Here is a 144,179-nt window from a genome sequence, read left to right as displayed (position 1 = left end):
ATGTATAAGGTTCACCTTGTACTTTCTGTGTCTCAATCGTAAAATCAGTTTCCCCAACAAGTTCTGGTTGCTTTTGTTGCAAGATGGTATTTTCTCAGTACATGAGCTCTAGCTATTCTTATGGCTCCTAGGCTCTTTCAGCAAAGAGCTGTGAAATATATTAAAGTATTTAAACACCTGTGTGTGTATGTATATTGTGGCATATATTTCTTTATCTGTATATATATTTTAAAAGGCATGAGTAGTACATACTGATATCTTCTACTGCAGTCCAATACTACAAGTTTTATTCCACTGTTTCCTGCTTATTTGTAAATTTTTTTGAGAAAGTCTGTTTTCCTGATGTATAATATATTCACTTATTTGCTTACTCTCACTATACACATAAAATAGAGTTGGTAACCCACATACTTACATATATAACAGAATATAACAGTATAACAGAATTACTAGTTAGACCACCCTATTTCCCTGTAGTTCTTTTTGTTTTTAGCTTTATAATATACAGCCAAAATACTGCTTCCCAAAATTATTTTAGTTCTTTTCTTCCCTATACCTTTTAATGTGGTTATGTTATTCATTCATACACTGCATTTGTAATAAAGTTGGGTTAATTGGATACTGCTTAGATTCCATTTTAAGTTTCCCTTACGGCATGGTTAATTTTAATTATTTATTTTTTTGGAGTGTATAAAATGTTACAATGGTTCTAAAAGCCAAAATTATACAAGCTGTAATGCTTCAAGAAGTATCATTCTATCCTCATCCTTACTAATCCGTCCCCTATTACCCACTACTTCCCACCATTTTCCCAGCCTCCTATATGCATTCAATCTCCTTAGTATTTGGTGTAGCCTTCCTGTATTTCTTTTGCACAAAAGACTGATTATATATATATTTTTTTCTTTACTCATTAATATACTCTAGAAATTATTCAAAATCTGTTCATAGAAATCTGTTCTATTTTTTTGACAACTGCTTAATACTTATGTGTGTGAATATACTATTCATTCAACCACCACTCTCCTATGCATGGACATTTTGATTATTTCCAGTATTTTGCTATTACAAACAATGCCACAATGAATAAGCTGTGCATATTTTGTATTGTTTGTATTGTTAGAGGTGTATCTTAAGGTTATATTCCTAGAAGTGAGATTTATAGGTCAGGGGTAAATTCACATGTAGTTTTAGGAGTGATTGTCAAGTTTTCTTTCAAAAGGATTGAACCAATTTGCATTTTCAACTTCATTGTATGAGTGCCTGTTTCCCCACATTATTGCCATTAACAGTTTCTCAGTGTTGTTTTGTTTGCATTTTCTCATTATGAGTGAGCTTGAGAGTCATTTCACATACCTTTATTTGCAAATTATCCCTTTATGTCTCTTATTTTTCTTTCTTTCTCTTTTTTTTTAGTCTTTTGTCCCTCATTTATTTAAATGTCATCAAACTTATTAATCTTTTACTGGCTCAGGATTTTGGAACATATTTAGACAGCATTCCCCTACACCAAGGTTAAGTAAGAATTCATCTTTACTTCCTTATAGTACTTGTAATTTAGTCTTATATATGGTGTGAGATATGGATGTAATTTTAACTTCTTGCAAATTGCTACCCAGTTGTCCCAGAATCATCTATCTATTTTTACCACCAGTGATTTGAATTACCTTTTTAAAAATTTTTTTCTAGAAATAGAATTTTAGCTTGACAGTATTTTTATTCTAAGCTCCTTGAAAATGTCACTTCATTGCTTTCTGGTTTCTATTGTTCCTGGTGAAAAATCATCCTAATTTGTATTATTATTCCTACACGCAGAGTATTTTTTATTTTCTCAGGCTTCTTAAAGACCTTCTGTCTCTCTTTATCTCTCTCCCTCATTCTCTCTCCCCCCCTCTGTCTTTTAAATAGCAGTTTGTAATATACCTACATGTGATTTTATTTCCATTTATCTTTCTTGGGATCACTGGTCTCAGGTCTTTGGTTTGATATCTATATTAGAAAGTTTTTAGCCATTATTTCTTCAAATAATTTTCTGCTTTTCTTTCAAGGACTCCAAGTACAGGGAGTGGTACATGGTATGACTTCTTGATATTATTCAACAAATCTCAGTCACTCTCTTGCATGTCCTGTTTTCATGAAAATGAAAATGTCCATACAAAAGACTTATATATGTCAATGTTCTTAACAGCATTATTCACAATAGCCAAAAACTAAATTCAACCCAAGTGTTCATCAACTGGTAAATGGATAAGCAAAGTAAAATGAGATACTATTCAGATAAGAGGCAGTAAAAAGGAAAGAAGTACTGATATGTGATATAATATACTTGCTTAAGTATGGGGGCAGGGAGATGGTGATGGAAAATAACTGTATATGGGCATATGAGTTTTTTCTTATTTTTTTCCTTTCCTTTCACCTCTTCAGGCTGCCTCTGATCTCCTAGAGCAATTTACTCAGCTTCTTCTTTACTGAATCATAATTTTTATTTAAATGTGTTTCTTTGGCAACCCGGGTGGCACAGAGGTTTAGTGCCACCTTTGGCCCAGAGTGTGATCCTGGAGACCCGGGATCGAGTCCTATGTCGGGCTCCCTACATGGAGTCTGCTTCTCCCTCTGCCTGTGTCTTTGCCTCTGTCTCTCTCTCTCTCTCTGTGTGTGTGTGTGTGTCTCTCATGAATAAATAAATAAAAAATTTTTAAATGTGTTTCTTCTATTGGACTTAAGCTCCTAAGGGCACAGACTATGCTAGGTACATACATATATATTATATATTATATATTATATATTATATATTATATATTATATATTATATATTATATATATGCATGTGTGTGTTTGTGTATGCATGCATATGTATATAAAAGATTTCTTTATCCATCAGTGGGCATCTAGGATGTTTCTGCATCCTGGCCATTCTCAATGATTCTATTATGAACATGGGATGGGAGTGCAGATGTCTTGTTGAATTCATGCTTTCATTTTTATTTTGGAATAAATACTCAGAAGTGGAATTGCTGAATCTCATAGTAGTTCCATTTTTAATTTTTTGAGGAACCTCCGTTCTGTTTTCCAAACTGGCTGCACAAAGTTACATCCCCACCAATAGTGCACAAGGGTTCCCTTTTCTCTGCATCCTCACCAACACTTGTTATTTCTTGTCTTTTCTATAATAGTCATTCAGGTATAAAGTGATCCCTCATTGTGGTCTTGATTTGCATTTTCCTAGTGATTGGTCTTGATTTGTATTTCCTAGTGATTTCCTAGTGATTAGATGTTGAATATTTTTTCATGTACCTATGAGCCATCTGTATATCTTCTTTGAAAAAATGTCAATTTAAATGTGCCCTTTAAAAAAAATTATTTATTTTAAAAAGAGAGCACACGTGAGCAGGAGGAGGGGCAGAGAGAGAGGGAGAGAAATCTTTAAGCAGACTCCCTGCTAAGCACAGAGGCTGACACAGGGTTTGATCTCAAGACCCTGAGATCATGACCTGAGCTGAAATCAAGAATTGGATGCTTAACTAACTGAGCCATCCAGGTGCCCCGACATGTTTTAAAATTAGATTGTTTGGTTTTTGCTTTTTATATATTTATATATTTTTTACATCAGACTTTTACTAGATATTATCTATGTCAAGGAACTTACTGCCTACATTTTCTTCGAGGACTTTTATGGTTTCAAGTCTTCCATTCTGTTTCTTTTTCACTATTTTTTAAAAAATTATATTTTAGTTCATTTTTTAAAACTTTCATTTATTTATTTGAGAGAGGGCATGAACTGGGGAAGAGAAGGGGCAGTAGGAGAGGGAGAAGTTGGTTCCCCTGTGAGCAGGGAACCCAATGCAGTTTAATCCTGGGACCGTGACCTGACCCAAAGGCAGATGCTTCACTGACTGAGCCACCCAGGCACTTCATTTTTATATTTCTTATATTTCAGTTTAGATACTTTTTAAAAATATGTTTTAAATTTACTGATTCTTTCCATTATTGGGTCTAGTCTGACCACTTAATGAACTGTTCATTTCTTTTATTTTTCACTGTTAGCATTTTTATCTGATCTTTTAAAAAGTGTTTACCATGTCTCTGCTAAAATCTCCAACTGATACATACATTTTGTCCACCTTTTCTACATCCCTTAACACTTTAAAAATCACAAGTAAGTTTTCTGTCTGATAACATCAATTTCTGCATCAGCCCTGGGTCTGTTTCAATTGACTATTTCTTCTGTTGTCTATAGGACATATTTTCTTTGGCTTCATACATATTGTAGTTATTTATTTTATGCTTTTTAAAAGTACACACTGAAGTAAATAATATTCATCCTCAGAAAAGGGACACATTTCATGTTGTGTCAGGCTCCTAGATTAGCTGCTTAATTTTATTCAGTTCTCCATCACCTTCAAATGCTTTTGTTGGTAAAATCAGGGCTTTCTTTTCTGAATGACTTAAGATCTGAGCACTGGTGGGTTTCCAGAGTTCTCACTATGATTTAAAGTTGAACCACCATCACAACCATAAAAGATCTCCCTTTTTGCATTATAGCTGGCTATTAGCTTTTAAACAAATGAGGAATTCTTAGTGCTTTCTGATACTGCTATCAGCTTTCTGTATGCTGTAGAGACACCTTGCATTTGATGAAGGCCTTTAATGCCTCAGAGACTTCTCTCAATTCTCTTGCCTTTCCCTCCAAGCATTTGGTAGATAAATTCCTGAAAAGGATCAGCTGGATTTCTCTCAGCTCTCATGCTCTTTTCCCTGTCTATGGAAAGTGGCTGACTTGCGTTTGGAGTAAACACCCTTTGCTTCAGGAGGCATCTCCTTTGATTCTCCTGTTTTGTCTCCAGGTGTTTAGTTTACTATCCCCTAGCCCTTGGTGAATCCTTAGAGAAAGAGTTGGAAGGTGGTTGAGATTCATTCTATGGCTACAGTACATTGGAATTCTAATCTATCATGACAGGTTTTATTCTGTCAAACTACTTAATATTTTGTCTGGTTTCTCCTTTTTCCTGTATATGGAAGATTAGACCTCCCAACACTCTATCAGATGAGAACAGCCATGGGTCTTCTTTCTTTTTTGTCTTTTTAAAGATTTATTTATTTCAGAGAAGGAGACAGAGAGAGAAAGGGATTGAGAGACAACATGAGCAAGAAGAGGGACTAAGGGAGGTAGAAAAATACTCAAGCCGACTCCTGGCTGAGTGCAGAGCCCAACATGGGGTTGATCCCAGAACTCCAAGATCATGGCCTGAGCTGAAATCAAGAGTCAGATACTCAACCAACTGAGCCACCAGGTGGTTGTTGTTGTTGTTTTTAAGTTTTATTTATTTAATTTAAGGGGAGGGGTCTCTCCTATGAAAGATTTGTCATTTACTGGAAGCTTAGTTAATTTAAATTTCTTTGTATCATATTTTAAGTTCTTTAATGAGTTAAGAAAGAAAATATGATTTTGTAGCTGATACAGATTATTTTGGTTGTGAAAATAAGAGTTGTGGTCTCTCATGTCTACTACTTGCCATGTCAATCTTAGAAGCAAAGATATGCCTCCCTGGAGATATCCATAACCCACTCATACCAGGATTTCTCTCACCTTGAAACATCAGCTAGCATAGGAAGGAATGGAGATTGCTTTTGACATCACCTACAACCACTATGAAATTCTCATTTCCCTTTAAATATACATTATAGTTCCTGTACTTACACTTCTTTTTTCTTGACATATTTATATCTGTAAACTTTACTTTCTCTGGGGATTAATGTAAACTGTATGTTCACTATGCAATGTGTGAAGCATCACTTCTTTTTGAAAAATAATTCCCAATCCCCATAATTAGTTGTGACCTCATTTGAATTAGTTGTTCACAACTCTAGCCAATGCTTACTGCAGCATGTAATGATGTCTTTATACTTTCCCTAGAGAAATATTTTTAGCTCTGTACTTCTAGAGCCATGAAACTCTAATTAAAATATTATCTAAGTATTTACATATAATATGGGACTACTCATATTTTCACAGATGGTTCCCTTCCATCATTTAAATGTCTATATTTATTGTTGGGCTGTATAAATCCTGTGGCAGCCTCCTCACAACGCCATGCTGCTATGGAGATAGAAATCCCTGTTTGATTTCCTATTGTCTTAGAGATATCTATAGAATTGTGTATGTGCCTCAATTAGAACATTTAGTGCTTCTCCATCTTGTATTAGTGTCACTTGGATGTTTGGCTATTATATGCCTCCCCTGACCAGGATTGGAGTGCTTGAGGTCAGGAACTGGTCCTCTTTAGTTTTGTTTTCTGGATTTTCAAAAATCAGGGCCCCCACATGAGGCTATGCAGCTTGCACACTGACAGATGTGCCTGATCGACATGGCAAGTCAGGGTTGAAAATGATTGCTAGCTCTAATAACTAAGCCTTGTGCTCTGAGCCAGGGCTTGAAGAAAGGTATAAGTTACTATTTTTCTGCCAGATAAAGTCTTTATCCCACAAATTATCTTTCTGTAGGGGGTGCTTTCTTTTTTCTTAATTCCATAAAGGCACAGTAACCTTGAGTGCAGTCCATTATGAATAGTAGGTACTCAACACACAGTTTTTAGTTAAATTGAACCACACAAAAAGCTTCAAATTATAGTACTACCTCTTGTTAGTGTTCTTGGAGACCAAAAATGCTGTCAGGAATCCTTAAATTTGATTTTCTAAAAAGTCCCTCCATGAACATGAGTGCATCTGTTATATTCCCAGGAGACTAGATCTTCTGCCTTCTAGCCATGCCAACAAGTACTGGAGACACAGAATATACATTCTCATAAAGAATATTCTCATCATTCATTCTCTATATATTTCTGATTTTCTCAAGATCAACTGTAAAACAACAAAGATTCCCCCTCCGACTGACCCTTTCTTTAAGGATCTGTTATGTAACAAATTTAGGTAAAAGAACATAAAAAATATTACCTTTATTTTTCGTACTTGTATACAGCTATGTCTCAAGAAAAGCTCTGACTGTGGCTAATTCTAAAGGCTATTAAACCCCAAGTTATTTATAGAATCTTAAATACACATTTACTCTCAGACTGGATCTGTGAGATCCTGACTTCATAATGGGTTTCAAGAAAGCACATTTACTGCTTATCTACTATGATTCATTTACTGTACCAGATATGAGTATATAAAAGAAGAATAAGACATAGGCCTTGCCCACAGATATACTATAGTTTGGTTACAATGTAAGTGGGGCAGACAGTATCCCATTCCTTTGTAGCAAGAACTGCAAGGGAATAGCTTCTTACCTCATTATCTACTGTCATAGACAGCTGACAAATTTGACTCAGAATTCCATGGGAAAGAAGACTTTCTTGTGAAGGTCTTGTTCCTGCCTGAGTTATAGAGTCAATTCCTTTTTGACATCTTGAGGCTACATTCCAGTAGCTATCTCCTCTCCTTTTCTACAACCTCTCCTTCTTTTCCTGATTTGGGTTTCAAAAACATCCTTTTTTTTTTTTAGCCCATACATCTCTTTCAGGCTCTTATCACTAATCACAATCTTTTAAATCATCTCCCTTAATCTAGGCATGATTTCCTATGCAGACAGTGCCATACGTCTAAAATTCAAATCTGACCGCATTTACTCCCCTACTCAAAACTTTCAAATTCTTTATGGAAGGAAATCTCTTTTCCATGGCTACAGTTCTTTATAATTGAACTGCATTTAATCACTCTTGTCCCATTTGCCCTCATGTCTCTCTCTTTTTAAAGATTTTATTTATTTATTCACTAGAGACAGAGAAAGAGAGAGGGAAACAAAGATAGAAGGAGAAGCAGGGTCCCTATGGAGCAGAGAGCCAGATGCGGGACTTGATCCCAGGACCCTGGGATCACAACCTGAGCTGAAGGCAGATGCTTAACAAACTGAGCCACCCAAGTGCCTGCCATCTCTCTTTTTTAACAGTCTTATTGACATATAAGTGATATACAAAGAACTGTACATATTTAATGTGTACAGTTTGATGAGTGTAGATGTGTAAACACGTGTGATGCCATCACTACAATCAAGCTAATAGCTATATCATATACCTTCCCTTTGTGTGTGTGTGTGTTAAGAACACTTGACCTGAGATCTACTTAAAAATTTTTTTTGAAGTGTACAGTACCATGTTGTTGATTGTAAGCAGTATGTTATAAGGAAGATCTCTAGAAATTTTTCAGCTTGCATAACTTAAACTCAGTTCCCACCGAATAACAACTACCCATTTCCCCCCTACGACCACTCCTGTAGTCCCTGTTTTGTGCCATATTTGTCCTTCTCTCACTGGTGTATTCCACTTAGCATAAGTCCTCCAGGTTCATGTTTGTTGTTGCAAATGGTAGGATTTTCTTCTCTTTGTAAGGCTGAATAATATTCTATGGTATATGCATACTGTGTTTTCTTTATCCATTCATTTCTTAGTGAGATACATCAGTTATTTTTACCTCTTGGCTATTGTGAATAGTGCTGCAATGAACGTTTTCCATTTTTTTTTTAATCTCCTCTCCCACCTGGCATGCTACACTTAGCTAACTATCCATTACCATTACACATCATAAACTCCTGTCTCCCATTGTTTGTAGGAAACATCTCCTTTCTCCATGACCACCTAGATAACCTAATCCTTACTTACAATATTCAGCCAAGGCATTATTTTCTCTCAGAAATCTTCCCTGATAGGCAATATCACCTCATCCCACACACTCTAACCAGTTTCCCTCCTCTGTGGTCTCATAGCATCTTACATATACTTTAATAATAATCCCTACACCACATTGTGTTTTTCAGCATCTGTCTCCCTCAAAGACTGTAAACACCTTGAGGATAGAGACTGCGCCTTTTCATCTTACTATCTCTGAGATTTCTTACAGAGCCTGGCACATAAAAGACTCTCAATTATTTGATGAATAAATAATTTAATTACTCTCTACATTTTGTCTGAATCTTATTCTATTGTTTAAAAAGCTTACTCTTGTATGGAGAACAATAGGGGCAGTAAGAATGGAAGCCTTATTTGGACATCTGAAAAATAAAAATGATTGTCTATTTTATAAATCCAATTGAATGGCTAGCAGTTGCTCTTAAACCCATTGCTTACGCAAGCAACTTAGTATGAAGCATTGGTCGGTTGCTGCCAGTAAGAAATAACTCTAAACCTGAGGCAGTATGGAAATACTATTTAGCAACAGTAGTTTTAGAGACATCAACACACACACATAAACACATAAATTCATTTGACACTGTATCGAACATCTATTTTATCCCTTGCTCTTCTTTCCTTCAACAAATATTTATTGATTTATTGATTACAGTGTACTAATGCTGTGCTAAGTGATGGGATAGAAAGATAGAAAGATAAAGTCCCTACCATTGTGGATTTATAGTGTTCCTAGAATGCCTTCCATCAATAATTATGCTTACCTCTTTGAAAACTCAGAACAGTGCTTTCTTCCCTGGTGCCTCTGGGACAGAACACCTCTACTTGGGATTGGAATTGTTAACTCATTCTCTACCCCAGTTGACTATCAGTTGAAAAGGATGAGTGAAGTGTCTTTCATTTTCATTTTGTGTTCCTGGTACTCACACAGTGGCCAGTGCAAGGGAGGCTGTAAATAAGTATTTTTTAAATAAATAAATGAGCAGATGATCACCTGGCATTAAGTGAGGCATTCACTGCACTAAATAGTACATGTTTCACCGACAATAACCACAGTCTATGACATAGTGCCCTGCTACTTTAAAGACAATTTTAAAAGATTAATATTTCATCTCAAAAGGAGAAGGATGCCATTTTAACTCTTTGAAGCTGCAGCTTTAACATGTACATTTTTATTTTTTTCTCAGAATAAAAAGCAGATGTAAGATTTCATGGCTCTCCTGCTGTTAACTTCTATATTAGGTGGTTGTCAGGCTTTAGTATTAGCCCATTAATAACTATGCCATTGATTTATACATCATTTTAATGTGCCCTCTTCATGGCAAGTTAATGTACCTCAGGAAAAAAATAAAAATAATGTTTGTTAAACACATAAGACTCCATTTCCAAAGCAGGCCTACAGTGAGAAGGTAATAGAAGCAAAACATTCATCCCAGAAATTTAAATGCTTTGGAAAAATCCTTAAACTTCGTAAGAGAATTTTGACTTTTCTGCATTCAGATGAGCTAAATAACAATTCTAGGCAGACTGGATACCAACTTTCCACATAGAATTATTGGCAAGATTTTAAAAATATGAAGATCTGGGTGATATCATAGAGAAACTGATTTTAAAATGTTAAGTCAGGGATGCCTGGGTGGCTCAGTGGTTGAGTGTCTGCCTTTGGCTCAGGGCTTGATCCTGGAGTCCTGGGATTGAGTCTCACTCACTTCGGGCTCCCCTTGAGGAGCCTGCTTCTCCCTCTCCCTGTGTCTCTGCCTCTCTCTGTGTGTCTCTCATGAATAAGTAAATAAAATCTTTTTAAAAATGTTAAATCATGTTTGAAAAGGTATTGTGTGCATTAAATTAATACCTTCTAATAGAATTTGAGTGCTTGCAGCAAGAATCTCTAGGGATTAGGAAAACCCTTAATGTAGTACCTCATTTTGAAATGAGCCCAGGTAGGAATATCTCAATTTTTCATAAGCCTATTTAGTCTAACACACTTCTTAAAGAAAAATAAGGCAACTACAATTATATTAGAAAATGCAGCTGCAACTTCATTTAATACTGGTGGGTTAAATGTATATGTTTATCTTTGCTCTTTTCCCAAAGCCTCATTAAAATGACTACAAAGGACCTTTTCTTTCTTTTTTTTTCTTTTTTTTTTTTTTTAAGTAAAATCACAAGATGTGAAGCAAACAGGAAAAGATGGCAGATGAGAGAGGCTATCATATCGGAAAGATCTTCCTGACCACTCTTTAAAATAGCAACCCAAATCCCCATTCCCTGCCTTGATTACAGTGTTCATGTCTCTATATGGTATTTTGATCATAAATAATCTAAGAAGGTCATGAGGGGATCAGTAAATAGAGTAATAAGGAATCTCTAGCCAGGTCTCCCTTAGAAATCCAGGCATGGCTGGATGTCTCAGCAGGAAGCATGATTCTAGTGTAGAATCCAGACAAAGTCTAGTCTTTAGGAGCAGGGCTGGCAAGGTAGGACCTAAGACTAAGACTCAAATGCAGGGAAACAAAGCAGAGACCTGTCAGGCTCAGAAAGAGAAACTGAGTACAGGGCCAGAGAGGAGCAGGTATGCTGATGCTGAGTCGCGGTGTGCTGATAGGAGGTCCGTCTTGGGGAAGAGTGGGAACCTCTCAGAGCCTTGAGTAGCGGACCTTCAGAAAGACATCAAATGGCCTCAATTTTAGAATCACAGAGATGAGAGTTGGAGCCTGGCTCTTTCCATTCTATAATACTGGTTGACAAAGAAGTTTTTAAGTGGTAAAATAAATGAAAAAAAAAGGGGGGGTTTAGGTTTAGAATACTAAACAGTGTTCCATGTGAAACTTTTCTTGTAAGTAAACACGTACATCGATTGTATTCATCATTCTATATTACAAAGATCAATTTACTTTTCTGTTTCTTCCACTACAAATTGGACTCATTTAAACAAGCTGATGTGAGGAGGAAAAGTATGAAGAAAAGTCTTTATTAAGTTTCCTATAGCCCTACTGCTTCATTCCTGAAAGAAGAGACCTTTCTTAAACTATTTGTGTTCTTTATAGGAATGATTATCAACCATAATGTGAAGTTACCTGGGGATCTTTTTAAAAGACAAATTCTGATTCAGTACCTGTGAAGTGGGGCCTTACATTCTGCATGTCTAACAAGCTCCCGAGGGATGCTGGTGCTGCTGGTGTGAGGACCGACATTTTGAGTGGGAAGGTTTTAAATGACCTCAGTAATAGAAGTAAACTTATTTAGTTGATCCATTCACTTGCCTTCAAAACCAGATCGTATCCTCCCTGTTGCAATATGCCACGCTTCCAGGGTTTCGAAAGAGCCCTATTTGGCAGAGCACTAGCATAACGATCTGGTGAATCATGACTTGCTAGTCATACTCTCAGCCTCCCTTCTGCATGGTCTTCTTCCTTCCTTCCTGTCCCTGTATGTTCCCCCATGCATTATATTCCCAATTCCATTTCCTACATGGCACTTTTTTCAAGATAGGCATTGATTGTCTTTTTAACCTAGGTCAAGGCCCTTTATACACAGAATGTGGTCAACAAATGGTTGAGTTATAAAATAAGTGGAGTAAGTTCAATAATCTAAATCCAAACAAAGTGAACAGAGAACATTCAATAATTTCACAAATAGTCTCAAAGTACCGGATCTTGAGAAAAATCTTTGGCAGTCTCCCCCGACACACACGTCTTACTATTCACTGCCTTCAAAATGCCAGCATCCATTCTTCCTGTCTGTGATTGCAAAATTCCCTGTGTAGGTATCAGGTGTGATGTACGTAAGTGTTACATGTATCAGATGTGATGGCACTAAAGGGTTCTCAGCACAGCTCTGAAAGAAAAGTTAACTTGTGTATTAAAATAACAATATTAAGCAACAAATGAATAAATATTTTGATGTTAGGGTAATCATTTTAATGGATTTTGAAATCATCTTCCTTGGTGTAGCAGCATAACTGTTTTTCTGGGGAGCTAATCTTGGATAAAAGTTGGGTAACTACCAACCAGACAAGTCACTTTAGGTGACTGCACTCGGTAAGAAGTCTTCCCACTGAATCTTTCCATTGGCCTTTCTTTACCAAATCTCTTGTAGAGCCTGAGGAATTCTCTTCCCCTGGAATCCCATAGGAATTATTTGGATGTCAGAGATAGCAGAAAATGGATCACCAAATAGCTATGGGACAACGCACAGGGGAAAGTGGTACAATTACTGTGGCTTTCACAAGGATTCTCAGAGACGATTATTTGGGGCTATACCACACAACCATCAAAGTCCTATGGCTAGAGACAGTCAAAGGTAAATATACTATTCATTGCAGTGATAGTAATATTAATAACTTGCTTTAGGACATAGTTTTATAAAGCCTTTTAGTATGTGTTTTTTCACCTGATCACACAATGACTCTCTGTTAAGGATTCAGTGCAGGTCTTTTGAACCAGTTGTTTTTTTTTTTTTTTTTTTTTTTTTTTTTTTTAAGGACAAGTATAGGGCACCTGGGTGGCTCAGTTGGTTAAGCATCTGTCTTAGGCTCAGGTCATGAGATCAGGGTCCTGAGATTGAGCCCCACATCAGTCTCCCTGCTCAGTGGAGAGACTGCTTCTCTCTTTTCCTCTGCCCCTCCCCTCCACTTACACTCTCGTTCCCTCTCTCTTTTTCTCTCTCAAGTAAATAAATAAAATCTTAAAAGAATAAAATTAAAAATTAAATTAAGAAAATGTTTTAAATGAAAAAGGAAAAGGATTCCCAACAGAAAAGTGACTTGCTGAGACCCACACAACTGACAGGTGGTAAAATCAGGATTCACACTCAGGCCCCCTAATTCTTAATTTAGCATTCTCCCACTACCTTTGTTTGGCAACTCTGTTAGCCATTAGAAAATGGAGTAGTGTGGAAGGAGCCTCAGTGTCCATCGAAAGATGAATGGATAAACAAGATGTGGTTTATGTATACAACGGAATATTATTCAGCCATTAGAAACGACAAATACCCACCATTTGCTTCGATGTGGATGGAACCGGAGGGTATTATGTTGAGTGAAATGAGTCAATCGGAGAAGGATAAACATTATATGGTCTCATTCATTTGGGGAACATAAATAATAGTGAAAGGGAATAGAGGGGAAGGGAGAAGAAATGGGTAGGAAATATCAGAAAGGGAGACAGAACATGGAAGAATCCTAACTCTGGGAAATGAACTAGGGGTGGTGGAAGGGGAGGAGGGCGGGGGGTGGGGGTGACTGGGTGGCGGGCACTGAGGGGGGCACTTGACGGGATGAGCACTGGGTGTTATTCTGTATGTTGGCAAATTGAACACCAATAAAAAATAAATTTATTATTTAAAAAAAGAAAATGGAGTAGTAATGGTGTGAAGGGGAAAACAGGCTGGTGGGTATCTCATAAACCCATGGGACTGTGGAATTGCCTTCCCATGCCAAGACTTTTCTAGACGCAGAGATGAGATTCAGAACCTCCAAGGTTAGGAGGTAGCAGAGGAAGAGATGCTTCTACAAATGTCCCTTGGTAATAGCCAATGACTACTATGTCCAGCAAGAAGTCACACTGCTTCAGGGCTGGGGAGGGAGGAAGCAGATTACTGGTATACTTTGTGTTACCAATTGATCAAGAAGCAGAATAAGCATTGGTGGATTGTGTTTTCTAATTACCACAGCAGAAATTACTGTAGATAATATGATATACACTTTATGGAAATAATCTTAATAGAAGCTGGTGAGGTCCCACTTAGATATTCTTCACAAGTGTATGCATCCTCCAGCTACTGGGAGTGTTGGCTGCTAACAGTTCACAGCTACACCTCACTGCTAAGAAGTGTCCTCTGCAAATGAAAGCCATCTCTCCCAGAAATACCAAGGAGGTTATGACTTCCCTCAGAGGTGTACCACACAGGCACTGACTGACATAGAGTACAGGAGAGCTGCCCCCTTGCCTCAATATGGAATAACTCCATAGAGCCATTCATACTCCAGAGCCCCCTGAGATGGGGGATTAGGCTGACTCTAATTTCAGCTGAATCTACATCCTTGCTTAGCTACTTTCTCTGTCTTATCCTGCCTCCTTCACTCCCTTACAGGTTTTACCGGAGTACTTCCTTACAATAAATCACTTCTATAAGAATGCCCATGTTGGGCTCTGCTTCTAGGCAACAAGTCCTCAAATCAGGAACAATGTGTTAATCCAGGGAGATCATATCCCCTCTCCCAAACCCCAGCCCAAATCTTCATTTATTATGAAGCAGTAAAATGAAATCTACAGATTTCTGTGTCTATCCATACCTATTTTTCTCTTTCTTAATAAAGGGCACAATGCCCAGTGTTATACCTTGGGACATATTATGGCATATTAATGATAGCAAGTACCTATTTGGGTATGTAGGACATGTTAGGCTCTATGACAAGGGCTTTAGTATTCTGGCATTTAATTCTCCCAAAAACCTTCTGAGGTGGGTTCTATTATTATTTTCCCCATTTTATAGTTAAAGGAACTGTGACCTAGAGAGACTAACTACTCTGCTCCAAGGTCACATAGATGGCAAGAGTCAGAATTAGGATCTAAACCCAGTTCCACATGACTCCCGAGCCAACCTTTTAACCACTGTATTGTATGACTTCTCCATATAAGCCAGATATATACAAAATGATTGCTGAGATGCTCAAGTAATTTGAGAAAGTTCTTCACAAACTGTCTACTTTGTCTACTCACTTGAATAAATCATAAAATTCGCCATCAATTTACTTAACTGCAATGTCTCAAGCCCCTCCTGTATAGAGGAACCTGGGTGAAGGTCATGCTTGCCTGGGGCATTTCTTGGGGGACTATAGTACCATTGAGGGGCTGAGATCTCTTACTCTAGGTCCCCAGAGTCCAGTATTACTTCATGTACTAGAAGAGGCTTGTGTCTAAAACTGGAGTGGTATTGTAATCTGGGTACTCTGAGAAGGAGACTCTGAGACAGGCTATAAATAAGATTAGTTTATTAGGGAGGTGATTCCAGGAAGCACCAGTAAAGAAGGATAAAAATGCATCAAAAATAATCTCTAGGAGACTATACAGAATACATTTCAGAATTGTTCCATCCCAGGAGCAAGGAAGCTGAGGTATTTATCTACCAGTTCTCGTGTGTCATTGGTGGTTGTCTGCTCCCAGGGGTGTTAACTCCCTGGGACTTCTGGCTACCATGTGAGGAGTCTTGGCATTCTCCCACAGCCTGAAAAAGCACTCAGAGAGTTGTGGTGTTTACTGTGAGAAGCCATTCATTCACATGTAAGGGATCTACATGACATTCACAGGTGTCAAGGAAAATGAGAGAGGCACTGACAGCATCTGTTACAGATGACAAGACTAAAACTAGGTCATGGATGCAAGGATTAGAAGGAAGAACAGGAGCCATCCATGTAGCCAATATGGAGCCAGCTGTAAAAACAACAAAGAGCAGAGAGAAGTAGCAGAGCAAGTAAATCCGAGTGGCCTGAAGCAATTTTGAAGAAGACTGCTGGTGGCCACTGAGAAATACCCAACTTGTATTGGTAAATTGAACCCATTTAATGGGTACAGCTATGGTAGACTGTTAAGATAGTGAGTGGTAACTCATTTTTACCAGTATATGTGCCATCTCTAAGACCATCTCTGTAAAATGGCAATAATACCTATCTACCTCCAGAGAAGATAAGTATCCCCAATCCTTTTAGAAGAAAATAGTCTCATTCTGCAAAAACGTACTCCTAACCTCAAAATTTCTCACACAACATGAGATGCATCAGATTTATGCAAGTGTGTGTCTTGAGCATACCAGTTTTATTTTGGTTTCCAGACTAAGGAGAATGTCCCAGACCCTGAAGCCCACTAGGGGCCACTGCCTGTGCTATGGGCTTTTTGTTTGTTTGTTTTTGGCTATTTTATTTGCTTATCCCTCTCCTAAGTCCTTTAGTTAGGGGGAGTCAATGCTTAAATGAGTCAATGTTTCGCTGAATGTCCGGATGCATTAATTTCCAAATTTGGAGGCCCATTAGCCTTCCTGGGATTTACTAACATAAGAAGGAGGAATAGAGGTCAAGGAGGTGACAACATACCCAGCACAGTACTGGAAGGTGTTTGGGAACCTCATTCAAGGATAAAAATGAGTGGAAACATCATTGACGACCATGTGCTAGAGTTTTAATCAGAGGCCTTTAATTAAGCCAGTGTGATACCTCCAAACCTCTGTTGTGTAACAGCAAAACTCAGCTTGTCTCTCCCAGAGCAGGTTATTTCCGAACTACAAGATTAGAAGAGCTGAAAGTCAGCCCCTCAAGTACATCTTCCTTCTGAAGATAAACTGCATCCAACAGGATCAGTCAGGTGTGCTGCGTGGCTCTGCCCTGCTCATGCCCAGCTCCCCTGGCCTTTACCGAAGTCCTGAGGATAAACAAAGACCCTTGGGATCGTTATCACTGTAGTTCATATATTTGCTCTCAGAGTGGGTGGTCTTCAGTGCCATATGTTTACCTTTGAACAGACTGGAATGAAGTAGACGGGACAGCAAGGGAAGGATGATATAAGGGAGGTGGGAAAGTGCACATGCTTAGACCCAGACAACACCAGGATGGAACCATGAGTCCCACAAATCCTAGCCGTGTGACTTTGGGCAGGTTATTTTACCTTGCCAACCCTAACTTTCTTCATTTATAGAGAAAAGAGCTAATAGAACTTATCTGATAGACCCTTACAGAGATAAAGTGACACACTGACTCCTAAGTGCCTAACACAGAACCTGGGTACTGTCCAAGTACACAATAAATGACAGTTGCTAACCAATGGGGAACCATGATTCATGTTCTGGTTACTGTGTTAGATGCACAACATGGATTTTAAAAAAAAAAAATCAAACTTACTGTGTCAGTAGGCATTATTATCTCCATTATCAGGTTGAAGAAATAAGGCTCAGAGGACCTGAGTAAATTGTTACAGGTCCGATGGCTGGATAAATGATGGAGTAGGAATTCAATGTAGGGTGAGCAATCCCAAAGTCTATGCTCTTTGCACCATAAGATGCTTCTTCCTGCGTCCTGTAGAGGTGCTCACCCAAATGCTCAGATCTACTGGTTTAGCACTGCCAAAGGATGTTCTCTTTGGGGTTGCCACGGGCAGCGCTAGTGGTGCCCATAAGTGGGTGGCTCTATCTGCTGCTGCCCTCCTACCCTTCCCATGGTGTGAAGGGGGACTTTCATATCATCAGAAAAAGACCACACAGCGTGAGGCTTGAATTTCTCAGAGCATCATCTGTGGCCTATAGTGCCTGCAAAAGCTTGTTTGATGATCAGAGAACTGCTCCCAAACTGTAAGCCTTTGTTTTCCGTTCTTACTCTTTTTATTTTTGTATGTGATCACATAAGCCACCAAGGCCTTCAGTCTAAGAGTGACTGAGACTCGGTGTTCATAAACTGAGGTTAACACATTCCCAGAATTTGCTAACAAGTCTGACTTCAACAACTGGCAGAGTGGCAGCAGCTGCACTCATAGAATAGATGGTTAGAAAACCCACAATTTCAGGGAAGGACCTCAAGGGCGTCATCTTTTTTTTTTTTTTTAAGATTTTATTTATTTATATGAGAGAGAGAGATATGAGAGAGAAAGAGAGAGAGAGAGGCAGAGACATAGGCAGAGGGAGAAGCAGGCTCCGTGCAGGGAGCCCGACGTGGGACTCGATCCTGGGTCTCCAGGATCACGCCCTGGACTGAAGGCGGTGCTAAACTGCTGAGCGACCTGGGCTGCCCAAGGGTGTCATCTTAAATTGATCATTTGGGGATGCCTGGGTGGCTCAGTGGTTGAGTGCCTGCCTCTCATGAATAAATAAATAAAATCTTTAAAAAAAAGTTGATCTTTGGTTGTTCATTAACCAACACATAGGCAGTTCTTGCTATGTCTCAGGCATTTTCTAAACACGTTAGAAATGTTAACTTGCTGTTAGTCTTTATGATATTCCTTGGAAGGAAATATTCTTATACTGCTATTTCTCAATAGGAGAACTGAGGGTCAAGAAAGTGTTGAGCCAGCCATGCAAAGTGACACAGCTCGTGAGTGTCATACCAAGATATGAAGACAAGTGGTCTGGTGCAGCATCCACACTCTTAGCCTCCCTCGGTTTCCTCTGAAAGTTACTGTTGCTCATCTGTTGTGAATTTTGGGGGTAATGTTGCATATTACCATATTGATGGTCCCAAAGTTTCTCATTACTAAACTTTCATGACAACAACAAGCACAGCAACAGTAATTACTGAGCATTCACTGTGTGCTAGTCACCTTTCTAAACACATGAATTCATCTAATATATTAACTCAATTCTTCCTACAACCCTCCCATGCTATCATCCTCACATTAGTTTTGCAAATCACAGGAATGAGGAGGAGATAGCTTGATACCCTGGACAACATCACCTGTACACAGCTAGTAAGTCATGGGGCAGGGCTCAAAACCCAGGCAGTCTGCCTGTACACTCCATGCTGTTTGCCATAGCCGATCACACTTTAAAAATGGGTCATTGGCACCTGTCCAGCTCCTCAGAAAGCAGGGACAGGTACAGTGCATAAGCTGGGAGGGAGTTTAAACCCCTTGCTATGGGCCATTTTCAAAAACAGTGGCAAGAACTTGCTAAATTCATGGAGCAGCCACACACACAAGATGAATCCTCATTTTGGATGAGGCATCGCCTGCTGTTAGCAAAGAACTGAGATGGGGAGGCAGAGACTATGCAGGAATTGGGTGAATCAGCCAGAACCAGAGCTGTGGGGCCAGATGGTCTCCGCGACTCACCATGTAGTCACAGGCAAGCCATTCACCTTCCCCAAGCCCTGCTTTCTCCCCCAGCAGTTTTTGGGTGAGGACAATGCCCACTTCGCAGGGTTTTTTGAAGAATGATTGAGATAACAAAAGTAAAATTCTTAGCATCAGTCAGGCAGCTCGTTATTACTGAATAGATCATAATGAAACATTTCCAAAAAACCCATTTACATTATTTTAAAAAAACAAAAGTAAGCTCAAATCTCTACCAAATACTTGATACCAGTCTCTTCAAACACTGGATAGCTAAGAGCCCCACTGTTTTGGTTCTTTTTTAAATTGAAGCATCTTTCCTCAGTCTTCCCTCCACCTAAGCCTAATTTGAAAGTTTCCCTCTCTATCTGGCTTCTAGAAAGATAATGATTTTATTAATATTTCTGATATAGCATATGACCTTCTTCAGTCCTAAAGGAGTAACTGATGATTTCCACCAGTGATGCTAATATACCAACAGCCATATTGGCAGCATTTTATTTTACTGCATTCAGAGCTGCCGTGTACTTCCTCTTGGCCACAGCTCTGTTTTATGCAATTTGGTGGGTGTCTGTGGCTTTTGGGCTTGTTTCAGAGGCAATGACTTTGCCAACTCAATCTGCATAATTCTATTTACTTGTCTTTGTGAAGGAGAGACCTTGCCAGATCTATTGACTCTTAATATCAGGGTCTGAGGGCCATGAGGTTCTTTTGTCTTTTTCATGCCAACAAAAAGGAATCAGGCTCAAAAAGCTGGGTAATTCCATTCAGTTCCAGTGCTGTGTGTTAGTACACAGAGAAATAGCACCTCTGTTCCACCAGTAAAATAAAAAATGAGCATATGATCTCCATAGAAACCTGAAAAATAAGTTGTTTCCCTTTCTGATCTTGATAAAATGTACAGATTTCCCTCAAAGTCCTCATTCTTCTTCATTAGGCACCCCTTTAGGATGGTGATTTTAGTTTGTATTAACCATCACATGAGGACTTTGCTAAATGTGCATTTTCCTAAGAAATATTTCCAGAGATTCAGATTCAGCGAGTATTGGGCCAAGCCCAGATCACCTGTAAATTCTATAGGTTGGTAATCTTCTCCATCTCCACACACTCAGATTCTGATGTACATGGGTTCTTGTACCACATCTTGAGGAGTGCTCTTGGACATATATTTTTGTTTTGTCATGTCCCTTTATTATTGAGGTGTCACAGAAATAATTTAATTAATTGAAATTGATAAGAAAAGCCACAGGAATGGTATTTTCTTCTAGCAGCATAGAAAAGAAAGATGAGGGGCTTTGGAATTAGGCGAACCTTAATATAAATCCAGACTCGATCACTTACAAGTGGGGTGATCTTGTGGGAATTACTTAATATCTCTAAGCCTCAGTTTTTCATCTATAAAACGGGAGTAAAAACCCCCAAAAAAGTTTATCCTGAAGGTTAACTGAGATATCTTGGTTAAACACAAAACAGGCACGAACAAAACACCAGTCCTATATCTGATAGGATAGTTTCTAAGTGATGCTAAAGTGTCCCTTCCTTTAAATGAAGTTGATACATTTTTACAAGGAATGAGAATAAAGGTAAATGATGCTCTGTTAGGTTAAGACAGAGTCTTCCTGGATATTTTGTCCCTGACTTGCTTTCTTCTGCATTCAAGGAAAGGGAACAAAGCCTGGGAAGATTCTACTGTAGGCCCACAGATGGAGTGACCCAAGGGAACCTAAGTCATTGATGACTGATGGCCCTGGACAAGCTCCTGAAGTAGTTCTGGCATCCACAAAGGCGAAGATCAGAGTTTGCAGGAGTGAGCACACTCTTGCTTCTACCTAGCCAAGGTGACCCTCAAACCTGACAGAGAGTATAGAAATCAGTGTCAACCAGGCCTGACAAGACCCCATGGCCCCAGTATTCCCTCCCTGCATAGGGGGAACCACACTTATGTGAATCCAAAGATGTCCCTTCCTTGAAGAGCAAGCCCAGAAGCTTTAGATGGTTTGTTGATATATTTTCCACAGATAGCCCCTCAGTCATGATAAAAAATGTAAGCCTTTGGAGAGGTGGCACTAAATTGCCAACTTCCTCCATTAGGTCGGCTTGGTGCTGGCTAGAGTTTCCATCAGGCAGTATGAGCATGAAAAAATAAAAATTATTACCTTAACAAAGTATTATCATTGCCATAAGAAAAAAACCAGAACTTTACTAATGGCTTCCTTATTTATTTTACAGTTTTGCATTATTTTTGCATTAAATTACATGAGGAAGATAGACTGGGAAGCCACTTTTTTTTTTTTTTTTTTTTTTTTTTTTTTTTTTTTTTTTTTTTTTTTTAGGCCAGAGGCTTCTATAGGTCTTAATTTGGGTGTTACCTGCTGAGTGCTGAATTGATTAAGTGGTTACCTCCCTGATCAGAACTCAAGGGTCTTAAGACCAACACTCTGGCACCCAAAGTCCAGCCTTGAAATATGCCCTTCTATCTAAGGCACTGTAGGCTTCTGTGAAAACGACAATATTATCTTAAATTATTCATTGTCATTATTGATACCAAATACACATGCTCAATATAGCACAGTACTGAGAAGGAAGAGTCAGATAATGTTACAAGAGGAACACGCATTCATATTGAATTTTCAGAGAGAGACAGTGGTCCTAAACAGATAGTACTACACGATACTAAACAGAAAGTATTATACTTTGAGAAGTACAATATTGTGATTTATAAGAAAAATATATAATTGGTCATTCAGATGACCATATATATATTTCTCATATATATTTGGTCTTAATTATTGGCCTTGGCTCACAACTCTCAAAAACCCTTAAAATTTTCAAAGTGTTGAGAGTAATTAAGGTGTCTATTTTGCTATATTAATGAAGTGACCTGGGGTGGAACAAAGCACAGAAGTGTGGGGACTAGTTTTCAGTAGAGCCAACCATGTGGTTAGAGGATTGGAACTGTCAGTCCAATGTGGGAGGCTAGAGCGGGGGGCAGGAAAAAAGGGCTGGAGGTAGAATCAATAATCAATAGCCAATGATTTAATCAATCATGCCTACATAATAAAGCCTTCATAAAAACCCAAGAGGATAAAGTTCAGAGAACTTGTAGGTTGGTGAACATGTGAAGATTTGGGGAGAGTGGTGCAATCATAGAACATGGAAATCCACATCCTTTCTCCATACCTTGCCCTGTGCATTTCTTCAATCTTGCTCTTCCTAAGTTACATCCTTTCATAATAAGCTATGACCTCATAAGTAAAATGTCTCTCTGAGGTCTGTGAGCTGCTGTAGCAAATTAATTAAACCTGAGAAGAGGTCTTGCGAGCTGCTGACTTGTAACTGGTTAAGTCAGAAGCACAGGTAACAACCTGGTCTTGCCACTGGCATCTGAAGTGGGGCTGGCGACAGTCTTGTGGGATGGAGCCCTTTACCCATGAGATTTGATGCTATCTCCAGGTAGACCATGTTAGAATTTAGTTGAATTGTAGGACACCCAGCTGGTGCCAAAGAATTGCTTGTCACTGGTAGGGGAGACATCCCCCTCCATAGGTTGGCATTGGGTCCAGCAACCCAAAAACAGGAGGATAGATCTTTAAGTGGAAGTAGGGCACAGATCGGGACACTAGGCAGTTCAGAGAGTCTAAAAGCATGTTGGGGCAGGCGAAAGGATTAAAAAGAGGAATGATAAATTGCAGCAAATCTGCCAAAGGCCTGTAGTTTGCATTACCACTGAGGGATAGTGACATGTTTTCTAGTCCAAAGGAACAGAGCCTAAGCCTCTCTTTGCCTCAACTCCAAATCTTGCTGTCAGATCCAGATTTCTCTGTCTACATGTAAGTGGATCCTATGGCTCCTGTTTTGAACAAGAGAGTGAAAGAAGATTATATAATAAATGGTCAGCCTGTGTTCATTCAACTTGGCTTATTATTTATATAATTGCAACATGAATTTGCTTTTGCTTGTGTTATTTCATTCTAGAAGTCTTGTCCCCTAAATTGTGTCATTAATCTCTTTGAGAGGATTGGGCCCTACCTTCTTCTTTAGCATCTCCTTCAGTGCAGAAGAACTGATGGACACCGAGAAATCCCAGGCGACTGCTTTCCTGAATCTTTTCCTTCAACAAATGTTCATTTGGCTCCAGTTCCTATGGTTGACTCACTGTTCTTCTACCAGCCATGAGAAGTATTAAGGCTCAGGTCATAAAAACAAGTTTGCTGGGCTATTCACACAAGTATGAGTAGGGATAGTGTGTGATGGAGAAGCATTATATCTGCCAGACATTTCTTTCAAGATACATATCATTGAAAATGCCAAAGATCTCAATGATGCCATGTTGATTGCCATCCATGAGTCAGGTGAAATTAGTGACTGTCACAAATATTCTGTTAATTTTTGCTTTTCTGTTGCTGGTATGATTCAGACTAGATTCCTGCAGTAGTATCACAGTACTTCACCAGGCATGAATCCATAGAATTTCAATTGATTCATTCGCTTGTTTATTCAACAACATTTATACTGAATAACTACTATATGCCAGGCACTTTGCTAGAGACTAGAATGTCTTGTTAGAGCAGAGAACATGAGGTTGCTACTAATGATCTACCAGAAAACTATGCTCTTCCTTTGCCGCCTAATCTCATAAAAGAAGCAAAAATAGGAACTACCAGGCACTCACTTCCCACTTTTGGTAGACCTTTGCATTTATTTTCTCATTTAATCCACAGAACAAGCTTCACAAACTAAAGCATGGAAAGGTAAGGCACTTGTCCAAGGTCTCATGACTACCAACAAAGAGAACCATGCCTTTCTCCATAATACTGGTTGTATTGGTATTTCAACAAATTCACCAACACCCTAGGATTCCTTTTCAGCAGCATATAGATTCTTATCACTGCCATTGGTGTCATAACTGATTATTTCTCTCTTCTAAGAGAGCCAAGCAGAGTTTATCATAGATCCTGTATAACTTCACAATTCTCTGCAGGCATGTCTCAGAATTGCAACAAATGCCCTAGAAGCTAATGTCAGAACACAAACACTTCCAGACATACGGAGAGGAGAACTCCTCCAACCTGACAGACGATGAGTAGTCATCCAGGAATTACATGATAATGACAGTGCTATTTCTTGAAGCTCTTATGCCAGATTGCAGGCTGCTCCGTAGAACTAGGCTTCACCACATTCTGAGCATGGCCCGGGAACAAACCCACCCAGGCTGTGCCAGCAAAGCCCAGCGCTCCATTTGAACCTTCATTACTAATGATTAACTTTGTCCCAACTCATAACACAAGCAGCACACAGGCCCAGGTTGCCCTAATCAACAAAACAGAAAGTATCCATCTATTCCCTCCTTTTTCCTTCTCTCTTTGCTTCATCTCCCTCACATCAAGCATCTATTAATCACCAACTCCATCAATTCCATAACCTAATATATTCCCAAATATACCAGGATTCTTCATCCCCACCCCTATTAATTCAAACCTTCTTTTGTTGCAGGATTTTTGAAGTTACATTCCATCTGGTGTCTCTATATCCCATTCTGTGACCACCATCATATCTGTTCTGTATGTTGATGCTTCCAGGGTAGCATTTTAAAAATCCAGATGTACAACTCTGCTCTAATTTCAAAACTTCCCACTGACTCCTCACTGACAACAGAAGAGCATCTTCTCAAAAGCTACTCGTGAAGGGCCCTTAATAATCTGCCTTACTTCTACTTTTTGTACTCTTTTATGCCATTCCCAGTGTGAACAATTACGTTCTCAAAATACACACCACATTATTACTTCTGTGCTTTCAGACATGCTTTTCATTCTGCTTAAAATGCTTTTCCTTTTTTTTTTTTTTTTGATGAACTCCTACTCATCCTTTAAAACTGACCTAAAGTATTACCTCCTCTGGGAAACCTTTCCTAACCCTATCATACAGACCATTGCTACTTACTTTGTGATCCCAAAGTAATTTTTACATGTATTTACTACCACAGTTGAATTGAATTGAAATTTATTGTTTCATCACTATAAACTCCTTGACATTAGGGTCGGATTTTACCCCTGCCCCCTACTTGAGGAGTGTCAGTTAACATACTGTTCAGTAAGCATCAGTTTCCTGCTTTCTGTCTACCAAGATCCCTATTTGCTTACTTACAAAATTAGTGGCTTGGGTGAATTGGGTTTTACAAATCCTTACAGCCAAACAGTCTTTAATCAGTTAACTCATACATTTGCATGGCTTCTTTAAGTCTTTGCTCAAGTAACACTTTCTTAGTGAGGCTTTCTCAGACCACCCTATTTAAAATCCAACACTCTCTCCTGGCACATTCCTTATCCATCTTTACTGCATTATTATCTCTATAGCTCTCTTCTCCCTATAACATACTCCATAGTTTAATTTACTCATGTGTTTTATTTATTTCTCTCCAAAAAATGAAGTCCTCGTGAGGGCAAGACATTTACCTATATCATGAATTCCTGTATTTTTGGCACCAAAAGTGACACTTGGCATAGAGTTGGCTGTCAATGAATATTTGTTGACTGAACAAGCTCTCACATATTAGAGGGAAAAGGTTCAAAGAGATCATCTCATTAACCAGATTAAAAAAAAAAGCCAATGACAATAGTCCATGGCCAAGCCAGGACTAGTTACAGGCATGTGGTTACATGGTGAGGATTAGGGCTGATAGACAACTGTCAGAAACAGGGCAGTGTAACTGGAGCAAAAAAAAAAAAAAATGAAGCTACCTGTGTATGAATCTAAGAACAGGACTAACCTGGGTAGAACCCGCAATAAACCTATCACATCACAGCCACATTCTTACATGTTGGGCATGCTTATGATCCTTTGTACATTTCCCCATAGGACACACTGTGGCAGAAGGAAGGGGGTTGTGGCCCACAAGGGCAAAGATAGAGAAGTGTGTCTCCTAGCCTCTCCTTTCTTTGTTCTTCCCTGATAATGCAAGCACCTTTGATGCTTAGGAACCTACCCCTCTTCCTCTCCTTTCTATGTATGGCAGGATCTCTAGAAAGGTTGGTCCACATTAAGGCACTGGTGACACCTATTATCTCTCTCACAGAGACTGGACTGGGGTCTACAACATAAACCCCTGGGACAAAGCTCTTAATTTAGGGACTTCACACACTGCTAAGTAGAAGGAGGAGATGGTATCTTTCTGACATCACCAATGCTTGCCATTCAACTAATAATTATCTATGTGTAAACAAGCATAACTAATAAAGTATGTCTTAAGCACCTCTTAATGTAGGCCCATTTATTAGTAGGTCAATCTTTCTTCTATACCCTACCTTCCATTTAAAACTTACCTGTGAGGATTGACTCAGGGCACAGGATATTACACTAGAAAGCAAAATACCTAAATTTTGTTTGCCTCTACCAGAAGACCATATAAGGGGCCATACAGAAAAAGTCTATCCCTTATAGTTCTGGGTAATTTGAGGGGAAGAAGGGAGTCAAACGTTGATTGAGGAGGCAGATTGCAAAGCTTTTGGTCCCCAAAGTCCTTGACTGTCCTTGATTCAGGGACAAACAGCTATAGAGAGAGATCCAATGGTAAGTATTCTGATAGGATCAGAGAGTCTGAGGACTTTGAGACCAGGAGGGGCTTTGGAAAATCTCCCTGGCCATACTAGGGGAAACCATTACTAGAGAGAGTTACAGTACTTTCTTCTCCCCTACAGAAAGGCAGTGCCACTGTGACAGTGGTGGTGACCCTAGGCAAGTAGAAGTCTTATTTTCCATGGTCCAAATGGGATGCACTAAAGGACTCAGAGATGCTCATTTGTCCCAGTTGAAGGGGCCCAGAGATGCCTAAACACAGCAAAAACAGCAAAATCTTGCATTTGACATAAAAGAACCACGGTAGACTCAGATTTGAGGAGACTATATAAAAAAGTTCGGAATCTTAGGTTCCAGTGGTGGGTACAACCCAGGAAGCAGACAAGACTGGCCACTCCGCAGCACAGACCAGAAAAGATTTGTTTAAGATTGCATGGGTCTGAGGAAACTTCCCCTTCAGCTACCATCATATAACACAAATCATTCCCAGACATTACCTTGGAAAGGAGCAGAGAAGAGAAAATTTGAGAGTCTGAAAATTTAATTAAAAGAGCTACCCGGCAGGTTGGTCCCTGTGAGAAAGAAGATGAATCATAGGAAGACAGAGCAGTCACGTTTGTGTTGCTTATACCTATATATGAAAGGTGAATATTTTTGACATCTCAGTGCATTTCAGGGTATTTCTCAGGTTGTTTAAGAATCTATATAGAGCAATTTTTTTTTTTTTTTTTTTTTTACCGAAGAGTCACTATAAATGTTTAGGCTAAAATTAAAAATCCGAAGTCAGAGCCATGACCTAGGGAGAGAGAAAATTTGTAGATGCCTACCTAGAGAATGGCCAGCATAAAGTAGAAAAGAGGGGATAAGAAAACCTATCACTAGAGCCCCTTCTTGGTCTGTAAAGTTTTTTGAGAAGTAGAACCAACTTTTCAGAGAGGAATGCCCAATACTAACAGCATCAATTCAGACTGAGTCATATTTAGAGAGGCATTATTGGAAAGAGAGATTGGACTTCAACAACTAAAAAGAAAGACAATACCCACCTAGTATTTAATTAATGAAGTCAGCCCAGAAAGGCCCATGAGTAGGTCCATTGTCAGACCTCCTCTTGTGAGACCGAGCTGAATAAATACCCATCCCCTCTCTTGAACCAAAAAACTGAGGTGGAAAAATATTTACCTCCTGGGATTGAAGTAGACCATAATTAGAGATTACATTGTGGCACCAATCCATACTTCCTGCCACCTTTTGGTAAAGAAAGCTATTCATCTGTACTCCAGAATTCAACATCCACTAGAAGTTTTCCTGACTCAAGGAAAACATTTCTAACATGCAATCTGCAGCTACTAAGGTTGGAGATAGGATGACGTAATGGACCAGTATTGGGAAGAGGCTGTGCCCTCCTGGAGAACGAATAGTGATACAAAGTAAAAGATTCAATCCATATGGAGATTTTTCTAGCCAAACGTGGAGGGATTGGGTAGAAGGTCACAAAGAAATAAGCGTAGGTTAATAATCAAGCTCTCACCTTCTAGGAAAGGGGAGAGTAGGGCCTTAATCATGAGTTAATGTCCTTTCAGGAATACAAAGGTTTACTATGGTAGCATTGTATGTTTCAAATATCTCCCAATTTAGGATCCCTTATCAATAAGCTTCTCTCTGTCTCCTACACCCTAATTGCCATTAAAGGCTAGTCATTAGGCTGAAATCAGGAAAGAGACAAAGCCCATTGCAGAAGTGGTGTCACCTATAGTAGAAGGAATCTCAGGTAGATAAAAGGGGGTATTAAGAGGAAAATCTGCTTCTTGTAGTCTGGGGTAATTCTGAGAAAAGAATGAGACAGAAGAGTGAGACAGGCAGCTGTGAACGCTTTTATGCTTCTCTCTTCCATACACAAAAAGAGGAGATGGTGCTTCATAAACATGTAAATATTTTTGGAGAAGCCCCACCCCTCTGGAAAGTACCAGAGTGGAACTTATTCCTAATTCATAATACCATCTGACATGGAGCAGGACCAGCTGAACTGAGTTGGCAGTGGCAGGTGTTGCCATGCTTCTCAGTAGTAGGTTAATGGCATGAAGGATATCCAGAAGTTCTTATATCTGCAGGAAAACAAAGTGTGAGAGTCCTGCTGGACCTAAGGATGGCAGGATATACATACTCCTGTGGGAGATGATTTGAGACTGGGGGGAAGGGACTGAGGGGGGGGCATTAAGACTGCAGTGGTGAATGTCAGCACAAAAGCCAGAAATGACAATAGCATCTCAGACTGGAGAGCACTTCTAATCAACCACTTTGCAGCAGAGTTAAGCAGGACCAAAGAATTTACATGAATGTGAGACTTCCCATTTCCCTAACCACCACAAAATCATGTCAATCATATCCTTTCCCCCATATACCTGATTATATTAGAGAAGGCAGAAAAAGAGGAAATCTGAATGACTAAGTATATGACCACAGAGCCTGAGCATCTGCCTAAAAGGACTGCTAAATTATTGGACAGGACTCAGTTTATTGGGTGATACTAAAATTTATAAACTTCCATTTTTTGATGTAGTTGGTTTTGAAGAAGTTCAGAAAGGAAATAATTAAAAATAAAAACTAATTTCTTTGAGCCTCTGAGGCAGTAGAGTAGCTTTATAATCTTATTATATTATATAAACTAATAAGGAAATAGTGTCCAAAAAGCCAATTAAACAAGAAAACTCTTTTATTGATAGAAAAGCAAAACAAATTTTCCATGAATTCTAATATCTGTTTTATTCTGTCTGTTGGATATATTTGAGTTCAAAAATCAGTTTTTCTGTTGCTTTTGTCATTATTGTTGTTGTTAATCTCCCTATGAAAACAACCCAATGAGATCACAAGTATCCCTGCTTCAAACAGGTAGAACTACCTTGATAAGACATTGTCCTCAATTAAAGTTAATTAAATTCTTATTCTTAGCTAAGCATTCCTACATGGCACCAATTGTATTACTAGGTTGGTGACATTAACAAGTATTGATGTCATCAAAGCTGTTTCTCAAATGTTATCAAGTAAATCAGAAACCAAATCAGAATCAGATTGATGTTCAATTCATGATTAAATACCCCTCTATAGATAGGTCAGTTCATTCTAATATGAACTAAAACATCTGTGAGCCACAATCACTAATTCCAAAAGAAGCATGGCCCAGAGAAGTGGTTTTTCAAATTCAGATTTAAAGTCCATATTCACAGGGGAATGGACCTGAGGAGCCTGACCAGACTAGATTAAAGTTTCTGGTTCTAATTTAACCTTTAACTTCCACAACTGTCACCCACAGAAAAGCATTTAATGGAAAAAAAATGGAATTTTAACCATTATCTAATTAATTCAATTGATATAGATAGAAATGGTGGAAAAGTCAGATGCCAAAGTGTTTTTTAAAAAGCTAATTTATCCATATTTTCCAAAAACTGCATACCAAACTAAACAGATAATGGTCCTATTTTCACTTTACCTTTAGCTATGCAGATATAAATTGTATCTCCACACAACATATAGGCTGAAAATAAAAAAAAAAAAAATCAAGCCACAATCCAGGCTTGTGGTCTAGATAGCTCTAAAGCTCCTCTAGACATTTTTGCTTTCCATCTAGATATTTAGACCACATAGGCATGGTCACAAGTTCATTATCATTGCTACATTTGAGTTACTAACTAGGAAAGGAAGCTTATCTAATTACCAACTCCCCGAGCCAAACAAGACTCTCCCCTTTCATTAAATAAAGAGAAAGTCATTCAGACTTAACCCCAGAGAAATACATACATGCATATACCTGACTTCTCAGTATCCTCTCTGGATAAGAGGATGGAACAACAATTTGGTTTCCATCTCATTCTTGTAACGACAGAAAAGAGAATACAAAAAGTCCATTGTAAATTTGTACAAAATGTATGCATATATAAATACATATCTATGGGTGTATATAAATTCTAAAGAAGGTTATATTCATCTACATCTTTAAGATTCAGAGTCCCATACATTTGACATAATGGTATTCTCTCTCCAATTTTCTCATTTTTAAAAACAATAAGAATCAAGCATGCCACCTTATTAATACTGAGTAGCAAGTGCAGAAGTTGAGCTGTAGCTATAGGGATTTGAAGCAATTCATTTGACGGGACATCAATGAATAAAATCCTCAAAACAAATTTAGCTATTTCCAGATTGCCTTTTGTTTCATATAAATGAAATCCAAAATGCCCTGTTGGTAGCATCCCAAACTCCTGAGACTGTCAATTGAGCTCAATAAGATGCAATGCTCTAAACAGGGTCTGTGCAAATTGCTTGGGTATGTGCTTATTGCAATGATTTGGTGTGGGGACTGGTATTACTAGAATTTCATGTAATTCACTATCTCATAAAAAATCTCAAGTGACACCACCAGAAGCTTAGAATTCTGAGTATATGAAACTCAGCATGAAATTTGACTCACAAACCACATCATCTTTACAAAGAGCACTGTTAAAAATATTAAACCACAGTCAGTTAATGGAGAAAGGCATACATATTTAAAGGTGCACAATAAGAGCATATTATGGATGTGTGCCCATGTTTAGAGGTATCAAGATGGTTTTTAAACAGTATACATAATGCTTTCATTTCTCCTGTTTCCTCTATTCCTTTGGGGAAAAATTATATAGGACAATTTCATAATTACCCCCTAGAGTGTACAGGCTGCTCCTTGGAAGGGGATTATTATTGCATGCCTTGAATGCACTGTGATTCATAAGGCAAGAACGTAAGAGTAGCTTCAGCACCAAGGAAAATGGAATCATCATCCAGCACTGCTCACAACAGAACATCTTATTGCTTCAATAAAATGGGAAATTATTCACTGTAAGAAGTGCACCAAACAAGAGGGAGAAAGTAATATCCATGCACTTAGTGGAGCTTATTGGAAATGAGGAAGCTCCCTTCTGAGTCCCTGATTCTGTTCAAATTTCAAGTCCAAAAGTCATTCTGTAAAAAGGTATTAAAGAGCTACAGCTGGATGAGGGTGAGCCACAAAATTAATGGACTTTCTTTCTCACAGTGCCTTAGTCATTCTGATGTACAGTGTGGAGCTCTGATGCACTAAAGGATTCCCTAGTGGCCTGAGGGAGTTAATGCACTCTTTTACCTATTACTAGGAAGTGACTAAGGCACTGGAGAGAATCTGGTTCATTGTTTAATATATTGAACCCAAAGATTATACCTGGTCTTCCTAATATTACAACATGGCATGCTTAAATGATGATCCTCTGTGCTTCAGGAAAGGACGTGAGTGAATATCTAATGGACGGTTAAAGTTAAGCTTATTAAATTATTTGTATAAAAGATGCAGGTTGAGCTTGGGCAATTTAACAGATGACCTAAAACCTCAGAGGTAATATTTTCTCTAGATAAGAGCACAGAAGCCTGGAACCAAGACAGAGAACCTAGAATTAATAGTTATTTGGAAGAGGGATGCACATAGGGGCACTGTTACCTTACACCGTGCAGGTTGATAAGGATTTTTTGATTGATTCATTTTCATTCATATATTATCCAAATATTTAAATAACTGTCAAAAAATTGGTTCCCAAGAAAGGATGCCACTGCATATATTTAAGATTGCAATATGCTTCTGGCTCCTTCTATCATCAATCCAAGGGAAACAAAGTGGTAAATAACCATAGGTGGACCCCATTTCAAACATAGATGGCCTTCTCTGGCATCAGGAAAGAGAATAAAAATATTGATCTTTTCTCTTTGTTTTTCTCTCAACCTTTTTTTTTTTTGTGTGTGTATCCAGTGAAGGTAGGTAAGCCAGACTGAGAAAGAGAAAAGAGCCTTTCCTTCACTGCATCTCAGATGCAGGCACAAATTTTTTTACTAACAAGCTTCATATATTTTTTTTTTATCCTACAAGTAGTTACTGGGTTTAACTTCTCATGAAATTTGCATGTCCTGTCATCCAAATTGCCCAATATCCCCACCAGTCTCACCCCCAAACACATACAGTACAAGCAAGCACACACACCACTGCCTCCAGGTGGTAATTGCATGCAGGGAGGACTACAGGCACTGTTTAAATATTAACCATGTTTTAATAGATGGCATTCCTGCACATCCATTATTTGTTTGTTTTCTGTTGTGGTTGTCTCTGTTACTCGCAAAAGAAAAAAAGAAAACATATGTGTTATCTTTTTATAACAGTCTACTACAGAATAAGGTACAAAAGAACACTTCTGGAAACAGCAGAAGCCAGGCCTGCCCACTGAATTGCTCATCCAGTGGTAACCATTATATCAACAGCTGGAAATTAAGAACAAGACTATACAGTTTGGAGGATGTAGTACAGAACTATAGTTTGTTTCTGTATTTGGTACCAATATAATAAATATATAACAAAGGTGCACTTGCTCTAAAAATTAAACAGAAACATTCTGGTTGGTTAGATACTGCACTTTCAGTACTGCACATCACCTAGTATTTTTTTTTGTACAAAAAAAAGGTTAACTTATGCAATGTTTAATAATAAAACCAATAGTACACGCAAACCCGATCGTAGAAAAAGAAGAAACCAACAAAAAGCTAAAATTGTCACTTCCCAAAACAGCCCTTCCTCTGCCTACACAACCAAAGTAACCAGTCCTGTGAAGCAATTTCAGCACCACACCTGTCTGGACAGCTTCTGGATCCTTTATGAATCCCGAAAATGCCACAAGTCAAAGGTGAACAGCTGGGGGCGGGGCAGAGAGCTAAAGCAGCAGATGTTGTTTTCTTTCTTTTCTTTCTTTCTTTCTTTCTTTCTTTCTTTCTTTCTTTCTTTTCTTTCTTTCTTTCTTTCTTTTCTTTCTTTCACTTTCTGTTGCTTTCTTTCTTTTCTTTCAACCCATTTAAAGATTTTCGGCCAGCGAGGGACATTTCTAAAAGTAAATTTTTAAATGTCTGGTCCTGGAAAAAGGAATGGTTAACTAAGGGGTGAGAAAGAGGGCTGACCAGAGACCAGTACATGTCATCACGTTTGTCTGGGACTGTCTCTGTGGCCTCTTGTAGTTCTGGTGCTTAATGTAGACATTTTCTTTGAAATGTACTATTGCCTGAGCCCGGCGGAAGGTGGGAATGGGGAAGGAGGGAAGCTGAAGGAAAAGTGAAAGCTTGGGTGGGGGTGGGGGGAGATGGAAGGAAGGGAAGGTAACTGAACCTTAACTTGACAGCTATGTACAACACACCGGGCCCCCTCCACTCCCTTTGCTCCAGGAATCAATGCCTCTTTTATATTTGGTAGCTTGTGCGGTTTCTCCTCCTTATTGTGTGTGTGTGTGGGCGGGGAGGGGTGCAGGGTGGAGAGGGAAGACGCATCCTTCATTGACAATGAGAAATGATGTGATTTGTCATGCGCTTGGATTGTGTGATTAGTATTATAATAATTACTATAAATATTAATAATAAAGTATTATCAGCGTTATTTCTTCTTCCGAGACTTTCCTCGCCCAATATTTACAAATACCGCACAGTGCCTCGGCGGAGGAGAAACAGAGTAAGGGGAGGGCAGAGACGGAAAGAAGGAAAAAGAGAGGGAGGCCAGAGAAAAGTGGAAGAGGAAAGATGGAGGGGGAGAAAGCAAGGACGGCAAAGATGCTGGAGATGAGGAAGGGGAGGGAAGAGGGGGCTAAATGATCAGGACAGTACCACCGTTTGCAAAAGGCCCTCGCCAGCTGTGTCCAAACAGGAGGAGGCTGCTTGTGCTCCTTGCGGACTGGGGGCGGGTGGTGGAGCCGGAGGAGCACAGGGACCCTGGCACGGGAGGCCAGGGGACAGAGACGAAGAGGAGGCGTCGGAGGGGGTGCAGAAGGCAAAGTCCCGGGGCTGCCTCTCCAGCCGGGTTTCTTTGGCTTGGGCTGGGGCCTGGCCGCCCGCCGGGGGCAGCCCCCTGCCGCCGCGATTGCTGCTGCAGTGATCCCGCTCGTACTCCTCCTGAGCCCTCTGCATCTTCCGCTTCTTCATCCTGCGCTTGTGGATGTGGAAGGTGGAGAGGGACAGCACGATGAGGCAGAAGATGAGGGTGACCAGGACGATCAGCACCAGCGTGGAGGAGAAGGACTGGAAGAGCTGCTGTCCCACCTGCGTGATGCAGGTGCCGCCTCCGCTGGCGCCGGTACCCGGGCCACGGGCACTGGCGTTGCCGCTGCCGCTGGCGTTGGGGGAAGCAAAGGTCCGGTTGAGGAGACACGGCGGCAGCGCCAGCCTCAGCTCCTTGGGCGCCCGGGCACTCATCGGCGCTGGGCTGGGAGGGGCCGGGCCCACCAGACTTCCTCTCTCAGGCACACGGTTGCCACCAGCCAAGAAGAGGACGGAGCCCACGCCACCCAGAACTACTCCCTGGTGCGGGAGGGGATGCGCGCGCGGGCGAAGGGCCGAGGGAGCAACCGCGGGCGGGCAAGCCGGCGGGGAAGCGAGCGGCGCCCGGGAGATCCTCGCCGACCCCGCCTGGAACGCGTGTCCGCGCGCCCTCTTCCTTTCCCAGGCACCAGGCTGCAGAGAGAACAGGCTTAGTTAGGATCCCGGCCGCTGCCCAGGGGGGCGCGGAGGGCCGAAGGCGCGGCCCCCCGGGCACCCCGCGTCCGCCGGGCGCTGCCCGCCTGCTCCGCAGCCGCCGACCCCCGCCCGCCCCCGGCCGCGCGCCCTCGCCCCTCGCTGGCAAGGGGTCTGCGCCCGCCCCGCCGAGAGCCAGATTACTCAGCAGATGAGGCAGCCTCCCGGCGCCCCCACAACTTTCTAATTGCAACAGACACACCGCCGCCCCGGAACGCGGTCGCTGGCGCCCGAGCCCCGCTCTCCTCCTTCCTTCGCCCTCCCGGTGGATGTGTCCTCCGGGATCCTACCTTCCCAGCACCCACCCCGACCCGACCCCACAGCCGGGCGAGCGGGCTCCGGGTACGCAGCCCTGCCTGCCTGCTCCTCCCTCGCCCTCCAGACTCTCCTTCCCTGGCCGGCTTCAGAGCCCTCAAGTCCCATTCCCATGGGGGCACCACAGCAACCACATCCTACTCCGCCTCTGTCCGTGGCCACGGCTGCCGCGCTGGATCGCGCTCCATCCTTTCTCCTGCCTCCTTCCCTGGTACCTCCCCCCACACACCAGGAAAAAAAAAAAAAAAAGCAGCTGAAACACCTTTTTTTCAGCTAAAGCACGTCCCCGCAAACGCCCCCTTCTCGCCGTCTCCCTGTGCCCCGCACTCGGCAGTATCCTGCTTCTTTCTAGGGGGACGGGAAACGGAAGGGCGAGGGTTCTCGTTCGCAAAGTTTGGGGAACGGACCTTCCCTCCAGCCTTCCCAGCCCCAGCCGAGGCTCTTTCCGGGGACCCGAGCCGGGTAGACCCGCAGCGCGCAGCACAGCCCCTCGCCCGCCCTTCTCGGGAGGCAGCTGCAAACTGTTGCACTGCGGAGCAGAGGGGAGGCGCGCAAGCCGGGGGCCGGGCCGGGTGGGGGCCGAGGCTGCCGCGGGGGTGCCTGCGCAGGCCGCCCCACTCGCGCCCCGCCACCCGGCAGCTGGGACCTTTCGCGGCACCGCGTCCCTTACCTGGGGCCACTAGCTGGCTGCAGGGAGGGAGCCCCCGCCGCGCGGCTGCAGTGGCGGCTGCAGAAGGCGCGGAGTGAAGGGGCCAGCGACCGAGCCCGGCTGCCGCTGCCGCCGCCGCTTCGGGGAGCTCAGCTCGCAGCCTATTGCCAGAGAGGCCGGTGACGTCAGGCAGCCACCGCTAGGGCTCCAAGCCACCCCTCGGGCCCCCACCCCACCCTCATACCCCAACATCTCGTCCTGGCAGAGTGAGCCTCTGCCACACGCATTCCCAGTTCCCTGTCCTTCCCCTGCCAGGGGCTACATGCGAGGAGCAACCCCCACCGTGGCACCGGGAGCAGCCCACCTCTGCACTCCTATGCCTCGGAAAGGAGGAAGCCCTGCCCTCAACCCTTTTCCACATGGTCCCAGGAACGCGTTTTTACTCCCCAGAGAGCCATCTCTCCCCCCCCCTCCCCCGGGGTACACATTTGATTCCTCTCTCTCTCTCTCTCTCTCTCTCTCTCTCTCTCTCTCTCTCTCTCTCTCGGCTGATGAGGATTGTTCTCCTCTGCAAGCCTGTCTATGCTGGCCTGGTTCTGTACGGAAACTGCGTGAATATGAGAAATGAGAAGGGCATTTCTGAACGCGTGTGGCAGAGCATAAAATTCACACCTGAACACGTATTTAGTCACGAACAATGCAAATTAACTGTTTTCCTCTCCACCAGAGTCTTCAACTTACCTCTCACTCCACCTGACTCATGTTTCTCCTCTATTCACTCACCCGCTCATCTTCGGGCCCAAGACCCACTCCATATATTCAACATTCATTCTCTTTTAATGTGTGCTTTGTGTGCTCTCGTGAGCACACAAAGCACACACAAGGCTTATGAGACAGGAAGGCAAAAATAACTCAGAGGAGTACAGAAATAAACTGTCCTATGAAAATTTTGAGTGTACCCCTTACTTTGCGGAAGTGTTAACGATAGCCTTTCAGCATAACAGATAGAACTTCCTGCAAGATTCTCATCAGCCTGCCTAAATCTAGGCAGAGATTAATCAACTCTTGCTTTAGGGCCTTTGGAAATACATGAACAGTACATCAGGTTACAGTAGGCAACTTTAAAATGAAGTATTCTCATTTTTATATTGGAGGAACCAGCTTGGAATAGCCCGTAAAGACACTGTATGATCTTAGGAAACATTCAATTGTCTTATAAAATGTGCCCTTCCTTCTTCTCTGTCTCGTTTTCTTCCCATCTTTGAGTCTAACATATTTACTTGCAAAATTGAGTGGTGCAGTAAATATTGCTTTTTGCTGCTCTGCATCCAAACTGGGAGACAGCAGGGATGACCAACACCTCCCTATCTGCCTGCGAGTAGACGGTTTTATAAAAAAGAGGGTTTGACACAGGGAGCAAAAGTTTGTTTGTCTGTAATCTGGGGGTCCCTTTTGACCCTGTGTTCCTATCCGGTCCTACTCCAATCTCTCCTTTTTCTCTCCTTGCTCATGACTTACATATGAAGGAAGAAAGGCATCATCTCTCCTCAAAATTTTGTTTTCATTCATTTGAATAAAAGCCATCAGATTTTTCTTCATAATTGTCCCAATAAAAAAGTTATCCCTATTTAAGCTAATATCAGTACATGCTGAATAATGCAAGAACGTCTCGGAGCACAGATTAATGCCCTTGGCTGCCAGATTCACATTGTTAATGATGGCCAGTGACCCCAGCGCTGGCTTAGCTTTCCTGCCTAGAATGAGGGCACCCAATGCCCTGTAAAAGCCACCTGCCATATTTGGACATTCTTTTTTTTTTTTTTTTTTTTTACGATAGTCATACAGAGAGAGAGAATGGCAGAGACACAGGCAGAGGGAGAAGCAGGCTCCATGCACCGGGAGCCTGATGTGGGATTCAATCCCGGGTCTCCAGGATCGCGCCCTGGGCCAAAGGCAGGCGCCAAACCACTGCGCCACCCAGGGATCCCATATTTGGACATTCTGACTTTGATGGGCTCAGCGGATGGAATGGTGAGCCTTGTGATCACTAAGTGAGACTTCACCATTAACGCTTGACATGCAATGCCCCATTTTTGTACACTCTCTTTGCTCCTGAAAAGTTGAGTTTAATCAACATTTTGTAAGGCAAATCCAATTTTGAATACTCCAAAAAAGAGATGTGGCTATTTAAAGAGACTCTTTAGAAAAACTGTCTTGTAAAGCAAAGAATCTTTACATAATTAGAATTAACTCTCACTGGTCTGTTTTCTAGATTTGGGAGAATGAGTTATCTGGTTTTCCCAGTGAGAAACATGCATAGCTTTACAATATATTGTAATGTATATAAATAATATAAGTATTTTATATATATATGTATATATATATACATATATATACATATATATATACATATATATATATATAGGTTCCTTTGCCCACCAAGCTTCTAGGACATGTGAGTAGGCTGCCATTGTTCTTATTCATTTGTTATAAATGATAACCATCTGTCATGACATGAGTGCTAAAAGTGTCTGTACCATTTTACACAACCTATGAAAAGACAAGGTCTTGCTTTGTAGAACTTATAATCTACAGCAGACGAATGTGATCCACAAGACAATAGTATTTAACTGGAAATGATTTAGGTAAAGACATCAATTTTCAGGTCAAAAGCTCAGCACACTCCCCCCCCCCTTTCTCTTACAAGAGGAATAGGCTATAGTTTAATAATTTGTTCATACCCAGAGAATGAATGTGCACATAGACTTGGATGTCACTGGGTAGTAGGATCCAAGCCCCGGGAACACTAGTGACAGTAAATATGCACACCTCTTGGTCCAGAGGAAGTGAGCCCACTGAATTGCTGTATGATTTTGGAACATCTGGCACAATGGCAAGACTTCTTCTAGACAACACGCTGCCACTGTTCTCAGCACCAAAGTTCTCAAGCCACACTTTCAAGATCAGAGGGCCGAAAAGCTTCTGAGATTCCCAGCATCTTCCCTTTGTAATAGGAAAGGCCCTCTTGACTTAGGCACATTCCAAATATTCAGAGCATATAATACTTGCTCTCAACTTCAACGAGAGATCTCCACCTAGCATAGAGAGAAGTGCCACATGGGTTCTTGGTACTGAATCAATAATGACAACTAGTGCTGCTATTATTATCTCAAAATACCTACTATGTGCCAGGCTGTAGTAGCACTGATTCTTAACCTAACCTTGCAAAGTTATTTTTGATAAAATAAAAATTATATTCATTCATTCATTCACTTATTTGTTCAACAAAAACCTTTGACTACCGCTGTAAATCAGCTGAGGAAGCTAAAGCTCATGGAAGCTAAAGCCCATGCCGAGGTCACTTAATCACTTAATTAGTAAGTATATTATAGATATCAAACCTAAGCAAACTGATGCCAAAATTAGTATTCTTTTCATATTCTCTCTCTCTCTCTCTCTCTCTCTCTCTCTCTCACACACACACACGCACACACACACACACACACACACACACTCTAATTCTATCCCTATTTCAATTTTATCTATCTACAAGTATAAACAAGGAAAGCCAGAGAAAAGCACAGCTGTTTGGTTGAAGCAGAGGAGGGGAGATACAAAGCCCCATTTGGGAGGTCTCCCCCACTCCCTCAGCAGCAGTCCACCAGACACTCCACACATTCCCTTGGACTGAGCAGAGTCCAGTTGGAAAGCCCTCCATGCACCAGGTTACCTAGGCAGATCATTTGAGACCACAGCAGCATGACCCACCCGAGGCCCCTCGCAGAATTACAGGGGCTTTGCAGAGGATATTCGGGTCCTGACATTCTACATAATCATCCACCTGGACTTTCCTGCATTCCTACAGAGTGTACTCCATAGGCTGTCATGCTGCCGTTAAATCAACTGCTGTCCCATCCTAGCCAGCTATTAATTAATAAACAAAGTAATGACTGAAGCTCTAGACCTTGTTCAAAGCTAACTAGTTTTCCTCTGATTCAGTTTTCTCATCTGTAAAATGAGAATAGTATCTTCTCTGCAGTGTTTTTTTATGTACTAAGCATATACTAAGCATTCAGTAAATGGTAGTATTTTACACTATATAGAAAATTACTAGGATTAATATTTTATCCCTAAGAGTGGGAACATTATATTGATTTGGACATCAAAATTCAGGAGAATTTTGATCAGTTTGAGCATCCTTTATGGGAGGATAACTGTAAGTAAAGGGATCAAAAACAGCAACAGATAATGAGCAGTTCAAGGAACTAAAAATATTAATCTTAGAGATAGAAAGACATCAGAGATGCAGCAGAGGATCTTCAAACGTTTGGAGCATCATCAATAGAAGATGAATTTATCCTACTCTATGTACTTACAAGAGAACTTAAATATAGTAGAACAGATAAAAGGTACAAAGTATTTTTTCAATTCATGATTTTGGTATTGGAAAATCCTTTCTAATCATGCAGAAGACTGTTATCAAGACCACCAGTCTTCAAAATGGGAGACTCAGGTCTCTGAGAGTACATTAAGATATTTCTAGGGGTACATGGGTATGTATCGTTTTCAAGGAATCATTTCCCAAATCCTCAAGCTCTATGTGTCCTTTTCTCTAAATGTATCTAAGGTTAACATTTATTCTTTGTCATCACTCCTTGCATTTTTCCTACTTTATAAAAGAAGACCCTATATTTGCCAATCCTCAATCCCCAACATGCATTCCTCAGGGTATAAGAACAAAGGAATACCATGAGGTTGTATAATTCCTGAGACAGTGACAGCAAAGCATAAAGATCATCTGTAAGAAATAGTGATGGGACAGTGCCTTATTTCATCCAGGTGACAGACTCATTTTAAGGCTCTATGTCTACCCATATTTTGATTTATCTTAGGATTTAGAAGTGAGAAGTTGTCACAGGGATATAAGTATTCTAGTTTATTTAAATTGAAAAAGGAGTCCAGACTTTTCACCTAAAAAGTAAACCTCATTTGTCTATTTTGATTAACAATTTGAACTGCATTGACCTGATAGTATGGAAGATATATTATACAAATTGAATGAACTAAATCTATCAATCTGATGTTCTGACAAGTATATTTAAAGTACACACATGATATGGAATATGCTAGACATTAAATCTTTACAAACATTATGATTAAAAAGTTTGGGCAGCTCCGGGTGGCTCAGCGGTTTAGCTTCGCCTTCAGCCCAGAGCGTGATCCTGGAGACCCAGGATCGAGTACCACTTCGGGCTCCCTGCATGGAGCCTGCTTCTCCCTCTGCTGTGTCTCTGCCTTTCTCTCTCTCTCTCTCTCTCTCTCTCTCTCTCTCTTTCTCTCTTTCTCTCTCTCATGAATAAATAAATAAAATCTTTTAAAAAAATTTAGATGCCAAATTCAAACGTCCAAAGGAATCCGTGATTTTCCAAAATTCTTTTAGGGAATATTCAGTAGAAAAAAACTTTGAAGAAAGTTTCAAATGCAAAGTAAACTGACCCATCAGGAGTGTTATAAAGATTTCATACTAGGGTAAGAGTTTAAACCAGGTGGCCGCTCTACGTTTAGGAAAGACTGAGGCCCCACATCTTTATATACCTATCAAGGTACTTCTAATCCCTAGTTGCCTAAATTTGTGCCTTGTCCCTTTATGTCTCATAATAAAGCACTGTCTAAAAGCCTAAGACACACTGAAATTTGGATATTTGTACCAAAAGTCAAGATTTGTCATACTACATTATCCTTGACTACAGAAGTCATTCATTAAACAAATAGTGTGTCCCTATCACGTGTCACAAATTACACTAGGTGCTCAGGGTATCACTGACCAAGGGAAAGCCCTTCTGTAATCTGGCTTACAGACATGATTATATTCTGATTATCTGGCCAATGGCAAAAAAAAAGAAAAAGAAAAAATGGTAACATTCTTCTTTTTTTTCTAATATTTTTAAATAAAATATCACTTGCATCAAAGAACGGAAGAATGTAAGCTATGTAGACTGATGGATATGAAGCCAGAGGTCGATGGGTAAAGATAGATGGACCAGCAGATGTCAAATAATTCATAAGATCTTCGTGACTAACAACTCCTAGAAAATGAGAGTTTTGGGTCATTATCAGAAAGTCAGTTGCACATACTTTTTTCAAGTGCTACACAGTCTGTGAATTTGCCTTTCATGAGAAAGGTAAGCTGGAAATATTTCTACCATGCACAACAAGGCATACTTTAGACCAAGGTTTCTCAATCTCAGCAGTATGGCATTTTGGGTCAGATAATCCTTTGTTGTGAGAGATTGTCTTGTGCATTATAGACTCCTGTGGTAAGCAGAATTCTCAAAATGGTCCCCCTTCTTCCAGTTATTCGATCAAAAGCTAATGAGGACTGCTGTGGTGTAATTAAAGTTCCAAATAGATGACTTTCAATTATTATTCAGATAGGGCTGATCCAATCAGGTGAGCCCATTAGAAGAAGAGTTTTCTCTGGCCGCTGGACAGAAGACAAGTCAGAGATTCAAAGCACAGGGTTGGGGCAGGGATGGGGGTGTGTTGGGGGCAGTTCAGCATGCTGTTGTTGACTTAGAATATGGAGGGGGAATTTGAGCAATTTCAGATGGGCGCCCTTTAGGAGCTAAGAATGTCTGACAACCAGCAAGGAAATGGGGACTTAGTCTTAAAACCACAAGGAACTGGGATGCCTGGGTGGCTCAGCAGTTGAGCGTCTGTCTTTGGCTCAGGGTGTGATCCTGGAGACCTGCATGGAGCCTGCTTCTCCTTCTACCTGTGTCTCTGCCTCTCTTTCTCTGTGTGTGTCTCTCATGAATAAATAAATAAAATCTAAAAAAAAAAAAAAACCCACAAGGAACTGAATTCTGCCAACAACATCAATGACATTAAAAGAGAATTCTCCCCCAGAGTTTCCATATAAGAGCTCAAATTAACCAACACCTTGATTTCAGCCCTGTGATACTCGAAGTAGATACCTGGTCAGGCACCCTTCCTAATCTCCCCAGACTTCTGACCCACAAGATTGTGGGTTAATAAAGCAGTGTTGTTGTAAGTTGCTATGTTACATAGCGATAAGAAACTAATCCATTTGTTTGGTGGCATCCCCAGCCTCTACCCACTAGATGCCAGTAGTACCCCTCCCCCGGGTACCATCAAAAATAGCTCTAGACAAATGTCATAGAGATGGTGGTACAAAATCACCCCTGGTTGAAAACCACAGCCCTAGACATACTACTTGTCTCTGTACAGTTAGGAAACACTGGTCCTAACCAGTGTATAGACGGGCACCTTGAGCCTTACCCATATTTTATGACCATTTCAATTACTGTTTTCTCTGAGTTGTTGAATTTGATCAAGATGAAACGAGACCATCAGGAATTCTCTAATAAGTCAATCTATAACAAATTTTAAAAACATCAGTTCCCAGAGGTCAAAGAGAAGAAAAGCATTTGGAGGAGGAGAATAAATGATTTCAACAAAAATTGTTGCCTTCCATGTTAAACGAAGATTCACACAGAGAAAGAGGAAGTGATCTCCCTAGATTTGATTATGGATTTGGATTTTGTTTTCTACCACACAAAAAATACACAGCAAGAGAGAAACACTTGGTTTAGGTCACAGATGTGTTGCTGAGCCCACTCAGGGCTCTTGAAGATTCTGATGGAACACAGTGATGGTAAGTGACTTATTGCACATGGTAGGTGGCCATCTCCATTCCTCCTGTTTCTCTCTTCCTTATTAAGCAAACGTTACTGTATTTATTTTGAGGATAAAGAAAGAAAGCCTCGTGCATTTCAACCTTTTGTCTCTTGCAATCTTTTCTTCTCCTCCATTGTCTATATATCATTTTATGCTTGCAAAAGAAAACAAATGAAACAATGTTACAATATGGCTTTAAAATAGCCTGGGAGTTATCAACCACCAAATAAGGTGGGCTAGAAAATACACACATGAGACAACAAAGATTTCTTCCTGCACTCTATGCTACCTTTTCTCTAGGTCAGTTGCTATCCATTATGCTTTTCATTTTTATAACAGAACATATAGAAAGAAAACCTAGAGTGTTTCTGAGGAAGACAAAGGCAACAATGTATTAGAAGGGTCATGCTGAACAGACACATCTGATGCAATCAAATGAAACTTTGTTTTTTGGTTTGTTTCACTGTACCTTTAGAGACTGCCCAGAAATAGTTCCTCTGCCACTAAATAGAAATTTAATAGGTACATAATTTTTTGGATCACTTTTAGTTAAAAGACATTCTTAGATCCTTTTAAATCAGAATACAAGGTCAATTCAGTAAGTAGAACATCTTCACACAGACACTTAATAAAAATTCAAAACCCAATTAATCACGTATTTTCTCTTTCCTCACAAATTTAGCTTATTTTAGACTGAAAGCCTAAAGGCATGATAAAGGAGTAACATTTGGCTTCTTCTGTATTTCTCTGACTTGTATGTCTCTTCCATTTTCTTCACCAACCATTCCTAGATTGCTAGTTTCTTATCTCTCCAGTGTCAAAGCAGAGAGAAAAAATGGTAAAGGGATAGGAAATTTTTACTTGGTCTTCTGTCCCAAGATGACTCTACACTCCTGGGGCTAATAGATGTTCAGGTTGACTCAGGATGGAGAATTTCCTCCTTGACCTGTTTTACATTCATCCCTTCACTTAGCTGTCACTGGTGACTATTTCCTCATCCCTAGAATCTGATATTTCTTTCAGTTTCTAGCTGTTTAATCTTAAGGGAAAATTGGGAAAGAGTGTTCAACACCCACCTAAGAATATCCCCATATGAGGAGCAAGAGAGCAGGGTATTTTTACACTAATGGTATCTCATTTGCTGCAAGCTATTATTTTTCAAACTTGGAGGAACTATCCCAGCAGTATGGTAGAGTCCATGAGAGGAGTCCTGCCCAAGACCTTAAAGCTGCTGTCATGGGAGAATGTTCCAATTTAAAAAATTCTGTTTATCCAGCCTTATACTCCTCACTGTTGGGGCAGCACCCTCAAAGCCCACTTTCAGGTATAATGTTCCTGATTCTGTAAGGACATATTAGCCAAGTCTTGAAGCTCTTCTGTTAATGATCCCTTTTTTTCCTGGGGCAGCAAAAATATTTTCTCAGGAGCTCAACCTGAGCTTTGACTGTAGTAGTTGTTCTAGAACCTATGAAGCAAGTAAAGGTAAACCTTAAGGAAGGTAAGTATCATCTTATGACGTGTCTGCCTCTTCATGATTTCTAGGCAATGAGAATCTGCAATCCTGTAACAAGGGGAAGGAAACGTATTTTCATAGACCCAGGAATTCAGGAGAATCTGTTAATTTAATGCTCTCAAGTACATCAGGCCCCAGTATCCTCATCTCAGGCCTCAAGGCCACAATCCTCCCACACCGAGGCCCTTGATTTTAGCATAGGAGACTTGCTAGGGCTAAGAATCAAGTCTCGGCAATTCTATTTTTTTCATACTCAGGTGGGTCTGCCTTTTGACTACAGGAAATATGGTCCTTTAAATGCTGAATTAGAGGTCTTCTGGGCTTCACATGGAGACCAGTTTGTTGATTAGCTGAAATGAGGTGGTCATTTTCCTTCAGTGCCACTGTGACCATTAATATCAATTCCATAGTCATCATTACCACTGCCACCATATCTAAAACATGCTTTATATTATGCAAGCCTGTTTCCCATTCCAATTCACCACAGATGAAAATATTCATAATTGTGATGCTCAGCATGCCAGGGCTTACCATCACCTCTCTTATCATCACCAATTATAGAGCCCTTTTTGTGATCTGGTTGGCAAGTTCCAGAATCCTATAAGAGTATTCTTTCTTGGACCTCTTCTATTGCCAAGTGTCTTAGTCTGAGTTCCTCCAGAAGTAGTAGACATCAAGGGGGGATGTGAATGCAAGTAATTTATTTGGGAGTTGCTGAGAATACCAGTAGGGAAATGAGGGAAGAAGAGACAGCAGTAAAGGAGTACAACACAAAGCCCATTACCACCAGAGTTTCATCCCATCAGGAAATTTGGGAAACAGCATCAGATGCATGCCTCAGAATCTTCCCTGCCTAGAAACAAGGGAATTGTGGTATTTGTAAGTATACAAATACATTTCAATTTCAAGTCAATCTTAAGACTGCTCCAGAGGAATTAATTCTCTGACACATCTAGCCTACTTCACCCTCAGGCAGAGTGGCATGTTCTAGAAAAATCCTTAGGAACAGAGTCATTAGTAATTAGAAGTCAGCAGGAGCGTACTGAAAGTGAAGGGTCTAAGGAATATGTGTGAAGTGCTGAGGACATCTGGTATTAGTTCCCTCATCTGGAGCACATTTACTCAGCGGGAGACACTCAGGTACCTTTGCCCAGAATGAGATCAAGGAATGCAGATTAATGCAACTTGAGCAAGCCTCCCCTGGTTCTGCCACCAAAGCATCTGTCAGACTTTTGTCCTTTACCTTTCTTTTTTTATTAAAAGATTTTATTTATTCATTCATGAGAGACAGAGAGAGAGAGAGGCAGAGGGAGAAGCAGGCTTGATGCAGGGAGCCTGATGCGGGACTCAATCCCAGGACTCCAGGATCACGCCCTGGGCCAAAGGCAGGTGCCAAACCACTGAGCCACCCAGGGATCCCCTCCTTTAGCTTTCTTGCCTAAGAATGTGACCCAGGTACACACAGTTCCCCTGCCCACCAACAACTGCAGCAACACATACATCTAACTCTCCACAGAGCTTCTACATATGAAGTTAATCCTCATTCGGCCAAGGCAGAGGAAGGAAGGGGTAGACTTTCAGCAGAGTAGCACCCAACTGCCAGGAAATATCTTCCCACCTCTCCCTCATTATGACTCTTTTTTATATCTTTGATATGGTTTAGAGACCAAGGATCATGAAGAGGGTTATTACATATTTCTGTTATAAATTATCACACGTGAAAATGAAGACTGGTCTCACACTGTAGGGATTCTACACCTCAGTAGAAATGGAGGCAGGAAGAATGCTGGTCTGATACCCTCTTATAATAAGTAGCAATTGGGACCAGACTCAAACAAACATCCCTATACATAGACTTTGAAGGGAACAGAGCATGTAGAAATTTTTCAAAGTGACTTTACCATGGACGGTGATGAGGGTGGGAGGGGATTGTAGAGGGCATGAATATTTACCAAATTCCAAGCATTTTGCATTGGCTTCCTTTTACTTTCTACAACAGCCGTTTGACCCAGGTTTGGCTATTACCGTTCCTATGGAGGAACTGGGTTTTATCTTGTCCAGAGCACACACTTGGTTATGACTAGATAGATCTGAACTGAAATGCATAACTACCTGGCTCCAGAGCCCACAATCATCCATTACACCAGGGACAGAAGTCACCACCTCTAAATGCTACCAGGGACCACAAAGAGAAAATACATGTATGATATATAAGAGAATGAAAATGGTTGACCAAGCAAAACAAAATCTCGTGATCTTGAACTGGGTTTGGGCCATGAGCCCCTGGTTTGCTGATTTAGACCAATGTCAGTGCAGGAGATTTGAAGGCCGACAACCAGGTACAGATCTAGTTCAGCCACCTCTAATTCTGAAAATTGTGATGAATCATTTAATTTCTGTGTGTCTCAGTTTCTACTTCTATAACATGAGGATAACAAACTTCTACTTTATGATTTCAAAACATATATAGAAATTTCCTGGCACAGAGAAGTCATTAGCCCATGTACATATTCTCCCGTGTACAGTGGGCTTTTAGTCTTGTCCCTTTTCTGGTTTTTAAAACTCCCTATTCCTAATGAATTTATAGCATAGAAAGTAGAAGAATATGATGGGAACATCCAGAGTACATAGGGTTCTACATAGATCTGGCAGGTTATTTGAAATTATGGAGGTATGGAGGGTGGGTGACATAAAGCAATCTTTGCCTGACTCCAATAAGGAATGAAGAGAAATACCATGTGGAAAAGGAGATATGGCCTCTGCACACTCAGGTCTGATGGGCTAGTGAGAAAGGTTAGCATAGATCATTTTTTGTCTCTAATGCTATTTTATTATTGGAAATACAGGTATATTTTCTTTCAAGTAGGTTTATGATCATTATTAACATCAAGATACTACAAATCAAAAAAGGATAGTCCAACAGACAGTCTTTTATTATTTTTGTATCACGGAACACATTTTTGCATGATTGTGTTGATTTACAAAAATCTTCCAAGAGTTTCTTAAATCCCACATAGGAATGATATCATATGGTATTTGTCTTTCTCTGACTTATTTCACTTCACATAACACTCTCTAGCTCCACCCATGTCATAGTAAATGGGAAGATTTCTTTCTTTCTTCTTTCTTTCTTTCTCTCTCTTTCTTTCCTTTTTTTTGTGGGAAGATTTCATTCTTTTTTATGGCTGAGTAATATTCCATTGTGTGTATGTGTATACATAAATATATATCTTTTTAAAAGTTTTTATTTTACTTACAGTTAGTTGACATGCAGTAATAGTAGTTTCAGGTGTACATATAGTGATTCAGTATTTCCATACAATACCCAGTACTCATCACAAGTGCCTTCTTTCATCCCCATCACCTATTTCACCCATCCCCCCCTCCCTACCTCCCCTCTGGTCACCACCAATTTGTTCCCTATAGTTAAGAGTCTGTTTCTTAGTTGTCTCTCTCTCTTTTTCCCTCCCTTTGCTCAATTTGTTTTGTTTCTTAAATTCCACATATGAGTGAAATCATATGGTATTTGTCTTTCTTAGACTGATTTATTTCATTTAGCATAATACTCTCTAGCTCCATCCACATCACTGCAAATGGCAAGACTTCAATCTTTGTTATGATATATTGGATTGTGTTAAATAATATTCCATTGTGTATATATGCATATACCATACCTTTTCTATCCTTCCATCAGTCAATGGGCACTTGGACTGTTTCCACAATTTGGCTATTGCAGATAATGCTGCTATAAACACCAGGTGCATGTATCTCTTTGATTTAGTCTTTCTGTATTCTTTGGGTAAATACCCAGTAGTATAATTACTGGATCATAGGGTAATTCTGTTTTTCCACAGGGGCTGCACCAATAGTCCATGAGGGTTCCTCTTTCCTCATATCCTCACCAACACTTGTTTCTTGTTTTTTTTTTTTTTTTTTTTTTTTAATTTTAGCCATTCTGACAAATGTAAGGTGATATCTCATTGTAGTTTTTATTTGCATTTCCCTGATGATGAGAGGTGTTAAGCATCTTTTCATGTATTGTTGGCCATCTGGATGCCTTCATTAGAAAAATGTCTATTCATATCTTCTGTCCACTTTTAAGTGGATTATTTGGGTTTGGGTGTTGAGTTTTAGAGGTTCTTTATATATTTTGGATACTAATCCTTTATTGGATATGTCATTGCAAATATCTTCTCCCATTCCATAAGCTGCCTTTTAGCTTTATTGACTGTTTTCTTCACTGTGCAGAAGAAGCCTTTTATTTTGGTGAAGTCTCAATAGCTTATTTCTACTTTTGTTTCCCTTGCCTCAGGAGACATATCTAGAAAGAAGTTGCTATGGCTAATGTCAACAACATTATTGCCTGTTTTCTCTAAGAAATTTATGGCTTCAGGTTTCACACTTAGGTCTTTAATCCACTAGGTCTTTAATCCATTTGTGTGGATGGTGTCAAGAAAGTGGTCCCATTTCATTCTTCTGCATATTGCTGTCCAGTTTTCCCAACATCATTTGTTGAAAAGATTGTCTTTTTCTCATTGGATATTCTTTTCTGCTTTGTCAAAGATTAATTGGCCATATATTTGTGGTTCATTTCTGGGTTTTCTTCTGTTCTATTGATCTATGTGTCCATTTTTGTGCCAGTGCCATACTGTTTCGATTACTATAGCTTTGTAATATAACAAAATCTGGAATTGTGATACCTCTGGCTTTGTTTTTCTTTTCTAAAATTGCTTTGGCTATTTGGGATATTTTGTGATTCCATACAAATTTCAGGATTGTTTGTCTAGCTCTGTGAAGAATGCTGTTGGTATTTTGATAGGAATTGCATTATGTATAGATTGTTTGGGGTAGTAGACACTTAAACAGTATTTGTTCTTTCAATCCATGAGCATGGAATATCTTTCCATTCCTTTGTGTCATCTTAAATTTGTTTCATCTGTGTTTTATAGTTTTCAGAGTACAGTGCTCACCTTTTTGGTTGGATTTATTTCTAGGTATCTTGTTGTTTTTTGGTGAAATTGTAAATGGGATTGATTCTTTAATTTCTCTTTATGCTTCTTCATTATTGGTGTATAGAAATGCAACAGATTTCTGTACACTGCTTTTATATCCTGCAACTTTCCTGGATTTATTTAAGAAAAAAAAATGAGCAAAGTAAAAAGAGAGGGAAGGAGAGAGAGAGAGAGAGAGAGAGAGAGAGAGAGAAAGAGAGAGAGAGAGAAAGAGAGAGAGAGAGAAAGAGAAGACAAACAAGAAATAGACTCTTAAGTATAGAGAACAAACTGATGGTTCCTAGAGGGGACATAGGCAGGGAGATGGGTGAAATAGGTGATGGGGATAAAGGAGGGCACTTGTGATGAGTACCAGGTATTGTATGGAAGTGTTGAATCATTGTACTATATATCTGAAATTAATATAGCACTGTTTGTTAAATAATTCAAATTTAAATAAAATACTTTTAAAAAACAAAACTCACAGTTTACTTAGGTTAAAAATACTATACAAAATTTATTGTCTTCACCAAAAATAATAGCACTATTTTCTGTACCATTCCTAGACAAAGCACAAAACACTTCTTTTTGCAGGCTTTTCGGGTTTTACTTATAAACAAAGATGAGGCAGTAGATACAGACACAGAAAAAGACAGAAGAAAACAGGCAAATAAGTTGTCAGTATCCATGGCCTCTGATCTGGTCTTAATCATGAAACAGAAGTGTTCAATACCTGCCGAAAAGCATATGAAGATATAACCTCAACAAAAGAATGTAAACAGCAGCAACTAGATACAGAACAACAGCAAAAGCAGGCTGTTCCATTCAAACTTTAACTGTAACATGTTTAAGTTCACTTGATAAAAACAAAAACCTACTCTGAAATTCTTGTTTGACAAGCTCATGTGTTTCTCTCACTGTCTGGTAGTTCCCTTAAACTGTCCATTACAGACTTTTAACAACATAGTTAAAACTCCTACTATTTGGTAGTCAGTAGTGAGCCTTGTTATAATATTTTATAAAATGTATTCCTTCCTCCCATGCCTCCTCAATATTCATTTTTTCAAAGAACTAATAACCCAACATCCAGCAACTGGATCGACAATGATAATTAATATTATGTCTAAAATGACAAGAGAGGTGCCTGGGTGGCTCAGTGGGTTAAGCATCTGCCTTTGGCTCAGGTCATGATCTCGGGGTCCTGAGAAAGAGCCCCAGTCAGGCTCCCTGCTCAGTGGGAAGTCTGCTTCTCCCTCTCCCTCTGTTCCTCCCCCCTATATTCATGCTCTGTCTCTGGCTTTCTCTCTCTCAAATAAATAAATAAAATCTTTAAAACAATTTAAAAAAATAAAAAATAAAATGATAAACTAAAACAATCCCAAAGTGCCATTAGCAGAGATCTCACAGAAGTGTAATGTGGCACCGTTAATGCTATCTTCTGGAAAAACAGGTTTTCAAAGACGGAGAGTTCAAACAAGGGCCATTAAAGGGAGATTATCAATAGCCAATGTCCCCAATGAGAGGCCTAAGGTCAAGAAATTCAGTTATTAAAAGGCCTTCATATACTTACAGCTTTTCTGGAAGCTGTTTTGAAATTTCTTTCATATTTTTTCAAGTATCAGATATAAGAGAAAGCCTATGTTTAAAGTCTCTTACGTAGTTTCAATGGCTCCTGAGTTACAGAAGCTCTGACTTAGTTGTACTGAGTTTGATATATGTGCCCACCATTATTAAATTCAGATCATGTTTTACATTAAAACTATGTCAAGCAAAGCCAAGTTACCTCACCTTTGTCCTGTCAAATTGTTCTTCAGGAAAGCTTTGAGACACTTCACCTTATTTTCACAGCATTCATTCTTAACTCTTGTCATAGAAATACATACAACCTTACGCAATGCCCAGATTTTGGGAAAAAGAGTTGATGTCTGGCAGATGGAGAACTTCATAAATGGTGGATGGAAGCTCTGTATCTTCCCCTCCATGTCCCTACTTGATTTTTCAACAATGCAGCTGAGCTAAGAGAGCATGCCAGGATTGGGTAAGGCACTTCCGTATGCGTCAGCATTTTGCTCCTCCTTTGTATTAAATATGATCTGTCCCATGACTGAGAGTGCCTGGGATAAGGATTTAAAAGCTCTCAGGTGCTGTTCTGATACTATATCTCTCAGTTCCTAAATAGTTTGTTCCACTATTGGAACTCTTAAGAGCTTCTTTAGGAACTCTCAGACATTAGCTGAGATTCCAGGTTGCTTTGCTGGCCTCTATGGACATTCTCATCTTAACACCAAGGTTGAGTGCCAAATTTGTGGCTTCTGCAAACTGAAATTTATGGTAAACTTCAATATGTTTCATCAATTCATTTAGTGAACAAAGCACTGCAGTCAAAGGACTGGCTGTAAAGAAGACATCAGAGGTCTGCCCTTGGAGATTTTTCCCAAAGGCTCTTGTAAAAGGTAGAACATGTTCAAGAACAACAATGGTAACAATGAAATCAAAATCTTATACTTCACTACAGAGCACAAAAGCCTGGACAGTTATAGTTATTCTATCTAATATTTGTGTCACTATGCTATCTAAACATAAAACAAGCGCTTGTAGGAGGTCTGCTAAAATTTCAAAAGCATCATTCCTGCTGTCCACTGAGGAGGACCAATTTCCTTTTGTTCTTTACCCCTTTCTTCACAGTTCTGAATGAGGACAGAAATTACAGTGCCATGCTCTAAAAGTGGTGACTGATGGGGGAAAAAAAAACGAACTTTGTCGATTGTTCCTAATGCAATGCAACAGATATTCCCATAACAGATGCTGCTTTTGCCAAACAAGTATTTAAGCACAGGAAAAAACAGAGTATGCAAATAGCTTGGGAGTATTTCTCTAGAAGTCTATAGGCCATAACTTCAATTTTGGAAGAAAAACCACTGGACACCATGTAAGCCTGGTAACGACAATACTTCATGTTTAATCCCCACTTCTCAGTTATCACAGCGTGAAATGGCAAAGCTGAAATTTCTGCATCAGCATCATAAGGTAGGAAGCCCACAGATTCAGGTTATGGATTTGTCCACAAACCTCACCAACACAGGCTCTTCCTCTGCTGTGTGTCTACTATGTGGTCAGTGATAATGGAAATAAATGGAGGGTCTCTCATTTCCCTGAGGGTTTCTTCCTGAATGCAGCTCTCACAGGTGTCTGGCACCTGTGTCTGCTCTTTACTGCCATGGTCTCAAAGAGCTGCTTTAGCACCTCTTCACCTGAATCCATCCGGCACTCCAGCAGTGCTTGAAAGTTATCAGGAGTAGACAACTTCTGGGATTTCTTCAGCCTCATGTCCATCCAGAGGTAGGTAAGCTTTGGTTTCCCATAAGAAGCAATATTTCAAATAAAGATTTTGAGTATTCTTTGTTTTTCTTCTCTTCAAGCATTAAAGGCAATGTTTTCATCCTGTACTTGGCCCCTTTCTTCTGCACTAGGGTTTTGAGCATTGCTGTTCTTTCTTTGTTTTTGTTCCTATTTAGTTTCACCATTTTTTTTTTTTTCTGTTTCAGTATCCTGATTTCATCTTCACCCAGTTCTTTTGTTTTCTGTGTCTACTCTGTGGATTGTTCAGATGTCTGTCTGGTAAGATCCAATACCTCTGGTATTGCATTATCTTAAAGAACCATCCTATGGGATGCCTGGGTGGCTCAGTCAGTTAAATGAACTGACTCATGATCTCAGAGTCGTGACACTGAGCCCCAAGTCTGGCTTTCCCCTCAGTGGGGAGTCTTCTTGAGATTCTCTCTCTCTCCCTCTTCCCTTCCCCCTCCCCAAAACTAATAAATAAAGCTTGAAGAACTGTCCTGTAAGGACTAGATTTACAGATAATAGAGGTCTCAAAGTATTTGGCATATCATCTATAATGTTTATTTACTTGATACGTCATTTTACCTTCTAAGTTTGCTCTCCTTACAATCATCCACCCACTTCTGACATCTGGCAGGGTTCTGCGGGAACGTGAGGAAGGGCAGGTCTAACTGCCAACCCCAAGTGTGTGTGGAAGACCTGAGCCAGCCCTCTCTTCCCCACATCCTCTGAGCAGCCCACCTGCCTGTCTTCAGCTCAGCAGGTGCCTTGAGTATAATGTTTTTATTCTTAGGAATTTGATTAGACAATCCAAAGAAACTGACTTTTCTCCTTCTTTAATGAGAGGAAAAAAGTGAACTCTTGGGATTATGACAGTATCAGATCTCATAAGAACACCTCTTGCTCTTAGATTGAACTTTCCAGCAAGGACATCGAAACATAATACACTGTAATCCATTATTTAAATCAAGTATTATGTCAACAGGAGCTCATTTGTTTCTCAGAACATTAACACAATTCAAAATTATCTCCACATCTGTCATTCTTTGCTAACAATAGCAAGTTGCCTATTAGTTCTCCAACACCATCTAGGAATTAATTCACTAGAAGCAGAACCCAAGGAGAATTTAAGAAGGCTAATGTCCTTCCCAGACCCATAGTAAGTTGCAACTTCAATAGTGACAGGCTAAGAACCCTCTTTAGCTGCACTGTGCATATGAGAGAGAGACAGAGACAGAAGCAGTGTGTGAAGCCTACTGACCTAATGACCTGGGCATACCTCTATTATAACTTTTATCACAGTCCTCAACTTATTTTCCTATGAGTACAACTTTGTCATTGGATGGCAAGGCCCTGGAAGGCAAGCATCATGTTCAAATTCTCTCTCTACTGTCTAGAACAGATGCATCATAATTAAAAGCCTCATACATACTCACTTCCATTAATAGCTTTTAGCCTCCTTCCAAAAGTTGTGCACACAGAGAACTGCGAAGATGGATTTGAGTTTTGCTTTTTCCATGTCCTCTGGTTCATCTTTCTGTGGAGGTGATGATGAGGATCAAATGGTCAAAGGAAGAAGCAGTAGCAGTAATCAGAGGCAGAGCTCCCAAAGGTAAGGTGTGTGTACTTTCTCACACATCCCTACTCCAAAGTGCAGACTAGGGAAAAAGGGAGAGACAAGGAAGATATCAATAGAAAGGAGATAGAGGACAAATACTCAGGGGACAACTACTATAAAATGCAGCATTTGCAAACATGATCCTACTTAATCCTTGGCACATCACTACGGGATAGAGAATTAGCTCCATTTTATAGAGGAAGAAAATGAAAGGTTAAATTATTTGTCCAAGGCCATGTAACCACTAAGTGATGAAGCCAGAACCCAAGTCTGCCTGTCTGAAAAGCCTGCTCCTTCCATTAATCCAATGTGTCTCTTTGGAAGATACTACATACAAAGCCACCACTCTTGTGGATATATCCCTCCACTGGCTACGCCTCTTGGCCTCAGCAGTGACTACACAGGTCTGCGTCCCCTGAGCCCTAAAGCCGGAAGGTTCAGGTTTTAGAAAGGGCAGAGCTGCTATGGCTTAGGCATTCCTGAGGACCCACAGAGTTAACTTGCTCTTTGCTGAGATTATGACTCCTTTGTTTTCAATGAGCAGTGGGTGGGTGAGCTATAGTGAGCTTTATATGATGCACCAAGTTCCTATTGTTTGTTTCTATACCAATAAAATGTGTTACATGCTCTACCAAGCCTTTTGTAATTAACATGCGTTTATTTGCAAGCCAATTGTCAAAAACTCACAAAGAATTTACTTCCACCTCTTTCTTCCAGCCAGGGCTCTGGCTCTATTTGGGATGTCAAGTGGGACCATACTAGAGCCTGAGATTTTCTTCTGACATAGCCCATCCTCTCTAAAGAGATGGCAACAGAAGCTGTCCTCAGAAGATTTACAGCCCAGAACTGGAGGCCTACCTACTCCTGGCTTGTTTCATGTGAAGAAAACCCCAAACACCACCTAACAGAGGGAATGGGATCCCTAAGAATTCAGAGGTAACTCCTGGAAGTGGTCTGCCTGGAGCTTACTTTCCTACTACACCTCCTCTTACAAGAAGCCTCAATAATCTCATTAAGGTAATCAGTTCTCTTAACCATTTTTTAACATTGCTGTTCTATGGGCTGCACAGTAATCACAGAGAGTAGAATTGGCACTGGTGAGCAGAATAATTCTGCTATAAGAATAATTCTGATTGAACGTAAGACCAAACTTTCAAATAACTATTGATGAATGGGGAAGTAGCAAACTGGACGAGATCTGAGATTAAACTCCAATAACTTCTAAAGTCAAAGTTACAATTCCACGATTTCAGATTTTCAAATGTAATCAGTTAGCTTGCAGCACCTATGGAGAGGAGATAGGGGAGAGCTAAGTTTTATTGAAATCTTCCAGGCTGGAGGACTGTGACCTAGTGGCTCCCTTGGTACAGAATCCTGTTAAGTCCAGCATGGCCCTGAGTGCCTGAAAAAAGGTCTGCAGGATGTCAGAATCCAAATAGGCTTCAAGAGGGAACAGCTTTTGAGAGAAGGAGGTCAGTGAAGAATCGGTTACCTTGAGCTCAGTCCTGATTCTCTAAATCAGAAAGACAAGCCCATCCCACCACCACTCCCCACAAATAACAAATCTTTAATGGTAGAATCACCATTTATAAGCCCTTAAAGCCAGAGCTGAAGCTGACTTAAAATCAGAAACTTGTAGAACAAAGACGAGGGTTGGGGGGAAGTTAGGAATGAGCAGACTGTGCGGTGAAGGTATGGAGATGCCAGCTCTCGCTGAATCTCCTGGGCGCTGGATTCCCACTGCAGGCCTACATGCTGTGCCCACTCAATGGCAGAGATAATGACCACCTCCACCTTGACTCTGCTGGGCGTCAGTCCTACTGAATGTCTGTCTGCAGAGGTTCTAATACCTGATCATACCCTCTTCTTCTCTTCCTCCCCAGCTCCCCAGCTCCCAGGCTCCACTGATCTCAGTGTGGGAAAGTACGGATACTTCATAGAAGGCTTTCAATGTCTAAATGCCAAGTCTACTTTCCCTGTCACTTGATTTCTCTGCCTCCTTTTTGATTTACCATGACACTGTGGCATTCATTCTGTCTGACCTGCAGAAACAACAGGATGCTTTATAAAAGGCACTGGCAAATCTGGGTCTGAACTCTGTCCCTGCCACTTAACCAACTATTCAGTCATGGATTTATTTTTTAAGCTCTCTGAAACTCAACCTCAATTTGTTCATCTGTGAAATGGGAATCATAATAGTTCCCTGAAAGGAATCAGAATCAGGATCACTGAGGATTTCAGGGTGAGAGTTATATGATACCCAGACATGCTCAACAAATGTTTCTCTCTGCCTCCTTCTTCCTTCTGCGCCCCCTTAGACTACACCGTGTCCTTTAAGAAGCCAGATTTGCTCTCTGACAGTATGTGACACTTTAAAAATAGAATACATTTTCAGTGATGGTTATGTGATCTATATAGAATAAAGCACCTCCTGCCAACTAAATAAATAGAGGAGAGCATGTACTCATTCCTGTTCTAATTTAATCTGTCTGAGTGCCTGGAGGTCTTTGTGAGGTAAATATTGTTTTCACTCTGACCTTGGTGCAGCGTTCCCATTGAATTTGTCTCAGTTTGTCCTTTTGATGTCAGGCTGATGCCTTTCTAATAGATTGAAAGCACTTTGTTGAGAACAGAGATTACTGAGATCTAATAATCAGTAAATACCTGTCCACCCTGGATGATCAAAAAGCGGGATGTTCTGGGAAACTTGCTGTTCTGCCTAATAAAGAGATAGCACGTGTGCCTGAATTACCAATTTTCAAAGAAGAGAACCCATCGAGACACAAAACCAGCATGGAACACAAGATTTTTGGTGATTTGGGAGCCCCCTTGGAGGCTGGAAGGGACATGGAGCACACGGAGAGGAGATAACAACTCAGGCCAGCAAAAGAGAGTGAGCAGAGCTATGCTCTCAGGTGCTCTGGATATTTTCTAGAGCATCTTTGATTCTAATGTATTTATTTGTTTCTTCTATATGAAGATTTAGAGTAAACATTTGTTCTAGGCTTTCCTCCATGAAATAGAAAAACAAGTATTTACAATTAATGCTTAATTGAACAATTCAGTGAAAAACAACTACTCATATCCAGTGGGTCACTGATTAATGGGTCAGTACAGGTCAGACCTTCCCACTCTCTGGCTCCATATGGATACATCTAGATATTCAGGAACTAATGTGCTGCCTTGATTTCCAGATAACTTATTTTCCTTATTAAGTCATTTTTTTTCTTTTTCATTTCAAAGCAAATGTGTATTCATTGTAAATCATTTAAAAAATACAGCCAAGAAAAACAAGAAAACGAACAGTATCTGTCGTTTACCATTTGGAGATGACTATTAATACTTTGAGAGGTTTTTTTTCTAGGCATAAATAAAGATATATGTTTAAAAAATAGGTTCATGAAATATAAACTGCAATGGTGTCTACTTTTTTGCCTCTCAAAAAATAAATATGTCACAATCATCTTTCTATGTTAATATTCTTCTTCAGCATACATTTTTTAATTTTTAAAAATATTTTATTTATTCCTTTGAGAGAGAGAGAGCACGAGCAGAGGGAGAAGGAGAAGCAGACTCCTTGCTGAGCAGAAAGTCAGACAAGGGGCTGTATCCTGAGCGGAAGGCAGATGGTTCACTGACTGAGTCACCCAAGCGCCCCCTCAGTATACATTTTAATGAATGCAAACAATTCCTTGTATCATAAACCATAGTTTATTCTGAAATCTAGCCTCATAAGCAAGGCTATTACTTGAAATGGGGGGAAATCACTCTATAAATCTTTGCTTACATCCAACTTTATTCCCACTGCATCATTTCTTTGGAGTGGAATTGAAGGACCAAGGTCATTTTTAAAAAACTTTTATTGTCAAACTATTTTTCAAAGATTTAAACCAAAGGATACACTCCACTGCTGTTTATATGTCTATTCCCAAAAACTCATGACATTCTTGATGTCAGGGATTGTGTCATTCATTTTTGTATCCAACATCTTTATGTTTTTGGACATTAAGTCACTGAAGTATTTATTGAATGAATGATTCGATGACTCATCGTTTAAATAAATGTATAGCCCAAGTTTGCATAACATCTCTGGAGTTCAGCTGTCTCTTTTGCACAATGAGAATTTTAGGTTATATGCTAACATTCTGTGATTTCATATCTCTTGTATGAAAAGCAATGACCTAGATACCTTAGGAGAGATTAGCCATATACACAATCCATAACCATAGTTATGGAACCTGTATATACATATATATATATGTGTGTGTGTGTGTGTGTAATATGTAAGCCAATTATAATTGTATAGAAACATACACAGATGTGCTAAATATTCAGAGAGAATAAGGCTAGATGACACAACAGGATATTCCAGGAAGATAATGCTCAGGTAAGCACAGACCACCAGCTTTCTATCTGAAGAAAAAAAGTTTTTCCTACTCTGGATTTTGTGTCTTATTGATATCTAAAAAACAAGAGGTAGAACTATCTTGAGATTCAGTTTCCTTAGGCAATTTCACCTAGGACAAGCAAGCTTATCCTACTAGATTTTAGGAACATTTCAATCACTTTTAAATTACCCAAGGTAAGATTATATCTGTTGACTTTCACACTCCTAGACATCCTGGTTCATTGGCAGTAAATGTCTATAGACCTCTAAACCATCCGTGTAGCAATCATGCCTATCTTCTATAACATGTTCTTCTCCAGGTCTCCCTGCTTCACAGAAATATTTGGCACCCACTATCATCCAATTTATTACTTAATTTGTGGTTATTTATTGAAAATCTATAATGTGCTTTTTAATGTACTAGGGGGAAATGAGGCAATGTGGTATACACTACAATGACAAGCATAAACATGATCTGCCAGTCACAAGGAGGAAGTTAGCACTTCCTTCTGGAGCCAGAGAAAGTCTCACAGAAGAGGATTCTTGAAGATTATACTCAAGATGATTCTGGAAGAATGAGCTCAAGCTCATTCTTGCCAGATAGATGGAACTGTGTGGGTGACAGTAGAGAACAAGATTCAAGCAGAGATAAAGCACAAAGGTCACAGAAAAGTGACAGAGAATGGCTGCCTTTCAATCTCCCCCAACTTATGGCTCTTTCCACACCACTCCCACAGTTCACCTCATGCAGGATCATCTGGGGGCCATCTGGTCATCCTGATTCAGCCACCTCTGACCACCTGCTTCATCCTAAACACCTCCAGTCTCCTTCTCTGGGCGGAGCCTACAAGATCCAGCCTCTACAATACTCACTGGGTCTCAAAGTTGAAGCCACCTTACTCTTTGGGTTTAAGAACTTCTCTCTTCCTGGAAGAGAGGCACTGCGACAGCAGTGTGAATCACCATTATCCTCAGAGAATTCCTTCTAGGCTCTGAAGCCACGTTTCCAAATGAGTGTCTTTGCCTGGGTTTGGTAATGAGGACGATGCTGGCTTCACAAATTAAGTTTGGAAGTGTTTGCTCTTCTATAACTTTTTGGAAAAGTTTAAGAAGGACTGGAATTAATTATTTTTTTAAATGTTTGGTAGAATTCATCAGTGAAGCCGTCTGGTCCTGGACTTTCCTTTGTTGTGTGGTTTTTGATTATTGATTCAATCCCCTTACTTATTATGATCTGCTTAAGTTTTCTTTTTTTTTTTTCATTTCTCTTTGTAAGTTGTATGTTTCTATGAAGGCATTCATTTCTTTGAGACTTTTCAATGTGTTGGTACATAATTGTTCATTAAGTAGTCTCCTCATTTTTATTTCTGTGGCATCAGTTTTAATGTCACTTCTTTCATTCCTGAATTTATTTGCATCTTGTTTTTTCCTTGTTATTCTAGACATTTGTTGATTTTGTTCATCTTTTCAAAAACCAACTCTTACTTTTGTTGATTTTTCCACCTTTTTTTTTTTTTTTACAATTCTCTGTTTCATTTATTTCTGCTCTAATCTTTAATTTTCCTTTCTTCTGCCAAACTTAGGGTTAGTTTGTTCTTTATTTCTTTGCTCTGAGAAGTTGGTTGCATACTTGAGATCTTTCTTCCTTCTTTTAATATTCGTATTTGTCACTCTAAATGTTCCACTTAATTCTGCCTTAGCTCCCTCCTATAAATTTCAGTATGTTTCCATTTTCATTGTCTCAAGATAGGTTCTGCTTTCCTTTTTGATTTCTTCTTTGACCTAATGATTGTTCAAGAATGTGTTGCTTAATTTCCACCTATTTGTGGATTTTCTCATTTTTCTTCCATTACTGATACTTAGTGTCATCCTACTTTGCTCAGAAGCGATACCTGGTATGATTTCAACCATCCTAAATGTGTTAAGATCTTTTTGCAGCCAGCATGACCTATACTAGAGACCATCACATGTGCACCTTTCCTGCTGCTCTTAGGTGGAATGTTCTGTATGTGCCTACTAGGCCCATTTGATCTACTATTTCCTTATTGGTAGTCTATCTGATATTCTAGCCATTGTTGAAAGTGGGATATGGAATTCTACTATTATTATACTGACATCTATTTCTGTCTTCAGTTCTGTCAGTGTTTGCTCTGTATATCTAAATGCTCTGATGTTGGGTATACATCACCCTCATCTGTGCTGCTGCTCCATGCTAAGGCCCCAAAGAATGAGTAATCTTGTACTTTTCTTTCTGTGGTTTGTTTAAACTATGTTTAAATGTACTACTGTCCTTTACTTATCAGCAAGTTGGAGCAAATGAGCATAGAATCAAAGTCTGGGGTAAGGGAGGGAGTTGAAAGGAAGAACAAAGGAATTATCTACACCAAGAAAACTTGTACAGAAAGCTGAGAAGCGCACTTATGCCCTTGGGTATGTAAAGAGGGTGGGGGGAGGGAGCTAAGTGGCAGCCAGCCTTGCTAAACCTTGCCAGAGTTTGGAAGTGACAGAAAGACATAAAACTCTAAACCTCCGCATTTAAAGGAACCTTAATTGTCACAAAATACAACATTTCTCATTGCAAGAGAAACACTATCTGGCCATTTGTAAAAGTGTTCCCTGACTAGAATCTCTCCCAGAACACTAGGAGAAAAAAAAAGAGTGAAACCAATCTGAAGAAGTTTTGTTCTTCCTCGAAGATGTATTGAAAGGCTCCTACCTGAGAGGGAAGATGAGAAGAGGAGGAACGAAAGATAAAAATGGATGCTCCAAAGCAGTGACATTTAGCAAAGTGATTAGGCAGTGACATTAAACAAGCTCCCAGGCCATTTCCAAATGATTTCTATGAGCACCTGTGCTGCTCGGGAAAGCCAGGTTTGAGGTGGGGGAAAAAACAGAGTCTTAATTAAAACCTGAGGGTACTTGCAATAGAAAGTTCAGGAGAGAATTGCTTGTTTTTTTCATCAGTATGACTTTTTCTTCTTTAAGAAGGATTCCTTTTTACCCTAAGGAGCACAATGAAGAAAATATATTCAGCCAGAGTAAGTAGAAGGTACGGATAGAAGAAGGACGTTAATGGTGCTTTCTATAGGAAATCATCTTCCTTTGACTCTTGCCTCTTCCCCTCCCCACCAGGCAGACGCATCGGAGTGAGGACTGTTTTTTATCACAGTGACATAATTAGTCTCATTGAGTTTATCAAATCCCTCTTTGTCCAAAATCAGTGTTCAGAAAACGAATGGTATCTGCAAGATCTAGCCAGAGTGAAAGCTCCCTAGCAAATAATATGTGATTAGCAAAAATCCCATATACCCTTTCCTTTATCATCACCACTGTCTTCTTGCATCTGCTTCTTGCTGCTGGTTGCTTTCTGATTTCTCTGGTACCCAGTCGGCTCTATCCAGGATTCTGGATGTGTTCCTGCTTCTCATCCCCTGGCTATTATATTACTTTGGGAGGAAGTCTCTGCCATCTTCAACATATGGCTTTCAAGATAGCTCTAAACATCCAAATCCAGTTGGCAAATATGTGGTAAGTTTTCATGGGTCTAGTACAAAGTGACGAACATCATTTACTACTGTGTTCCAATGGCCAGTTACACGGCCAAAGTTTACTACTGCAAGGGAGGTGAGAAAAGTCTAGCTGTGAGCCCAGGAGAAAAAGGAAATGGATTTGGTGAACAGCTATCCAGATTCTACCACATTATTTCTTCCAGTTTTCAGCCTAGCTCTCCCCTTGATTTTTACTTTCTGATCCCTTTATGGGATAATTTGGGTTAGTTCTGTTATTTGAAACAACTTCTGATAGATTAAGCCTGATCTGGATGATAAGCTCCAATTCCTGGACTCATCTTTGTCAAGTGCCACATGCAACATAAGAGGTAGGATCTCCTAGAATCTACAGAACAAGTGGTAAAGGAAAGGAGGAATAAGAGTGAGTGGTGGGTAGAGTAGGCCTGGGATCCTCACAGGACAATCTGCCCAAGAGAGTACCCCAACCCTTCAGAGTTCCAGAGGAATGGATGGGTCATTCTCTGAGCATCCAAGCATCAAACATAAGGAAAGCTTCAGTAAGTAGAGGCAAGACAGCTCAGAGCCTGTGTTTTGGTTGAAAACTCATGTTTGGTTGCAACCCATGTGCACTTTCTAATCCCAGGTTCTAGGGCAGTTGAAAACAAGACTGTCGTCAGTAATTTCTGCCAAGAATTTTGAGTCATTTACCTTAATCTGTCAGCAAGGAGATGAGAAAAACTTTGCTCCTTACATTTATTTAATCAACCAAAACCACATGTATTTTTATAGAGATAGTGTTAATGCGAATTACCCAAATTGTTCAGCACCATTAGACCTCTCCTGGCCTAAGTCCATATTCAGCATGATTCTTAAAGTAAGAGTGGAATTTTGCAAAGTGTTCTCTTCACTTAGAGCATTCTCTTCTCTCCAACTGGACTGTGGGATTTTTTTTTAGTGCTAGAACCATTGACATTCTGGGCCAGATAATGTCTTACTGTGGGGAGGGAGATGTCTTGTGTGGTGTGGGGTTTGTAGCAGCATCCTAAACCTCTACCTGTTAGACGCCAGTAGTAATCTCTCCCTCTCCAAGTTATGGCAATAAAAAATATCTGCAGACATTCCCGAGTGTCTGCTGGGGGGAGGGGGAAACAAAATTATCTCCAGCCAAAAACCACTGAATTGGAGAGAAGTAAAGCCTGAGACTTTCTAGAATAAGAAATTTCAAAAACATGTATTTTTCTGGCCTAATACAAAAGTAAGTACTTATTTACAGGCCCCAGGATAGTATGCACTCATTAACATATTTATTTATGATTTGTGAATTGGTTGATTAATCATTTGTTTAAAGTTCAATAAAATTAAGGAATAAAAATGTATGGATGAACTGGTCATGAGAGGAATGGCAGCAGATCCTAAGAATTCAAGAAACAGAAAGATCCTAAGAATTCAAGAATCAGAGAACTGATGTACAACATAAACACCCATGTTTGCCGAGCATGATGTTTTACCTAAAAATATGCATTGTTTCACTTATTTCTTGTAGCTACCCTTCCAAGTACATTATAAGTAATTAATAAGTATCATCAATTACAGTAATATCATTAATGGAAGATAATATCCCAACTTTCAAATAAGGGAGTTGAAGCTCATAATGGGTATATAACTTGGGTCTGCAGAGGCAGAAGATAGCAGAGCAGTGATTCAAACTCAGGTCAGCCTTACCTGCAAATCCAGTCTTTCTACAATATATCTCACTCATGAAGCCCCGTGTAGTCTCTCCATGTTCTCAGTGGGAACAATAGCCATCTGGGGAAAGATTTTACATGTGGATCAGCAAGGCAGCTACCGAAGTGCTGAGTGTGGTAGGGCCCAGCAGAGACACTGCAAATCAAGAATTGTCTCAAGGAGACACTTGGAGTCTATACCATACAGGCAACAGAAAGAAAGGAAAAGAAGGAGAGAGCTATTGTTGCCAAGAGTAAATGAAGGCTTTGACCAATTATGTTGCTATTATTTCTACAAAAATGGAAATAAAGAACCAATGTCTTACCCCTGAATAGATGTAAATGACTCTCAGGGAAAGTTTTGATCAGGGTCCAGTCTTTCAGTACTTCTGCTTTCCAAGCAAACCCAGTAAATATACCACCCAGATAAAGATACCAGCACCTGCCCATCTCAATTAATCACAGTGTAACCACTCGGTTCTGACTTAAAATGCCTGAGAATTTGGAAATACTCATTGACTGCCTACTCCAACTGACAGCACCTGTGGAACTACTCTCACAGTTCTCAGACTTATTTCTGGACTATCTCTTGGTATACGGTAAAGGTGCATTTATGCAGTGGGTGACAAGCCTATCAATACTCTACATCATATGTCATCAGGGAAATGCAAATTAAAATAACAATCAGATGCTACTCTATACTTATTAGGATGACCAAAATCCAGAACATTGACGACACTAAAGTTTGGTAAGGATGTGGAGCAATAGGAACTCTCATCCATTACTAGTGGGAATGCAAAATGGTACAGCCGCACCGGAAGACAGATTGGCAGTTTCTAACAAAATTCTTACAATACGATCCAATAATTGCACTCATTGGTATTTACCCAAAGGAGCTGAAAACTTATGTCCACACAAAAACCAGCACATGGGTGTTTTTAGCCGCTTTATTCATAATTGCCAAAATTCAAAGCAGCCGAGATGTGCTTTAGTAGGTGTTTGAATAAATCGTGGTACATCCAGACAATGGAATAGTATTCAGTACTTTTTTTTTTTTTTTTAGTATTCAGTACTTTTTTAAAAAAGAAGAGCTACCAAGCCATGGAGGAAAATTAAATGCATACTACTAAGTAGAGGAAACCAAGCTAAAACGACTGCATAGTGTATGATTCCCAACTATATGATATTCTGGAAAAGACAAAACTATGGAGAGAGGAAGATGAGAGGGAGGGATGAATAAGCAAAGCATAGATTTTTAGTGCAGTGAAAACTGAAATTGCAGACCCTTGGGCATAACAGTAAATGCTTTCTGTCTTAAGCTGCTAGTTTATGCAGTGGTTTCTCACACAGCAATTACACAGATAGAAGCACCAAATAAGTAACACACACACGCACACACACACATACACACACTTATATGATAAAAATTGGCCTTAAAAGGAGATTTAAAAGATTGAAGTGGAGAGAAAAAATTTTAATAGCACAGAGGTAGACAGAGGCCATTGCAGGTAAAAGGGACAGCATGAGCAAACATGTAGCCAGAAATGGTGAGGTGCTCTGGGAGTCCAGTAAGGAACCATTCTGGCTCAAGCAAAAGATTTTTGCTGTCTTCTTGTTTTGGTATAAACTGCAAAGGGAGGTGGGGATGAGTGTGTGAAAGACTCTGAATGTCAACCTGAGGAAATCTAAACTGTATCCTAGGGGGAATAATTAAGAAAGACTGAGCTGCTTTTGTGACATGGGACTGAACAGGCAACTTCAAGCAAAAGTCTTAGGAGTTGGAGGCAATTCCTAGGGAGAGTGATTTCAAAAAGGAGAGAAAATATATTACTTTACGTATACTGAGGTGGCTTTAATGAGCCTACCAGCTCTGCTGGGTCACATGTTTATGTGAAGGAAGTCCCTAGTGTAGTGCTAATGAAGACATCTTCAAGGTGCCGAAGATGGACATCTGAGTTAAGACATAGATCAATAGAGGAGGCTGAATTAAACGTCCATCTGTAAATTGCCAAAACATGGAAAGTCCTGAATCACCTCCTCATTACTGATGAAAAGAAGAGCAGGGAGCAAGAGAAAGAGATACCCTTCAAGCTAGATTTTTATTTGAGGTGTTCAGAGCCACAAGAGCTGCTATGTACAAAATGATGTGCTCCCTGAGAGAAACCATCTAGAACAGGTCCTGAAGCTAAAATCTTAATCCCTTTTGGCAATAAACTCCCTAATCCTATAGCTAAGAAAACCAGTAAAGTTCAAAGGAGGACTGGGCCAGTCTGAGGCAGGATTTCATTAGAGACACAAAGGACTGAAGTTCGAAATTACAAATCACAATCTCAATCTGTCAGTCAGAGGCAGATAAGAAGGGGCATTTTATGTAGAGTCCTTTCTTGGGGAAAACTGCTATAAAAAAGAAAGAAAAAAAAAAAAAAAGAACATGCCCAGATGGCCAGTGCCTAAGGGAATATGAGATGGGCCTACAGGAAGTCAGGCAAAAGGAGATAAAATAAATTTCACATGCACTGTTTCTTATTGCCATTTCTTCCTTGTATAGTTGCTATGGGAACTGTGTTTTGGAAGCTCTCTAAGGCTACGTCTCTCCAATGCAAAACGATCAAGCATTTGGGCCAAAATGACCAGTCAATTTAATCCGACTTGTTTAATTGATTTATTTCCAACTCATGCTCTCCCTCACCCGTGGCCAAATTGAGTAGTTGCTTAACTGAATTTGGTGGCATCCTGCAGAAATAAAACTGGTTCACTTGTACGTATCTGTGTTCCATTCTAGTGATAAGACTCGCCATCGGAATATGCCTTCTACTGCTGGGGCCTTGTGCATTTGAGGATTGCAAGCAGCTCGAGGAGGGTATGAAGGGTGACTATAACGGCAGGAAAGGACTAGTGGAATAATTCATGCACTGGTGTGAAGGATCTAGGCACTCTCACGAATGGAGGAGAGGAGAAACGCAGGGCTTGAGAGGCCAGGTAACCAAGCAGAAAAGACCCAGGACAAAACAGCTGCCCAAGGCAAGGCAGAGCTGGGAGAGAGGCAGAGGAGACCTGGTCACTGAGGCCATATTATCCAAGTTACTATCCAGACTGTTACCAAACTGCAGACCTGTGCTACCATCCTCTGCTGCTACCTTCTTTCTGGGATCCAGTCAATCTTTCTGAGTCTAGCAGCACATCACTCACCTGCATCCTTCATGATAGGACATCAGGTTATGCTTCTGAACAGGTGATGCAAGTTGTGCTGATTGCCATCAGATTCCCAACTCATGCTCTGGGCACCTTTGCTGATTCAGCATCAAAGAATTAACCCTCTTGGGTCCCATCATCAACCTGAAGTTCCTCACTCTTAGCCCATGCCTGCTCTCTGCCTAGGACTTCAGCCTGCCTCCTCAATGATCAGAAGCCCAAATTCACAGGAATCAATACACTGTCTCTGGTCTGGTCAGTGTTGCTGTTCTCTCTCTCTCTCTCTCTCTCTCTCTCTGTCGTCAAAGAAGAAAACAGCAAAAAGGAATAATCCACATAAGGCACCAGAGAAAGCCAGATTTATAAAACTCATATTCATGTAGGGTTTTCTTTGTGGGAAATACTGAAGACATGTAAGTATAAATCTTTCATAAGCAGAACTGGCCTGTGACGTCAGGAGGCCAGCTTCGAGCACTTTCCTGCTTATATATCATTTGGCATCTTAGTTGCCAGGGCCATCTCCCTCTCCCTGACTCTCTGCCATTCTTGAAACCCCCAACTACATGCCCTGTGACCCAAGTGGCTTCATGCTGCTATGGCCTCATTTTTCTTAACAGACCACTCCTGTGCCTCATCCCCTGAGAGGCAGGGCCCTTCTTCAGTGAAATATGTGATGAATTAGAAAATTCTTAAAACACTCTGCCCCAGACAAATCATTCCAGGAGACTCTCTTATATTTCAATTGTGATAAACAGCTCAGGAAAGGAAATCAGGGGTTGTATGTTGAAAGATAGATTAGGAAATTACCCCATCTTTCAAAAAACTGTGCTTGCCATTTTCTAGAGACCAAAACTCAGTACCCTGCTCAATAAAAAATAATCTAATTGTAAGTACTGAAAAATGTAATGATGATGATGATGATAAGTAATAACTGATACGCCACTGGAGTTTATAAAACGCCTTCACGCACATCTTGGTTTCCATCTTCACCTAGAAGGCATATTTGATTTTACAGCTGAGCCTCAAAAACAGTAAATTGCTAATCTCGCCTTTCTGATTCCAAACTTCATCTTCTCCTGCAACACTTTCATGGACTTTCTAATTTCCTAAGTCCGTGTTTTCCCGCCGTTCCACTTGGTGGTTTTGCAGCCAACGTTCTTCTTCTTTCATTTTGCACATAACTTCCTGATACACTCTGAACTCAGAGTTGGCCTCTGCCTCTAAATAATAAATTTACTATATTATTCATATATTAATAAATTTATGATTTAAAACCTTTCTTAGAGAGAGATGAATATTGTACGATCTCACATGGGGAATCTTAAAAAAAAAAAAAAAAAGCTCAGGATCCCTGGGTGGCGCAGTGGTTTAGCACCTGCCTTTGGCCCAGGACGCAATCCTGGGGCCCCGGGATCGAATCCCATGTCGGGCTCCCGGTGCATGGAGCCTGCTTCTCCCTCTGCCTATGTCTCTGCCTCTCTCTTTCTCTCTGTGTGACTATCATAAATAAATAAAAATTAAAAACATTAAAAAAAAAAGCTCATGAGTTGTTAGGGATGGGGGCAGGCAGGGAAGGAAGGTGGACAAAGGGTGCAAACTTTTTAAGATGAATAAGTTCTGGGGATGTAATGTACAGGACAGTGGCTGCAGTTAGTAATACCACATCCTATCTGTGAAAACTGCTAAGAGGAGATCTTAAATATTCTCATCAAATGCACACAAAAAATTGTTACTATGTGAGGCGATGGATGTGTTCACCAACCTTATGGTGGTGATTATTTCACAAAATATTCACAAACCAAATCATTATGTTTACACCTTAAACCTACGCAATGTTCTATCAATTATATCATAATAAATCTGGAAAAAATTAAGTTTTCAGAGGTTGTACCCATGCAAATTTGCTTAAATTTTATATTAAACAGGGGTACCCAGGTGGCTCAGTGGGTTATGCTTCTGTCCCTTAATTTTAGCCCAAGTCATGATCTCACGATCTTGAGATCAAGCCCTGTGTTGGGCTCCACACTGGGCCTAGGGCTTGCTTAAGATTCTCCCTCTCCCTCTGCCCCTCCCCCTCCCTGTGCTCACTTGCGCACACTTGATGTCTCTCATACGTACACAAATTATATTAAACAGGTTAATTTTTCTGAGCAATAAATTCCACTTACATCTACTGAAGTTTCTTTTGTTGTTGATGAAATACTACCCCTACCCACCTTGCCTTAAATTACCTTACAATTCTGTATATATCCCCAAGTACAAGACCAGATCTTGGATTTGAGATCAGACTTCCAGAGCGATATGGACCAGTTGGAATCACTGATCACTAATGATGAAGCTTGCAAGTCATTATTCCAAATATGACTAAATTTATGGATTTAGGGCTTTAATCATTTTGATCTATTGCTAGATTGTTGTTAGGGGGTGTGCTTGTGTATGTGAGTGTGTGCATGCATGAATATCCATTAGAGGGATGGTAAGGAGGTGGGCGGCTTGGGATATGAGGCATTTGGGAAAACATCAGCCCGTCTCTCTACTTGTTAGATATGTAAGAATATTCTAATGTTTCCTGAGTTTCACATTTGCATAACCCAGTAATGATGGTGATTTTAAGAATTTAATTTGGCAGATGACTGATTTATAATTTGATCCAATCACTTATAGTATTTTCATACAAAAATAATTAATAACAGAGGGAGATGTTCTAATTTAAAAACTAATGTCTGCCCAAGAAAAATGAAATTTCTCCCTGGATTTTCATAATGATTTTATTACAACTAGAGTAAGATACATCCTAAACACCTAACTGAATGATAGATCATAACTGTGCCAGTTGGGCTGAATGTGTTATGTAAATGGCATTCTCTTCCACAGGACAGGGGAATATACGCTTTATTAAAATGGGCAAAACATTGTCTCCAATGGCTACTTCAGGGCTGAAGGCCAAAAGCAGGTCTTCAAGTATTAGAGAGGGGGGAGCATTAGAATCCCACTTAGGATAGATTCCATGAGACTCAAGAGCTAGGATTCTAGGTCGAATTGTTTCACCACTAATAGGAAATACCTACAATTTTCTCTTAGAAAACAAAAATCTCTCCATTAACAGTAATACAAATCTTATACTCCAGCAGTTTTAATCTTGGGGAATTTTAATACGCTGAACTGACTGTACTGGGTGGTCTAACAAACTTTCAGATTAAAATGACAAGCTGTTTGACTGATACAATCTATTGACCCAGGTTCTTGTCAATGGGGACAAGAATGCAGCCTCTCTCTAAGGCAATCTTTGAAAATTGATTAGTAATTCTGCTTTTCCATATTTGCAAATGATATAACCAATAAAGGGTAAGTATCCAAAAGATATAAAGGGGGATCCCTTGGTGGCTCAGCAGTTTGGCGCCACCTTCAGCCCAGGGCCTGATCCTGGAGTTCCGGGATCGAGTCCCACGTCAGGCTCTCTGCATGGAGCCTGCTTGTCCCTCTGCCTGTGTCTCTGCCTCTCTCTCTCTTTGTGTCTCTCATGAATAAATAAGTAAAATCTTTTTAAAATTATAAAAGAAAAACAAAATATGTAAAGAACCTAAAAAACTCAGCACCCAAAAACCGAATAATCAAAAAAATTGGGCAGAAGAAATGAACAGACCTTTCCCCAAAGTGGTCAACATACACATGAAAAGATGTTCATTGTCACTTACCATTAGGGAAATGCAAATCAAAAGTACAATGAGATATCATCTCACACCTGTCAGAATGGCTAAAATCAAAAACACAAGAAACAAATGTTGGTGAGGATGTGAAAATAAAGGAACCCTCATGTATTGGTGGGAATGCAAACTGGTGCAGCCACTGTAGAAAACAGTGTGGAGGTTCCTCAAAACATTAAAAAATAGAATTACCCTATGATACAATAATTATGCTACTGGGTATTTACCCAAAGAACACAAAAATACCAAATCATATGCACCCATATGTTTATAGCAATAATGAAATTATGGAAGAGTCCAAGGGTCCATTGATCAACAAAGACATATAGAAGATGTGAAATATATATACAATGGAATATTACTCAGCCAAAAAAAGAACAAAACCTTTGTTATATGGATGAAGCTTGGGAGTATTATGCTAAACAAAATAAGTCAATCAGAGAAACACAAATACCATATGATTTCACTCATATATGGAATTTAAGAAACAAACAAAAATGAGCAAAGTGGGGGGGGGGGTAGTGAACGAGACACAAACCAAGAAACAGACTCTTAACTATAGAGAACAAACTGGTGGTTACCAGAGGGTAGGTGGGTAGATGATGGGTGAAATAAGTCAAGGGGATTAAGAGTATACTTTTCATAATGAGCACTAAGTAATGTATAGAACTAGTGAATTACTATATTGTGCACCTATAACTAATATAACACTGTATGTTAATTATACTGAAATTTAAAACAAAATACAATTTAAAAACATTAAAAAATAATTCTGCTTTTCCTCTCAGGCAGGGAAAAGAGGGAGAAGCTTTTATACCCCTTTTTTTCCCCCAGTAGAGGCCTGCAGCCCTGCACATGGCCCCTTACATAAATTTACAGGCTGTCTTGATTCCAAGAGACACAAAGAAATAAGGAACAGGACCATCTGTCCTCTGGATTCTGTGCAGAGGGGAACAGGCCCAGATCACTGGGGGAAAGAAATAAAAGATCAACACAAGACAGTCCTCTTTTCCTAGGATCTTTTCCTAGGACATTTCCTCCTATCATCAGCTTTAGCAGCCCTGTTAGTCAGCCTCCACTTGGGACTCTGATGAAATAAGGAACAACCACACACCACCTTCAGGCCAGGATTCCCATATCCCAGATGATCCTGACATCTAAATAGGAACCAAAGTCAAACCAAAGTCCACTGTGCCATGGTCTATAGAGCATACTACAAATGCTCCACTATCTTCTGTCCAGCTCGATAGATGACCCATCTAGGACCCACCTCTTGACAGCTCCTAGCAAGTACTTGATACCCTGAGAGGAGCACCAATGTTGTCTGTCACACAGGGATCAGACCCCAGAATCAATGCTCTCCCAAAGTATTTCACTACAACTCAACCAGCTCCTACCAGGGGCTAGGTGTATGTGAGACACAGTCAGTAAGAACTATCCTGCCTTTCCGGGCACCCATGGTCTACTAAGGGAATAATACAGGATTCAGCCACACTGAATCAACAAAGAAGTTAGGTGTAATAAGACAGGAAGCCACAAAATACATGTGGTAAAGTGGAAGGGGTGCATATCAAGGGGAGAGAGTGCATCAGGGATTCTCATTGTTACTCTTTGGGCTCAGACAGCATTTCTCAAGCTTGGCACTACTGACATTTTGGCTGAATGGTTCTTTGTTATGAGTGCTATTTGGTGTATTGTAGGACATATAGCAGCATCCTTGACCTCTACCCACTAGATACCAGTAGCACCACCCTCCTCTGTCATGATAATCAAAAACGTCTCCAGACATGTCAAATGTCCTTTAGTGGGCTGAATTGCTGCCAACTAAGAACTGCTTAACTATCACTTTGGAAGAATATAACTGATTCTATGTATTCAGAGATGGTTCTTCTAATCCAGGCAGTGGCATTCTGTAAGTCCTCCTTAACCCACCCCATTCTGCCAATGATAAGTGTGGAGGGAAGTTACAGGGTACTATGGAGATGGGGTCCAGAGAAGAGTGATTTTTTTTCTTATTTTTTAAGAAACCAGTTCAACATCTGGTCAGAAAATATGTGTTAACACTGACTGTACACCTGGTATTGTGTTAGGTGCTAAAGACGCCAGATTTTACAGATTTATTTCCCAGCTGCTGGGAGCTTTCCTGGAAAACAGCTTGAAGCTGTTGTCCCTCTTTGGTGGCTGCCTTGGTGGGAGAAACCTGCTTTACCCCAGGTCCCACCTCTTTACAGGGTCAGCCTGAATCCATTCATTGTGGGGACATAAAGGCCCATCATTTCCTCTTACTCATGTCAACTGAGTAACCACACCACACCAGCCCCAGAGTTCCCCGTGGGCACATTCAATATCTCCCTCTGTCAGGTCCTGTTCCCTTCCCTTCCCTACCTTTTCTTCCTTCCCCTTCCTTTCCATATTCTGGATGTCAGGATCTCAAAAGCACTCCCTAAGAAACACCCTCCATGCAGATATCCATCTCATAGTCTTCTTTCCAGGGGACGCAACCTACAATGTGGAAGGCACAGCTCCTGTTCCCACGTGCTCATACTCACAGGCACGGTGGTATTTGTATTCCCAGGGGCTGTACTTCTGGAGCTTTGCTTCCATTCTCAGGCCCATCCTTCATCAATACCTTCAACCTGATATTTCAAAATGTTGGCTCAGCAGATCAGTCTCTAAACAAAGTAGCATACAATGATCCCTCCAAGCAAAAGATTAAATCCTAGCGAATTTCCCCATGGAAAAACAATTAGATTTCAATTCTGTGGACCTGCCCCTACACATGATTTGGCTTGGCCAAGAGCACAAGGCTTTATCCTGAGATGGAAACAATCTTACACACTATAGCATCCACTCCTGGTTCCTGGTTGTCACTGGTAGAAACGCAATGTCCTCCTTTTTGCTGAAAAGGGATGACAGGGGTGGCACTCCACAAGAGGCAAAGCTGGAACTTTGAAGTTTACCCTTTGGTCTAATTTCCTACAGCTTGACTTTTAACTGCTCCTTCTTTCTGTCCAATTTTAACCACAATGTTTCATATGTTCTCTCTCTGACTACCCAAAATAACTGGCCCTTCTTTGCTCTTTTGTCCTCCTTATTCTCACCTCTTAGCCCAAATAGAAGAGGCCTTCAGGATAATGTTAGGAAAGGAGGTCAGTGCAGTGGATGTGGAGTTTCCTTTTCTGGCAGCAGCAGCTCTGGCCCTATGCAGAATTATAAAATCACTTGACTTAATCCCTGGCCCCTAGCTCCCTTTTAGCCCCAGTCTCAAGGCTCTAATTCTCACTATATTATCACCTTATTCAAGTAGCCCTGTGCCCTCTGTATTTTCCTGCCTCCCTTTTGCCCTTAAAATCATTCTCTTATTTTTTAAAGTCATAGTAATAATAAAAATATGAAATAAAATCTTTCTCTTTTTGTCCCATTTATAGGGACTCTGGTAGTTTCCCAGATGGCCAGTTATACATGAATTTGAGCTGTGGTGTGACTACTTCGTAGTGATATTATGTATTATCCCACCCACAGGGCATTTATACTTTGTATTTGTATATCAATCCTCAGAGCCCAAGAACTAGGGACAAAACTATTAGGGTTTCATGAAACACAGAGGGGCCATTTGTGGGTAAGGTAAGCTTTCTCCACTCTTCAATTACACAGATAAGACCATTCCCATCACTCATAACTGAACAGAAACTCTAGCCACCCTGAACGATGAGCCAAGTCCTCCTCTCTTCCTATCACTCCTTGGCAGTGCAAGCAGGCCAACTGGCTCTTCCATTCTCATGTGTATGACATTTACTAGACCAATCAACTGAGCCAAGCAAACAAACTGATACATTCATTCCATGGAAATAAAATTGGATTGATTCAACTAAGCTGACCAGTTTGTTGTGGTGCTATTAGGAAAGAAACTACCAGGCCATTTTTATTTCCCTTTTTGTTTTCCACATGAACTTCTGTAAAGCCTATTCAGCATTCACTATGTGGCTTAATTAAAATAAGCTTATAACAAATCAGCAGCAGATAATACAACAGTACTAAGTTTCCTCAGAGGAATAGAGAGACGGGGTTTTCAAGCAACCCTGCCATCACCACCCTCAAATCTTCATAAAGCTGTGCTCAGTAAGGGCTCTGAGATTCAGGGGTTCCAAGGGGACAGTTGAGGAGATACAGGGCTGAGAAGGAAAGAAAAAAAAATATTTATCAGCCTCACAAATAATTGTACTCAGTCAACCAAAGCTTACCTGACAATGAACAAAGGAAGGAGAGTCTAGGGGCACCTGAGTGTCTGCCTTCAGCTCAAGTTGTGATCTCAGGGTCCTAGGATCCAGTCCCACGTTGGGCTCCCTGCTCAGTGGGGAGTCTGCTTCTCTCTCTCCCTCTACCCCTGCCCCCCACCCCTGCTTTCTCTCTCTCTCTCTCTCTCTCTCTCTCTCTCTCAAATAAATAAAATCTTAAAAAAAAAAAAAAAAAGGAAGGATAGTCTGCTGGTTTGGGAAGAACCAACATTTGGGTCCCAAGCAATGCCCATGAAGCCAGGCTTTGGGGCAGATCTTGCTGGGACTGCAGGTGACATGCCAGCTCCCATCCAGGTTGACACATCTCTGAAAGGGCAAATACAAGTTACCACAAATCTAATTAAGGCAATGAATCCATTTTGCCTGCAAAACACATACGGATTCCTAGAATATTATTCTGTGAGACATACTTGTGATCACCTTGTTTCAAACTGTTCAAGTTTGTTTTCCATGTTAAAACTCTTTTTTTCTCCCGGAACAGTAATTGTAACACACACGTGTTTGTAACGATGATGAAGTAATCAAAAATTTATTAAGTATCCCTCACCCTCTCATTCCAAAATAGTGTTCTTTTTCCCTCTTCACCCCCAATTCTAATGTTTTCAGTGCTTGCCATCAGTCTTTTTAAAAATTTCCAGTCATCTCGTTTCTCTTCTTTTAGAAGGTTCCTTAAGAAGGACTCATGAAACAATTCTCTCCTGAGTTCTTCCAAAATGATTTACCTGGAGTCTCTACCATCTGAAGCTCTAGTGTCCTCTGTGATACTTCTTCCCATTGGCTCCTTACCTGTCCCTGTGCAGGTGACTACAGCCTGACCCTAGTTCTGTTTGAGCATGGTGCTCATAGCAGCATCAGTTGATTCAGCTCTTGTACCTGCTGCCACATGGGACTCTGAGCCTGGACACTTCTAATTCCACTCCCCACCCCACCCCCAAAACCGTTTTTATACAGCTCTGCCTCACACACACTTCTGGCTGCCATTGCACAAACGGTATCTCCTGGTTTCACTAAAAATGAAGTTTGTGTCCGTATTATTTAATGCCTTTTGTTCTATTTTAATCCCTAGAGAAGAAAGGAATTGATTCTGAGCTAATTGACCATGTTTGTGACACAAATTCTGCCAACAGCTCTTGTGGAGGTCCAGTTCTAGACCTTTGCCCACCAGAGCCCCCTATATTATATAACATCCACCCAAGTCAGTTGACTCCTTTCTTGATAAGTATGAGTGTGAGTTATACATAGAGAGTCAGTCATTCAGTGGAACAGTAAGTTGAAGCAGGCAAAGAGAGACTGGGAGGGAGGGGGTGCTAAGTCAAGAGATCATGTGCTGCTAGAGGCACACTTTATCTTAGAAAACCATTCTTATCCTTCTGAAGGTTCTTCCTCTTACCTGCTGAGATGAGTTCTTCATCTTTCTCTCTCATTTCCAAATTCTTTTATAAAAACATACCATCTAAAAGGAACCCTCATGCACTGTTGGTAGGAATACAAACTGGTGTAGCCACTATGGAAAACAGTATGGAGTTTCCTCAAAAAATTAAAAACAGAACTATCCTATGATCCAGTAATATTACTACTGGTGTTTAACTCAAAGAATACAGAAACACTAATTGGAAGGGATACATGTATGCTCTGTTTATTGCAGCATTATTTACAATAGCTAAAATATGGAAGCAGCTTATGTGTCCATCAATTGATGAAGGAGATAAAGAAGAACTGGTATATATATTTATAATGGAATATTACTCAGCCATAAAAATAATGAAATCTTGTTATTTGCTACAACATGGATGGATCTAGAGAGTATGATGCTAAGTGAAATAAGTCAGAGAAAGATAAGTACCGTAAGATTTCACTCGTATGTGGAATTTAAGAAACAAAACAAATGAACAAAGAAAAAAAAGGAAAAAACTGAAAAACAGACTCTTACCTATAGAGAACAGATGGCTGCCAGAAGGGACACAGGTGGGGTGATGGGTGAAATAAGTGAAGGGGATTAAAACTTAATCTTGATGAGCACTGAGTAATAAATAGAATTGTTGAATCACGATATTGTACACCTGAAACTAATACAACACTATATGTTAACTACACTGGATTTAAAATAAAATTTAAATACTAAATAAAATGTTTAAAATAATTAATAATAAGACCACATCATCCATTGCAGCTGCTATTTTTCAGGGTTTATCAAGCTCAGCATCCATGGCATTGCAATAGCCTGGTTTCTGTCCAACACCTCTGGCTAGTTCACTCTTGTTTCCTCGGCTTTCTTTCCCATGTCCTCTTACAGAAGTCAGTGAATATTCTATCCTCAGCCTCTAGGCAGCCTTTTCCATGTGCATGCATTTATCCCACAGAAATGACTCAATACCTTACTCTAGTTCCTACTTCTCTTCCATGTGCATTCCCCACTGTCCCCTAGGTCTCTCCAATAAGGACCTCACCAGCACCCTGGACTGACACCAAAGTTAAACCCATTAGAACTTCCATCTCCTTACTCGTTATCTCAGCCTGCCATCAGTGTCTATTATAATCATTCTATTCCTCCTGTCTCTCAATCCGCACCATGGCCACGTTATTAATGATAACCAAATAAAGAGGCTGCTAATGCTTACCAATATCTGTGTTTCCCTCTACCTCCTGGGCTTGTACCTTATTTCATTTTCCAGCCTCCCTTGCAGCTGGGTGTGACCAAAGCAATGTAAGTGACAGTAAAGTGCACCACTGACCACTGCCAGACCTGACTCTCCGCCTGCCAGCTGAAAGGAGAGGAACTACTGACCCACAACGGGCTAGTCCATGACAAGATCAAAAAATAAACTTTTATTACATTAAGCTACTATTATTTTGGAGTTGTTTGTTAAAGCAATAGAGTCTATCATGATGGATACAATGTTTTTACATTCTCATATTTGGGTTTTTTTTTTACACCAAAATTTGATCACATTCTCTACACTTGCTTGTCACTGAACATGATATAAATTCTTCTAAGTCTATTAGCATAGAGGTTACTCATTCTTGTTAATAGGGAAATAATAATCCTATGTGTGTGTGTGTATCAACATATTCAATGTATTATATGCTATTATATTTATTCAATATACATTAATAATTATGATAGATGAGTATTTCTTTGTTTTCAGATTTTTACTACCATAAATGATGTTTCAGAAACATCTTTTACATCCCCATGTGTACTACTGACACAACTATTCTTTTGATCATTAAAAACATTGGCTTCTCTTGACTTCTCTTTTCAACTTAACACCACTCTAGTCCAATGTGAAGGCAATCCCCTTCAATTCAATGTCACTTCCATCTCTTATACTATACCTATGATCACAGCCCTCATTCACACATCTACCTCCTGCTTGGATGATGGTAGGAGCCTGACTCTTTTTTTAAAATACGTTTTGGAATGCTGTATTAAACAAATATTTTTGTCACTAACCCCTTATTAGATTGTGACATTTCTTGAAGGGAGTGCATTATGAGCTTTTCTCAAAGTTGCTTTACTACAGTTTGCTTTTTTTACCACCAAGCATCTTGCATGATTTGTATATGAAGCAGTATGGCAAGTGTTTCTGTCTATGATTCACCATAACTAGTTTCATAGATTTTGTTCTCCCTTTAACAAGGTAATTTTATGTCACATAGACATAGTCATAGATCTCCATATTTCCTTTAAAAATCATAATCCCACACATCAGTTGACAGCTCCTATTCCTGGGCCTTCACTAGAGAATGCAGAGAGAAATCCTGAGATAAAATGTTGCTATATCAGGCAACTAGAATGGGAACATATCATTATATACAACTGACTATAAATAATTAGCTTTTTCTGCTAATGTTATAGGAATTACAAACCCTAAATAATTAGCAAAACTTATTATTGAGTATGACTATATACATATGATATGAAGTCTTTTTTAATTTTTTTAATATATATGTATGTTTTATTGGCATTCAATTTGCCAACATATAACACCCAGTGCTCATCCCATCAAGTGCCCCCCTCAGTGCCCGTCACCCAGTCACCCCATCCCCCCACCCACCTCCCCTTCCACTACCCCTTGTTAATTTTCCAGAGTTAGTTGTCTCTCATGTTTTGTCACCCTAATTTTTGCCACTATTTTCTCTCCTTTCCCCTATAATCCCTTTCACCATTTTTTATATTCTCCATATGAGTGAAACCATATAATGATTGTCCTTCTCCGACTGACTCACTTCACTCAGCATAATACCTCCAGTTCCATCCATGTCGAAGCAAATGTTGTCATTTCTAATGACTGAGTAATATTCCATTGTATATATAGACCACATCTTCTTTATCCATTCATCTTTCGATGGACACTGAGGCTCCTTCCACAGTTTGGCTATATATGGAGTCATTAATTTTAAAAGTGAAAAATTCATTCAAGCCAATGATATCAAGTGACATACATTTAAGAAAGAAATGAATTTTTAACGGTGCTAATTGAGCTATATGATATGTGTCCCTTTCTTTCAGAGAGAATTACTAAGATGGTCAGTCTGCCAGTCATTTGCTTATCTGTTCTTAAATCCATTATCTGCCCTTTTCCCTGGCTTCCTCTGGATCTTAAGGAAATATATATGTCTTAGGTGTCCACTGGCATGGAAATTTTTGGCCATGGAGAAACTGGTAGGACAGTGAGGAGGAGAGGTGGAGAAAAGCCATGATTTTTGTTTTCCTCTCTTGTCTATCTTGGGTAGCATCTTTAGAAGAAAGCTATTTTCCTTCATAGATAGCCCCTCCTGTGTTCCAAGGACATAATGAGCAGCCCCTCATTATGTTCAAACTCTTACAAATTGTCCTGCCTCCTGGATGCTGAAAACAAACTTCCTTCCACTATCTTTCCAGCTCCAGGGGCAATAGTGGATTTTTGCTCTGATTACCTCACCTTTTCCTACACAGGAAAAGGTGATTCTTCTTCTCTCCTACACAGTCAAACATTTCCTGTCCCAAAATTCTGTATGAAATACTTAAAGGGGTCCTTTTTTTCTGACTAGACCTTGACTGAGATAATGTAACCCATGATATATTTGTGGATATTAGTGGAGAGTCCATGTCATGGCCCTTGGCATTTTATCAGTGCCTTTATCAATGTAGCCAGGACTATCAAACAGCTCAAAAACACATGAGAATAGACTAAAGGACAATGCATTTGAAAGCAAAGAGGGGAAAAAACAGTAAAGCTTGCCACTGACTTGGGATAGTCATTGTTTGCATTCTGGTATATACCACAAGTACTAGTCTAGAAAAAGGAAGTTGTCACAATATCAAAATAATATAAAATAAAGTAAAAGTATATCAAATAGCATGGTTAAGAAACTAGATAATAGAAAGCTAGAGTATCTTGGCAGTTGTGTCAGGTTGTGCAAAATAGAACCCAGCTCACTGGCTATGGCATATAAGTCTTTGGACAAGGTTCTTAACTCTCTGGTGCTTTATTTTGCTCATTTGTAAAATAGGGCTATTACCCCATATAATTTACCTTAAAGGGTTGCTATGAGAATTATGTGAACATAGACTTCTTAGAAAATATTTGGAATATAGTAACCACCAAATTATTGTCAGCTTTCATCATTGTTATTACTATTTTTCATCATCATCAATTCTGGGTTACAGAGCTAATTATAGTTATGATTAGATTTCAAGGGGCGCCTGGGTGGCTCAGTGGTTGAGTGTCTCCGCCTTTGGCTCAGGTTGTGATGCCAGGGTCCTGGAATCAAGTCCTGTATCAGGTTCCCCACAGGGAGTCTGCTTCTCCCTCTGCCTGTGTCTCTGCCTTTCTCTGTGTCTCTCATGAATAAATAAATAAAATATTTTTAAAAATTAGATTTCAAATGCATAAAGGGAATGATTTCTGTGTCAGTCAGAGACCCTGAAATAAATATCTCTTGCTCTAATATTCTTAGAGGTGAAAAATGTCTTTATAAACATGAAGACATGCATAGTTTTACAAATATTTTCAGCAAGCTAGTTTCATATTGTGAAAAGAAGGAGAAGGTTGGTATGTTTTGCCCCTGACACTAGAGCAGGGTTGGTGCAGTTAAAGATGTGTGCCTCTTCCTAAGAAATATAAAGATTTTGTTCCCTGTGGTTATTATTAAAATTATTCCCCCAAATACTTCCTGATTCTTTATTATTGGATAAAGCCATGTGACTAGGTTTAGCAAAGGAGTTTTAAGGAATATATGTGTCACTTAAGACCCCATCTCCACTCTGCAGTATAGATGTTAAATGGTTGTAGTAGTAACCAATGTTAAAAATGGTTGCTGCTCATTAGCCTGAGTCCCTGAGTGACCATGGTAGAAATATAATGTGAGGGATCCCTGGGTGGCGCAGCGGTTTAGCACCTGCCTTTGGCCCAGGGCACAATCCTGGAGACCCGGGATCGAATCCCACGTCGGGCTCCCGGTGCATGAAGCCTGCTTCTCCCTCTGCCTGTGTCTCTGCCTCTCTCTCTCTCTCTCTCTGTGTGTGTGTGTGTGTGTGTGACTATCATAAATAAATAAAAATTTAAAAAAAAGAAATATAATGTGAGGAGAATATATAAACTTTGTTGTGATAAGCCACTGATATTTGGGGGTTACTTATTACCATACCATAACCTGGTCTATTTTGCTTTGTAAACTTAAGAACTCAAAAGCAAGACACACAGTTCAGAGATTATTAATCTAAAAACTATAAAAGAGTCATTTCATACTTAATTTTTGTCACCTGATTTTTTTCTCCACAGTGATAAGCAACAAAGCCTCTTACACAAAAAGGACCAGTGTACTTGTCTTCAAAGGTAAAGGAATGGAAGGAGTTGGAGACTCTAGCTCATATAGTGGGCAAGCTTATAAAATGAAAGACATTAGGAGGTAAAGCAAAAAGTGGTAGAAATGCTTGAAATTTTTTCAGGGTAGAAACACCCCAAAACTTTGGAGAGAGAAACAGAAATACAGTAAACTTTCCTAAGAGAAAAAAGTTTTAAAGGGTAAGTCATAATTTTCTAGATATAATAAATGATAGAGTGCATTGCAGACACAGAAAATAAATTTTAAAAAAGATTTATTCATTTATTTTAGAGGCAGAGTAATATACAGGGGGGATGGGCAGGGTGGGGAAGAGAGAATATTAAGTAGACTCCATGCTCCATGCCAAGCCTGATGTGGAGCTCGATCTCAGGACCCTGAGATCACAGCCTGAGCAGAAACCAAAGGCTGGACACCTAACTGACTGAGCCATCCAGGCACCCCCAGAAAACGGATTTTTAAAAGGCAAAGGAGGGAGGGGACTGATAAGTTCACTTTGAATTCTACCAAATATTTGAGGAAGATATTATACTGATTCTCTACAATCTTCCAGAAGCCAGAAGCGGGAAGAATCTTCCTAATTCTGGATCCCTGGATGGCTCAGTGGTTTGGCACCTGCCTTTGGCCCAGGGCACAATCCTGGAGTCCCGGGATCGAGTCCCACATCAGGGATGTGGACTGGCATGGCATGGAGCCTGCTTTCCCTCTGCCTGTGTCTCTGCCCCTCCCTCTCTCTCTGTACATCTATCATGAATAAATAAATATAATCTTTAAAAAAAAAGAATCTTCCTAATCCATTCTATGAATCCAACATTACCTTAATACCCTAGTCAAAGACATGTCTCTTGAACACAGATGTAAAAATCCTCCACAATATAACAGCAAATCAACTCCAATCATGTATAAAAAGAACTACATACCACAATCAAGTGGGATTTATCCTAGATATGCAAGCCTGGTTCAATGTTCAAAAATCAGTTAATGTAATCTGTCACTTAAACGGTACAAAGAAGAAATATCATCATACCAATAGATACAGAAAAGGCATTTAACAAAATCCAATGCCCATTCATGATATAATTCTAAGAAAACTAGGAACAGAAGGAACTTCCTCAACTTAATAAAGGACCTCTACAAAAAAACCTACAGCTAACATCACACTTAATGATGAGAAACTAGAAGCTTTCCCACTGAGATCAGGAAAAAACAAGGATGTCTGCTCTCATAACTCCTTTTCAATATTGTACTAGAAGTCCTAGCTAATGCAATAAGACAAAAAAGGAAATAAAAGATACATAGATAGGGAAGGAAAAAACTGTCTTAGGTCTCAGGTGACATGATTGCCCATACTGAAAATCTAAAAGAACTGACAAAAATGAAATGAAACAAAGCAAAATAAAACAACAACAGGAATCTGGGCTACAAGTAATTATAGCAAAGTTGCAGGACACGAGGTTAACACTGAAAAGTTAATTGCTTTGTTATATCAGCAATAAGCAATGGAATTTGAGATTAAAATTACAATTACCACTTACATTAATATCCCCCAAAATGAAATACTTAGGTATAAATCTAACAAAAATGTACAAGAATTATATAAAAATAATTACAAAACTCTGATGAGAGATATCAAAAAAGAATTAAATAAATAGAGAGATATATCATGTTCATGGACAGAAATACTCAATATTGTCAAGATGACAGCTCTTCTGAACTTGATGTATAGATCTGAAACAATTCCAAACAAAATCCCTGAGAATTATTTTATAGATATTGACAAACAGATCTAAAGTTTAAATGGAAAGGTAAACGACCCAGAGTAGCCAACTCAACACTGAGATTAAACAACAAAGTCAGAAAATTGACACTGCATGACTTCAAGTTTTATTATAAAGCTACAGTAATCAAGACAGTATGATACTGGTTAAAAAAAAGACAAGTCAATAGAACAGAATACAGAATTTCTGAATAACAGATTAAGAAAAAAACATCAATAGCATTTCTTTAAACTAATAACTATTCCTGTTTATTTTCATTTACAATAGAAACAAAAGCAATGTATTATAACAAAAACTAATACTTTTATAGACAAAGTTAAAAAACATTAAGGCAACATAAATAAATGGAAAGGACTGAGAAGATTGCATTGTGAAGAAGGTAATTCTTCAGATTTTCTCATTTCCAAGAAAAGCCTTTACAGGTTGGTCCTAAATTTATTTTCAGAAGTATAGGGTCCAAGATAAATTTGAAAAGGCAGAGAAACAGGACTTTCTATGCTTGCTATAAATTACTATAATGATTTTTATAATTAATTTTGTGGGTTTTTTTCATGTAAAGATAACTAGATCAATGGAACCAACAAAAAGACAGACGTGTATGTGGAAATGGGGTATATCTTAGAGCTAACATTACAAAACACCAAGGAAGTGATGGACTATTTATATAGTGACCGGACAACAGTTTATCAATAGAAGGAAAAAAAACCCCACATTCTTTCCTTATATTAGATATAAAAACAAATCCTAAATAGATTTAAAAACTATATATGGAGGCACTTGGGTGACTCAGTAGGTTAAGTGTCAGACTTGATTTCAGCTAAGGTCTTGATTTCAGGGTGGTGATATGGAGTCCACCTGCACTGAGAGTGGACTATTTAAGATTCTCTCTCTGCCTATGCCTCTCTCCAACAATACCCCCTCTCACTTACATGCATGCACACATGCAGACTCTCTCTCTCTCTCTCTTAAAAAAAAAAGCTACATGTGAAAAATAAAACTTGAAAAATCTTAGAAGAAAACACATAAAATCTGTTCATATACGTTCATGACAGGCAGGCATGAAAGGATTTATTAAGTAAAATATTAAAAAGACAAAATATAAAATTATAGATCTGCATATGAGTTAAAAGTTTTGAATAACAAAAGACATCATAGACAAAGTATAAAGATAAGACAGCCTAGAAGAATACATTTGTACATAAAACCTACAGGGGATTAGCATACAGATTATACAATATATGTATGTATTTACACCACCACTACAAATTAAAAATAAAGCAAAAAATACTCAGAAATAAGGCAGAAAATATAGACATGTAATTGCAGAAAAAAATTAAACATTTGAAAAGATGTTTATCTGGATTTCAGTAAAATGTAAATTTTTTTAAATGAGCATCAAGTGTTGACAAGGATGTAAGATCTGTTACTAATTATGCATTGCTGGTAGCCACATAACTCATTAAAATCATTTTGAAGAGCAATCTTACAAAATCTAGTAAAATTCTGCTACTAGGTGCATCCCCCAGAGATGTACATATATACCTAAAGAGACATATAAAGTATTTACTACTCATAATAATAAAAAAGTTGAGGAATGGCTAAACAGATTTTTTAAAATATAATGAATTACTATGCAGTAGTGAAATATATTCTCTTCAATAAGTTTTAAAATACACTGGTTTTAAAAAAATCTAAGCACGCAAAAAAAAAAGAAGCTATAAGTTATCGATATACGTAAATGTAGTGGAAGCATGCAAACCTGCGTGAGAATGAGACACACCATTTTTGGGTAGTTGTTCTGCCTAGCAAGTATGGAGAAGAAAAAAGTATGTTAAAATAGTCTTTAGTAGTATCTGTAACATTATTTCTTTAAAAGGCATAGAGAGAAAAATCTGATCTGAACAAACAAAGCAAAATAGTTACATAATTTAATCCTGTGTAGTAGAGATTTAATCCTTGTATGTTTGAAATAACTCTTAGAAATAAAAACAGGTTTTGATAAACATAATGATTGGTTATATTAAACATGAAAAACACCAGGAATCCACAATTAAAAATGAAAGCTAGGGATATTACAATAATCTGCTTCTAACTATGTGGTTAGAATGTAGCCACAACTGTATGGTCCGCTCCTTATACACATCTTTCTCTCATGTTAGAAGGTAACTGTCATCATCCTGAAACCCATGTATATAATTTTTTCTCTTATTATATAGCTTTATTTCATATCCATGCATTCATAAAACATATTTTAAAAATTCTAGCCATTTAACCATATGCAAAAAGTATTATTTTGCCGTTAAGAAAGCTTCAACACATTTCAGACGACTGACATCATTCAGAATGCATTTTCTGGCCATATAGAATTAAACTAGCTTCAGTAATGAAGATACCCAGAAAAAAAATCCAATTGCATGGAAACTAAACAATATACTTAGAAATAAAGTATGATTTAAGGGAAAAAGAAAATAGAAAACATTTTGAACTCGATGATGAAGATACATCATGTAAAATATCAATACTCATGGGACATAGTTAAAGCAGTGCTTTCAGGGAAATTATTAGCTTTAGACATCTATATTACAAAAGAAAGACAGAAAATCATTTAAGCTTCATCACACTAATCTTTTTAAAATAAGACTTATTTATTTATTTGAGAGAGAGAGAGCATGAGCTTCTTGGGGAAGAGGCATAGGTAGAGAATATACAAGAATACTCCCTGCTGAGTACAGAGCCAGACATATGGCTCCATCCTACAACCCTGAGATCATGAGCTGAGCTGAAATCAAGAGTCAGACATTTAACTGACTGAGCCACCCAGGCGCCCCTGCTATTCATTTTAATATTAATGTGATAAAAGGGGGCCTGGGGGGCTCAGTCAGTAAAGCATCTGATTCTTGATTGCAGCTCAGCTCATGATCTCAATCAGGGTTGAGGGATCAGCCCTGCCTTGGGCTCAGCACTGGGCATGGAGCCCACTTAAGATTCTTCTCACTTCCTCTCTCTCTGCCACTTCCTCCTCTGCTGCTGTGCCCCCTTCCCTCCTATTCCATGTGAGTGTGCTCTCTCTCTCTCTATAAAAAAAAAAAAAGCAAATCAAATCCATGCAAAGCAGAAGAAAGCAAAAAATATAAATTAGTGAATTAGAAAACAAGAGACTGAAATGTTTTCTTACAGATAAAATTGATAAACTATCAATTTGATCAAGAAAAAGAGAGGGAAAACACAAATTAGTTAACAGATGTGAAAGATGAATACCACTTCAGACTTTTCAGACATAAAAAAATCAGAATATTATGAACAACTTTACACCAAAAACTAGGCTACATTTAAGTAAAAGAAAATTTACTGAAAACAAAGAAGTTACCAAAGCCAAGAAAAAAATAAATGGAAAACTTTAATAGTTTTACATTTTATTTAAGAAATTTGACCTTTTATTTAAAACCTATCCACAAAGAAAACCCCAGGCTCAGAGGGTTTTTCTGGTGAACTCTTTCAACTATTTCAAAAAGCAATAGCACCAATCATAGGCACAATATTCAAGAGAATAGAAAAGCAACAATAAAAAATTGAGAAAAAATATATAGGAAAACATTTTCACGATCTTGAGGTAGTCAGATATTTCTTAAACAGGACACTCAAAAAAGTGCTAATTATAAAAGAAAGTTTTGATAAATCATACTTCACTAAAATTAAGATTTTCCATTCATCATAAGACACCATTAAGAGAGTGAAAAGGTAATTCACAGATGGGAGAAGATATCTGTAATTCATGTATCCAAAAAAAGGGGGCTTAAATTTAGAATATATTAAAAAAAAAAACTCTTAAAAGCCAGAAAGACAAAAATACTGAAAACTCAATAGAAAAAATAGGCAAAAAGTTGAACAGATATTTTACAAAAAGAGAGAGAGAGATTTGAAAGATCAATTAACAAAAGAAATAGATGGACATTTAACCAAAGAAGAAACACGGATGACAAAAGCGTATGAAAAGGTGTTAAGTATCATTAGCCATTAGGGATGTACAAATTAAAACTACAATGTGATATCATTATGCACCTACAAAATGGCAGAAGTTAAAAAATAGTAACACCACCAAATGCTGGCAAGGACATGGAGAAATCCATACACTGCTGGTGGGAATATAAAATAGTACAGCCACTTTGGAGAACAGTTTGGCAGACTTTTATAACACTAAATTTGCGACTGCCATACATCCCAGAAATTACACTCTGAGACATTTATCCAAGAGAAATGGAAACTTATATTCACCCATACCTGTCCACAAATGTTCACAGTGGCTTTATTTATAAGCACCTCAAGTAGAAAACAACACAGATGTTCTTCACTGGGTTAATGGTTAAAAAAAAAAAAAAAACCCACCCTGTAATACCTACCTACCACTGAATACCACTGAACCATACAAAGGAATGAACTCAGAGCAAGAAAAAGATTAAGTTTCCCCTCAAAGGCCCTCAGTTTCCACAAATATTAATACAGAAGATCATCAGATTACCCCTTTATGAGATGGACCAAGAGAGCTATGGAGACAGACTAGAAACAACAGATACAAAAGAACTAATATGTTGGCAAAAAGGCAAACACTATAAACATGAAGTGTGAAGAATCAATACGTCCCCTTTAATTCATTTTTAGCAGCAAGAGGGACTTTGTGAAGCCAGGACAAGAGCATCAGACTCTAGCACTTGACATTCACACAATATAAATATATTAATCTTGTCACTCTTGTCATTTATGAGCTCTGCCCTCCCTCAGCTCTGCCTTCACTGAGCAAACCCCTTCCTTAATAGAATAGTGGGGAGATATTCTTTGCTCATGAAGAAAGTGACCGTAGATAATGATCTTCTCTGGAAAACATTAAAATAACACGGCTTTTCATATTTGTATGTTGACAAGCAGGCATGTTTTATTCATTACCTAAAGTTTCAGAATTGGGCTTTTTGTATTAAAGAAAAATTCATGAAGAAAAATAAATCAGGGGCACCTGGGTGGCTCAGTAGTTGAGCGTCTGCCTTTGGCTCAAGTCGTGATCCCGGGGTCCTGGGATCGAGTCCCACATCGGGCTCCCTGCATGGAGCCTGCTTCTCCCTCTGCCTGTGTCTCTGCCTCTCTGTGTCTCTCATGAATAGATAAATAGAATCTTTAAAAAAATCAATCAGTTATACCACATGATCCTCAAAATACTACCCCAAACTGAACTGAGACTTGTTAGCCACCAAACTCAACATAAAATTTGAAAATGAGATATAGGTTGGAGTCCTTTAAGATAGTAAAACAGGAAAAGTCAGTTTCTCATCATTCATCCCTAACAGTAATAACTAATGGAAAAGAGTCAACTACATTCATAGCTGCCAGGTCAGAACATATTTCCCAGCTTTCTGTATCCCACCCCAACACCAGGGACCCCCTAAAAGTCTGGATAGAAGCAATTATAAATCTCAGGATGCTGACACTGGAAGAGAGACTGTACATCATTAGTTCCACAATGACTATAAAAGGCATTTAAGGTACAGTACTGGTCATTTGGGAATTTACAAAATTAAGGACATGAGACACCCTCATGTAAAAAGGCTTCTATTATCTTAATGCACACTAATTCAGAATCCATTTGAAATATAGACAGAAGTCATCAACTGCAGGCTTCACATTATAGACACAGAAAAGCCATTAGCAAGGCCACTGCTGAGATAAACCTAGGCAGAGCCATGCCCCAACCACCTAAAAGAAGTGACACAAAAGTAGGATGTACACCGAGCCATTTCATCTTCTTCCTTCACTTTGTGCCCTTCCACTTTCCTCTTTACTCAAAGGACCCCTAGAAATCATGTGTTCAGACCCTTCCTTGTTAAGTTGTCCCAAAGGATGCTGACTTTTCACCAGAAAAACTCTCCACGATGCCTTTCCAAAAACAGACCTCCCATCCAATGGGGGTGAGACATGTGGTAGCAGGATGTCACTCGCTCTCTGTGACATTAGTGGCTAGCTCCTTCTGAGCTGCTGACAACTCATGGATTTGTCAATCTCCCCTCTAATCCACACAGTTTCCACCGAGTTTATCTCACATTTAGGCATGTCCAAACCACACGCCACTTTAGCCATTCATTCGACTTGAGCCTTGGGGGTTTCCATCATTCTGGTCTGCATACTAGGACCACATCTGGTTTGTGATTTTCACTTTCCTTGTATTTCCAGAGACAGAATACACCCTGAGATCAGAGGGGCTTCGCCTGTCTATAGGGAAAGGACTTACTGCATCTTCCAATGCAGGGCATCCTGAAACCCATGCTGATGTCTCGTCTCTTTTTCCATGAACTCATTTCTTGAGGAAGATTCTTGGATTTAACTGTTGGTCCCCCCATTTACTAACTGCATTCCTTTGAGCATGTTGTTAACCAGTCTGTGCCTCAGTTTCTCTTCTACAAAATGAAAGCAACAACAACGAGCTCTACCTCCTTGGGGTGTATGGACCGTCAGTTACACACTATACAATGCAGGTAAAAGCTGGTGCTCAATGCTCAGGAAGTAGTAAGTCAATGCTCTTTTTTACTGACAGCAGCAGGAACTCGTGTTCAATCCTACTGTTGGAAAGAAGGAGGAAAGGGACTGTCAGGGACCGGCCTTCCTCCTTTCCTTTACTAACCCAAACCCTTCCTCTCTGCTCTTTCCCTCCTGTTACTTCTCCTCCACCAGGCCTCCCCCTGCCAGGACCCCTAGAGTATTCCCACATAGCATTCTCATGTGCTTGCTCTCCACACCAGCCCCAAGACCCCCAGCTGGCAGAGGCTGGTGATACTTCTGACCCAACAACGATTAGCATCAGCTGGGCAGAGAGAAGGTGCTTTTGAAGTTCTTGTGATCAACTGTGCCACTGCTTCTCAAACTGTACACAGAGACTTTAATACACGAGGTCAGTGGCTGTGTCTGGGACAGGAACTGTCTCAGATCAATTAGTGCTGTTTCCAAAGGCAGAATCAAGAGAAACTAAACAAACAAATGGTCAACTGCCCGGGGCAAGTCCCTCAAAGAACAGGAGAAGGGGCACAAAAGGCTCACCTGACTTTGCTGCTATTGGATCTTAGGACTGAGGAGTGAAAGAAAGAAAGAGATTTACTACAGGTCATCTATTCACTTAATGAATATTTCCTGGGCATCTAGCCTACGTCAGACCCTGTACTTGGTGCTGGAAATACAGCAATCCCAACAAAGCCGCTCTCCTGGTGGCAAGTTACAATCCAGAGGAGAGACAATATTAAACCAGAAATCATACACGAATTTATCAACAGAGAGGACAAGTCTAGCTGGATCCCGTGAAAGTGGAATAAGAACAATAAGGCTGAACAACAAAGTGACTTCCCCGAGTTAGGCAGGTGGATGAATTAGGACAGCCCACAGTTAGAAGCATAGTCTCAGGAGAAGAACATGACCCAGCTTCAGGTGTTGGCTCTGCTCCTTAAGAGATGCTCATTTCAGGGGTTCAGAACATGCCTCCCCACAACATGCCACTTTGCCATATTGATTATTTTGAGCTGAAGGCAGGTCTTAGGAAGGAGGTGCAGGAAGGGCTCTGTGAATTAACTCCTTTCCATCTCAACGCAGCCCCTAAACTTCCTGGGAGAAAGGTGCCCTGCCCATACCAGGAAGAGGACTTCCTTATCACCAGAGGCCAGGAGCCAATGCTGGAATGGATCTGTACAGACAAATCTACTAAATAATTCATCTTCTGTTAGTTTCCCCCATATATTTTCCAGCTACTGGCCCCTCTGTTTTGTCACATCCCCATAATTTATTGTCCTCTGTGTAAAAAAGATTATAAACTGTTGAGGCTAACTGCTTCTTCGGGCCTTTATCTTCCTTTTGAAGAATCCCGTATATGTGTGGAAATATTACATAAATTTGTATGTTTTCTCCTGTTATTTTGTCTTCTATCAGTTTAATTCTCAAGCCAGTAGAGAACCTAAGAGGGTACAAGGGGGTTTTCCTCCCTTACGCCTCTTCTGGAGCACCTGTGTGGGTAGGATGGGAACAGCAGCCCCCTCCATCTGGATTTAGTAAGCATTTGATGAGGTAATGTATGTAGCGCACTTAACACTCAATAAATGTTAGTGGTTGTCTTATTTTATTTTTATTGACATATCAGGACTTTTGTCCAGATTTCTTGCCAGCAAATCCTGTCCTTTTATCTCTGTACCTTACTGCCTCGATATCATTTCATCTTTCCTTTCTGACCAAAAAAAGTTTCCTGGAAAGTAGGTCAGATTTGTGCCCTTGCTAGTGTAGCTTTTAAATGGAGAAGGGGGCATGGAAAGCTTTCTAGCAGCTCCAAGTGCCTGCAGAGGCTTCCAAACAAAATGACAAAATATTTCCCTGAGGGTTTATTTAATTTTGTCCCCAGGCTTGTTCACAATTCTGACCATCTGGTCCTGGAGGCTTCTCTATTTTTAATATTTCTACTTTGAGCGTTTCACTTTTTTAACCTATTCTAGGATTAGTCGCCCCCTTTCAACCACCCCCACTCTCCTCACCAACCCCTGATTTATTTTCCTTGAGCAGATTCCTCAGAGCAAATTTACTGTAGCCTCTAAGTCTGATAAACTCAGACCTGAAAGATAGAGACATCTCAAGCCACTCACAGAGATCATAACACAACTGATTTTGCACTTGATACTGGCATGTATTGTTCAACAAGACCATTTCAAGGGTCCATGTGACAAATACGAACAGCATTTCAGGGAAGAAAGTTTTCCCTACCTATACAGGAAGCCATCCTCCAAAAAACAAAACAAAACCTTGTCAGTGCTGGTCAGATAGTTCTAGAGAGAAACTCATTGTGAGCTGTCCACTCAGGATCCCTCTGGATCATCTGTTGACTTAGCTAACAGATACCATATGATCCGAGGATACATCAGAAGACTGCCATCTCCCGAACAGTCCCTCTGCCAGCTAGGGCTGTCAGAATTGTCCCCACCCCCACCAGTATCATTTTTGCAGGCTGGAGCATTATCTCTAGAAAGTCTATGTCCTAAAGAAAGAATAACAAGTCAACAACCTCTATCAAACCAGGTCAGCTTTTTCTGGCTCATCCACTCGCCTATTTAGAAGTAGGGCTCCAAACAACTAGTACACAGGACCAAAATGATTTAATGAGGGAGAGATGGAAATAAAGGAGAGCCTTCTCCTGGGACATTCCAGCCTCCTGTGCTCACCTCCACTAACTCATCTCATTGCACGAACAGTGTGTCTACTCAGCTGGCCCAGTGCTCCATGAAGTCTCTGTACCCACAGATGGGGTTTTAACAAACATTCAAATAACTGATAGAAGGAAAACAGGTTTTCAGATATCAGAGGATGCTGTGCAACAAGGCAAGGAAGGAACCACATGGAGACTGGAAATCTTGAGGATGAAGGATAATATGGAATACAAAAGGTCACCTATAAACAAAATATTAAAGGATCAATGTATGTGTGACATCACCTCTGTCTTCACAAGACATCCTTTTATTTATTTTTTTTTATTTTTATTTATTTATGATAGTCACAGAGAGAGAGAGAGAGAGGCAGAGACTTAGGCAGAGGGAGAAGCAGGCTCCATGCACCGGGAGCCCAACGTGGGATTCGATCCTGGGTCTCCAGGATCGTGCCCTGGGCCAAAGGCAGGCGCTAAACTGCTGCGCCACCCAGGGATTCCAAGACATCCTTTTATAAAACAGTTTATTTTTTCTTTCTTTCGTTCTGAATATTTTAAAAGAACTTTAGGTCTTTTTTTAATGGATATCCTAATGGCGAGATTGGCAATAAGCAGAACAGATCTACTATTCCCATTTTGCCAATAGTGAAACTAAGGATCTGAGCAGTAATGAAACTTGCTCAAGGTGGTAAATGTATTGAAAAGAATCTAGGTCTTCTGCCCTCTCAGATGGTGCTCATTGCCTTACTGTGTTCTTTTTTAAGGCGGCGGGGGGGGGGGGGTAGGGGGGGCGGACCAGACAGTGGAAAGTGCATAGAATTTAGAGCCAGAGACCTACACTCAAGTGTTGCCTCTACCAATTTATGATATTGGACAAACCATTTAATTTTCCAAAATGAAACAGCTTATTTTCTCCCTATTTATATAAGATTTACATTTCTAGGACATAATTTTAAAGCTCGCATTGCAAAACACATAGTAAAGCTTAATAAAATAGGATTTTTAAAAAAATACAAAGATGAGCCTTTAGAAAAGTAAGAGAAATTTGCAGGAGCCAAAAACAAAAACAAAAACAAAAAAATCACACACACAAAAAAAAAAACTAAAGATGAAACTAAAACCCAAAGAAACCAGTTTGTGAGCTCATGTGACCACAGTCACTTATGTCAGCAATGATGGGCCATGGGGCAGCATGCCATGCTCAGGAACCAAGAATCTTGACATTGAATGTTCAAATGAATATGGTGGATTCGTGGATGCATCCCTGGGCTCCAGGAAGATGGAGAGTTAGGTCCTGGAGTGAACAGAGAGGAGGTCAAGCTGAAGAAGGTCACCACAAGAGGAAAATGGGCAGAGAGGAAGATGAAGAGATTTGGGTGAAGATAAAAAATAGAAAGCAAAATGTAGCCTGAGAGGGGCAGGAATGATGATGGAAGTTGAGCTAGAAAATAGGAAAGAAAGGAAACACCAGACCAGGAAGACCACATGAAGTTTGTGTGTTACTATGTGTGCTCTAAATAGGAAATTTAAAATTCCCTGCCCACATACTGCATTGATGATTGGATGCAAAGCACCTTCATGGTCAGAAATGCTTCAAACTGAAAAAAAAAAAAAAAAACAGCTAATAATATTCTTGGTTGGATTAGAATGGAAAACTCCTTTGGGGAAACAATCCTAGGAAGCTACATAAGATCCCCTCAGATAAGGCCCAGGTAAGATGAGCCCACAGAGCTAGCAACCAGACAAGAAAACAATCTAGCATGAGTGAGCCAGCAAGCTCAGAAGCAACAGGAATAAGATTTCCCAAAACACCAGATGCTCTCAGATAATCCTTAAAAGAAGAATATTTAAAATAAAGAAGAGATCAAAACCATAATGGGGGGTGGGGGAGAGGATGCTTTATTTTTAAATGCCCACACACATAAAATATAGAAAAAAATAAAGAAGAAAGTAAAATTAACCTCAATTCTTACCACCCAGACATCTCATTTGTACCCACAGGATTTTAATTTACAGAGATGACTAGCGATGACATAGAGAGGTCACTATTGAAAGAAGAGCTCATTACTCACATTTCCCGGGGTGGGGATGCCAAGCCAAGCGGGCCCCCAAGGAAACATCAGATTTGGTCAGGAGCTAGAAGTAGGAGTGAGGGGGAAGCCTGCTGAGCTAATATTAGGATGTCTGTGGGAAAGGCAAGGCAGGGCAGAGCAAACATTTTAGGATTGACCAGTTTGAATAATGTCCTTGGCTCTAGGCTTTTGGGGCTATCTCTAGCTGTCGGTACCTGGCCCTGGGTTGATCTGGGACAGGGGAAATACTGATTTGGCTTGCGTCAGTTTTGTGTGTGTGGGAAGGTAGTTTGTGTCCAAATGAGACATGTGCTTCTAGCTTGTTTATTATCTTTAGGAATTAGCTAGCCCTCCTGGGAAAGACAGTCTCTCCCTAGGGATGTAAGGCCCCTCAAGACATCAAAACATCTTAAGATGTAGAACATGAAAAAAAATGATTAACATACCAAAGGATTTTTTAACATATAATTTGATATATCCTTCCAGATACATGAAAGCATATACATAAGCATGTGAGAACCTATACATACTCCACAAGCACACAGACATAAAGGTTTTTTAACCAAAAAAAAAAAATCACATTATACAATCTATTTTGTAAATTGCCTCCTTGACTTAATATGTCATGAAAGTTTTTCCATACCAGTATTATCAAACTAGTCAAATTAATTTTTAAAAAGATTTATTTATTTATTTTAGAGAGGGAATGCATATGTGCACAAGAGTGTGTGCGCATGCCTGCGTGGAGTGGGGGAAGGGCAGGGGTCGAGAATCTCAAGCAGACTCCTCACTGAGGGCAGAGCTCAATTCAGGGCTCGATCTCAGAACGCTGAGATTATGACCTGAACCAAAATCAAGTCAGACACCTAGCCACGCAGGCACCCCTCAAATTTAATTTCTGAATGATATTCTAATATATAGATATTTACACATTAACCAATACATACATCAATTAACTAATCTTTTATTGGTGGATATCTAACTTACTCCTATTTTCTTTAACATCAATAATGTTTTAATAATCACCCTATAAATACTTTGTGCATTTATTTTCTTAAAATAAATGTCTATGTAGAATAGCTAGATCAAAAGATTTATAAATTCTCAAAGATTTCTATATATTGACAAATGGCTCTTCAAAAAGTTGTATTAATTTCTGCTTATACTAAAAGCATACAAGCAGTTCCCGTCTTCCTACATCTTTGTCAACAGCTAATGTTCTTTTTTCTAATTTTTGCTAATATATATATTGAAAATGGTATGTTCAATTTGGTGCATTTTTATTACTAATAAAACTGAAAGCATTTAAATATGTTTATTAATTATTTTAATGCTTCTTTTGTGAATCCCTTTTTCATATCAACTTCGGCAAGGAATTTAATCTCTCTGAGGTTCAATTTTCACAGCTGTAAAATATCATTAATAGATCCCACATCTTAAGGCTGAAGTACAAATCAAGTAGACTAATGTCAATGAAAACACTTTAAAGCCAAAATAACAGAGAGGATTCACGTATTCATTGAACAAATATTTAATGATCACCTATTAAGTACTGAACTGTGGACTACATTAGAAGGATACAAAATATAGTCATGGCCCCGGTTCCAGATATATTGGTGGTTCTGATATGATTTTGGCATCTACAGTGGGTACCTAGAAATTTTTGAATGATGAAGGGATACCTAAAAAAGGAGAAAGCTATCTTGTCAACTTCTCTGCAATGTTTCTGGGGTCATACCTTGTCAAGAACCTATTGCCACAGTGCCCAGTAGCTCTAGATCCTGAATTTGGGGGAAATGAAATCATCAATGAAATGCCTTTGCCAAGTGCCATCAGCAAAAATGCTGTGTGTCTTTCCTTCCCCTTGTTTTAATTATAGAAGGCTGTTAAAAACAATGATATATTTCAGAAACACTTCTTGTTGCTGGTCAGGCAGTAGATATATCAGAGAGAGCCCCTATCTCCTGGGAAATTATTATGCTAAAACAACAAAACAACAGCAATAACCCGATAGCCTGAAGGCACTGTACTCAGAAAAGTCAAAAGAGCTCAGCGGAGGCTCAGTTCAATAAAGGAGATTCCAAACACAGCAGTCAGAATGGGGCCAGGCCTCGGGGGTTAGGTCACGGTCCTCTCACTGTTTTCTGGTTCTTGGCTCATCTTTGTTACACAGTTGTGAGTGCCTAGGCCTCTCTCCTGTGTGGCTGTGTATTATTCCATCATAGGTTTTAAAAGACTATTTGGAAGAAATGCAAATAGCCATTACTTTAATCTCCTAGTAAATGGATATGTTCTCTTGCAATAGGAACAAGGCTGGCATTTTCACAGCTTCAGACTGGATTAAATTTTCTAAATAATAACTCCTCCTTACTCCTTTCTCTTTTGTGCTCTCGAGGATAAACTCAGAAGTTGAAGTAATGGATCAGAAGCAGCAGTGACTAGCGCAAATTAGTCTCCATTTTGTGATATATTCTTTCTCCTGCGGGAATGAAAACACCTTTGCAACCTCTGAGTAGCAATTCACGACCATTCCTCTGCCAAATGGACCTTTAAAAAGTGTGCTTGCTCCCCAAGGGGACCTGCTCCATTTTTATTTATCACCGTAGTCTGCCTGGGACCATCCAGTAGAATGTGCACACCAGCAGAAGGGCACCCCTGGTATTACAGAAAGCATTTATTGGGGGGCCAGGAGACTTGAGTTCAAGTCTTGGCTCTGCCACATACTAGCTGTGTGACCTCAGGAAACTCACTTTGGATTTCGGTTTTAAGATCCATTCTGTGAGCCTTTGGGGTATTTCATCTGTGAAAGAGAATTTGGGAACTTAAAAGATTTCTAAAGCCCCTCGGTATCTAAGAACTCTCTCTCCTCTGCTCTGAAGGCATTTGGAGGCTCTATAAGGCTTAGCTTTTTCTATCATGGACAAAACATACAGACATTCAGTACCTGTTTCTGGAGCTCCTCCTGTGTGCCAGATACCATGCTCTATGCTGGAAAAGCCAGAAGTAAGGAAACAAAGCCCCTTCTCTGAAACAAGTCACAACTTAGATCAGGAGATAGGTCCAGAAGAAATTTCAACTCCAAGACCTGACAGCTGTGGAGACACCCATCTCATTTAACAGAGAATCAGAGTGTTGCAGAACGTCCAACTCACACACCCAATAAAGATGGGGGAATCCGATTCTTGAAGGTTCAGAGAAGATGGTGTTGAAACTGAACTAGTCTTTATGTACAGAAGGTACTGCATTTGAGATGATAAAGGATAAAATTTAACCACCACTTACCATCCTCCCTGTCACATCTGTGAAGTAACAATACACATGGAGTTAGGTTGAAATTTTAAAAATAAAAGGAAGGAAGGAGGGCTGAAAACCCATCACATAAGTGGATAAGGATAGGAAAGCTACTCTGTGTATCTTTTAAAATAGATCAGACTGACTTCATATATGAAAGGGTTCTGATATTATTTGTCAATATGATTCTTGTAAGAAATATTTTGTGAACATGGGCCAGGTTCTGTGAGGAAAACAGAGCTGAGCCTGACAAGAGGCAGAGTACTGCACCAGGTAACAGCTTCTCGTCTGCCCCCCCAAGCACTATGATACTTTCTAAAAAGGGCTAAATTAATCAAGACTGATGGATCCTCTCCTCAAATTCAATAAGTATATATAAAATATAGGGAGTGGCCCAAGCTGATCCCAACACAAGTGCAAACATGGCTAATAATTACTAGAAGATGAAAATGAGTCCACTCAGCTTGCCATAGGGGTACCACCAATGAAGCTCAATTCAGATCAGTTATGGGGCTTCACTCTTAATTGTACTGCTTACCTTATCTTGCTCAGAGAACAACCAGCTAGTTTTTTTTTTTTTTTTTAAGTCTCCTTTATCTCCTTCCGTTCCCACTTGGCAATACAGGAAGGACACAAATCTGGATCATTAGGGTGCTCCAACCTCTGTCTCTGCTCCTGGTTCCTAATCAGCTCAAACAGGAAGGCCCTCTTACCACTGGTGAGGCTTCAATCCTGTGTTACTCAGGGGCACACGCTGCTTTGCTTCACTTTCTCTATGCTTCCCCAATATATCTTCTCCCAGCACTTTGATCCAGTTTCTCAAAATATAGTCATTGACCACTTAGTACATGGGGGTCTATGTGGGGCTTTTACTTCACAGATCTTTCCCCATAGAGCGAGGTAAAAAATACAAGCAGAAGCAGGAGTGTACAAGTTTAAAAAAAAAAAAGTTGATGTTGTTTGCCTATTTCTATGGTATAAACACTCACATCACACAATGGCCTGGTTCAGTCGATCAATGTGAGGTCACCGAAAGTAGAGTCAGAAAGAGATCAATGCAATGAGCCCTTACTGACCACCATCAGCATGCTCCAAAACACTACTGACCAAATAAACATGTGCTTTACAAACTCTTATGCACCAAGGTAGACAAGTGAGAAAATTGTAAGTAGTAATATTTACCAAACACTTACTATATACATGAGCAAGGTGCTAATTATGCTATATACATCATCTCATTTAATTTTTAGCACTTTGAAGTAAGTTCCACCGAAAAAGCAATTGGGCCCAAAACATAATTAGGTAACTTGCTCAAATCCAATAGCTACTAAATAGTGAGGCTGAAATACACTCATGTGAGTCTGTTGCTCACTTCTACACTCTATTTTTAGCTTCCACCTTCTAGTGCCTCTCTTAGAAAACATGTTAGTTTGAGAGCATCAAAAGGGGTACTGAAGAGACTTGGGATCAGAGAATCAAAGAAATTCTTTAAAAGGCAGTCATAGCTGAAACCTTGAAAATTAATGAGTTCTGTGGCAGAGACTCCCATGTCTGTTTCCTATAGGGTACATGAATAGACTGAACTTCCCATTTCCCTTGTGATTAGGACTAGTCTCATAAATCCTTTAGGCCTGGTTCAGAGATTCTTCATTCTCTACCTTTCCTTTGCACCACCAAATGGGGGCATCTCCAAGGACCTAGAGGGCAGAGAAGTCATGGAGACAGAGGGAGCGTAGGTTCCCAGAAGGCCATGAAGAAGGCTTACCAACGAGGAATGCCATCACTGGGCTGTGAAGCAAATGAGGAATATACTTTCACTGTGTTCAATCTCTTGAGGATTTTGAATTTATATTCTTAGAGCAGCTGTCAATACCTTGCCTACTGCAAGGAGTAGACCAGACAAGAAAGGCAGAGTAGGAACGGAACAGGGTTCTAAGCAGAAGAAACAGAGTGACCCAGAGGTTAGAACCATGTTCAAGGAACTGATGCAGAGTCCATTGTAAGATGGACAAAGAAATGAGATACAAGGTTTGAAAGGTAAACAGAACTGTAACATTCAAGTCTTGAAATCATTTTAGAGACTTCAATTTTATTTGAAGAGTATGAGAGAGCCATCAAAGGGGTTCACAAAGTGGAATGAATACCAGGATCAAACACGTGTATTAGGAAGCTCCCTCTGGCTGCAGTAGGAGGGTGAATTACAAAGGGCCAAGGCAGCACCCAGGGAAGCAGGTGAACAGACTGGTGCAGTAGCCCAGGGAGAGCATGATGGTAGCCTGGGCTCAGACGATGGCAGTGGAGTTGGAGAAAAGTCAGTAGATGGAAGAGTTACTTAAGCCTTCAGGACCTAACACCACAGACCCCAGTTTCACTACAGGGATATAAGCCACAGCAGGATCACCCTTATGTCTCGCCATCACTTTTGCCATGACAGACTATTTCCAGAGATAGAAGCAACAGCATGAACTAGCACCAGACATAATGCAGATTCTATACCCCTCAGGATTTTCTTAGTTGCGAATAATAAAAACTAAAAACTAACTCTAGCTAATTTATTTTTCTTTTTTAAGATTTTATTAATTGATGAGAGACACAGAGGCAGAGACATAGGCAGAAGGAGAAGCAGACTCTCCACAGGGAGCCCAACATGGGACTCAGTCCCAGGACCCTGGGATCATGACCTGTACCAAAGGCAGACGCTCAACCACTGAGCCACCCAGGCACCCCAACTCTAGTTTGTTAAAGGACACTGGGTCCTTCACAGAACATCCTAGAGGGACAGAGAAGCAGAAGCAGAATAAAAGGCTCTGTAGCCAGGAATAACAGCAAGATAACTCCACAAGTCAGTGTCATTGGAAACCTCACTGCCCCCACTGCTGGCCTGAGGCCCCATGGCTGCACATCCACCAAGGCAAGGCTGGGGACAGACTCTGCTGCTTTGGGAAAGTCAGTGTAACTGTTGTCCTAGCCACAGTCATTATCCCTCAGGTGCCTTTTTCTTTGTAGCACCAGCTTCCAGCTCCAAGTTTGAGAAGGATACCCTGCTTGCAAATACCAATGCCACACACCAAAACCCTGGCTACAACAGAAAGTAAAGTAGGATTTTTTTCCTTTTTTTTTTTTTTTTTTGTCTATCCTGACAGGCAATGGCCTATATAAGGCAGTAAATTCTTCAAATGTAGAAGTGTGTTGGAAGATGCCAGATGGTCAAAAGGAATGAGAAAAGTTCACCTGGTGAATTGATTGTCCAGGAACAATTACATCTGAAGTCTTAATTGGTCTACATAAAAGCAAAGAATTAATGCGGCCAGAAACCCAGAAAGGCCAAACATGAACTGAATTTACCTCAAAACAATCAGGAAACTAAGAAGGGATAACCAACATGAAGACACAAATCCACTCACAGTCTTCAAAATACAGGCTCTGCCTTTCAATGCATCCTTCAAACTATTTTTAAAGTAAATCAGTAGAGAATCTAACAGGATTAACTACCAAAAGCCATTCTATGGAGACTCTTTACACAAAGCAAACAATTACCCCTTAAACCCTTATTGATTATATTGGTTTACTCCAAGTAGGATCCAAGCATTCAATAAACAAAGCAGATAGAAAGTGATAGTGGTTATTAATGATGCAAGGAATATCTGGTGAAGGATAATGTGTCTGTGGTTGAAACCTATGACCTGGTTCTATAAGAAGTCATATGAGGCCCCTCTCTGGCAAAGTGCAAAGAGTCACACAGAGAACAATCCTATTGTAACTGTGTAGCCATGAATTGACTCTCAATTTACTGAACTATTCAACATCTAAGTCATGTAACACTTTAGGGCCCCTTTCATATACCAGTTCCTGGGCCAGTAAAACACTAATGGGAAGAGAGGCAATTAACATAGTCCCTGCCCTTAAGAAACCGCACCCCCTCTACTGGGCAAGTCTTTATACATAGACAATTATAGTACATGGACTAAGGACCTTATAGAGATCAAAAAAGAATTCTGGATCCAGAAGGAGAAAGTATTAACTCTGGAGTGAACACAGTTGGCTAGAGGGAGATGGTGGCATCTGAGCAGGGTTGGGAAAATGAGACTGTGTAGAATAGACAAAAAAGCCCCTCTAGTGCAAAAGTGCAAAGCTGCAGAAATACAGGTCATGGCTGGGAATGACTAAGAGGGCTGTATCTATAGCACTGGGTACTTGGCAGAGAGGGGTGGGTAGACTCTGCATCTGGAAGGGTAGGCAGGGACCAGATGGTTGAGGACCAACTGTAGGGTGACATTCAAACGAGGGCACATTTGAGGGGAGTGCTGTGATGCTGGCAACACAGGTATAAAATGTCCCAGCCTCTGGGCAAACTGAGATGCATGGCCTTCGGTACCACTCCATGGATATTTTTCTCTTAACCAGGGGAAACATCTGATATTTTTGAACGTAGCAGCGCTGTGGGTCATGGCTGTAAGTGAGATTGGCCACTGAGCAGCAGTGTAGCACACAGCCTGGAGGGAAGCTGTGGGAGGTCACTGTGATGACTTAGTTGAAAAATGAGACCCTGCTGGGCAGCAGCAATGGGGACAGGATTAGAGAAGGAGACCCAGAAGAGGTGCTGCACAGGGATGCATTTGTAACCAGTTGGCTGAGTATGCTCACGTATGTAGTCAAGGACAGGCTAGGACACACACATTTTCAGAGTAGGGTCTAAGAAACAGATGACTTCCGCAGTCTGAACCCTCTAATGATGGGCGTTTAATCTACTCATGGGGGAGTCTGTTATTAGCCACTTGCCTCTAAAACATAAGCCAAAGTGCCAGATCTAACAGTACAAAGCTCTCCATATTGTACAAATCAGGAGCCAGCCAGCAAGATTTCCTGCCCAAAAGTATCTTCCTCACCTGCCAGTGATCAATACCTGAAATGCCTCACTTATGATTAATTCCTTTGGATCTTGGAGATTGCTTTTGGCTTCAGCTGTTCTCAACTATAATTCAAGTCCCTTGGAAGGGAAGATTCCTTAAGTTCTTATTAGCCCTATTCAACTTATACCTCTCCCCCCAGGACCTCCCTTACCATCCTTAGTTTCTTGCTTGGTATCCATACAGATGACCTTATTCTTCTGTGTTCTCCCTTCCTGGTTTCTAATCTTCCTGAGGGCAGAGACCATGTCTTACTCATCTTCTGGGTCTCAGCAACTAACACTGTGCCTTGCATGATGCACGGTAAATGTTAAATGCCAGTTTTACCACTTGAGATCTATAAAATCTTAGACAAGCTCAGTTAGTGAGTTCCCCTATCTCTAACCATCTATGGAATAAAAGCATTATAATCTAACTCCCAAGCTGTTGAGAGACCTGCATTGGAACATACTGGAACATAATCTATAAATCTTGTGCAAATATGAGTCAGTATTCACTTGCAACTAGCATCATTCCTGGCAACTAAGTGTGTGTTGATGTAAGAACAAGTGCACAGCTCTTTCATGAACCAGCTGTGGGAGAAGGGCCTGAAGTTTGGTAGGGGGCCACCAAGGGGTGGGAGCCAGGATGAAGAAACATGCTGGAATCACAGGGTGGGCTATTTATCTTCCTCTGATGCTGAGGCAAAGAGGAAATGTCACACTGCCCTGCCTTCAGAGCTATCCTCAAAGAGGGGACACTGAGACTTTGGAGCTATTAGACCCCAGCTTCCCAGATCATCTCTGCCTCCCTGGACTGCCTTGTCTGCAACTTTTCCTTGTCGGGGTTTACTATTCATGTGTCAGCTGCATGGCCCAATTGCGATGTTATTTTCATTTGCTGGGTTTTAGTTGTTTATCCAGGTTTCTTCATCTGCCTCTCTTTGAATTTGTTATCTAAATATATATCTGCTGAGCTTGAATTATTTTTACTTCTTTTCCTTCTAGCTCCCTGGCCAATTTTGAAAGCTGCCTCTCTAAACAGTCAATTTACAAGTGGGTGATTTAGAACATCTTTAAGCAAAGCTCAGTCTCATTATTTTTATAAACCCCCTCCTTCCTTTCCGCTCTCCTCCTCAAGAAACACCAACTCTATAAAAATCATGCACAGTGTAAGGGGCCCTGAGACATAATGAAGCAAACCATGGAAAATGTGGTTGATAGAACTATTCACAGGAGCAGATGGTAGGTCGGAAGAAAAGAATGCTGGCACCAGGGATGTCTCTTGAGACAGGCAGTGCCCACCTCTGAAAAAAAAGAAAATGGAATAGAACAGTGACCTAAAAGCAGTGGCCTTTGGAAGAACATTAGAAATTTAGGGACAGTGAAGCCCTGGGAGACAAAATGTCAATAGAGCAAAGATGCTGCAGTCATCACACTGTCTACACTGCATGACCCCTGAGAGGAGAGACAGTGCTGTTCCTTGGTGTCAGCACCCTTCTTTGAGACTATCTATAAGCTGCAAGGATGGCCACAGTGAAGCTTAAGTTAGTACTCAGGCCATCTGTTAGCATTTATCTGGGTCAGGGATACTTAAGAATTTAACAAGTTAGAAGGAAAATTGTCTAGCTTAATTTGGGATGTTTCCCACTTTTTCCTGTTAGAGAATCATCTGTAACCCACTTTTACTATGTGTGCCCAAATCCTGGATGAAGGGTCTCTGGCAATCTATTTGAGTTTAAGAATTTGCTTCTTTAGGGACATAAAAATAGTTTTTTTGTTTTGTTTTGTTTTAAATCTGATTGTCCAGAAATCCACAAAAACTCCATTTGCTATTGCACTGGGGAAACTAGACTACAGTGAAATATAATATTTCCAGAAGAAAACATTTGAATCTAAAATAAGGAATCAGGAAGAATGAAACAGCGAAGTGAGGAGAAAAATCTATCTCTGAAAGAGCCACCCACTCGGTGAGCACTGAATAGGCCCCGGATGTGGATCTAGGGCTGATAACTTGCAAGCTATGCAGATCTGCGTGACAGCACAAGCCTTTCTCCACAGCAGTGAGGTTCACCCAGCTTTTCAACTTGAGTTTGACCTGGAAGGGGGTTTGTCTAAGCAGGTGAAAAACTGCCCGAAACATGCACAGAGATTAACCAATCAAAGAAATTCACTTCCAGAAGTCAAAGAGCAAAATTTAAAATCCTAGCTTAGTTCTTTTATAATAATGAGGTTGGGAGGAGGAAGAGGACGGGAAGGGGGAGTCCTAGCATTAAATCCCAGCTCTCTGACACTCTGCAGGTTCCTAAACCTCCGTGAACCCCAGTTTATCTTTAACACAAAGGAAAGTGAGACCCTTGCTGCAGAACACCGGCAGGATGGAGTGTGAGGTGGTATTTGTAAAGCACCTAGCACACAGAATAAGGGCAATGGGGGATGATGATGGTAATGGGGGATGATGATTGGTGACAGCAACAACACGGATGGAGGGGAACAGGGAAGGAGAAGGTGGAGGAGGAAGGGGAAAGAAAATAGATCTAACTCTTCAGAAAGAGGGGGAGTAGCAATCTCTATAAAAGTAAGTCAAAGTTATCTAAAGAGAAAAGTCAAGGTAGAAAGACAGAATTCAGTGTAAACAGAGGCTTCTTTTTAATTCAATTTTCTTCTAGCTAACCAAAAAAAGATTTTTAAATGCCCAAGTTAGATGAATACGTTACACGTTGAAAGATATGCTTCTCACTCCTGAGAATGCTCCAAAACATAGAATTCTTTATTTTTTTCTAATTGCAAGTTGCTCTATTTTATGAATACATAAATGCCTTGGTTCAATTCAGTTCCAAAGCAGGTAAAAAAAAGTCACACTATGTGTCAGGCATTGTACTAAGCTTTAGACCTCCAAAAGTCTAAAGAAAAAACAGGAGTCTATAATTTGGATGGGGAAAAATCAGACTGCCAGACCACTGAAAAGGATGCCATGTGGTGATGCCACAAAATTACTACCAGAAAAATGCAAATGAAGCACAGATAAGGTAGTATTTAACTGTCTGGTGGATTTGGGACTCTTCTCTAGGAAAGTAACATTTGCATGGGTCTGGAATATGTACTGATGGGAGTGGGCAAAGTAGGGAGGGGCAAACACATCAGGAGGAGGGAACAGAAAGATCAAGATTGAAAAGTGGATGCTGATCAGATCTGTATTTTAGAATGATAACCCTGGAGGTAGTGTAGAGTGGAATCGCTGGGGGTTCCAGAAGGCAGCAAACCAACAAATAACACTTGCAATCTTTCCAGTGAGAGACAAATGAGCCAAACTGTCAGTGGTAGAAGATTCTGTATAAATCCAAACAAAAATGGTAAAAAGTATATCACCCAAAGAATGGCAGGACTCCCCAAATTACTGGCCATTTGATCAAATCTATGAGCTAAATTTGAGACCAAGCTTTACCTGCCTGCCCCCCAAGATAGAGAGATAGATAGATAGATAGATGATAGATGATTGATAGATGATAGAGAGATAGATAGATTTGAGAAATAGAGACAGAGAAAGAGACAGAGCACAAGCAAGAGAGGCAGAGGGAGAGAGAATCTCAAGCTGACTCCACAGTGAGCCTGACGCAGGAGTGGATCTCACAACCCTGAGATCACCACCTGATCCAAAACCAAGAGTCAGATAGTTAAAAGACTGTGCCGTCCAGGCACCCTGAGACCAAGCTTTTTTTTTAAATACTTTTCTCCATCTCTGCATCTGTGTTGGGGGTGCCCCATTCAACACCCTATTATTATAGGTACCCAGTGCCCATGTGCAGTTTTATGGGTGTTTTGAAAATCTATACACAGGATACACACATGCTTTAGACTTTCCTACTCTTAAATTCTTGAACAAGTCTTGAAAAACTTGAACAACTTCTCTACCTAGGGACCCATACTCTTAGCCTTCTAAGGAAAATTGGCTGGTTCAAGTATTTCCATACTGAAATGTTCATGGGCATTTGTGGTATTTTAGTAGTTGCCTTCTGGAAACATGCATTGACCTGAAAAATGACTCCAGGGTTGGAATTTTCAGCGTGTTGATATGTCACAGTCAGGGCAAGAGAAGGGAAAATGAATAATTTGAAGCAGAGAGCCACATTAGCACCCCTCAGATAATCACACTTCCCAGCGCTTTCCTGATTCACAGCTATGTGTAAGCAGCTGCTGTAGGAAAAAGAAAATCTATCATTGATTCTAAACACACACACACAAAAAAAGGGATATAAAGGGTAAAGATTATTTTTTTGTCTATTTAAATGTATGTTCACAAGTCCCATATGGGGAAGGGAAGACTGAGTGTGCTTGATGTGTTGCATGATTTACAAATGTGTTTTATTTTTTTCCCTGCTGTGACGACTAAGGTGTTACTATAGCCTCCTGAGTTTGGGGTGGGGGTACTGGGTGAAACCATGATTCGAAATGTACTGTTCACAAAAAGTCTGGCAATTTCATAAGTGCAGAGTCATTGTGATGCCAAAGCCAATGCTGCAAAGTGGAGTGGCAGATCCAAGAAGCATAGTAAAGGCTCATCTCTTCACTCAGAACTCCTGCAAATATACACTGAGCTCCCACAATGTCCAAGACAACAAGAGGAACCAAAATGCAAAATTTTTAGATCTCTCCCTCAATTTCAAAACTATTAAAGAGCCCAGGAAATACAGGGATAAAATAAAAATTCACAAAGTGGGCATCTCAATAAAGTGGGAAGAATGCTAGGGCAGTAATAAAGAAAACTGGATTCAAGTTTGATATTTATTTGCTGTGTGACCTCTTGGACAACTCATTAAGTCTCTTTTCTCATCTATAAGACAGTCAAGGATGGAAAATAGATTTCAAGTGAAGTGCCGACTCTAACCAATCAATAGTGACTTCCTAGAGCACTGTGATGATATGGCTTCTAAATTACACCTGGGTTCAGTGGGAAAAGTGCCATTTTTGATTAGCAATGACTACCATGAGTTAGAAAAGGGAGACTGTCAGAGAGGCAGAGCCATATATATGCCATCCCCTTGACTAGATCACCATAAGTTCGAAGGGGCTGGTTCACTTTCAATCTGCTCACACAAACTTACTGAATACTTTCAATATGGTTGATGCTATGCTATGGACTGAGATGCCATTAAACCTATGACACAGACTTTGCAATCAATGAGCTCATAATATATTATAAATGCAGACCCATGTCCATCTATAATGTGGTGTGATTAGTGCAATATTATATGGGTAAATACAAAGGATTATATGAACATAAAATAGGGAGCATGCTGTTCAGGGGAATAATATTGACCGACCAAGAAGACTGACCTTGAAGGATGATAAGGAGATTCTAAGTGGAGAGTCTTATGTTTGAATGCTTATCATATTCAGAAAACAACACAGAGTCCAGGGTAGGTAGACTATCAGGTGTTTGGTCAAGAGTAGTAAGAAATAAAGCAGGTAAGTTCAATTGGGGCCAGTTTGATGTGTGCTTTGTAGAACAGAATAACAAGTTTGAATTTTTCTTGCAGGCAATAAGAATTTACCAAAGATTGTTAAAGTCAGAGAGTTACATACCTGAGTTTGTGTTTTAGAATAATCCCTCCAGTGCCAGAGAGAAGGTAGGTGGGGTCAAAGTTCTACAACAGAAGCAAGGGTCCACTCAGAATTCTGCAAAAACCTCCATGAGAGAGGGGCCAGATTAAAGCCAGGGGATGCAACAGGTCTCTGTGGGAAAGACAATGGTAAGATTAGTAGCACAGTGAATGCATGAGAACTTCAGAAATATGAGAAGCCACAGAAGCCAAGAGTGATCAGGGAACCCACTCCTGGGTGGCTCAGCAGTTGAGCATTTGCCTTTGGCTCAGGGCATGATCCTGGTCCAGGAATTGAGTCCCTCATTGGGCTCCCTGCAAGAAGCCGGCTTCTCCCTCTGTCTGTGTCTCTGCCTCTCTCTGTGCCTCTCATGAATAAATAAATAAAATCTTTTAAAAAAGAAAAACTTCCTTTAAAAAAAAAAAAAAAAGAAGGTATAGCTGAAGTTAGGAGGGGCTGATTGATTGGTGCCCCCTAAGTCACAAAGATGGCTAGCAGTGAGCTGTGGTCAGAATTCAAGCCAAATGGTCCTTAACTTTACCTAATTTCTGTTAACTTCATGTTAGTGTGCAAGGTTGAGCAACATTTCCCAGTGTACACCACAGAATACCAGATCTACCAGATGCTAGTTTAAGAGAATAAAGGTCTTCATAAGCAAAGACATTTGGAGACATTCTTTAAAAATGTTAAATGAATTTGTTTCTAGAGGACCTTCCTCTAACATGCCAATGTACTTATGACCCCTAAGAGAGGCATACAAAACTGGAATGTCTCCCAAACTCAATTAACTACAGGATACAGTTGTCAGGGGCTGCCTCATGGGGTGAATGTCACACAGAACAGATTCCGGTAGCACAGCACCAATTGCCTGAAAACACTTATGGATGTTTTTTCTTTTAAAGAAGTTCTTCCAATTTGAGAGGACATCACTCACTTTATTCTTACCATCAATCTCCTGCAAAGAAATCATTTTTCTTCGGAGTCTTAGAAGTAAAGAGATCAGATTTCATAGGGTAAGAAACCACGTGCAGAGAGGAAATTCAAGTACAACAGCCCACAGAAATCAGTGAACAGAAGGAACGAGTTGCTAGGGAGGTGACTGAGACAAAGCACACAACCAATGTGGTCGACAACACCTACAGAATTGCTATTTCTAGAGAGGTTTGAGGCTGGAGGAAAGTGCTAAAAGGAACAGGAAGCCAAGTGTAGGATGAACCAAAAACACTAAGTAGGACCTTTCCTGTTCCTGAAATTCCTTTATAGGCTTTCAAAATTGGATTTGCCTATTATCATCAGTTACTTCCAAATGTTAACATCTCTGGTCTGTCCATTCAAATGGTCTATTTGGGAGAAGACCGCCAGACAGTTACATATCCAGCTTCTCAGTGATACTGAGCTCAGTATGTCCAAAGCCAAAGCCAGTGCACAGGGAACTTTGAGAGGATTAGAAATAGGCATTCCCTCAGGTTCCCTGAGTAACAGTGCCTTTGGAGAAATTGGAAATCCTTTATTCAAGCAAAAAAATCCCTGTGCAAAAGCATGTGGCTTTGGGGCAGAGCACCAACTGAGTGATAGCTCCCACTCCCCTTCACAGCCAGTCACCGTTGTGCAGGTACCACCTGAATAATCATGCTCTGTCTGTCTCCCTCTTCCCATGTGCTGTCCATGGTAAATCCTTTGAAAAGAGATGCTCTTCCTCTTTCTTCTAGTTCAAGAGGCCCTAATCAGAATAGTGTCATCTGGAAACCACAAATCTGAGACTTGCAAAAGGTACTGAACTAAGACACATACCATTTCTTTCAGCGCCATCTTGGCCATTGGCTGGGTAAACTCAATTTGGGCAAACTGTTTCACCTCGTGGGATTTTATAGATTGTGAAAATGGCCATAATTCCTGTGTGCCTCCCATCAAGTCATGAAATGTTTCTCCACCTCCTGCACATGGGCCAGCCTTGTGACTTGTCTTGATCGATAGAATGCTTTGGAAACAATGTCAAGCCAGTTCAGAATCTAAGGCTCAAGAGGCCTTGCACACTTTTCAAATACTTCCACTCAGTCTCTTAGAACCCTGCCCAGCCCCTCTGTGAACAAGCCCAGGCTAGCCTGCCAGGCAAGGAAACACGATGTGGAATAGAGCTGAGTGGTCTCAGCTAAGGCTCTCCAAAGCCAGCCAGGCCCCAGCTGTCATGGTGGCTGACCACAGACCCACAAATAAACCCAGCCCAGAAAAGTTGGATCCAGCCTAGATAACCAACCAGCAGATAGTTAGCTAAATAAATAATTATTATTATTATGTTATGCTACTAAGTTTTGATTGGCTTGTTACATGACTATAGAAAATTAATACATGGGGATATGGCTTCTTTATTTGCAAATTGAGGCTAATCCCTAAGATTCGTTCTAGTTAGAAGATTCTATGAAAACAATAGGTTGTTCAATCCAGTGATCACTGTGCTATCTCTTCTTTTTGTTGTTAGAATTTCTAACAAGGGGGGGGGACAAGATTATCAGCAGAAGCCTCTTACAAGGCTCCTCTCGAGAGTTTCTTTCTCCATATTCCACTTTTCAAATGAAAAAAAAAAAAAAAAGCTGCAAGGGTCTCAAAAGCCAAGCAGAAAAAAAAGGCTATTGTTTTATAAAGAGGAGTGTACAAGGCTAGAGAGAATTGGATGTGGGTAACTGGGATGAAGGGCTGGATCGCTAATCAGGGAGTATTTTCCCTGCAGTCAATGCTCAGGGCAATAAGGAGGAGCCTCTAAGCTGGCTCAGGCTGACAGTGGATAAGAGTTCAAGGGCCTGGGGAAGGAGAAAAGCTTAACTAAGTTCAGTCAAATCGAGGTAGCTAGTTTTCTTTTCTTTTTTGAAGTAAATTCTGGCAAGATGGAGATTTCCTTTATGTACCTATCAGGATGTATTAATACTGATGCCTCAGTATTAGTAATAGCTACTACTATTTACTGAGCACCTACTATGTTGCAGGCACTGTGATGCATACATTTTGTTTTCTTTCATCTTCACAAAAGCACAGGAAGGTAGTTACTATTACGCCCATTTTATAGCTGAGTCAGCTTGATGACTATGGGGTTAAATTATTTGGCCAGCACCAGTAATTATTAACACTTGAATCCAGATGTATTTAGGCTAAAAGATGCTCTTCCCACTACATAGTCTGGCAGTAGGTACAGACTACTCCACTAATCATTTATTACCAAAGAATGGTAATTTGGAGGATCTGTGTCTGACCTTGTCATAGGTAATCAAGAGGAGCATATGTGAGTCTTATCTAAGTCCTATAAGGAAGAGAAGCTCTCTGCAAAAACTCTTTCCCTAGTCACAAGCAAATGGGGAGAATCTCTTACCCAACACCACTTTCTAAGAGCATGAAGCTCAGTTAAAATCAACATTTTTAAAAAAGATTTTATTTATTTATTCATGAATGACACAAACAGAAAGGCAGAGACATAGGCAGAGGGAGAAGTAGGCTTCATGCAGGGAGCCCGATGTGGGACTTGATCCCAGGACTTGATCATGACCTAAGCCAAAGGCAGATGCTCAACCTCTTAGCCATCCAGGCATTCCAAAAATCAACATTTTCATGTTCGACTCACCACGGGATATTTTTTCAGGCCATTCCTGCATTTGTAGATAATCTCACAAACTTGGGAAAATAAGACCTCCCCCCTTTCTTCACTTGTTCATGTATCATTAAATGCCCATTCTTTGGTGTATCCTCTCTTTTGAAGTCTCCCATCTGTGAATCTTTGGTTATGTGAAGCCCTAGTTATTAAATGTATATATAAGACCTCTGGAGGTGTAGGTAGAGACAGAAATAGGCATGCAGGATGTATAGCACAGAAGCCTAATCTCTGCTCAGTAGAATTCCCAGTCATGTTCTCTGGTTCACCCAGCAGCTTATTCTCAATTCATCACCTTTAGCTCTCTGATTTTCCATAGGTAAATGGAAACCCAACAGTTTTAGGTTTCAGTTTGTAGGCAATTAGATAATTATTTCTCAGTCCTGGCATAATAACAAGAATCCTTAAGAGGAAAGGTCTGCAACAATATAACTGCTGGTCATGTTTGCTCAGCTCTGCAATTCAGAGAAGTGTTTAGGGCAGTAAGACCTCATTGCCTCTTACCTGCACACTTAGCCTTCTCCATTCCAGTCCACACTTGGATCATGACTGATGTACTCAAAGATAATCACTCCAGTTATGTCACGTTCTTCAAAGACCTTGAACATGTTACCTATGCCATGATGTCTAAAGTCACAGACGTAGGGATCAAGACCTCTCTCTAAGTGCCAATCCAATATTTCAACCTTATCTCTCATTAACCTCTTATACCTATACCTCAGATTCCCAAATCATCTTTTATAACTGTCATCCATTTTTATACAGTCTTGAGAAAATGAAATATATATATATATATATATATATATATATATATATATATATATATAGTGCTGTCTTTTTAAAAATCGATTACAAAAAAAATGAATTACCTTCTTTGTGGAACAATGTCAAGAGTGTATCTGGAAGAGGTAGATCACCCTCAATTAAAATTGTCCAGGGGAGAGACATAGTTCAAGCCAGATAAAACAAATGCCGTGTCTATCCTCAAAGATCCTTTAGTCTACAACATAAAATACTAAACCAAATGAACACATCACAAATACTGTGCTAGATCAACACTTGACTAAACAGATTATGAGTTTTTAGTATTGCACGGTGCACAAGTACAATTTAAGGGTATTTTTAGGGAGATAAGGAGGGAAAATGACAGAGTTTCATAGCCACTGGTCAACAAATGCACTAGGGAGTCATTGACTGTAAGTAGAGCCAGCAGCCTTCCAAAGGAGATAAACATGATTCTTTGTAATGGCTGGTCTTTGTTCAGATTGATGTATAAAAGAGTCTCTGGATACTTAGACTTCAGCCTGGACACAAGTAAAAGTTCTGAAATAACTGCTAAATAGAAATCCATAGATTGGTATGTCTGGAACAGATAGGAAAATCTTCAATCTGAATACATGGCTTGTATTAATTCCATTGTTTAAAAAGTCTGATGGAAGTAGAGAATGTGAGTGTGGAAAAGAATATGTGTTCATGTGATTACTTTTTGTAAGACTTCCTCCAAGCTTCTAATAAGACCATTCTCAAGAATGAATGTTTATAATGGTGGAAGGAATATTGTAAGATGGCATTATGGAACCTCAAATATGTATGCAAGACAGTAGTTGAATGGGCATGTCTGGAACTTGGCCCCACCTTCTAGGGCACATGACAAAAATTTGTATTGCGGCATTTTTTACCAAGAGTGAAACTTGGTACACTGACACCAGCAACTTCAAAATATCTGTCCTTGGCCCAAAACTTCCCTGGGAAAAAGTAAGACTCAAAGAAAATCAGTCACCCAAATATTAAATGCTGGCTTTGTGCTCATCTCAATGCTCACGCTTCTGAAAGAGGAAAAAAGGAGAAAGAAAATGAGAAAACAATATTTCCCACCCTCAGTGCACATACATTGTCTTCAGAAGGACAAAAGTAACACAGAGGGAATAAGTCAAACTGAAGTAAATACTTAATGGGGCAACATTTGTCAAGAGAACACATGCAATGAGGACATCACTGAATGATGGGAAGGATAAAATACATATTTCTTCCTCTTGAAGGTCATGCTTTAGGTTGGGGATGCAAGATATGGAAATGGTTGTTGTTGATTAAATAGATGGCATCAAAAAACAGGTTTCCAGACTGTGATTTATGATGCCAAAATCAAAGTCTACTGGCAGGCAAAGGACATGTCCCATGAAAAATAAGAAAAAATGATTACAATCATAATCCTGAAGATTTAAAACAAATGGCCAAGAGAAGTGAAGATAAATGCTTAGGTGATACCATAGAGAGGGATACCATGGAGAAGAGACCTCCTCCCATAAAAACAAGAAGAAAAATTGGAGGGCGGGGGGGAAGCTTAGGAAGGATTCTATATTTAATTAGTTTCCTAGGGACTGCTGTAACAAATAACCACAAACTGGATAGATTTATAATAATAGGAATATAGAGTTTTGGAGACTAGAAGTCTGAAATCAAGATGTCATTGTGGTTGGTTTCTATAGGAGGACTTAAAGGAGGATCTGTTCCCTGTTGCCCTCCTAGCTTCTGGTGGCTACTGACAATCTTTGGCATCCCTTGACTTGTGGAGGGGTAACTGATTTCTGCCTTTCTGCCTCAGATTTCATATGGCCATCTTCCCTGGCTTGGCTTTCCCCCTTGTGTTTTTATGTGAGTCTAAATATCCCTCTTCTCATCAGGACACCTATAATACTGGTTTAGAACCTACCCCAATCTAGTGTGACCTCATCTTAACTCAATTACATCTGCAATGACCCTATTTCAAAATAAGGCCACACTTACAGATTCCAGATTCCAGATTTTGAGGAGGTGGAGGGACACTATTCAACCCAGTATACAGGAGGTGACATAAGGATGAAAGACTAGGTTTCTGTTATTCACAGTTGTGGCCCAGGACCTAGCACTAGCACATGGTAGGAGATATACATAATTATATGCATATAAATGTATATATGCATACATATTTATATAAATATAATTAGACACATACAGACATATTAATTGAATTGTCCTAATTACCACTGCAAAGACTAAGAGATTACATCTATCAAATATATTTGATACTTCAATGTAAGACTAAAAATATTTTAAGTATTCCCAAGATTTCACTGGATGGAAATCATGACTAGTTAGCATTCAAATTCTGACTAGAATTCATAAGTAGAGGATATACTGTTTCTAAAAGAAACAGATTGCAAAGATGGGTTAAAAAAGATTTCTAGGGATCCCTGGGTGGCGCAGTGGTTTGGCGCCTGCCTTTGGCTCAGGGCACGATCCTGGAGACCCAGGATCGAATCCCATATCGGGCTCCCGGTGCATGGAGCCTGCTTCTCCCTCTGCCTGTGTCTCTGCCTCTCTCTCTCTCTCTCTCTGTGTGTGTGTGTGTGACTATCATAAATAAATAAATTTAAAAAAAAAAGATTTCTAAGTCAAGAAGACAAATTCTTTTAGTAAAATCCAGGGCCTAGGTATTAAAGCCCATGGTGGAGAGAGAACTTTGAGGGCAAGATAAATAGCAGGAAAACTGAAGATTTTTGTGGCAATACTCCACAAACGACTCAAAGGCAACCTATGAGTATTTTGCTCCCAAGACTACATTCCATCTACTCCACTGTTCTCCTGTAAACTTCACAAGAAAAAAGAAATATATGTTCATTAGTGGAAAAGAGACATACCTTTAAAGAGGGGCAACCAAGGCCTCTGAAGAGTTCACGACAGCCAAGACATGAAATACCAGATATACTCAGTCACGGATCCTCCACACTTTAGAACGACAAGTTATTCAAAGTTTAAAGACAACATGGCACATTCTTTTTGACTATCCAGAAGAGAATTCAAGAGAAAAGAGTAACTCCTTTAATTTAGTGCCTGCCATGTTCCTGGCACTTTATATATTATTTCACATAATTGCTACTACAACCCTTTAGGTTAGAAAAGAGAATAGTCAGAAAGACACATCAGTCACTTACTATTCCAGCAATTATTAATCCTTCTGGGCAAGAAAAGCAGTTTCCCTGAGCTGGCAACAAAGCAAAAAGAGACCAGGAAAGACAACAGAGACAGAGTTGCAAAAACAGAGGGAGACACATAATGAGACAAGAGACAAAGGAGTGATAGAGATAAAGAGACACTGAATGAGAAGTTACTACAAACGAAGAAGGGAGCCAGATCTTTCTTATTTCATGTTGGTAAGGCCAAAGCCACAACCAGGGATTTTTTTTAATCAAACTTGGGATGTTGTGAAGAGATATTGCTAATATAAGTGCTAGAAAAGAGACTTCAAACAAATCAGAACAGGGGCACCTGGGTGGTTCAGTGGTTAAGCGTCTGCCTTTAGCTCAGGTCATGTTCCTGGGGTCCTGGGATTGAGTCCCACATGGGGCTCCCCATAGAGAGCCTGCTTCTCCCTCTGCCTAAGTCTCTGCCTCCCTCTCTGTGTCTCTCATGAATAAATAAATAAATCTTAAAAAAAAACAACAGATCAGAATAGCCTGACTTCAATTAAGTGGTATTTAATAGGCATATAACTCCCAGGATAATTATACTGTATTCTATTTAAATTCCCAAATCAACTATAAAGATACAGGACACAAAAAACATTTCATATGGAGAAGATATAACAATTTTGATCATAATCAGTATGATCTTAAAGCCTATATGATCAACTCATCAACTCATATAGGCTTTAAGAAATATAAAATTTTATTTGTTAATATAACTAGAAGTTGAGTAGTAGAGGGGACTACTGCAGGTGTGTTATGAATAGGACTTAACCTTTAGGGGCACTTGGGTGCCTCAGTCAGTTAGGTGTCTGCCTTCAGCTCAGGTCATGATCTCAGGGTCCTGGGATAGGGCCTTGCATTGGGCTCCCTGCTCAGTGGGGGTCTGCTTCTCTCTCTGCCCCTCCCTCTGCTCCTGAGCTCTTTCTCTCTTAAATAAATAAAAATCTTTTTTTTAAATTACCTTTGTTTCCCTACAATTTTCTCAAGAATGCTATCTGTGGTGGATCATCTTCATTCTCATACTGTGTTTCTCACAGTCCTAAGAAAAGAGTTCTCCAGGAAAGTTTAGCCTTGGTTCTTGAACCAATCACTAGCAAGGAATCTGAGACTGCCATGAATATCTCAGACTAATCAGAATTCCCTGGAATTCTGAACGTATTTCTGAACCCTGGAACCAGAACGTATTTCTAAAGCTACATCATTTCTACATGGAAGGAAGGGAGCAGACGGAAGGGAACGTCAGACTGTCAATCTCAATTGGGTCTACCCAACACAGTAGACCAATAATGCAACTTTGAAAGAAGTGTTGTGACAAAGTAACTATTATTGTTGAGTATCTATGATGTACAGACACTTATTGTACCTTATTTTCTTAATTCTTTACAATAACACCATGATATTGGTCTTATTAACATTTTTTTAAGATTTTATTTATTTATTCGTGAGAGACACAGAGAGAATGAGGCAGAGAGAGAAGCAGCTCCACACAGGGAGCCCAATGTGGGACTCGATTCCGGGACTCCAAGATCATGCCCTGACCCAAAGGTAGACACTCACCCACTGAGCCACCCAGGCATCCCAGTCTTATTAACATTTTAACAAGAAGAATACAAAGATTCAGAGGTTAAATAACCTATCCATGGAAACAGTGACAGAACCAGGTCTCTTTCCACTACCATATCATTTGAAATGCTGAAATCTGTTGTAATTTAATGCTGTGGTATGACGTTGATGTAACTCTAGAAAATAAAGATCTTGTCTTGATATCATCACATGTTTTTAGCTGTACTTCTTCTCCAATACTGACAACATTCTGAACATTCTGCTTGAGCCCCCAATAGTCCTCATTACTTCTTTGATTCACTCTTGCTATAGAAGGGAAGGAAATTTTCCTACAACTCCAATTTTAAATCTTATTAGAGTTCATTTTTTGGTTTCAAAGCAAATTATTTTTTCCTTTTTTAATTGTGAAATTTAACACATATACAGCAAAGTACAGAAAACATAAATGTACACCTCAATGAATTACCACATAAATATTATTAGCATCTCAATTGTTGCTTATGACTCTTTCCTATTACTATACTCCAAAGATAACCATTATCTTGACTTCTAAACAAATGAACATATTTCTCCTGGGCATATATCTAGGAGTAGAATTGCTGATCATTGTGTATACATATAAACGTTAGTAGATAATCCCAATCTGTTGTGTCAATTTCCAAAGTGATTATGATAACTTTAGCAACAGTAGAGTATGAGAGTTCCTATTGCTCCTTACAAATACTTCCTATTGACAGTCTTTTCAAATGTTATCCATTCTGGTGAGTATGAGTAGTAGTATCTCACTGTGTTTTTTTTTTTTTTTTAAAGTTTTTTTTTTATAAAGTATTTTATTTTTTTTTATTTTTATTTTTTATTTATTTTATGATAGAGAGAGAGAGAGAGGCAGAGACATAGGCAGAGGGAGAAGCAGGCTCCATGAACCGGGAGCCCGATGTGGGATTCGATCCGGGGTCTCCAGAATCGCGCCCTGGGCCAAAGGCAGGCGCCAAACCGCTGCGCCACCCAGGGATCCCTCACTGTGTTTTTTTAATTTGTATTTCTCTGATTGCTAATAAGGTTGAACGCCTTTTCTCAGATTTATTGGTCATTTTGGATATCCTGTTTTGTGAACAAACTGTTCAAATCTATTGCCCATTTTTATATTGGGTTCTTTATCTTTCTTAATGACTTTTAGAATTTCTTTATAAATTTTGCTTATTATTTCTTTTAAGTTACATAAATTGTAAGTATTCTCTCCGACTCTGTGCTTTTTCTTTCTATTCTCTGCAACAGGTTGGGTTACCCAGGCAGACTCAAACAAAGTTTAGCCTGAAGAATATTCATTAAGGAGTTCCCCCATTGAATGGCTCAATAACAACAGAAGGGAAAAGCCAGAATCAGGGTTGGGCAGAGAAGTAAATCTGTGATAAAGGACCAATGATAGCTTCCGTTGAATTTACAGAAAGTTTTAGAATGAGAATGACCTTTTAGAGTTGTCACAACTTTTGTGAAAACAGCCAGACCTTCATACTCATACATCTATCATTCACTATGTACCATCCCAGAAAGAGGTGTGGTCTTGGGCAAGGAAGATCTCCATGGCTGAGACAATTCCTGAACAAGCTGTAAGCAGTTGTCTGGCTCCCAACACTCCCAGCAGGTGAGGCAATAAGTTCTTCATTGAAGAGGAATCTAAATGACAGATTAGAATGTCCATCATATTCTTTAATGGTGTTTTTGAGAAATATGTTCTTAATATTTGTATAGTCCAATTTAATAATCATTTCCTTTATATTTCCTGTGTTTCATTTCCTCTTCAAAAATCTTTCCAAACCAAATCCATGAAGATATTCTTCCATATATTTCTTTTTCATATTGAGGCATATAATCTGCTTGGAAATTGGCTTTTTGTGTATAATATGAATCAGGTTTCATTTCTCCACATTGATTTCTAACTCTTTTCAGAATCAATATATCAGATGAATAGAATTGAATTGGTCACATAGTTAACCAGGAGAAATCCTGGGGACTTATGAATACCTAAGGAAATACAGGAGAGAATGATAGGGAAGAAATATTAAGTAAAACAGATTCTACTTGAGGCCTCTTCTCATGTTTAAGTGGGAAGCACCAATACTCTTCCTACAAACCAACTGGAGACTTTAACCTATAAAAACTAAATTGAAAGAGACAAATGTAAAATAATAGGAATTCTATAACTGAAATAGTAACTATCTATTATTATTCTAGAGCTAGAGTCAGCCCCAACACATGGCTGTTCAGAATGCTATAGGTTATCATATTCTCATTTTAGTAGAACATTTTCCACTCTTTCATTTTTCTACAGAGAAAAAGGCCATCATTTTTCTATCTTAACTTTTCTCATATCGTATAGAATCAGATTAGGCTTGACCAGTAGCCAGAGCAACATTCCTAACAGGATGTTATAACACCTGTTCAAAAGCAGATGAACTATGTGCTACCATTTCCAGGAGCAGACAAATGGCAATTCACCGAATCCAGAATGGAATGTGGCCAGCCTAATTTCTACCATCACAATTGCCAACCTTCAAACACTTTGCAAAATATATTCTAAGCAGGCCAGTAATGCAAATAATTTATGAAGAATCTGTGTTCCAAAAACACATAGGTACATGAGGAAAGAGCAGTCTCAGCTCCACTGTGTTTTGCTTCACTAGAATAACAATCAAGAGGTAATGTCTAAAGCATCGATTAGAACACCTCCTTGATCCAGAAGATCCTAGCTGTTCCCCTACTTCCAATAGCAAGTCTTTCCTTCAGTCTCACAGCTGATACTTTATTCAGAATGGTTTTTCAAAAGAACTATGCATCAGAGAGTATGTATTCAACAGCAAGCCCCAACAACAAAAAGTAACACTGGTTTGCACCATTTTGACATTCATTGTTTATTCACAAGATGCTGGGTTGGTTAGCCAGCTCCACAGCAGCATCATCAAAGAGCTGGCTCCTTTCAACCCTGCACTCCATCATTCTCAGGATATTGACTTGCTTCCCAAGGCATATAGCTTTATGGACACAAGTGGCTGTTAATCCTCCAGACAGAATGTCTTTAAAAGTCAACATTTAAACTCACTTTGCTTGATTCTATTTTTTTAAGATTTTATTTATTTATTTGATAGAGAGAGAGAGAGAGAGAACAAGCACAAGCAGGGGGAGCAGCAGAGGGAGGAAGAGAAGCAGGCTCTCCACCAGGCAGGGAGCTTGACTTGTGGCTCAATCCCAGGACCTTGGGATCATGACCTGAGCCAAAGGCAAATGTTTAACTGACTGAGCCACCCAGGCACCCCCTGTTTGATTCTATTTTTAATGAGAGATTAACATCTTTCCCTAACCCTGCATCCAGGAAACATCCTCATGCATTTCCAGGTCCCAAGACACAGGCTTGCCCTTCAATCACTGGCAAAGTGGAAAAGAATTGTCAGAAGTGGCATAAATCTAACACAATTATGCTTCACCACTTAAGACCAAGCATAGTGTCCCTCAAATAATTTTTGGGTTCTAATAGCAAAAATGGAAGGCTAATAGCTATTGAGTGGGCAACAAAATGCGTCTGCCACAAACATCTGGTTACAGGAAAAAAATAAAAAAAATAAAAGCCTAGAAGGAAAAAAAAATCCAAAGTCAAAGTGTGATTGTCCTGACAGGATTTTGTGTGTGCATGTATGTGTGTGTAGGGAGAGGTGAGGGAGATTTATCTTTTTCTTTCAAGTGCTGTATTTATAAATTTTTTACAACAATCATGTGCTATTTTTATAATTAAAGAAAACATTTCCTTGGGATGGGAAAATCACCTGTAATTTCCACAACCTACAACAGAAGCTGAAGGGCAAACATCTTAATCACCAACCAACTCAGAATTACCCTGAACCCCCCCTCTCAGAGGGGCATAGGCATTAATCCAAATGAGAGACAACTGTCTTTCCTCTGCAAAGCTCATCACTGTCATCAACACACACTTGGGACATAGAGTCAGGCTGCTTCTAGGAACTCTTCACCAATATCCTTGGAGCCTGTGGACAGCCTCTAATCTTAACTGTTTAGGCTGCGGCCATATGCTCAGCAGCAGTATCTTTAGAGAACAATTCTGACTGTAATTTTTAGTAAAAACAATCAATTGCCATCTGCCTGCACAGCAGAGATGCAGATTGGGTTCATTACTGGAATGGCATCCTATGTGGATGGACAGTGACAAACTAGTCAGAACTCTTTTCTGGCATTTCCACCCCTGAAATCCTAAACTTAGTCTTAGAATGAGCTTGTGTTGTGTCAGCATACCTGTCACAAGGGGGGAAATGGTGGAGAAGAGAAGAGAGCAATTGGCAACAGGGCTGTAGTCTGGCTCTAACTTCAGAGACTCTTGCTGTGGGGTCTTTTCAGTGCCAAATGCCATGGGGTCCTCTGAACATAGAATACCTGGATATCTGTTGCCTTGAAAAAGTGACTCTAAAACTAAAACTATCTTTATAGACTGTAATGTGAAGGACAGAACCAAAACAAAGCATCAATTACAACTAAAATATTTGTTGTACTATTATTTGGAAATTAGCAATACATCTTCAATGCCACTAATAATAATAATTTGAACTTATTTCATTTGTAATAACACCCCAAACTTTGTGCTAAGAGCTTTACATAAATTATTCCATTTAATCCTCACAGCAGCTCTATAGAAAAGGAATTATTACCCTCATTGTATCAATGAAGAAACAGTCCCAGAAAGAATTTTCCTAAGGCTACAGAATTAAAATATGATAAGTTAACTTTTGAAATCTTCCCCAACTTCAAATTCCAGGCAATAATTCCAATTACTTCCTGTACCCACCATCTCCAAAAGGTAAGCAATCAATCAAAGAGACAGAATAATCTTTAGGTGCTGAGGTCAGAGCTAATATTAGAAATGTGATAAGATCTTTCTAAGTACATTAGTGGCAGAAAGGGAAGACCTATGGGAATCCAATGCCAGGACTACTCTATATAAATATCCTTTAAATGACTTAAAAATACAACAACTATATTTCTCACAAGACTAATTCCTGCATCCTCTCAGGCCTTTGTGACATCCCCAGTAGTGACAAAAATGATTTTCTCTCTCTCTCTCTTTGTCACACACACACACACACACACACACACACACACACACACACACACACCTTGGAAATTTAATAAACATTATGTTACCCAAAGATAATAGTGATGGCAAACCCCAGATCCACTCCAGCCTTTCTTATATTTTATACTTGCAGTCCAGTTTCTACAGGAAATAATTATGTCTCCTTCTCTGACATATTAGCTACAGCAGTGAAGCTGTAATTTTTCTAGAGTGCCCCAAGGCAATTCAAGAGTAAAGGCCTTAAAGGATGAATAAGTAGAGAACAAATCAAAATCCAGGGGCTCCTGCAACAGAGTTAGAAATAGAAGCAAACTGACTACAGAGCTGAGGGGGTTCAACATATCTGGGCTTAAAATCTACTTCTCCTGCAATTGGGTTCTGCACAGACATGTATGTCCCTTGACTCCCGAGAGGATTTTTTTTGACAAGCACATATTGACTGCTAACTATATGCCAGTCTCTGTTCTGGGCACTATGGACAGGGAAGATTGTCAAATTGTGTTCCATCATTACCCAGACATAAGGTCCCAATTTCAGAATTGTAAATGTAATTTAACATATTTTTTTTAATTACGAAGAAGTTGAATATATGCTCAAAACAGTAAAAGCCATTTGAAGATTTCTTCCCCCTCCAACATGACCAAGTAAATAGTGCTTAATTTGCTTCCTATTGTATATAACTAGAAAATAGGAAAATACATTTGAAGTAGCTGTTTTCTGAGAGTGGACAACAAGCAATCAGTTAATGAATGAAAACAATGAAAGAAAAAAGAAAGAAAGGTGAGCCCTGCATTTCTACTTGGAGCCATTCCCTAAACAATCATTCAGACATAGGGAGTTCATGGTGATCTCAGTAAGCTGAGGAGACAAAGATTAGAGTCTGGGGAGGCTGAGATGGCTGAAATTTGAAAGATATATTATTGGAAAAGATCAATTTATGTAAAGGAATATCTCTTGAAATCTGCATAGGATTTCTCTTGAATCTATTGCTGAATATTAAGGTGAAATGTGTATAGAACTCAAAATATTGGGCAAAGATCCACCAGAAATCTTAAACTGAACAATTTCCATAAATCACAGAGATTATAGACATTCTAGTTTCATCCAGTTAGAGGGAGAGACCTTTTTTAACACATAGGGACATAATAAATACCCCCAAAATGATAACACATTGGAACTAACATCAAACAACTTGCCAAAACAAAACTTTAAAACAGTCCTCAGAAAAGAAATGGTACAAATAAAACAGTGGATTAGGAAACCTCAAACAAATTGTCGAATTGTGTCATTTTCCCACAGAAACATTTAAAAACAACTAAAGGGTAGTGCCTGGGTGGCTCAGTTGGTTAAGCGTTTGCCTTTGCATGATCCCAGGGTCCTGAGATAAGAGTCCTGCATCAGGCCCCCTGCTTAGCAGGGAGTCTGCTTCTCTCTCTACCTCCACTCCTCCCCTCTGCTCATGCTCTCTCTTTCACTCTCTTTCAAATAAATAAATAAAACCTTAAAAAAAAAAACTAGAGGGGTGTATGGGTGGATCAGTTGGTTAAGCATCTGTCATGACCTTGAGGTCATAAGAATAAGGCCTGCATCAGGCTCCATGGAGCCTGCTTAAGATTCTCTCTCCCTTTCGCTCCATCCCTCCTCCCTCCATTCATGCTCTTGCTCTCTCTCTCTCTAAAACTGAACAAACAACAGCAACAACAAAAACAACTAGAAACCAGCTAAATTAACCTTATGTGGAGCTCCAGGAAAGAGTCAAAGTTTTGCAGGAACTACCAAACACACAATCCAAAAAAACACTACTTTTGAACCAGGAGGAAGTTTTCTGGCATTTTTACTCATCCTTGTCCCACCTACACTCTGGCACAGTGTGGTCTTGGTCTGGAGGAGGTGGCATCCTAGTTCCTAACTCTCTCTCTTAAACCAGAGGGAGGGCAGTAGACTTTATCTGCAGAGCCCAGTACAGAGCCAGTCTGCAAAGACAGAGAGAGGAGGCTGTGCTTTGCATATTAAAAAAAAAAATCACAAGATGTACAAAAAAAACCCAGAAAATCAAGGCTTACTCAAACGAAGAAAATAAATTGGCAGAAACTGTCACTACAGAAGAACAAGCATAGGACTCACAAGAAAGAACTTCAAAAAATATTTTCACTATGTTTACAAAGCTAAAGTGAAAAAATGGATGAAAAACTAAACAAAATCAGTAAAATGACATGAATAAACTGAGAATATCAACAAAGAGAAAGTATAAAAAGGAACCAATAGAAATCCTGGAGCTGAAAAATACAAAAACTGAAGTGAAAATTTACTACAGGGGTTTATCAGCAGATTTGAGTAGACAAAGGGAAAAAAAATAGCAAGCTTGAAGATAGAACATTTGAAATGACTGAGTCTAAGGAATAGAAAAAAAAAAGAATGAATAAAAGTAAACAGAACCTAAGGATACCATCAAATAGGCCAATGTACACATTATGGGAGCCCCAGAAGGAGAAGAGAAAGGGGTAGAGAGACTATTTAAGAAAAACTGGCCAAAAAAATTTTTTAACCTATTCTTCCAATCTCTGTCTTTTGATTATGGAGTTTAATCTATTTACATTTAGAGTAATTACTGATAAGGAAGGACTTTCATTTGCCATTTCATTATTTGTTTTCCACATGTCTAATTGCCTTCTTTTCCTTTCATTTGCACCATTACTGCCTTTCTTTATATTAATTAATGAAATAATTTAGTGACATGTTTTGATTCTCATATCATTTCCTTTGATGTGTATTCTATTAATATTTTCTTCATGGTTACCATGGGGACTACATATAACATCCAAAAGTTATAATAATCTGTTTTAAATTGAAACCAATTGAATGTCCATCATACATAAAATCTATGTAGCTCCCATCTCCCTTTGTTATTAACTCCACAAACTACATCCTTATACACTACACACTTAGTACTGTAGATTTTTACTCACCCTTTACAGATTTGTCTTTGAAATCCCATAGAAAATAAAAACTGGAATTACAAACCAGGATTACAATATTGGTTTTTATATTTGCCTCTGTTTTTCCCTTACCAGATATCTTTATATCTTCATATGGCTTCAATTTAACATCTAGTGTCCTTTAATTTCAAACTGAAAGACTTCCTTTAGCATTTCCTTTATGACAAGTCTAGTAGTAATGCACTCCTTTATATGCCATCTACAAAATAACTCACTTTAGATCTAAGGACAGCAGTAGATTAAATGAAAGGACTCATACATATAGTGACCAAAAGAAATCTGGCCCAGCTATAACAAAACAGACTTTAATTCAAAACCTGTCACTAGGTATAAAGAAGGACATTATTATAATGATAAAAGGATCAATTCATCAATAAGATAAAACAACTATAAGCATATAAAACCAAACATCAAAACTCCCAAACATGTGAAGCAAATTGAATGGAGAAATTGATAGCTTGATAAGAATAGTTTGAGACTTTAATACTCTACCTTCAATAATGGATATAACAACCAGAAAGAAAATCTCTAAGGAAAGAGAGGACTTGAACCTTTTAAACAAATTGGACATAGAGACACATACAGAACACTATCCAACAAGGGCAGAAAATAAGTCTTTCTCAAGTGCAAATGGAACATTCTTCAGGATAGAAAACATGTTTGGTCACAAAACAAGACTTAATAAACCTAAAGAAATTGAAATTATACAAAATATCTTTTCCAATTAAAATAGAATGGAACCAGAAATAAACAGAAGGAAAAAGAGAAAAAAATCCAAAAACATATGTGGAAATTAAACAACACACATGTAACTTCTAATGAGCCAAAGAGGAAATCACAAGGAAAATTAGAGAATATCTTCACACAAATAAAAATGAAAATATATCATACAAATACTTATGGGTTGTAGCAAAAGTAGTATTAACAGGGAAATTTATACACCTAAAAATAATAAGACTGTGTGTTAACTACAATGGAATTAAAATAAACTAAATAAAAAGTAAATTTTAACAGAGTGCATATTACTTCAACCATCAGTATAGTTCAACATGGATAGAGACATTTAAGACAACAGACATTTTAAATGGGGTGCCTGGATGGTTCAGTTGGCTAAGAGTCTGCCTTCAGCTCAGGTCATGACCTTAGGTTCCTGGGATTGAGCCGCATATCTGGCTCCCTGCTCAGTGGGTAGTCTGCTTCTCCCTCCCTGTGTGCCTCCCACCACTCCTGCTCTTTCTCTCTCTCTCTACCAAATAAATAAATAATATCTTAAAAAAAAAACAATAGACTTTTTTTTAATATGATTAAAAATACACATACAAATAAATAAAGGGAAATCAATGCTTCTATTTAAAAAAAGAGAGATCCCAAATCAAATCAATAATCTAAATTTACACCTTAAGGAAAAAGAATAGAAATAGAAATAAAAAATAGAAATGGGGGTGGGGCAAGACGGCGGAGCAGTAGGGTCCCCAAGTCACCTGGCCCCACCAACTTACCTAGATAACTTTCAAATCATCCTGAAAACCTACGAATTTGACCTGAGATTTAAAGAGAGAACACCTGGAACGTTCAGAGAGAAGGGTTTGCACTTCTAACAAGGTAGGAAGGCAGGGGGGGGGGGGAAGAATCAAGTGGGGGAGGGGCCCCGCCAAGAGCCAGGCTAAGGCCAGGCAGTGAAAGCCTCCAGGACAGGAAAGCCCAGCCCCCGAAGAGCAGGAACTTTAAAAATCCCCAACGGATTCTTCCTGGATGGAAAGGTGCTTAGCAGGGAACTCGGGTAGAACCGCAGGAGGGGCAGTGGGGCCTCCAGTCTCCCGAAGTCACTCATAGAGGAGGTGCGCCCGGGGGAGAGCGCGCCACACACTGTGGGCCGAGCTCGGGAACGGACTGGAGCTCTCCCGGGGGTCCTCGGGGAGAAGCTGGTGGGTCAGGTGGGGGCTCCAGGGAAGGGGTCTGCACCCTGCTGCCTTCAGGAGTCGCACCTGGGAGTGCGATTCCAGCAGCACAGGCCCTGGATCCCAGGGCACCGGGGGACACAGCCCAGGATCCTGCGCTCCCCCTGGGGCAGGCAGAAGCTGTGAGGGCCTAGGATAGTGAGGATGCTGCTGCCGCCAGGCACCCCCAAGCTGTTTAGGTCAGTGCCCCCCGCCCCCGGGAGCATCCAGACCAGTGCAGACTGAGAGACTGCAGTGGTTACTGTGGGGAGCTGACTCCAGGGCTGGAGACCTGGCTACCATCAGTGATGTTGTTCCTCCTGGTGTCACCCTGTGCCTGAGACAGAGTGGGGCCACCAGGGAACAGGGGCCTCACAGGATAAACAGCTCCCACTGAGCCTGGCACCCAGGAGAGGCAGGGCAGCTCCCCCAGGTGCACACCCGCGAGAGTCAGCACAGCAGGCCACTCCCCCTGAAGACCAGCTGGAAGGACAGGGGAAGAGCAAGTTCTTGACCAAGCCCCGCTGGAAAGCTCCAGGGGAAGTCAAGGGATTTATGGTATATAGAACCAGAGAGTACCCCTCCTTGTTTTTTATTTTGATTTTTTTTCTTCCTTTTTCCAGTACAACTCCTCTTTAGCCACTCTGCACTGAGCAAAATGACTAAAAAGAAGAACTCACCACAAAAGAAAGAATTAGAAACAGTACTCTCTGCCACAGAGTTACAGAATTTGGATTACAATTCGATGTCAGAAAGCCAATTCAGAAGCACAATTATAAAGCTACTGGTGGCTCTGGAAAAAAAGCGTAAGGGATTCAAGAGACTTCATGACTGCAGAATTTAGATCTAATCAGGCCGAAATTAAAAATCAATTAAATGAGATGCAATCCAAACAGGAGGTCCTAACGATGAGGGTTAATGAAGTAGAAGAAAGAGTGAGTGACATAGAAGACAATTTGATGGCAAGGAAGGAAGCTGAGGAAAAAAGAGAGAAACAATTAAAAGACCATGAGGAAAGGTTAAGGGAAATAAAAGACAGCCTCAGAAGGAAAAATCTATGTTTAATTGGGGTCCCAGAGGGCACAGAAACGGACAGAAGACCAGAAAGCATATTCGAATAAATCGTAGCTGAGAACTTCCCTAATCTGGGGAGGGAAACAGGTATCCAGATCCAGGAGAGATTCCCCCCTAAAATCAATAAAAACTGTTCAACATCTCAAAATTTAACAATGAAACTTGAAAATTCCAAAGATAAAGAGAAAATCCTTAAAGCAGCAAGAGACAAGAGATCCCTAACTTATATGGGGAGAAATATTAGACCTCTCCACAGAGACCTGGCAGGCCAGAAAGTCCAATATATCCCTGGCAGGATATATTCAGGGTCCTAAATGAGAAGAACATGCAGCCAAGAATACCCTATCCAGCAAGGCTCTCATTCAGAATAGAAGGAGAGATAAAGAGCTTCCAGGATAGGCAGAAACTGAAAGAATATATGACCACCAAACCAGCTCTGCAAGAAATATTAAGGGGGACCCTGTAAAAGAAAGAGGAAGCCCAAAGAATCCATAAAAACAGGGACTGAATAGGTATTACGATTACACTAAATTCATATCTTTCAATAGTAACTCTAAATGTGAATGGGCTTAATAATCCCATCAAAAGACACAGGGTTTCAGATTGGATAAAAAAGCAAGACCCATCTATTTTCTGTCTACAAGAGACTCATTTGAGACCTAAGGACACTGCCAGCCTGAAAATGAAAGGGTGGAGAACCATTTACCATTCAAATAGTCCTCAAAAGAAAGCATGGGTAGCATTCCTCATATCACATAAATTAAACTTTATACCAAAGACTGTAGTAAGAGATGAAGAGGGACACTATATTATACTTAAAGGGTCTATCCAACAAGAGTACTAACAATCATGAATATTTATGCCCCTAATGTGGGAGCTGCCAAGTATATGAATCAATTAATAACCAAAGTAAAGACATACTCAGATATACACTAATATTGGGAGACTTCAATACGGCACTTTCTGCAAATGACAGATATTCGAAGCACAACATCTCCAAAGAAACAAGAGCTTTAAATGATACACTGGACCAGATGGATTTCACAGATATTTAGAGAACTTTACATCCAAACGCAACTGAATACATATTCTTCTCAAGTGTACATGGAACATTCTCCAGAATAGACCACAAAGTGGGTCACAAATCAGGTCTCAATCAATACCAAAAGATTAGGATTGTCCCCTGCATATTTTCAGATCATAATGCTTTGAAACTTGAACTCAATCACAAGAAGACATTTGGAAGAATTTCAAATACGTGGAGGTTAAAGAGGATCCTGTTAAAAGATGAAAGGGTCAACCAGAAAATTAGAGAAGAATTAAAAAGATTCATAGAAACTAACGAGAATGAAGAAAACCATTCAAAATCTTTGAGATACAGCAAAAGCAGTCCTGAGAGGGAAATAAACAGCAATACAAGCATCCCTCAAAAAATTGGAAAAAAATCAAATACACAAGCTAACCTCACACCTAAAAGAACTAGAGATAGAACAGCAAATAAAACCTACACCAGGCAGAAGAGAATTAATAAAGATTCGAGCAGAACTCAATGAAATAGAGACCAGAGGAACTGTAGAACAGATCAACAAAACCAGGAGTTGGTTGTTTGAAAGAATTAATAAGATAGATAAACCATTAGTCAGCCTTATTAAAAACAAAAAAGACTCTAATAAAATCATGAATGAAAAAGGAGAGATCACCACCAATACCAAGGAAATACAAACGATTTAAAAACATATTATGAACAGCTATATGCCAATAAATTAGGCAATCTAGAAGAAATGAATGCATTTCTGGAAAACCACAAACTACCAAAACTGGAACAGGAAGAAATAGAAAACCTGAACAGGCCAATAACCAGGGAGGAAATTGAAGCAGTCTTCAGAAACCTCCCAAGACACAAAAGTCCAGGGCCAGATGGCTTCCCAGGTGAATTCTATCAAACGTTTAAAGAAGAAACAATACCTATTCTACTAAAGCTGTTCCAAAGACTTTTAGAAAGGGATGGAATACTTCCAAACTCATTCTATGAGGCCAGCATCACCTTAATTCCAAAACTAAAGACCCCACCAAAAAGGATAAGAATTATAGACCAATATCTCTGATGAACACAGATGCAAAAATTCTCAAGAAGATACTAGCCAGGGATCCCTGGGTGGCGCAGCGGTTTAGCGCCTGCCTTTGGCCCAGGGCGCGATCCTGGAGACCCGGGATCGAGTCCCACGTCGGGCTCCCAGTGCATGGAGCCTGCTTCTCCCTCTGCCTGTGTCTCTGTCTCTCTCTCTCTCTCTCTCTCTGTGACTATCATAAATAAATAAATAAAAAAAGAAGATACTAGCCAATAGGATCCAACAGTACATTAAGAAGATTATTCATAATGACCAAGGGGGATTTATCCCTGGGATGCAAGGCTGATTCAAACCCTCGTAAAGCAATCAACATGATAGATCATATCAACAACAGTAAAAACAAGATTCATATGATCTTTCAATAGATGCAGAGAAAGCATTTGACAAAATACAGCATCCATTCCTGATCAAAACTCTTGAGAGTGTAGGGATAGAGGGAACATTCCTCAGCAACTTAAAAGCCATCTACGAAAAGACCACAGCAAATATCATTCTCAATGAGGAAACACTGAGAGCCTTTCCCCTAAGATCAGGAACATGACAGGGATGAACACAACAGGAATGTCCACTCTCGCCACTGCTATTCAACATAGTACTAGAAGTCCTAGCCTCAGCAATCAGGCAACAAAAAGAAATAAAAGGCATTCAAATTGGCAAAGAAGAAGTCAAACTCTCCTCTTCCCAGATGACATGATACTGTACATAGGAAACCCAAAAGCCTCCACCCCAAGATTGCTAGAACTCATACAGCAATTCGGCAGTGTGGCAGGATACAAAATCAATGCCCAGAAATCAGTGGCATTTCTATACACTAACAATGACACTGAAGAAAGAGAAATTAAGGAGTCAATCCCATTTACAATTGCACCCAAAAGTATAAGGTAACTAGGAATAAACCTAACCAAAGAGGTCAAGGATCTATACCCTAAAAACCACAGAACACTTCTGAAAGAAATTGAGGAAGACACAAAGAGATGAAAAAATATTCCATGCTCATGGATTGGAAGAATTAATATTGTGAAAATGTCAATGTTACCCAGGGCAATTTACACGTTTAATGCAATCCCTATCAAAATACCATGGACTTTCTTCAGAGAGTTGAAACAAATAATCTTAAGATTTGTGTGGAATCAGACAAGCCCCCGAATATCCAGGGGAATATTGAAAAAGAAAACCAGAGCTGGGGGCATCACAATGCCAGATTTCAGGTTGTACTACAAAGCTGTGGTCATCAAGACAGTGTGGTACTGGCACAAAAACAGACACATAGATCAATGGAACAGAATAGAGAACCCAGAAATGGGCCCTCAACTCTATGGTCAACTAATATTCAACAAAGCAGGAAAGACTATCCACTGGAAAAAAGACAGTCTCTTCAATAAATGGTGCTGGGAAAATTGGACAGCCACATGCAGAAGAATGAACCTAGACCATTCTCTTTCACCATACACAAAGATAAACTCAAAATGGATGAAAGATCTAAATGTGAGACAAGAATCCATCAAATTCCTAGAGGAGAACACAGGCAACACCCTTTTTGAACTTGGCCACATATTCTTGCAAGATACATATATGAATGCAAGAGAAACAAAAGCAAAAATGAATTATTGGGACTTCTTCAAGATAAAAAGCTTCTGGACAGCAAAAGAAACAGTCAACAAAACTAAAAGGCAACCTTCTCCCCAGAATGGGTGAAGATATTTGCAAATGACATATCAGATAAAGGGCTAGTATCCAAGATCTATAAAGAACTTATTAAACTCAACAGCAAAGAAATAAACAATCCAATCATGAAATGGGCACAAGACATGAACAGAAATTTCACAGAAGAAGACATAGACATGGCCAACAAGCACATGAGAAAATGCTGCACATCACTTGCCATCAGGGAAATACAAATCAAAACCACAATGAGATACCACCTCACACCAGTGAGAATGGGGAAAACTAACAAGACAGGAAAGAACAAATGTTGGAGAGGATGTGGAGAAAGGGGGACCCTCTTGCACTGTTGGTGGTAATGTGAACTGGTGCAGACACTCTGGAAAACTGTGTGGAGATCCTCAAAGAGTCAAAAAACAGAACTGTCAAAAAACAAAAAAACAAAAACAAAAAAACAAAACAGAACTGCCCTATGACCCAGTGTTGCACTGCTGGGGATTTACCTCAAAGATACAGATGCAGTGAAATGGCAGGACACCTGCACCTCAATGTTTATTGCAACAATGTCCACAATAGCCAAACTGTGGAAAGAGCCTCAGTGTCTGTCAACAGATGAATGAATAAAGACGATGTGGTCTATGTATACAGTGGAATATTACTCAGCCATTAGAAAAGACAAATACCCACCATTTGCTTCGACATGGATGGAACTGGAGGGTATTATGCTGAGTGAAGTGAGTCAGTCAGAGAAGGACAATCATTATATGGTCTCATTCATTTGGGGAATATAAAAAATAGTAAAAGGAACTAAAGGGCAAAGGAGAGAAAATGAGTGGGAAATATCAATGATGATGACAGAACATGAGAGACACCTAACTCTGGGAAACGAACAAGGGGTGGTGGAAAGGGAGGTGGGTGGGGGGCTTGGGTGACTGGCTGATGGGCACTGAGGGGGCACTTGATGGAATGAGCACTGGGTGTTATGCTATATGTTGGCATGTCGAACTCCAATAAAAAATATATACATAAATACATACATACATAAATAAATAAATAGTAGAAATTTTAAAAAAAGAAAATATAAATAGAAAAAGAATAAGAAAGTAAACCCAAAACTAACAGAAGAAAAGAAAGAAGAAATATTAGAATAGAGATAAAATGGAGAATAGGAAAACAATAGAAGAAAATCAGTAAAACTAAAAGTTGTTCTTTGAAAAGATAATAAAATTGGCAAGACTTTAGCTAGATTGACTAGGAAAAAAGAAAGAAAATTCAAGTTCCTAAAATCAGAAATGAAAGTTGGGATATTACTACTGATCTTACAGAAATAACAAGGATTATAAAAGATTACTATGAATACATGTACACTAACAAATTGAATGACTTAAATGAAATGGACAAATTCCTAGAAACACAAACCATCAAGACTGAATCATGAGAAATGAAACATTTGTGAAGACATATATTTAGTAAGGAGATTGAATCAGTCATCAAATATTTCCCAACACCAAAAAAGGTCAAGACCAAGTGGCTTCGCTGGTGAATTCTACAACACATTTGTAGAGTAACACTGGTATTTCTCTAACTCTTCCCAAAGATTTGAAAAGAAAGGAACACTTCCTACCTCATTCTATTTGGTTAGCATTCCCCTGGTACCAAAACCAGATATGGACATTACAGGAAAAGAAAACCAGAGACCAACAGCCCTTAGGAATATTGACCAAAAAAAATCCTTGGCAAAATACTAAGAAACTAGAATTCACCAGTATACTTTGTAAAATATGTTTTTATTTATTCATGAGAGACAGAGAAAGAGGCAAACACACAAGCAGAGGAAGAAACAGGCTCCCTTAAGGAGCCTGATGTGGGACTTGATCCCAGGACCTCAGGATCAAGACCTGAGGCAAAGGCAGATGCTCAAACCCTGAACCACCCAGGTGCCCCCGGAATCACCAGTATATTAAAAGGATGATACAAATTTGGATTTTATTTCTTATTTGCAAGGATGGTTTAATATCAAAAATTAATTAATGTATGCCACATTAACATAATGAAGAAAAGAAAGTACATGACCATCTCAATTGATATATAAACACGTATAAAAAAAATCCAACACCTTGGGGTACCTGGGTGGGTGGCTGAGTCAGGTAAGTGTCTAAATCTCGATTTCAGCTCAGGTCATAGGTCATGATCTCAGGGCTGTGAGATCATGCTCCATATTGGAGCTTGCTTGGGATTCTTTCTTTCTCCCCCTCCCCCACCTCTCCCAAATATGAATAAATTTGACCAAGGAGGTGAAAGACTTACACACTGAAAACTATGAAACACTGATGAAAGAAATTAAAGAAGACATAAATGAAAGAAAAGATATCCTGTATTCATGGGTAAGAAGCTGTAATTACACTAAAATGTCAGTACTGACCAAAGTGATCTGCTGATTCAATGTGATCTCCATCAAAATCCCAGTGATGTTATTAAAGAATAGGAAAAACCCATTTTAAAACTTATGTGGAATCCCAAGGGACTGTGAATAGCCAAAATAATCTTGGAAATGAAAAACAAAGTTGAAAGTTTCACACTTCCTAGTTTTAAGACTTAACTACAAAACTACAATAATCATAACAGTGTGGCACTGCCATAAAGACAGACAGATAGACCAAGGAGACAAAATACAGAGCCCAGAAATAATTCTCATATATATATCAAATTGCTTGTGACAAAGTTGCCAAGATCGTCAGTGTGGATGAAAAGTGGTCTTTTTTAACAATGGAAAAACCAGATATCCATATATAAAAGAAGGAAGTTAGATCCTTATATCATACCATATACAAACTGATCAAAAACCTAAATATAAGAGCTAAAACTACAAAACTTTTTGAAGAAAACAGAAGAAAAGCTTCAATGATGTTGATTTGAGAATGATTTCTTGGATATGACACTAAAAGTATAGGCAACAAAAGGAAAAATAAATTTCATGTCATCAAAATTAAAACTTTTGTACATCAAAAGATATTGAAAAGAAAAAGAAAAATGAACCCCACAAAATGGGGTAAATGTTTGCAAATGATATAATGACAACACATTAACATCCAGAATATATAAAGAACAATTCAAAACATGGCAAAATAAACAATCCAGTTTAATAATGGGCAAAAAGCTTGAATAGACATTTTTCCAAAGAATATATACAAATAGCCAATAAGCATATACAAATATGCTTAATATCAGTAATCATTAGGGAAATGCAAATCAAAACCACAATAAGATACTACTTCACACACATCAATATAGTTATTTTTTAAAAAAACAAGAAAATAAGTATTGGCAGTTTGTGGAAAAATTTAAACACTTATGCACTGCTAGTACAGATGTAAAATGGTGTGGCCACTGTGGAAAACAGTTGGGTGGTTCCTCAAAAAGTTAAATCCAGCAATTACTCTTCTAGCTATATACCCAAAATACTTAAGACTAGGAACTTGAACAGAGATTTGTACACCTATGTTCGGAACACCATTATTCTCAATAGCCCAAAAGGTGGAAACATCCCAAATGTCCATCAACAGATGAATGACAAAACATGGGTGTATATAGACAATGGAATATTATTAAGCCTTGAAAAGAAGTGAAATTCTGATCCATGTCACAATATGAGTCAATCTCAAAGACATTATGCTAGCAAAATAAGCCAGGCAGAAGAACAAATATAGGATGGTTGCACTTATATGATATGCCTTGCATATTCAAATTCAGAGACATAGACAGTGGAATAGTGGTTACCAGGAGGAGGGGATAATGGGAGGCTTGTTGTTCAATAGCACAGTGCCAGTATGGAATGGTAAACAAGTTCCATAAACGGATAGTTGTGATGGTGGTACAATGTAAATATACTTAATGTTACTGGCTTGTTCATTTAAAAACAGATTAAAATTATAAATTTTATTTCTGCAATAAAAATTAAAATGATGTTTTTAAGTCCTAAAATGGACTGACATAACTTAAAAGAAAAATGACTTACCTACCAAATCATGCCTTGAAACTCTTTAAAGGAAGACAACAAAATAGAGACTCTCAGTAATAGAATATTGACAACCCTGAGCACCCAAACACAACTTACCAAACATGCAATCAAAGCAGAGAAGTATAACCCATAATCAGAAGATACCAAGAATCAAACCAAGATTATGTGAATTAGCCAACGAGGGCTCTGAAAGTACTATTTTAATTCTGCTCAAGGATTTAGAAGAAAAAGCATATAAAAGAATATGTATATATTTAAAGAAAATATATTCATACACATACAATAAGGAAAGAAATTTTAAAAGTTTTTTAAAAAAACAAATGGAGTATTTAGAGATAAAAGACATAAAATATCTGAGATGAAAAAAAATTCACTGGATTCCACAGCAGTTTAAATATGCAGAATAAAAGATTCATAAACTCAAAGACATCAGAATAGAAACTACTCAAGCTGAAGCACACGGAGAAATCAGCTAGGAAAAAAAAGAAAAGAAAAGAAATAGCCTCAGTGGCCAAGGGGCAATATCAACTGGTCTAACACACATTCACTGGCATACCAAAAAACAAAGTACAAAAAAAAAAAAAAAAAACTGACAAAAGAATGGCCAATTTTTTTTCTAAAACTGATGAAAATGATAAAACCACAATTCTAAAAATCTAACAAAGCACTGGTAAGATACACATAAAAACCCATATCAGAACAGATAACCAAATTGTTGAAAATCAAAGATAAGTAGACAATCTTAAAAGCAATCAAAGAAGGGGTGCCTGGGTGGCTCAGTTGGTTAAGCAACTGACTTTGGCTCAGGTCATAATCCTGGGGTCCTGGGATCAAGCCCCAAGTCGGGCTCCTTGCTCAGTGGGGAGCCTGCTTCTCACTATGCCTCTGCTGCTCCCCCTGCTTGTGCTCTCTGTCTGCCTCCCTCAAATAAATAAATAAAATCTTAAAAAAAAAAACAATCAGAGAAACAAACGGAAACATTCACTCAATATCGGAGAAAAGTGATAAAAGAAAACCAACACTATTCTCTCATCAAAAACAATATAAACCAGAATAGTGCCACAATATGTATAACATTCTGTAAGGAAAGAAAATTAGCCTAGAATACTATATCCAGTGAAAAATAAACTTAAAAAATGAAGAGAAGGACCCCAAGTTGTTGGTTTCTAAATACTTTGTCCAATAAAAATAGCCAGAGCTGTTTTGAGAAGTGATTGATTCTCCTTATGAAACAGGGAAAACACCTGATTGGGGGATCCCAAGCATCTTGTAGTGTCAGCCCTTTGAAAGGACAGGAGGAAGTGAGGAAATGAAGGAAGGATGGAGAGAGGGAATGAGGGGAGGAGGGAGAAAGGGAAAAGGATCAGGTTATTTTATTTTATGTTATTTGAGAGAGAGAAAGTGAGTGGGTTGGGGAATGCAGCTGGGGAGGGGCAGAGAGAGAATCCTCAAGCAGACTCCCCACTGAGCCAAGAGGTGTGGGGGGGTGGTACCCGAAGAAAGCAAGGGTTGGAGGCTCACAGACTAAGCCTCTAGGTGCCCTGAGAATCAGGGCATTTTAAAAGGGCATATAAGGGATGTCTGGGAGGCTCAGCCAGTTAAGCATCTGCCTTCAGCTCAGCCCAGCACTGGGCTCCTTGCTCAGCAGGGAGTCTGCTTCTCCCTCTCCCTCTACCCCTTCTCCTGCGTATGCACATGTGAGCTCTCTGTCAAATAAATAAATAGAACTTTAAAATAAATAAATAAAAAGGCATATAAGTTGGGGCACCTGGGTGGCTCAGTAAGTTGAGTGTCCAACTCTTAGATTTCCACTCAGGTCATGATCTCAGCTTTCTGGCATCCAGCCCCTATCAGGCTCTGTTGGTTGCAGAGTCTGTCCCTCTCCCTCTTGGTGCAGAGTCTGTCACTCTCCCTCTGCTCCTATACCTGCTCACACAGGCGCTTGTGCTCTCTCTCCCTCCCTCTCTCAAATAGATAAATAAATCTTTAAAAGAGCATATAAGCCAATCTAAAAGAGCTCTCAATGGTTAAAGAGAGAGCAAAATAGCTACAGTATTAGATTATAACCCCAAAATAAAATAGCCATGAGTTCATATTAATATAAATAAATGATTAAAAAATAAGAAAGAGAAAGGGAAATTCTTGCTACAAAAGAATTTGAATTAATAAATTAAGGAAGAATAGAAATGTCACCATTGAGAAACCACGGTGTAAATGCTACAGGAAAGACCCACAAAGAAATGGTAAGTTAGTGGGTGAACATTTAAAAAGAAACTAGATATTTGCATAGAGTCCAGGGTCTCCTCCAAAATACTAATTAAAAAGGGGGAAATGTTATTATTAATATTACACTGGCAAAACCTGGCAGACACCACCTTGGCCAAATGATAAAGGTTAACCTTTAAGACTACTGACACCACACACTCCATGATATTATGCATGCTTAAGACCGTATCACCTCTGTGAAACTGTTGCCAAAAACGTACAACCACAATCTAATCATCAGAAAATATCAGATAAACCCAAACTGTGGAATATTTTTTTTAATGTCTAATCAGTAATAGTCAAAAGTGCCAGGGTCATGAAAGATAAGGAAAGACTGAAGAAAAGTTACAAGTTTAAGAAGTCTAAGAAGATACCATAGCTCAAGGCAATGTCAGATGTCAGATTGGATCTTGAAGCAGAGAAAGGATATTGCTGAAAAAAATGAGGAAAATCTACAAAAGCCTGTAGTTAATAGTATTATACCAACATTAATTTCTCAGTTTCGAGAATTTTACTGTATGTAAGATGTCAACCTTAGAGGGAGTGGGGAAAGGATAAATAAAACAATGTACAATTTCTGCAACTTTCTGTAAATCTAAAACTATTTCAAAATAGAAATTTAAAAACAAAACATTGGCCCTGAAAGCATACCACTTGGGTTGAATTCTAACTCTGTTCCCTATTATTTTGTAATGTTAAATATTTGCCTGAGCTTTCTGGGCCTCTATTGCCTTAACTAGAATGAGGATAACAATAGTATTGACCTTGGATATTTTTTTACAAGAAAAAATGAGACAGTACTTAGTAAAACACACATACACTATTCAAATCTTAGCTATTATTAAATACTATTATTTTTGTCCTGCAGAAATTTGAATGTACTGTTTTCATCTATGGTTTCTGAGTTGTGTTTTGCATAGACACTCCCCACGCCAATACTATAAAAAGTTTGGCTATTTTTTTACCCTGAGACTTTTATAGTTCATTTTTTATGCTTAAATCTCTGGTCCATGTGGAGTTTATTTATATATAAGAAGTTAATTTAAAGCTCACTTTTTTCTTCTTTTTACAGATGGCCAGCCATTTGTTACAACATCACTTATGAAATAATCCATTGTTTTCTCATGGACCAATCTTCATGCTCAGTAGCACACTAGGACACAGAAATCTTTCAGCTACTTCTGCTTGGCCCCTACTCCTACAACATGAGTTTAGCAAAAATGGCATATGTTGAACAGTGCTGTAAAGCATGCATGAGTAGAGCAGAGAATCCTGTAAGTGGTGTCATAAATATCAACTGATCCATAAATACAGAGTTTCTATAGTAAATATGAAACTCTTCCTTCTCAGGATACCAGTGAATTTCCAATCACCAGATCTGACAGCTTCTTTTCAATCCTCACCATGACAACTGCCAATCTTTTGACTTCTACACCAGACAGAAATTACTGGCACTCATTATAATCCAGAGAAGTTAAGGAGACCTGAAATATGCTTCTCACCCTTTTATACTTTCTCATTTCTCTCCTCCTTTTTTACTATCTTCTGCTCTAAATTATTTTTCTGGACTTCCATCCAAACCCAGTGCTCTACAAAGTGTGTCTTCATACCTCTTCTCATTTTATGTACTCACCCTGGGCATTCTCATCCATTCACATCATCAGCTATTACTTATGGGCCTCTAATTCCATATTGTCTCTCTCCAAGCCGGGTCCCAAAGGGCAGTGCCTGAGACTAGGACTCTTATTCAAGTGACTAGTAGCCTGCTCTCATGAGAAAAGAAATAAGGAAAACAAGTCAGGAAAAATTGCCAAAAAAGGATATGTATTTTGCAGCAAACTGGTGGTAGTACCTTGACTCCAGGAGATCAGCCTCTTGTACCCTCACATGAGTCAATTATGGCTGCTACCTCCTCCTAGAGAGGGGCTAGAGATACATCTCCTGGGGGAAAAAAATGGCTTCTGCTCAGCAAAGGATAATTCTATGGAGAAGGGGCAGTCATGAGTCTTTAGCAGCCAGAACTTATAGCAACTATGAGACTAGTGCACTGGTAAAGGGGATCTGTGCAGAACAAAGTAACTAATCAAACACCTGTACCGCTTAGATCCACTTACTTCTCATATATTTGTTCACACTAACTATGTACAGCTTCTCTGGGCCTCTAGTTGGTCACAATTTCTGGAAAACTTCTAAGAGCAAAGTTAATGGCAGGTATCACTATCCCCACTACTACAGTTGGTCCTGAGACTATAAATTATACTCATTATCTCCCTTTTCATTCACCAGGCATATTACATTCCCCTCATCTTGGCTAATTCTTCTGTTGTTCCCAGTGGTTTGCCTGGTTGTTTTGTTTTGTTTTGTTTTCTGCCTGGTTGAATGACTAGGAGTTCCTTGTCTTAGCATTCTGAGCCATGGAGACCTAGGACCTTTGGTACTTATCAGACCAAAGTTTTTGTACTTTGCCATTAACAGTAATAGATACTGTAGCAGAACACTGAAGTCCTAAGTATATTCCTCTAGGCTACACTGTGTAGCAGCAGCGCCAACGCTGAATGGTAATCAGATTCAATTACTTCCATTTAGTGGTCTTCTCAGACAAGGATCACAAAGTGCCCAGGTGGTAGCTATGACTTTAGGTTTTACTGGACTCACACTGTGTCCCTTGAGGACTATATGCCCTCTGGAACCCAGGACCTCTAAGCACACAAACTTAAAGTCAATGAGATAAGAAACACAACATTTCTCAGAGTCACTGGGAATGATGGCAAACGTTACCACTCCTATTTTCATTCCTTGATATTGGATCCATGAATTGGAGGCATATCACCATACAACAGTCTAAGATTTAAGTTGCCACATCCTGAAGGACAACAATCCAACCTCATAGGGTGTCACCCTAAGGCATGTTTCAGCTGTCCCTTTAAAAAGCTCTTCTAAATAGTGTGCTAAGTGGAAGGACCAGCATTTTCCTTGGTCACACACCTACAGCCATAACTCCTTTGCTGTAAAACTATTCCTTGATTATAGGCAGTGTTAATGTGACAGCCTATCCTCATGTTGTAGGAGTAGGGGCCAAGCAGAAGTAGCTGAAAGATTTCTGTGTCCTAGTGTGTTACTAAATCAGATATTTGTGAAGCCTCAAATAGTGATGTGGGGTGAGGCTGAGGAGGCAGGAAGGCAAACACATACCCAGAATGTGTTTCAGTCCAAATCAGGATGAAATGTCATCTTTTCTAAGAAAATGGATTAGATTCATCAAAGTTTCCTCTAAGTACCTACATGGTCTTCTCAAGATATGATATTGTATCAAGGCGTTCAGCATTGGTCTCTGTTACTGGAAGGTTAGATATTTAACAGAAGTTTGATCAACTTTAGTGAGAACAGGTCCATGCAGAACCTCTTTTTTCTACCATCCTATCTACTTCATTCATGAGCCTAATATACAAACACAGGGAAAGCCAAGGAGAGGCTGGCTGATATCTACTAACTATATCGTCCTGTTCATTTGGCTTT

General features: G+C 39.6%; 1 protein-coding gene and 1 pseudogene across 3 annotated transcripts; both read right to left on the bottom strand.

Annotated features, from left to right (window-relative positions):
- Positions 1 to 29,771: 29,771 nt before the first annotated feature.
- On the bottom strand, positions 29,772 to 36,771 carry CUNH11orf87 (chromosome unknown C11orf87 homolog). Of its 3 annotated transcripts, none has more exons than XM_055304892.1 (2): positions 36,633 to 36,771; positions 29,772 to 35,587 (listed from the first exon to the last, which is right to left on the bottom strand). In XM_055304892.1, exon 2 carries the CDS (start codon positions 35,327 to 35,329, stop codon positions 34,733 to 34,735), a length of 597 nt encoding a protein of 198 aa, XP_055160867.1. In that variant the 5' UTR covers positions 35,330 to 35,587; positions 36,633 to 36,771; the 3' UTR covers positions 29,772 to 34,732. The 3 variants fall into 3 exon arrangements, with proteins under 3 accessions (XP_055160867.1, XP_055160870.1, XP_055160869.1); XM_055304895.1 differs by lacking the exon at positions 36,633 to 36,771 and adding an exon at positions 36,370 to 36,451; XM_055304894.1 differs by lacking the exon at positions 36,633 to 36,771 and adding an exon at positions 36,094 to 36,169.
- A 15,722-nt stretch (positions 36,772 to 52,493) lies between these two features.
- LOC129496912 (52 kDa repressor of the inhibitor of the protein kinase-like) lies at positions 52,494 to 112,056 on the bottom strand (annotated as a pseudogene).
- Positions 112,057 to 144,179: the final 32,123 nt, after the last annotated feature.

This window comes from Nyctereutes procyonoides, unplaced genomic scaffold (assembly GCF_905146905.1).
Source record: "Nyctereutes procyonoides isolate TBG_1078 unplaced genomic scaffold, NYPRO_anot_genome, whole genome shotgun sequence".
Lineage (NCBI taxonomy): Eukaryota > Metazoa > Chordata > Mammalia > Carnivora > Canidae > Nyctereutes > Nyctereutes procyonoides.
Note: the sequence above shows the minus strand (reverse complement) of the source record. Positions and strands in the feature narration are given on the sequence as shown.

Bases quoted from the DNA above. Each gene is read 5' to 3' on its own strand.
- CUNH11orf87 (XM_055304892.1), bottom strand. From the start codon at position 35,329: ATGAGTGCCCGGGCGCCCAAGGAGCTGAGGCTGGCGCTGCCGCCGTGT.